This window comes from Urocitellus parryii, chromosome 3, assembly GCF_045843805.1.
Source record: "Urocitellus parryii isolate mUroPar1 chromosome 3, mUroPar1.hap1, whole genome shotgun sequence".
NCBI classification, from domain to species: domain Eukaryota; kingdom Metazoa; phylum Chordata; class Mammalia; order Rodentia; family Sciuridae; genus Urocitellus; species Urocitellus parryii.
In genome coordinates, this window is record NC_135533.1 from 137,291,227 (window position 1) to 137,396,851 (window position 105,625).

General features: G+C 49.2%; 2 protein-coding genes across 4 annotated transcripts; one reads left to right on the top strand and one right to left on the bottom strand.

The window, feature by feature from the left end:
* The first annotated feature begins 218 nt into the window (after window positions 1-218).
* Window positions 219-29,899, top strand: Ccdc63 (coiled-coil domain containing 63). Of its 3 annotated transcripts, none has more exons than XM_077796108.1 (11): window positions 219-227; window positions 630-799; window positions 3,049-3,238; window positions 10,171-10,290; window positions 13,781-13,962; window positions 15,531-15,742; window positions 19,376-19,596; window positions 21,344-21,418; window positions 23,894-24,086; window positions 26,911-27,161; window positions 28,288-29,899. In XM_077796108.1, the coding sequence occupies exons 1-11, from the start codon at window positions 219-221 to the stop codon at window positions 28,405-28,407; spliced, it is 1,743 nt and encodes a 580-aa protein (XP_077652234.1). In that variant the 3' UTR covers window positions 28,408-29,899. The 3 variants fall into 3 exon arrangements, with proteins under 3 accessions (XP_077652234.1, XP_026241778.2, XP_026241777.2); XM_026385993.2 differs by having other exon boundaries at window positions 26,911-27,111; window positions 28,280-29,899; XM_026385992.2 differs by lacking the exon at window positions 28,288-29,899 and having other exon boundaries at window positions 26,911-27,337.
* A 91-nt stretch (window positions 29,900-29,990) lies between these two features.
* Window positions 29,991-41,703, bottom strand: Myl2 (myosin light chain 2). The gene is made up of 9 exons (XM_026385994.2): window positions 41,560-41,703; window positions 41,015-41,104; window positions 36,920-37,008; window positions 35,562-35,651; window positions 33,292-33,367; window positions 32,300-32,404; window positions 31,618-31,696; window positions 31,487-31,535; window positions 29,991-30,270 (listed from the first exon to the last, which is right to left on the bottom strand). The coding sequence occupies exons 3-9, from the start codon at window positions 36,920-36,922 to the stop codon at window positions 30,172-30,174; spliced, it is 501 nt and encodes a 166-aa protein (XP_026241779.1). The 5' UTR covers window positions 36,923-37,008; window positions 41,015-41,104; window positions 41,560-41,703; the 3' UTR covers window positions 29,991-30,171.
* Window positions 41,704-105,625: the final 63,922 nt, after the last annotated feature.

Genomic DNA, 105,625 nt, shown 5'->3' on the forward strand with positions numbered 1-105,625 from the left:
TCCTTCTCACGTGCCAAGCTGTGGGCGGGGGACGGGACTGTGGAGAGTGGGGAAGGGAGGAGGTGTCACTTGGTCCTGCACCGCCAGCAGGGTGGCTCACAAGTTCTCTTCCTTTTATCACTGTGAACAGGACACTGCTGAGACAAAGAGGTGCGCTCACTGGCTTTGACCTCCGTAGGTCCAGTGTCTGAGCAGAGGAAAAGTTCAATTCCTTCAAGATGCCGGTGGTAGGTAACCACAGCTCCTGGGGACAGTTGGGCACTCTGCTGTATACTCACTTCACAAGTATTAGCTCTTTGTCATTTTTTAGATGGGAGCCTGGAAGCTCAGAGACAGCCAGTGACTTACTCCCAAGGTCACAAAAGGTGGCAGAGCTAGGACTTGAACCCAGGGCCCCCAAGAATACCCTCTTCTCAACATAGCAAGGAACCTCTTGAGTACGCAGTGTTGACAGGAGCCATCTTGCCATCCTGGCAACCCAGGGCCGGTTTTCCATGTAGCAGACGAGCATTCACCTCGTCCTGGGTGGGCAGCCATGGCCAGCCCTGTGCAGGCAGCCATCTCCCTTGAGCCCCAGTGCGGGCATTTCTGGTCACCTCACCCCTCACTCTCCGCACCATCTCAACCAGTTGAAGAAGCACAGGAGAAAAACCTCGGTAACTCCTCCGGAACTTTCCGAGAAGACCAAGGAGCAGCTGGCGGAGGTCGAGCTTCGGCAGCTGAGGTTGCAGTTCCGAAAAATGGTGGAAAGTCGCAAGTCCTTCAACTTCCGCAGCCAGCTGAAGCTCTCCAGCCAGCAGTGAGTGACCTTGGAGGGCAGCGGGGTTGGGCTTCGCGGGCTCACCTTCTCCAGGGGAAACCCGCTGGACGCGGCCTCAGCAGGAAGCGGGTGTTGTCAGCGTCCAGGGCTCGGCGGGGACCCCGGGGAGCAGGGCGCCCACCCTCAGGGAAGACCCGAGAGGAGGCTTTCTGGTGCCTCTGCCTCTCTTTCCTGTCCTCTCTCCGAATTTCATCCTTGGCTGGAAGAAAATGATTGTCCCCAACTCTTGAGTTTGCCAGTGACCCAGGGCCACAGTCTGGAATCCGTCCCAAAGGCCCACGAGAGAGGGGAAGTGTGATTGGCTCCGCTTGGGTCAGGTGTCTACTCCTGGTCCAATCAGCTGAGTGGGGAGGGGCCGTGGGAGGAGAAGTGGGCGTGGTTATCCCTGCCCTGGGCCCTGCCTGGGGGAGTTCCTTGGGCTGTGCAAACCCTTGGCCTTCCCTATTTGTGCGTCCTTAGGGGAACTTCATGATAGAATATATGAAACTAGGTTGCCCTAGAAACAACGGTGTGTGTATTTCTTTGGGCAACAGAAAGGTGTTCCCTAGAGTTGAATAAACAAACAGAAGCAGGAATTCTGAGATTCCCTCCGCAGGAATCTAATGCCTTAGCTACATCCGTAGTGTTTACAGAAAGCTCACTGTTAGAAAATCTCACTGTTGGATGATGCGTGAAGTTCAAAGGATGGAGAAAACGGTTCCTTAGATTTCCCTTGGATTCACTTAAATCAGGGCCGGGGCTGGTCCACATGGGACATCCCTGTGAATTTTTAAAAGGCATCCTTTCCCAAGACACTTTACTGCCATCTGTTGGAAAAATGGTCATTGCATAGGGATTTTATTAGAACAAGAAAAAGTGTCTCCTAGAAAAGTGTAATCAACACATCTGTGATGCTTTGTGGGCATTCTCCAGGGTGGTGCTGCCCACAACCTGCACATCTGTGCCTGGCCATCTGACTGGACGCCTGGTTGGCATCAAGAGATGCTTCCTTCCTGGTGTGGCTACTTCGCCCCATTTGATCTGGTTTCACTTTGGTAGAACTGAAGGGAGGGGTGGAGGAGTGGGGAGTCTGGTTTCTTTACAGTTAGCACCTATAAATAGAGCCAGACTGAGGGCAGGGCCCTCAGGCACTTTTTCCAAATGCCACCCCTCACTTAAACCACCCTGAGAGGGAGCGCTTTTAAAATCTAGGGGCACCTCACTCTCTTACCCAGTCCGAGCGCTGTCTACAACAGACAAACCTTCCTTTAGCTTTAACCACCGTACCAAACGCCTGATTCAGGTGGAGCGGTCTTTCTTTTCTCTCCACCTTAAAGAAGACCCCCTTCCAGGAGGGGATGAAGAAGGAGAGAAAGTCCAGTTGCAAGCTGAGAAGACTAGGTCCTCTGGTCACCAGCTATGTGTGGCTATTGAAGTTGCAACTGATTAAATGAATCGAAAACAGAGTTCTTTGGTTGCTCGAGTCACATTTCCCATGTGCACTGGCCACATGTGCCTCCATGGGTGTTCCTGGATGGTGCAGATAGAGGACATTCCCATCCTTAAAGAATGTCCTACAGGACAGTGGTTGGCAGGCCATGGCCCAGGGTTCAGATCTGGCTGGCTGCCTCTCTCTGTAAATAAAGTTTTATTGGCACACAGCCATACCTATTAGATTATGCATTGCCTATGGCCACTTTTACTCTGTAGGGAGGATTCAGAGCTTTCAAGAGAGACCCGTGGCTCCCAAAGCCTAAAATATTCACTCTTTGGCCTTTTATAGAACGAGGTTTGCCAAGCCTTTCCCTAGAACATTCTTTAGCATTCTGAGCCCTGCTTCCAACACTTCTATGTGCCTGCAGAACACTCAAGGAGCATCTGATCCACTAGGTCCCACGTTGGGGCCTGAGATTCTGCATTTCCCCAGGCTCTCAAAGGACATTGAGGCAGTAGTTCTGCAAAACACAAAAACCTCGCCTTGGTGTGGTTTCCCATTGTTGAGTTGCATCCCCGCTCCAGCCCTCCTTCAGCATAGACAGAGGAAAGGAGAGGAAGAGACCATGTCAGCTGAGTCAGTCACTGGCCCTCCAAGGAGAGAAACTGGATCTCAGGCAATCAGGGCTGCAGACCTGGAGGGGAGACTTTGGTCATCCAGGTGGGAAACAAATCTCCCAAGCTACAGTGTCTAGAATGTTCCTTGAAGGTAATTCCTGAGGTTCCAGGTTAACCGCAGGCTGCTTTCCCAACAGCAAGGAAATCCAGGCCCTGCAAGCAGAGCAGAATGAGATCACCCTGGTTTTGAGTCTCCTGAAGTCCTCAAGGAACTTGGATCTGAATCAGAAAAACTACCTTGAGCTGCGTTTCCTGTTGCAGGCCAAGGAAGACTACGAAGCCATGATTAAGTCCACGAAAGAGTTGCTGGTGGAGCTGGACGAGAAGGTGCGACTCAAAGGTCACCCAGAGCAGGAGGGGAGGGGGCATTCCCAGGATGCCTTAGGCAGACTGACTCTTTGTCCTTCTCCTGACTTCCCCTAAATGCTGCCACCCTTGTGTCCTCGGGGCTCCTAGTTTCTGGGCTTAATCCCAGGGCACCACAATCCCATCCTTGGGGCATCAACCAGGGGCAGTGGGGTCAGGCTGCAGCAGCGAACGCCACCTTCCCCAGGCTCCATGCCTTCAAACAGTGAAGGCCTCTTCCTGCATATGTACCATGGGTGGCGGGGTGGGCAGCACCCATTTGGAACACTGCCAGGTATTACGTCAGGGAAGAGGAGAGTTCTGGAGGGCCTCACACTGGCCCTGGAGCCTTGTTGGCTCAAGATAGTCATGTGACTCTACCCATCCACACAGGTGTCCAGGAAGTGCCACCCTCCCATGGCAAAGAGTTAAGATTTACTGGGTGGCATTAACAATCATGTCCCTGACTATGCATTGAAGTGCCCTGCATGGTCCAGTCCCTGCCCACCTTTCTGGCTCACCTCAGGGTCTTTGCACATGCTCCCCCATCACCACCCCAATTGTCCTCTTGGGGGGCCTTCTGTGTGTCCTTTCTCCAGGGTACAGTGTATCTTCTTCTACAGGTTAGGCTGCTGTCTGGGAGCAGGCAGCACCCTCAGTAGCAGGCATTGGGCCAGGGTTTAGGCGGGGCTGTTTTCAAGGGTGTGAGCGAGCACATTGAGAGTCTGCAGGACAGCTAAAGGGGGCATGTGGGGTGGGACCTGGAGCAAGCCTGAAGAAGGGAAGACCTGACTCCTCTCTGTTTAACCCTCCATTCCTTACTTAGGGAGCCATCTTGGATCCTTGCAGCTCAGCCTCTGGTATGGAATAGGGTAGGGAGTAAATGTTAAGCTGCACAGCCCCTTACCCTCTTCAAAGGCACCCACGGCACCTCCCTCCTAAGCTCTTCTCACAGTTGCGATTCTGCCTTGAGACGGGGTGGCTTAATGTCTGTCTCATCAGTCTGTCTGATCCATGAGGGTAGGACTATGTCCTCTCTGTCCCCGTGGTAATGCCCACTCCCACACCTGTCTGTCTGGCACACGGCAAGTTCTCAATAAATATTAACTGGTTGAATGAATCCAAAAGATCTCATTACATCTTTTCTCTGCCTCAGACAGTGATCTTCTGCAGTCAGGCCAAATGCTCTAGTGGGCTTGGGCCTTGCTGCACTTCGGCCCTCCTGCCTCCCCATCCCCTGCCCGCACCTGGGTGTTCGGTCCTCATGTCCTTTGAGTCCACAGTGCCCTCCTTCTCATCAGGCCTTTGCAGATGCTGTTCCTCTGCCAGGTGCCCTTCCCATCCTCTGTGCTTGGTGACCTCCTATTCATCCCTAAGGTCCCAGCTCAGGCACTATTTCATCTTTCCCCACTAGAGGGCCCTACTGAGCCTGCCGCGAGCACCTTGCTCATTGCCCTCCCAGGCTCACTTTCAAGACTGGTTTGTCATTCTCTGAGGGCGGGGACCATCCGCCTTGCTTGCCGCCCTTCTCTTGTCTGGCACGGGAACAGGTGTTTAATAAGCATGGATGGGTGGATGAGGAAGGAGGCAAAAAGTGAAGAGGGAAATTGAAGAAAAGATGGGACACGGGTCTTGAGAAGCACTAGGCGAGGACAACCTAGTGTGGGATCCTCAAAAGATCGTGGCGTCAGGGCCCCGTGCAGAGCCTCTTGGCTGCGTCTCATCCCAGGACGGGCAGGCTCCAGAATTCCTTCCTGTGTCCTCCACCCCTGGACAGAGCTTCGTCCTTGCAGGAGGTCGCTGGAGCCTCACGGGACTCTGCCTGGCCTCGGGAGGATGTAGCAAGTGTGTTGGAAGGCAGCAGCGCCAGGCTGGGGAATCCATTCCTCCATCGGCTCAGCCCAAGGCTCCTGGCTCCTCCCAGCATCGCCAGAGCCGCTCCGGCCTTAGAGATACCAAAGGGGCCAGGATGGCAAACTTAATCAGGAGGAGCAGAGGCTGGTGACTCTAGCGTGACCAGTGAAGAGGGCAGCATCCCTTCAGAGCAGCGATGTCAGGGTGTGGAGGCAGCACTTCAGGGTGGTGAGCCAGGGAGCAAAAGGAGAGGAAGGGACACGCCCCCTCAGGACACGCCCCCTTGACCTGCAGACCTCTCGCTAGGCCCCACCTCTTAAAGGTGGCACAGCTCTTAATAGCACCTCTCTGGGGGAACAAGCCTTTAACACACAGGTCTTTGGGGAAGTATTCCAGATGCACAATTCAGCACTCTGCCAGCCTGTTTTATTTTGAGGGGGATGAGGCTGACTGAACCCAGAGTTGCTCTACCACTGAACCACATCCCCAGCCCTTTTTATTTTGAGACAGGGTCTAAGTTGCTTAGGGCCTGGTTAAGTTGCTGAGGCTGGCCTTTAACTTTCGATCCTCCTGCCTCGGCCTCCTGAGTGGCTGGGATTACAGGTGTGCAACTACTCTGTGTTATTGTTTTTTCCACCCTGAAACCCAGAATGTGTTGTCTTTTAGTTGGCTCACATTGCTATTTCATGCCAGCCACCTGGCCATAGCTTTCGACTGCAGGCAATAGATTTATCTTTCTGTGTCTCAAAGTGACAGCTGGGACTGTGCCCTAGAGACTTCACGAAGGTGTGAGGACAAATGAAGGGCATTGAAACTCAGGGGTGCTGACACAGTACCCCTGACACAACTGCTTCCAGAATTCAGCAGCCTAATCTTGGCTCAGGGGTCTCTAACCCCAGCCAGAGGCAGACTAAAGTGTGGGTGACAAGCTCTGTCACTCACCCCGAGGCACCAAAGCCTCCTTCACCGAGGACCCCTCAAACCCAGAACAGGAGCTGGGCTTCAGACCGTCCTCCAAGGTGAATTCCAGCAGCTGTCTCTAGACAAACTTCTCACTCTGAAGGGATGATTAAATGGTGGTGACCCCTTATTTCCTTGCTTTCTTTTTTTTTTTTTGAGAATTTTTAATATTTATTTTTTAGTTCTCAGCGGACACAACATCTTTGTTGGTATGTGCTGCTGAGGATCGAACCCGGGCCGCACGCATGCCAGGCGAGCGCGCTACCGCTTGAGCCACATCCCCAGCCCCTCCTTGCTTTCTTTACACAGCAGGTTCTCCCCAGAAAGCCTCACCCCTTAGTCACAGCCCAAACCCCAGAAGACAAAGTGCCCCTGATACAGTTAGGACCTGGTCCTCGCCTGTCTCGAAGGGCACTTTTCTTCAGAGGACATTTTCAGGCTAGCCTGGGGACTCCTGGGACTCTGGTCAAGCTGCTCCTTCTCAGTGGGGCTGACGGGTGGGTGGAGGATGAGGATCTTTGTCTGGGTGTAGACCAAGCACACTGCAGCTGGCTGTGCCCATTTCTAGCAGAGGGTGGAAATGACACATTTGAACATCTATGGAGTGAGGTTTAAGGGACAGTGACCCCGAGGGGGGGGCATTTGTAGGGCTCTGGGGCTGAAGGATAGAGACATCAAAATTCTCCCCTGCCAGCTGGGATGGGGTGTATTTTACTTATCTGAAATCAGAGTCAGCTCATTGTCCTATTGGAGAAAGTGGACAGTGTGTCTGTTAGGCATGCTTTGGGCTGCAGGTAACATAATACCTAACCAAGGGGCTCCAGTCAAGGGGTATTTATTTATCTATTGTTTTTTTTTAAAGTAAACTTTGTATTTTGGAATAATTCTAAATCCACAGAATTATTAGTTAAAAATTGTTAGTTAAAAAGCTAACACAGGACTGGGGATGTGGCTCAAGTGGTAGCGCGCTCACCTGGAATGCGTGCAGCCCGGGTTTGATCCTCAGCACCACATACCAACAAAGATGTTGTGTCCGCCGAGAACTAAAAAATAAATAAAAATAAATATTAAAAAAAAAAGCTAACACAGAGGCTTCCTACAGGCCCTTCATGCTGCTGCCCAGAAAGTGACCATCTTAGGTTACTTTAGGACATTCATCAGGACCAGGAAATTCACCCTGGCACATGACTGTGAACCTGACTACCATATTTATTGGGATTTCACTAGTGTTTCCATTCATGTCCTTTTCCACTCCCAGGATTCCATTCAGGGAAACACAGGACATTTAAGTTATTTGGGTTTTCTTTTTTTCTTTTTCTTTTTTTGCTTAACAAGAAGTCCCTTGGACAGAGGTGGATGATGTCAAGATTGTGGCAGCCAGGCCTTCCCCGTGCCTCCCCCTGCGTCCCTCCACCCTGGGCCATATCTGCTTGCTGCAGAGGAGGAGGAGACCTGGTCTACAGGGCCAGGTCTCCAGAGCAAGGTCTCCCTAGCCCCTGTCTCCAAAAAACCTTGCCTCAGAGCAACTGCCCCCTAGCTCTCCACTTACCTCTCTTTCTCCAAGGGGTCCCTCTCTTCCCCTCCTTCAAATAAACTAAAAACCAAGCAAAACACAAAACGTAACCCTCCTGGGATTGCAGGTGACCGCCCACATTCCCCCTTTCTAGAAGTTTCAGGGAGATTTTTCTACTTTCTCTGCTTCCCTTTCTGGGGCTGGGGCTGTCTCCACTTCTGTCCCCAGTGTTTGGAGCAACGTCCCCTCCACCGAAACTGCTTTCTCTGGCTTCACCAAGGAACTTGACCTTCCTAAAACCAGGGCCTTGCCTCTGTTTCCAGCCAGAGACTGAATCTATGAATACTGAACTCTCAAGGGGGGGGCGGGGACTCTCAAATAAAAGGCCGTCATAGGGCTGGGGTGGGGCTCAGTGGCAGAGCGCTTGCCTCACATGTGTGAGGCACTGGGTTCGATTCTCAGCCCTGCACGTAAACAAAGATATTGTGTCCATGTATAACTAAAATATATATATATTAAAAACCAAAGGCCATTGTAGAGCCCTTTAGGATAGTGGGTCTCACACCTGCTATTCCCATACCTGTTTCTTTTCCTTTCTTTCTGCTTCCCTCCTTCTGTCCCTCCATTGAGTTAATTACACACAGTTAAGGTCAGGTGTCTTATGGGTACAACTGGATGAATTTTCACATAGCTAGACATCCCTGTAACCCTCACCAATGTCAGGACAGAGATAATTCCAGAGCCCAGAAAACTCCGCTGGTCCCCTTCCACTAACTACCCCCGAGGAACCCTTGTCCTAATCCCCAGCATCACGGATTTGTTCTGCCTGCGAATAGAACAGCATGTAAATGGCCACTTTCAAAGTATGTCTCCATGTCTGGCTCCTTTCATTCAACATCCTTTGCCAAGACCCCTTTTCAACAACCAATAAATACCCTGTTGCAATTCACAGATGATACGAAGTTCCGCTTCCTTACTCTTTTAAATCATCGTGATGCCCTAATTATAGTGTAAAGAAGAAATAAAAGAAAAGCTATTTACACTACAATTAAATTTATTTCCATATTTGAATGTTCTAGTGTGGTATATCGGGAACAGGGCCAGGAAACTCATTTTGTAGAGGCCCAAACAGTCAATACTTCAGCTTTGTAAGCTACAGTCTCTGTTGAAACAACCTCACTCCACCTGAGTAGCCTGAAGGCAGCAGCCTTAACAATATGTAAGTGAATGGCTGTGGATGTGTCCCAATAAAACTTTATTAATAAGAACAAACATGGGCTGGATTTGGCTAAGGGCTGCTGTTTTCATGGTGATCAACTCTTGGTAAAGTTCCAGAACAATTTATTTTGTGTGTGTAGCACAGGGGATTAAACCCAGGGCCTTGTGCATGCAAGGGAAGCACTCTACCACCTGAGCTACATCTCCTGCACCCCCCACTTTTTTTCTTTTTTTTTTTTGCTGAAATCTAACCCATTGTCTCCCACATGCAAACACTCTGCCACTGAGCTGTGGCCTCAGTCCAACTGCTTTCTTTTGATTTATTTTATTTTTAAATTTTTTTTGTTGTTTTAGGTGGACACAGTATCTTTATTTATTTTTATGTGGTGCTGAGGATTGAACCCAGTGCCTCACGCATGCCAGGCCAGCGGGCTACCACTTAAACCACATCCCCAGCCCTTTCTTCTGATTTATAAAGTCACTTTGTTCCTGGATCAGTCAGTGTTCATTAGAACTGAATGAAAAATACAGTGTATTAACATAGAAAAGATAGTTTGCCGGCAACTTGCTCTCACCCTGCGAGAGCTCTGTTCTTGAATAAATTGTACTCCTTTTACTCTTACAAAGAAAACAAAAAAACAAAAACACAGTTTGAGGGGCTGGGTTTGTGGCTCAGTGGTAGAGTACTCGCCTCACACGTACGAGACCCTGGGTTCGATCCTCAGCACCATATAAAAATAAATAAGTAAAATAAAGGCATTTTTTTTTTAATCTCTGTAGTGTCCAGATGGCATTGGGAAGTCCCAAGGGATGGAAGGGATGGGAGACACATCATGAATGCCTGATGCTGTCTCACATGTCATGACATGTGTGACATTTTGTGACCAACCCATTAAATGCCCAAAGTACCCGTGCTCTGCAAGAGCCAAACAACACCTGCTCAAGGTCCCAGATGGCCCCTTGGGGTCCACTCATTTCTGCTAGAGACCATGGCTTAGGGAGGCAGAGTTCATACCCACAGGTGAGTGGAATTTCCATGCACAGGTGAGATCCCACACTCTAGTTGTTGACAGACCTTTATTTTTATGTGGTGCTGAGAATCGAACCCAGTGCCTCACACATGCCAGGCAAGTGCACTTCCACTGAGCCCCAGCCCCAGCCTGAGATTCCCACATTTTAAATTGCCTCATTTTACCCAAAACTAAGATTAAGCTGAATTGAGCAGACATCCAAAAGAGAAGAATTGACAGGGCAAGAAAGGGTATTTCTGTCTCTGCGTTAGCCCTCTTCAGCGAGCCCACTGTGGAATCTATACCCCTACAGATGCTAACACAGCTGCCTGCTCTCTCACTCCGTCTCTCTTTTGCAGATTGTTCAGATGGAAAAAAAAATCTCAAGCCAAAAACAGATCTTCACAAAAATGCAGAAGGCCAACAACCCACAGAAACTGCAGAAACAGATACACATTTTGGAGAGCCGGCTGAATCGGGTATGTGGGGTGCTCCCCTCTCCCCCCACCCCCTTTGCTCTTGGTGAAGAAGGGCGTCCTCTGAACCATTGGCAGACCACACCCATTTCCCTGTGGACCCAGGAGATGGTGAACCAGTGATGGGCACACAGAGCAGGAAGCAGTCTAGAGTTTGCCATCCACCCTCTCTGCACTCTGTCCCATCTACCTTAGCATGTGCTGCTGTCCTCCACCACCACCCCCGCCCCCACCGTCCCGGGGATGCCTACCCTCTTCAGCAAGCAGAATTAGATTCCTCCACCATGGCAGTGAGACCTTGCTTCTTGTCATAGCCAGTGACTTACTGTTGTGCTGTTGAATGACGTCATCCTCTTAGCTATTAGGCCTTTCATGATCATCCTCATTTCACAATGTCTTTTGTATTATTAAGTAGGATTTTCTAAATTGCTAACTGACTTTTAAACAAACAAACAAAAAAACCCCCCAAAGAACAATGACAAAAAGGAAAGTGTTGGTCCAAGAACTGAAAAACTCAGAGATAGAAGTGGGGCCTTCAGGCATAGCTGGATGCAGGTGCTCCAAACATGTCCTTTGGACATCTTCTCTGTCCATCTCTCCCCTGGGTAAACGTCATCCTTGGGTAGCCCCAGACATGATCAAATGCCAGCAGAAAGGGAGCATCTCTTTCCTAAGGGTTTAATATGCCTGTCCCAGGGGGGGGGGTTCCCATTGGATCAGCTTGGATCATGTGCCCACCCTTGAGCCAAACACTGTGGTTAGAAGAATGGAATACAGGGACCTGAGGCCTGTGACTCTTCTTGGCTGGCTTTCTCTCCCCCAGAGTGGTAGCAGAGAGCCGGGACAGCCCAGTCTAAACTGTGTGGCAGCAGAGTGAGGAGAGGTGGTTCCCCCTGGAGGATCAGGAGAAGGGCGGAGGAAGGCTGGGCGGGGACACTTCACAGCCCAGCAGCTCCTGCATCCAGAGGGGGACAGGTCCTTGCCTCACTGTGCAAAACTCTTAGCTTCCCCCAAACTCTGACCACCAGGCGTTACCCAGGCACTCTGTGGCGAGGTCCCCTCTTATGTCTCGGAGAGATAGGATTTTGTATCCCAAACTGGTCCCCTCTTCCCCTCACACCGGACAGGACTGGCTATGCATTCGAGAGGATTAGGGGCCATCTCTAAAGATGACTTCCGGATCCCAGAATACCCATGACCCTGAAATCTCCTCCACCTACTCCAGAGAGCCTGAGAGCCTCCCAGTAGGTCACATCTTTTATTGCACAATCGAGTTCGTGTAGAGTAAGAACCTCTGTTCCCTGGTCCCCTCTCCCCTGAGTGGCAGCTGGAGACCCCCACAGGGAAACCTGCCAAGAGACCAGGGTTTAAAATTTAAGGAGGTGCTCACGCTCAGGCTTGGGGAGATGCTGTGTTGACACTTGACCACGAGAGCTCCCTTAAATTTTATTGCTGGCTACCTCAATTAAGCCCGCCTTGACCCTGCAGAAACCTAACATCTCTCATAATGTGCTTTGAAAACCTCTGATGGGAGCAAAGCCCTTACTGTCAGGAATCTCTTTTGTAGTTGTTTCTTTTTCCGTGTCTATGAGAGAAATTCACTCTAACCCTTTTTATATATATATATTTTTTTTCGAGTCAGGGTTTCACTGTTGCTTAGGGGCCTCACTGAGTTGCTGACGCTGGCCTCAAACTTGCAATCCTCCTGCCTCAGCCTCCAGAGTTTTGCTGGGATTAGAGATCTGCATCACCGTGCCTGGCTCACATCACCTTAAAAAAAAAACTTAAAAAAATATTTTTAAAAATAAGCTTTATCATGTATATTTAAGGCATAGTTGGTGATGTTCTGGAATACATGTGGAGAGAAAAGTGGTGACTGTAGCAAAGGAAATTAACATATCCATCATGTCATATGGTTGTGTGTGTTTTTGTGGTGACAGTAGCTACAATCTACTCACTTCCCAGGGATTCCAAACACAGTAGGACTTTATTACCCATCATCCTCACATTGTGACTCTAACTTGTTCATCTGACACGTCTGCTCCCTCGCATCCTCTGACTTGAAGCTCCCCACCCCTCCCTGTAACCACTGTCTTTCTCTCTGTCACGTGACTTCTGTTCTGTGGCCAACCCTGCACGTGAGATCACACAGCATTTGTCCCTCTGTGATTGGCTTATTTCACATAGCGTAATGTCCTCCAGATCCACTCATACTGTGGCAAATGGTAGGATTTTTTTTTTAAGGCTGAATATTGATCGTGTGTATGTGTGTGCATGCATGCGTGTGTGCAAGTTCCTTGATCCGTTCACGCGTCATGGACACTAGGTGTTGCTGTGCCTCAGCTACAGTGAGCAAGGCTGCCTGCTCCCAGCTGCCAATCACATTTCCTTTGGCCTCATACCAGAAGAGGGTCGTAGGGTCATTCTACTTTTAATTTCTTTAGAAACTTCCATAAAGTTTCCCATAGTGACTGCACCAACCCATATTCCCATAGTGTAACCCACATCACTTAAAAAAAAAAAAACTCTTTAAAAAAACTAAGACAAATTTATGAAGATTTATGTACAAAAAAAAATTAGAGGGAATAAAATAATGAACCCCCACATACCTGTCACTTTGATCTAATAATTGTTAACGATTTGCTTTAATGGCTTTACCGTTTTTCACCCTGGAGTATTTTAAAGTAAATTATAGGTATCATGACATTTTAGCCCTGATTTCTTCAGTTTCACCTCTTACAATTAAACATTTGCTTTCATGATCACAATACCAATATCACATCTTACAAAATGAGTATTTCCTTCACGTGACCCAATACCCCATCCCTACTAAAATTTCTCTAGTTGAACCAAAAAATGTCTTTTAAAAGTTGGTTCAAGCAAGGTTCATACAATTGTTAGGTCTTTTAAGTTTCTTTAAATTTAAAATAGTGGCTCTTAATCAAGAATGATTTTGCCCCTAGAGGGACATTGCCTTCTGAGGGACACACTTTAGCTTGTCACAGCTGGATTGGGGGTGGGTGGTAGTGATATTTAACATGCTAAGAAGCCCAGCCCAGCCCCTGCCACAGAGAATCATCTAGCTGTAAGCCCCAGGGTCTTGTTAAGCTGCTGAGTCTGGCCTCAAACTTGCGATCCTCCTACACCTGCCTCCAGAGTCACCGGGATTTCAGGCATGTGCCACCATGGCCAGCTTGGCCAGTTATTTCTGATGGTGTCATTTAACTTGTTCCTGTCTCTCATGTAATGATCCCAAACTGGAAATTAGGTCTAAAAGTCATTGAGGAATCTGAAATCCAGAGAAAAGAATCCAGCAAAGGCCACTTAGCCAGTTGGTGGCCCACTCCACCGTCACCCAGTGCTCCCCAAAGGTTGTTCCGTGTCCTGGGATGTGAGGCAGCGTGTGGGATCTTCCCACCTTCCATCTGCCTTCTGGACGCTTGTCTTACAGCCCAGAGAGCAGCCCTGTTTTGAAACACAGCCCTTCCAACAGGTCACTGAGCACTTTGATAAGATGCTGACTACCAACGCCAAGCTCCGTCAGGAGATTGAGAACCTGCGGTTTGAGAAGGCCACTTATGACAACATCTACCAGCAGCTGTGCCAGAGCCTGTTGTCGCAGAAGAAAACCATGAACTTGGCCATTGAGCAGTCTTCTCAGGCCTATGAGCAGAGGTGTGCTGGGGAGGTGCCCCTTGCGGTGTGTTGGGGGACCTTAGACCATAAACCCAATGACTCTGCAGCTGAGGCCAGAGGCTGTGTGTGACTTTAGCCCCCACAGGGGCCCTAGGTCCCCCTTTTACAGACCAGGAAAAGGAGGTTTAGAGACACTAAAATACTTACCTGAAATCCAGGTAAGTGGCTGGTGTGCTGGAGTTAATACGCAGACCTCTATTCGATACTGTCCCCTTGGGAGCCCCTGACTTTGGTCCTGAGGGACTGTCTCCATCGCCTCTCTGTCGCCTACAGTTGGGCTGTGGAGAGAGCAGGTGTTGGAGTGAGAGGAATCTGGACTTGAATCTTTGCTCCATCGCTTCACATCGTTGTAGGATCTCTTTAGGTGGGAAAGAGGGTCAATAAGATGAAGGAGCACGTGGGTCACGGTGACTGACAGGTAGTGGTGGTGGTGATGTGGTGATGATGACGGTGGTGATGTTGATGATGATGTGGTGATGGTGGTGGTGGTGATGACGGTGCTGATGGTGGAGGTGGTGATGTGAATTGTGATGTGGTGATTGTGATGATGACGGTAGTGATGTTGATGATGATGATGTTGATGGTGATAATGGTGATGGCGATGATGGTGATGATGATGATGAGAGTGGTGATGGTTGTGACATTGTTGATGGTGATGATATGGTGTTGATGGTGATGGTGGTGATGTTGATGGTGATGATATGGTGTTGATGGTGATGGTGGTGATGGTGGTGGTGAATGGTGGTGATGGTGATGATATGGTGATGTGGTGATGGTGATGGTGATGATATAGTGATGGATGGTGATGGTGATGATAGTGATGATGGTGGTGGTGATGGTGAGGGTGGTAATGGCTGTGACACTGATGATGGTGGTGATGTGGTGATGGTGATGGTGATGATATAGTGATGGATGGTGATGGTGATGATAGTGATGATGGTGGTGGTGATGGTGAGGGTGGTGATGGCTGTGACACTGATGATGGTGGTGATGGTGATGATGGTGATAGTGGTGATATTGATGGTGATGTGGTAATTATGGTGTTGATGGTGCTGGTGATGGTGGTGCTGGTGATGATGGTGGTGGTGATGGTGATGGTGATGATGGTGGTGATGGTGATGATTTGGTGATGTGATGATGGTGGTGATGGTGGTAATGGTAATGGTGGTGGTGATGGTGATGATATGGTGGTGATGGTGATGGTGATGGTGGTGATGGTGATGGTGGTGATGGCTGTGACAGTGATGATGGTGGTGATGGTGATGATGGTGATGGTGGTGATGATGCTGGTGATGATTATGATAATGACAGTGGTGCTGGTAGTAAGGATGATGATGAGACAGAGATGACAATGGGAAAACACACTTCCTGTGCATGGCCTAGAGCTTGCAGCTCCAGTTGTTCCAGTAAGCTAGGCTGTTCCACTCCTAAAGTCCTTGGTCAGTAGGAGACCTGGTGTCTGCTGGCCAGACAGGAAGCCCCCGGGGCCACAGGGAGAAGGGAAGAGAGTGAGGCGCTTGGGGACCTCAGCCCCTGCATCCTCGCAGCATGCAGGCCATGGCCCGCATGGCTGCCATGAAGGACCGCCAGCAGAAGGACATCTCTGAGTACAACCTGGAGATCCAGGAGCTGGAGCGGCTCTACGACCACGAGGCCAAGCTCAAGTCCTTCTACAACCACGAGAGCAAGCTCAAGTCCTTTCTGCATGTCAAGAAGAAGGACCGCATGGAATTGGAGGAGGACGCGAAAAAGGAAGAAGGTACACCACCCCCCCACACCCCCACACCCTCCACCCCACCACCCCCCACCACTCCCCCACCCCCCCCACCCACCACTCCCCCCCACCCCCCAACACTCCCCCCCACCACCCCCACCACTCCCACCCCCCACAAACCCCCACCACCCCCCCACCACCCCCACCCCTACGCTCCCCAGTCTCCTTGTGGTAACGTCGCCAAATTTAGCACAAAAAAATAATAGGGCTGGGCTGGGGCTCATCGGTAGAGCGCTTGCCTCACACGCATGAGGCCCTGGGTTCCATCCTCAGCATCACATAAAAATAAATAAAGAGACTGGGTCCATCTACAACTAAAAAAGAATTTTTTAAAAAAGATGCCTAGTTAAATTCAAATTCAGAGAAACAATGGCCAGATTTTTAGGATAAATATGTCCCAAGCAGTATCTATGTGTCAGGGTGTCCTAGACCAGGCCAGGTTTGATGACTCACCAAGAGGACCCGAGGGACTCCGCACAGGGTCACAGTCAAGGCGGTGATGTATCACAGTAAAAGGGCACAAAATCGACAGGAGGCAAGGGCCCGAGGAGTGGAGACCAGAGGTGCACACTTCATGGAGAGCCACACAGAGCAATGACCCCTCCCATACCTGGCACACGTCATTTATGAGGGGCACACACACAGACTGTGTTCCTGGGGACCCGTCACCTAGGCTCCTGTGCCTAGCACACAGCACAGTCATGTGCTCCCAAGGGCAGGCATGGCAGTGCAGCGCGGTGAGCCCCCTAACCACTTAGGGCAAGCACAGGGACCCGTTCACCCTGAGTCCTGGGATGCCAGCCGACAGCACAGGAGGCCCCGGAGGAGACCAGATCATAAATGACACTGAGAAACTTCAGCTTGAGCCCAAGGACCATGGGGAGCCGTGGGAGGGAGGCCTGCTGGGCCACGCCCTTCCCAGAGGGCCCCCCACCTCCTCTATGTTGGTTTTCATTGTCTCTGGTGCTGGGAGGGGATCCAGGGCCTAGGACCTGCTGAGCTGCACCCCAGGCCCTTGGATTCATTCTTCCCTGTTTTTTTTCCTGCCTATTCCTGGTCAGTCACTCGGCACCATTGCTGGAAGAGCTTCTGAGGAGCCCATGTCTTCCTCTAAGATAACGACCCACAGCTTTTTCACCTTTTGGGCCTGTGTCCAACCACCCAGCCAGTGTCCACCCACGCACCCAGCCACCCAGTCAGTCACCCACCCAGTCAGTCACGCACCAGTGCGTTCACCTGTCCATCACCCCTCTGTTCACCTGCCAATTATCCAGGGGTCTTGGAGCCAGTCTGTCTACGGAGCCACCAGCTTGTGCAAGCTCCTCTCGTAGGTGCTTGGCACATGTGAGTTCCACATGACCCCATGACAGCATGAGAAGTGGGCTCTGTCACTGACCCCCCGAGGTCCATGGCAATGTGAGTGGCAGGTCCAGGGCTCCCTCCCAGACGTGTCCGCCCCCACCACTACTCTCCTCATTCTTAGTCCTGTCCCTCCTGTGCCCTTTGCCCTCAGAGTGATCTGTCAGGGTCATGTTCTTTGTGATCTCCGGACCCCTCATCCACCCGTCCACCCACCTGATCCATTTCTAATCTTTAGTAGACTTCCTGACCACAGCCTGAAACGGGCACCAGGCTGGAGTCCAGAGGGGAGCAGTGACCACAACTGTGTTCACCCTTTGTTAGTCAGCTTTTAATTATTTTGTCACTGTGACCAAATGATCTGGCAAGAAAAATTGGAGGAGGAAAAGTTTATTTGGGAATCACAGTTTCAGAGGTCTCAGTCCATGGATGGCCCACCCCATTGCTCTGGGCCCAAGGTGAGGCTCACATCATGGCGGGAGAGGATGACGGGAGAGGGTGGCGGAGGAGGGCAGCTGGGACACGGCCACAAGGAAGCAGGATGTCACCCAGGATGACATATACCCCCAGATCACACCCATGACCCACCTCCTCCAGCCACACCCACCTGCCCACAGCTATCATTCTCTCGGGGTCAGTGCACCATTTAGGTTGAGGCCCTCATAAGCCAGTCACTTCGCCTCTCAACCTTCCTGCCTTGTCTCACGTCTGGGCTTCTGGGGGACACATCACATCCAAACCATAACAGCCCTGATGTCGTGCGGCTTACGTTCTGGGTACAGAGCCCTGGAAAACACACAAACAAAGGACACAAACACTTCGCACCGGGCAGACCCTTGGGAGGAAAGACAGACATGGGATGGAGGCGGCCAACGAAGGACCCAGGAGAGGGGACAGCCCTCGACCTAAAGGACACAAGACTAGTGGTGCAGGCACCAGGCATCCAGATAGCAAGAGCAGCCAAGGCAAGGCTGGGGGCGGGACGGCTGGGCTGGAGTGCAGAGGGGTCCTGGAGTCAGTCCTCCAGGGACACTGAGGGACCAACTGACCACATGCCAGGAGCTGGAGAGGCAGAAAGGACACAGTGGGAATAAGACAGAGATCCTGTCCTCACAGAGTTGACCCTTCAGGGGATCCAACAAGTGAGAAAACACAGAAGCCGGGCGCGGTGGCCCACCCTGTAATCCAGCAGCTCCGGAGGCTGAGGCAGAAGGATTGCGGGTTCAAACCCAGACTCAGCAACAGCGAGGCCCTAAGCAACTCAGCCTGTCTCTAAATAAATACAAAAATGGGCTGGGGATGTAGCTCTGTGGTCAAGTGCCCCTGAGCTCAATCCCTGGTACCCCTCAATTTGAAAAAAATAAAAATAAAACACAGAAGTTAAGCTGATTCTTAAACTTCTTTTTAAAGTTGATTCTTTGGTTCTCAGAAACCCAAGAGCACAAAGAAAATAAAAGAGGGTAATTGACAGACAGTGACCCAGGACTGCTTTATCTAGGGTGGTCAGGGTGGGCCTGTTGGAGGAGGTGACACGAGGGAACCCGTCACAGGAGGCCCTAGAGGAGACCAGATCATAAATGATGCTGAGAAACTTCAGCTTGACCCCAAGGACCATGAGGAGCTACATCATGTCATGTGCCCAGAAAGATCTAGAAAGAACCTTCTGATTGCCATGTGGAGGCCATATCAGAGAGATAAGCCTAGGTTCAGGGATTCTGTGATTCTAGGCCAGTGAGAGTGAGACTCAGAGAAGAACTTCCTTGAAGGTTCTTATTCCTTGAACTCACCAAGCTCTGAGCCCTCCTAAGAATCTTCTGTCCCCAGACTAACTTGGCCACTGCCTTGACCTTCATTCTTCTCAACCATCACCTCTACAGAGAGGCCTTCCCTGGCTACCCACCTAACGCAGGACCCCCATCTCCGTGCCTGACGTGCCTTCTTCCAGCCGCAATGGTAATAAGCGGATTTCTTCTTCTGTTTACTTGTATATCTTGTTTTCTTTCCTCTCTTTGTCTCTTTTTCCTCCTTGGAAAGCTCCCTGGGGCCAGGGTTTTGTGTCAGCAGAGCCTCGCCCAGTGCCTGGCACTTAGTGAATACTGAATTAGGTCTTGGTGAAGTGGAAATAGTGGAGCTTCTGAACCATTTTTTGGAAAAACCCAGTGCCCACCCTCCCGGGACAGGGCCACCATGCTGTGGAGCCCATGCTATCTGCCTGACCCGGAGCAGAAGGGCTCCTCACTGTCACTGTTTCTTCTCTAGCTCTCAAGACAAAAAGGCACAGGAAGAATAGCAAGGGAGAGAGTTTTGAGAGCTACCAGGTGGCCCACCTCCGGCTGATGAAGCTGGTGGAGGATGGGAACCTGAGCCAGCTCATTGAGGAATTCCTGGCCAAGGAGGACAAGAACTTTGCCCGGTTTACTTACATCATGGAGCTCAACAACGACATGGAGATGATGAACAAGAAGATCCAGGAGATCCAGGTCGGGACAGCTCTTGTTTGCCTGGGTCTGGGACCACCTGTTCCCACAGCAGCCCTCCCTAGGGCAGCCTCCCTGGGATGTTCCAGACATTCTCTACAGTGAAAAGGGCCGCGAGGTCACACCAGCCTAGCAAGCATCGCTGTGTGTCCCCCGCACTCCCCCTACGATCTAACTTCTCTGAAACTGGCATTTGTGTCTCACTAAAGACGTACATTGAATGGGTTCGGGTCCCCTCTACCTCCAGTAGGGACGCTTATAATCCATGGCATACTTTATAATCCAGAGAGATGCAAAGCATAAAATATTTACTATTTACGATCTTTCTGGCCCTTATTCCCCCGCTGCAGGGCGGGTGCCAGGCTGCAGACTGGCCAAATGCAGCCTGCCTTCTTTTTTGCTTCTCCACTTGCTAATTTGCTAATTTATTAGTTTCCAACATTTGAAAAATCAGTATATTCCACATGCAAATCGCATTTCCTGTTTCTCTTGGAAAATCAGATCTGACCACTCTGGCCCTTATTCCCCCGCGAAGCCCAGTTCTTCCCCCGTCCGTCTGCCCCAGGCTCCCTACTGGCCCCCCAAGCCCGCCAGGCCTCTCGGGCTCGGCGCATCGCCGCTGCCCCCTGGTGGTCAAGTGCGGCACTGCATGTGCTCTGCGGGCCGAGCGTGGTGAAGGGAGAGTGGGCAGGTGAGGCCTGAGTTTCCACTCTGCAGGAGGGAGGGTCTCTCTAGACCCAGTGGGACAAGGACAAGCCATAGCAAAATATGTGAGAACTCCAGGTTGTTTTTTTTTTTTTTTTTTTTTTTTTGTACTGGGATTGAACCTGGGCACTCTACCACCGAGTCACATCCCCAGCCCTTTTTATTTTGAAACAGGATCTTGCTCAACTGCCCAGGCTGGCCTCCAACTTGTCATCCTCCTAACTCAGCCTCCAAAGTTGCCAGGATTACAGGCATACACCACTTGAAGACCCGGCTTCCCCGTGGTCTCTGAAGCTGGGACCTTGTTAGAAAGGCACATTCTTGGATTCAGAGACTCTGGGGACCTGTGATCTGCGTTTTCACAAGCCTCCAGGGGATTCTTGCTGGAGTCTGAGAACTCCTGCTCCGGAGCTGCCCAGACCAATGCAGTAGCCACTAGCCACATGTATTTATTTAAGTTTAAATTCATTGCAATTAAATAAAATTGAAAAACCAGTTCCTCAGTGGCACTAGCCACATTCTCATACCCACATGTGATGACCACAGTCCGTATTACTGCAGGTAGAAGGTCCCCACTATTCACACAAGATGCTGGTGACGGCCCCCTAGGGACTCTCCAGAATGGACGCCTCACACCCTCCCATGCCATCATTCTGCTCTTCATTAAGAAACCTCAGAACCTCCGAAGCCTAGGAGCGGCTCTGAGGTTCTAAGACTCTTGAACAGGTCATTTAACTCCTGATTGGGACCAGGTGTGGTGGAGCACGCCCGTAATCCCAGCAGCTCGGATGGGAGGCTGAGGCAGGAGGATCACAAGTTCAAGGCCAGCCTCAGCAACTCAGCAAGATCCTGTCTCAAAATAAAAAATAACAAGGGCTGAGGAGGTGGCTCAGTGGTCAAGTGCCCTGGGTTCAATCCCTGGTACAAAACAAACAAACAAACAAACAAAAACACCTCTTAGGCCTCTGGAGGCACAGCTTCTTTTGAGGTGTGGTAGGGGAGGGGAGCACCCCGTTTCCTCACAGTGGATTTTCTCCCCGGGCAGGATGAGATCACCCACCTGCGATCCCAGCAGCAGTCTTCCCACGACGACAGCGGCTCTGTCCTGAAGGAGCTCGAGGTGAGCCGGGTGCAGAGCATGGGATGGGGGGTCTCTGTTGTGTGTGGGTCAGGCAGCCCGTCAGCTGGTACCTGGAGCAGGAAGCTGTTAGCCCCATGACCTGAGGCTGGCCTGGGTGACATCCAGACACGTTTCCTGAGCAGGTACTATGTGCCAGGCACTGGACTCAGTGCTTGGAAGTGGACGCTGTTGATCTCTCCAACTCACAGATGAGGAAACTGAGGTTCACAGAGGTAAAATCACTTGACCAACCTCGAGGAGCTGGGATGTGTTATGACATTTAAGTTGTACTTGGCAGCTAATAAAAGGACCCAAGATAACAGTGGCCTAAGCAAGACAGAAGTTTCCTGGTTAAATACATCGGGAGATGGGCACTTCAGGGCTGGTAGGGTTCCATCATGATGTCATCCATGGCCCAGGCTCCTTCTAGCTTTCTAGTTGGCCATCCTGAGTGTGTGCGTGGCTTACATTCCAAATGTGCCAGGTCATTTAACTCCTGATTGGAGCATACCTGTAATCCCAGCAGCTCCTTGTGGTTGCATCATAGCTTCCATAGGTCCAGCCATCACATATACATTCCAGGCAGGGAGAAACTGGGGAGTAAACAAACATAAAGGGTGGGGGAGGGGGGCCTTGCTATCTGTCAACCAGCTTAAGCTATTTTCCAGAAGATTCAGCTAAATGATTTCTGTATTTACATCTCATTGACCATCCATGTTGCAAAACAGGTTTGGAATATAACTTAGGTGCCCTCATTGCCACCCCACAGTCAGTCAGGTCTTGTCATTAAGGCATAAGGGGAGAATGGATTGCAAATACTGGTCAAAACCTTGAACTTCTCAGGAGGTCTGACCAACGTCCTCCTCTAATCCAGAGTTCCTGGCCCAGGAACCGTTCTCCTGGGGCACCTCCCATTCCCCCTTTGTGGCTTGTGTCAGGTTCCCCGGGGCTTCGGGTCCACAAGGATGAAGGTGCTATCCTCTGACTGACCACTGGAGGGCAGCAGAGCACGTGCTGCCACCGAGGTGCTTGGGCTCAGAGCCGTGGCTCAGGGGGAAGGCGAAGGGGCACTGCAGACCCCCAGGCAGGGTCCAGGTCTTAGGAGGACTCCCACCCCAACGAAGAATACTTGCCTGCGGTCCCACATCCTCGCTTGGGGCCACCCAGAGTCCAGACTCTTCTTTGGGGTGGAGACAGGCATTGCCGGGGGTGGGGGGCAGTAGAGAGGCTGCCAGCCCCTCTCTGCCCATGGTCCCTGCATTAGCTCTTTGTTCCTTAGGTTTTAGCTTGACTTGGGGACTCTCCTTTTCCAGTGCAAATATCTAAGCCGGAGAATCTGTCTCAATAGCAGTAGGTTCCCAGGTTTTCCTACCCCTCCTTTCACCAGTTTCTGCCCCTCTGGGAGAAGGGGTGAGCCTACTCCCTCACTAGGATCCTGGGAAGGCTCTCAGAACAGTTACTTCCTAGCTGTGTGACCTTGGAACAGTGACCTAACTTCTCTGAGCCTCAGGTTTCTCATCTGTAAAATGGGGCAATCGTCCTACCTGCTGCTCATGGCTGGGGAGACTTGTAAAACCATGACTTGAGCCTGTGACCTCCCGAGCCCCGTGTGGCCCTCCGTGGTTCTCCTAGGGCCCAGGCCTGCTTTGCAGTCCAAGAACTCAGGGAGCGGGAGGCAGGATGGGATGCAGCCATTCTCATTTCCAGCCGCAGGTCAGAATCCCAGGAGTCCTCAAAGTTCCCTGCTGCCCCGGTCACAACTGGTCACATCTGGTCACAACTGGAGCCAGTGAGATCTGACCCCCAGAGGGTGGAGCGAAGGTTGCAAATATTGTAAAGCTCCTGTTGACCCCAGTGTGTCACCCAGGCTGAGATACAGTGGGCTCCCAGAGAGTCTCAAACTTCTCTGTGCACCAGTGTCACCTGGAGGCTCAGATGCCTGCCTCAGCCCGATCCTGCATGTCTGGGTGGGCCCCAGAGCTTGCACCACGCCCATGATCCCCCGTGACCTGACCCTGCCCGTCTGGGGACCCCGCTTTGGAAACCACTGGGCTGGTGCAGGTGTTCTAGACCATGGATGGTGAGAACCGTTTATGGGATGGCAGCCAGCACCTGCAGCACCTGCAGCTCCTAGGATGGGAGGGACAGAAAAGGAAAACAGAGAACACCTGTGGACACTGCTGGTGAGGCCTGATTCCATGCCATCAGGTGACACACAGAGCTGTGTCCTGCGCCGCGCTCCTTCCTTTTCAGAAAGCCCAGGTGAGGACTCACCTTAAGGGGAAGGAGGCGGTGGGCCCCGCACAGCGTGGTGCCTTCTTCTAAATGCACGACTGGGGCCATTTAACTGGTCCTGCCCCCCTCTGAGGGGTGAAGCCAGTGGCTGGAGATCCGGACCCCCGAGGGTCCCCAGCCCCCTCGCCTGGAGAGTCCCGTCCAGCGGGCTGACCCCGGGGAACTGGTGTCCACCCCCAGGAGAAGCTGAGGAAGACCACGGAGGAGGCCAACAGGTACGAGGACAAAAACCGCGAGCTCAGAGAGACCCTGGAGCATCTCAAGACCTCGGTGGAGAATCTGTTCAAGAAGATCAACTGCGATGCCTCCAAGATCCTGGTGCAGTTGGGGGAGACCGGGAAAGTCACCGACACCAACCTGTCCCAGTATTTCTGTGAGTCGCCCTGGGGCCGTCCAGCGCTTAGCAAGCTTTTCCAGTGCTTTCCGTGACCAGGCTCGAGAACTCATTCCTGCAGAGGTGGTGAGCCTGGGGGTGAAGCCCAGGCACCAGAGCCAGGCTTCGTGGGTTCAAATCCCGGTTACGCCCTGACTAGCTGTGTGGTCCCCGACAAGGTGGTTTCAATTTTTTGTTTTGTTTGTTTGTTTTTTAGGGCTCTTTTCCTTTTTCTTTTTTTAATATGGTCTTCCTAGTCGGACAGGACAGTGGAGTGTCTTTGGACAAAGCATACATACATGTTATAACTTCCCATTCTGTGGCTGTACATGTGTGGAGTCTCCCTGGTTGTGTGTTCCTCTAGGAGCATGGGAAAGTCACGTCCAATTCATCCCGCTGTCTTTCCTATTCCCATCCCCACTCCCTTCCCTTCTTTCCCCTTTGTCTAATCCAATGAACTTTTATTCTCCCCACCCCCTTATTGTGGATTAGCATCAGCATATCAGAGAGAACATTCGGCCTTTGGTTTTTGGGGATTGGTTTATTTCACTTAGCATGATTGTCTCCAGTTTTGTCCATTTACCCGCAAATGCTATAATTTCATTCTTCTTTATGGCTGAGTAATATTCCATTGTGGATGTATGCCACATTTTTTAATCCATTCATCTGTTGAAGGGCACCTAGGTTGGCTCCATAGCTTAGCTATTGTTAATTGTGCTGCTGTAAATATTGACGTGGCCGCATCACTATAGTATGCTGATTTTAAGTCCTTTGGGTATATGCTGAGGAGTGGGATAACTGGGTCAAATGGTGGTTCCATTCCAAGTTTTCTGAGGAATCTTCAGACTGCTTTCCAGAGTGGTTGCGCCAATTTGCAGTCCCACCAGCAGTATGAGTGTGCCTTTCCCCCACATCCTCACCAACATTTATTGTTACCTGTATTCTTCTAGGCAAGTTTTTGAACATCTCTGTGCTTTCTGTTCTTAAATATTGAAAAAAAATGCAGGGTTAAACCCTAGAGTTACTTCATAAAGCTATTGGGAGGAATAAATAAATGAAGAGTTCTTCGAGGAAAAGAACTTCAGAGTCATTGCAATAGATGCAAAAAAGCATGTACTAAAATTCAGTATCCCTTCATGATAAACACTCCCAACCAGTTAGAGCTACAGGGAGCTTTCTTAACTTGATAAAGGCATCCACAAACAAACAAACAAACAAACCAAAAAACCCACAGCTAACCTCATACTTAATGATAAAAAGCTGAATATCTTTCTTCTAAGATCAGGAGCAAAGCAAGGGCTTTTGCTCTCTATTCTTTTTCAAATTTTTTAAAATTTATTTTTTGTAGATGGACACAACACAATGCCTTTATTTTTATGTGGTGCTGAGAATCAAACCCAGGTCCCGCCCGTGCTAGGCGAACACTCTGCTGCTGAGCCACAATCCCAGATTCTTACTCAATGTCAGAATGAGGTCCTAGATGATGCAATAAGGCAAGAAAAAGAAATCAAAGGCACACCAATTGAAAAGGAGGAAATAAAGTGCTCAGAACGGTGCCTAGTGTAGCAAATGCCTGGTGACTATTGCCTGCGTTTTTAGGCAGGCCCTGAGCTCAGGGTGCAGAGGGAGGGCACACCTACCCCGATGGAGTCCACTTGGAATGAATGGCTTCAATGCTCCTAGAGTTGACCCTGAGATTCTTCATAGAATCTGGTTAGTGGTGGGTTAGAAGGATTTACAGGCATAGCACATAGTAGTACTTATGGCTACAGTTGATCTCAGTGAAAGGGTTCAAGGTGAAAGCAGCACAGAGAGAAACATCTGTTCAGAAACCACATGATCAACCACATGTACTAACCGTCCAGGGTGGGCCACTCTGACCAGGTCCTGGTGGTGGGATCCTTGAGATCCAAGTTCCAAGATGCTGGCCACCTCACCACCACATCTCAGTTCCTGCCTCAGGGCCTTTGCCCAGGCTGTTTCTGGAACACTGGTCCATGTGCCCAGTTCCTCCTCATTCTCAGACCTCAGTGTGCGTCCTTTTCTCCCGTGAGACCTCCCTGCACTGCCCCATGTGAAGCTACCCTGTGACCCCTGCTCCTGGGGGTGCTGTGATTTGACATTCCCCGTTTGTCTGTGAGTAGAGAAAGCTTTTTCTATCCGAGGCTATGAGGTTCCTGAGAGCCGGTAGCACAGTTCAGCTGCCAGTATTTCTGGTCTGATTTTTAGATAGAATCAGTTTGGGGTGTGTGCATTTTGTTGTTGTTGTTTTTTAAATGATCCAAATCCAGGAGTTACCGAGATCAGAGAAGGCACTTCCCCCGGATGGCGAGGCCCCTGGAATCCACCCTCCCCTGGCTGGTTCCTCCATGCACATGGAAGGAGAGACTGCTCCCCAGAACTCTTCAAATGCCAGGCCGTGGCTCAGGGAGGGCTGTAGGGAACAGCATCTCAGGCAGAAGGAACTGCATGAGCAAGGGCCCGGCGACCAGCTCAGAGTGCAGATTGGGGAAGAGAGTTTAAGGCTGGGCTCTTCCCCCTTCCCTGGTTCCCAATTCTCAGTCTAACCCACGTCTCAACCCTCCTTTCACTATGGCCCCCTGAGGAGCCTTCAGGATGTTCTTTTCCTAGTGTCCCTCCTGGCGAGATCTGCACCCCAGGTGTCCAGGTACGGCTGTGTGTCCATCTTGCTTCATGAGTCAGAGGTTCTGTTTTTGCTTCTCAAGGGGGACCGCAGGGTGTGACCCAGAGAAAGCGGGTCCTGGGGGGCTCTCGCGGGCAGGTCCCCGCAGCCACCCCACCCCACGCCCCCGCCCTCTCGCAGCCCTCATCGAGAAGAAGACCAACGACCTGCTGCTGCTGGAGGCCTACATGCGAATGCAGGAAGTGGACATGGACACCGAGCCGCCCCCGCCCTTCCTCAACCCTTTCTGGGGCGGCTCTGCCCTCGTGAAGCTCCCAGAACCCCTCAAGGTCACCCCACCCGTGCTGGGGACTGATTCCTTCAGCGACAAGATAGAGGACAGTGAGTGCCTGCCCCCTGGGTGGGGCGTCCTGGCTGGTGCCCTGGGGACTGTCTCTCCTGCTGGGGGCCATCTGCCTGTAGCCCCTCCACATGGTTTCTGGGGACAGCAGAGCCGGGCCTTCTCCCTAGGCAGGGCCTCCCATCGGCCCCACTAGCCTTTGGAGGGCAGTTTGGTAACACTGAGGTCAGAGAAGGCACTTCCCCTGGATGGCGGGGTGGTGCTGGACAATTACATATAACAGGGGGGAGAGGGAGGAGGAGGAGGAGGGAGGAGGAGGAGGGAGGAGGGGGGAGGAGGGGGAGGATGAGGGAGGGAGGAGGGAGGAGGAGGGAGGAGGAGGGGGGAGGAGGGGGAAGGAGGGAGGGAGGAGGGGGAAGGAGGAGGGAGGAGGGGGAGGAGGGGGGAGGAGGGAGGGAGGAGGAGGGAGGAGGGGGAAGGAGGGAGGAGGAGGGGGGAGGAGGGAGGAGGAGGGAGGCCTCTAGGTCATCAAAGCCGGTGGGCCACCTTGGGAGTGTGGAGTGTCTCTGGTGGTGGGTTGTGGAGCGCTTTGCATCTAAGTTTAACAATTCTGTCTGTTTGGTGCGGGGGGCGGGGTTTGGACCCAGGGGCGCTCTACCACTGAGCTCCTCCTCCAGCCCTTTACATATTTTGAGACAGGGGCCAGCTGAGTTGCTGAGGCTGGTGTTTCCATCCCTCCTCCTCAGTGCACTGTCAGGGACTCACAGACGAGGTCTTCTCTTCTGTCCAAGGGAGTGTGGCTGCACCATGGGTGTGGATTAGAAGGGGTGCCACTTGTGGGCAGGTTAATTTGGGAAAGGTGCCCTGCTGAATAGACATGACTTGGCAATCAAATAGGAGTTGACTTTCAGCCCCTCCACTCACCCCTGGCCTCTTTGTGCAGTGCATATCCTGAACAACTGCACATCACAGCCTTATCTCCTTGATATTAACCAAACACCCTTGACATTCTTATCCGGGAGGAGAAACAGTGATTGTCTGGACATCCCTGGAAGCAACCTCTGCCCAGTGGTCCCCTTCCCAGCCCTGAGGATTCTCACGCCCCACCCCCCAGTGTTGTACAGGGACCTGGCCAGGCTCGGGTCTCCTTGCCTCAGGTGCCGGTGAGCAGGGCAGAGCCACCTGCTCATAAGTGTTCCCCCTCTGCAGTGGAGAAGCCCCTGGACCATGGCAGCCTGAGGCAGCTGGTGCTGGACAATTATGCCCAGAAGGAAGTTGGCAGGCCCACAGCCTCACCCAGCGAAACCCGAGGCCGGCGAGACCAACCGAAAGAATAAAGGTTTTGTTCCTAACCTCAGTGCCTCGGTGCCTCGGTGCCTTCTCCTTCTCGGCTGCTAAGGGAGCGGGCACTGGGCCCGGGCAGGTGGGGGTGAGAAGGCCGGGTCCCAGGGCCGCCGCAGGAGAGGGACCGGGGTCAGCGCTGCCGTGGACCTTCAAGCAGGTGGCCAGAGGCGCAGCAGGGGGCGGGCCTGTGTGTGGCCCGTGCGTCTCCATTCCTGGGGCTGCGTGCCCATGTCGGGGGCTGTGCGCCCGTGTGCACACCTCTCTGTCCCTCTCCCCGGTCAGCTGTCACTTCACAGCCCCATCCCGGGTGTCCTGCCTGAGCCACCCTCTGCCTTCCTGGGTGAGCTGAGCCACTGGGGCTGCCTGTCCCTGCAGGGGCCCAGCACAGGGTCTCTGGAAGGACTGGGAGGTCATGGGGGACACACTGTGGCAGGGTGTGGGCTGACACAGGCCCTGAATGCCCTGGGTCCTGCCCCCCCCCCGCCCCCAGCACTGGATGTGGCCCCAGCTCCCAGCATCCAGGGTGACATCAGGGGCTGCAGGGACAGTCCCACCTGGCTCCTCCAGCCTCTGGGACCCTTTGTTCCCTGCACGTGTCCCCAGCTCCACTGTCTCACAAGCGGGGATCTTTGCTGCTTTGTCACCATTCACCCGGGCCTTGTCCCGATTCTTGGGGATTCCCTGGGAACCCCCTTCCCTTCTCCTCTGTGGTCCCTGGGGAAGTTGTCCCCCCATCTTCAAGCCACGAGGGCAGGGGACTGATCAGGTGACCCAGGCCTGCCAATCAGAGCACTGCACTGGCCAATCCCAGCAGTTAGCTCAGGGTTGGATCAGGTACCCCAGAGAAGACCCCAGGAAGACCTAGTCAGTACTTGTGTGAGGCTGGGAAGACAGAGGTTTGCCGAGTGGGTAGAAGAGCTGGGAGCTGCTGAGAGCCATTTTGCCATCACTGAGAGCAGAGCAACCTACAAGAAAGAGCTGTGGGGAGGCCGCCGCAGGGTTGGGTGCATTGTTTGAGTTCCTGGAGGCAGCTGTGCCTGAAGTCCTTGGACTTACTGGTTTTGTGAACCCAGTTGATTCTTAAGTTTGGATTCTTGCAGCCATAATAGACCTGAGTGCTTCAACATGAGTCAACTCAAGCACAGGCCTGGGCCCCAGATAGAAGCAGAGATCAGCCCCCCTCCCCCAATTTGCTAGGAGAGAAGTACAACTTGTACTTTATCTGACCTGAAATGGCCCTCTTATGGTTAACAGGCACAATTTTTGCCTGGTGAGCCATGTTCTTAGCCCTCTTCACTCTCACGGGGCCCATCGCAGCCTCTGGGAGACTATCCCCATGGCGTTCCCAAAGGAAGGGTGTCTATGAACACTTGAGCTGTTGGGAAGCAAGGGCTGTGGTATCCAGTTAATAGGCCCTTGATTGGGACAGTCCTAAGTGAATGCAAAGGTCTATCTCAAAGAGTCATTAAGATTCAAGATAAGGACAAAAGGGTCAGCACTAGCTCATATGCCGCCTTTGTGCAGATCAGCAAAGGGCCCTCCTTTCCCAAGGCGCTTCTGTCTGAGGAACGTCATGACCAGCACACAAGCTCCTGTTTATTTGAACTTGGCCTCGGGATGGATTTCCAGCTGCAGGCTGTGTGGCCACGTGGTCATCTGTAAGTACCCAGACGGAGATGGAGGCCGGGCAGGGTGGAGGCCAGACAGGGTAGAGGCTGACTGGAAAGGAGACCGGGAGCCCAGGTGGCTGGCCTGCTTCAGTCCTTCTCCTCCCCATGGGTGATGATGTGCACCAGGTTCTTGTAGTCCAGGTTGCCCGTCACGTCAGGGGGGAAGGCCGTGAACATCTGGTCGATCTGCAAACACCAGCAAGATGCTGAACAAGACAGAGGGGCTGGAGCTGGGTAGGGAGGTCCCAGGCAGAGACCCTCGCTGACCCTGAATCTCAGCTCCACACCTTCCTCCCTCCTCAGGTGCTGACCCCAGCCCCTCAAGTGGACGAGCTGCTGGGATGTTCCTGGACACCCAGCCCCCACGGGGAGCAGAGGGATCAGCGACCCTTCAGGGGCCAGGTGGGTCACATGAGGGAGCCTACGCCTGGCGGGGTCTGTGGCTGAGTGGGGGTGTGCAGCTGGGCCGGTTGAGGGTGGCCGCGAGGGCAAGAAGCCAGACTCCTCAAAGGAAACTAGGAATTCAGATCTGTCCTAAACATGTAGATTTCCCACTTAGCAAGGGTCACTGGTTCGCTTGATACAGCTGATGCTGGTGCCGCCCAGTCACAGAACCGAGCTTTCCTTTCTGCCTGTTTGAGCCTCACAGAATACCTCGAGGTTCGTTCCACTCTTGTTTCCACCTTACGGATAAGGAAACTGAGGCACAAAGGTTAAGGAGCTTGTCCCAGGTCTCCCATCCAATGGGAGGTGAAGGACTCTCTTTGCATCGCTTGAGTTTTGTAGGTAAAATGTAAATAGAATTTTGAACAAAATGGGGAACTGGATGGACATGGGCCCCAGAGGCCTCAAGGTGGCTACTTTAAATGGACTCCTTAAGGCTCCTTATTAATGTTCACATGACAGTTGCTCCTTGAGGACCTTTTGGCAAATTAGCTAGTGTCCCTTCTTCTGGACTCACTACTGCCACCTGCTGGGAAATGTGTGCAACAACAGTCTGATCTAGGATGCCTGTAGGAAAGAAGGTGCTGTGGGGGGGTGTTGATCAGTGCTCAAGTTGCACGACAGTCCATGGTGGCCCTTCATGGCACAGTAAATGGGCGCTCTCACCGTGTCTCAGTGCATGTGGGGAAGGCAGGACCTGGAGTCAGACAGGCCTGGGTGTGGGTCCCCGCTCTGGCATTCACCATTAGCACTGTCATTTTAGACAAGTGACTTACTTCCCCAGGCCTCAGTTTTCTCATCTATAAAATGACAATGATCCTGATCCTCGCAGAGTGTCTGAGAGAATGAATGCGGCCAGGGCTCCCTCCCTCCCTCTCTGGGACGGGTGATTCAGTGGAGACAGAGCCCCTGGGAGGACCAGGCGCTGGACGGGAGGGAGTGTCTGAAGGGACCCTACCTCCTCCTTGGAGAACCTCTCTGCCTGTGTGGTCAGCATCTCCCGCACGCTGCAGAGAGAGGACAGAGGTGTAGGTGCCAGGTGGGGGCAAGGAGAACAGGCGCCACCCGCCCCCAGGGGAAGCCACTCACTAGTCGGCCTTCAGCACCCCTTTGCCTTCCGGGTCAAACACCTTGAACGCGTTGAGGATGGTCTCTTCGGGGTCCGCCCCTGAAATGGAGAACAGGGCCCACAGGTGCTGCAGGCGGCTGGGGACCATGGCACCCAGGACACAAGGCCCAAGTCCCTTCTGAGATGGAGGGGCGAGAGCAAGCCTGCTTGCCTAGCTAGGAGGAGACCCTTCCTTCCTCTGGGCACTGAGCCTGGGGTTTTGAAAGAGGGCTGAGAGGCCAGGTGTGTCTGAGCTAACTGAAGGTCAAGTTTGATCTAGGTTTCAGAAAGACTCTGAACCCTGCTAGCTATGTGGCCTCAGGCAAGTGACTTTCTGTCTCTGAGCCTAGGTTCCCCACCCACAGATGGGGGAAAAGAGTGAAATTTACATCCTAGGTGCTGCTCATTGAGGTAAGGCACCCAAGTGCTTAGCATGAGCCTTGGAGGGACGACGGCTGACATTTCTATCCTGTTTTCCCTCCAGTTCCCTGGTGCGTCCTTGGGAGCTGCCCACTTTCTCCCAGCCCTGTCCATCTAGTGCTTAAATTGACACCCAGAACCGAAGACATGCTAAGAGGCACACACATGTGCACATGCATGTGTGCGCGTGCGCACACACACACACACACACACACACACAGAGGAGCATGTGCACAGGCCTACCCTTGAGTTTCTCCCCAAACATTGTCAGGAACACGGTGAAGTTAATGGGCCCCGGAGCCTCCTTGATCATTTCATCGATTTCCTCGTTCTTCACGTTCACACGCCCTGCAGTGGGGACATGGGGCCTCAGTGCTGGCAGAGGGACAGTGGCTGACATTTGTCATTGTGCCTCAAGGAATCTCCTCTAGGGACAGTCAGAAATGGGGAGGACGAGGCCAGAGTTCCCTGGGGAGATGCTCTCCGTGGGCCAGAAAGCCAGGCGCACCCCCACAGCCCATGGGGGGCCGGGCTGGTTCTGGGGACTGAAACCAGGGGTGCTTTACCCCTGAGCCGCATCCCCAGCCCTTTCTGTCCTTATTTTTTTGAGACAGGATCTCAGTGGGTCCCGGAGATTCTGATACACCTGCTCTTGGTCCTGCTGATGCCTTTATAACCCCCTATGCAAATAAGAACAAGCTGCCCCTGGCTACCGTCTCTGTTTTAGATATGAAAAGCGGGGGTAGCTATTCGCGGTGACCCTGAGTTCTGAGGATAGGGATCGGTGGCGGTGGGTGGGGGTAGCAGATTGGACATGTATATTTTGAAAGAAGCTCCGTGCTCTCCCGATCACACCCTCGAGATGTTAAATAAAGCTGAGTCCAGAATAGAACGATCCCAGTTATTTGAGAAAAACAACAGATATGCCTAGAAAGACTCCGAAGAGAGAAACGGAAAGGTTAACGCGGAATGTGGCCTTTCGGGGGACCGTCGTCCTCTCCCGTATGTTTTGCAGAATGTCTGCTTTCTAGCGAGAGCTGGCCGCGCGGAGCTGCTCCTAAGAAAACTGAAAGGTGCGGGAAAGCGTCTGTCCCCGCCTCTGAAGTTCTCTGAAGGTCAGTTGTGGCGCCGTCTTTCTTTGGGAAAGGACAAGCTGTTGGCTTTTTCTGAGGGTCTCCCCTCCCACCCCGGGGCTATGGGACAGGGGACCTGCCAGTGGCTGGCAGGTGACATACCAAGGGCGGCAAAAGTGTCCCTCAGATCGTTCTTGTCGATGAAGCCGTCCCTGTTCTGGTCCATGATGGTGAAGGCCTGTGGAAGGGAGGGGACCGGCTGGTCAGTCCAGGAGGCTGGGCCGAGGGTCGGGGCACCCAGGCTTCTGGGATCTTCTGCACTCAGCCCAGGCACAGCGACAGGGGGCAGGTGGACGCACTGGCGGGGCTGGGGGAGGCGGTGGGAGGGGCTGCTCACAGGACGGAGGTTCTTTTGAGGGTGATGGGAGTGTCCTGCCATTGGAGAGCAGTGACCATGGAATGAGGGCTGGGGATGTGGCTCAAGCTGTAGTGCGCTCGCCTGGCATAGGAAGGGCGCTGGGTTCGATCCTCAGCACCACATAAAAATAAAATAAAGATGTTGTGTCCACTGAAAACTAAAAAATAAATATTAAAAAATTCTTTCTCTCTCTCTCTCTTTAAAAAAAAAAAACCAAAAAACCACGAATGGCACCCTTCACCTGAAGAGGCCAACATCATGATATGTGAACTACACCTCCATGAAACTGCTGTTTTTTTTTTTTTTTTTTTTTTAAGGTGAAATCCTGGAGTCTCATGTGGTCTCCCCACTCCCATGCCCGGGCCATCCGTAAAGCAGGGTAGACCGGTCACCTCCCCAGCTGGTCCCAGGGAGATGCCCAGAGCTCTGTAATCGCTCAGGCATGTCACAAATGGGGCTTCGGGGTACACTTTTTGAGTGCTTTGCTACAGCTGGTTTCTGGAAGTATTTGCACCTGCTGTGCCCCCCCTCCAGCAGCTGACCTCAGCCCAGGGTGGGGCAGGGTGGGGAGACAGAGCTGGGGGTGGCCTTGCCCCTGGATGGTGGCACTGCATCCTTCTTTTCCTGGTGGCCCATGGGACAGGCCTGCCAGCAAATCTGAATGCTCCTGTCTGCGAGTCCCAACCTGGTCTCTCAGCATGTTCCCTCCCCAGGGCCAGGTGGGGGTGTGGATGGCCCAGTGTGAGCCCTCACTGCTGCTGGACATTAATGCAGTCTGTCCTTCTCAGCCCGTGGGCAGTGGCTGCATCCTACCCAATTGTCCTGAGGTTTGCTTAGTAGTCCCCACCGTGGGACCACATGTCCAACAGAGTTGGTGCTCCATCATCAGACTGTACATAGACTGGGGGGTGGGGTGGGGGTGGGGGTATATAAAAAGAAACGGGGAATTTCATCAAAACAGAGGGAAGGTCAGTGGAGGAGACAAGGGGACTGAGGAGGGAGGATCCAACTGAAGCTGGGTATGTGCATCGAGGGTGTGGCACATGGGACACTGATTAAAAAAGAAAAGAAACTAAATGGATTAAGAGGGGTGGGGGGGTGCTGGACCCAGGTGAAGGGGCTGGGTTGGGTTCCCTGCTTTTGTGATAACATCAGGGTGCACCCTGGTGGTGCACATAACTAAAAGGGACAAATTTTGCAAAGACTGTAGGTTTTAAAGCTCAGAACATGCTGCTTTTCCCTCTCAGGTTGGAAAAAAAGTTGACTCTTGCTACCTAATGACCCAATATTGATGGAAATGTGGGGGAAAGGCAGTTTCTTCTTGGGGCCCTGGGGACAGGGATTCGAAGTATAGGATTCTGGACTGGGGTTTGTCCCAGCAGCTCTGCTTGCTTTCTCTCCCCCTCCTCTCTCTCCCTCCTCCCCCTCCCTCCTCCCTCTCCCTCCTGCCCCTCCTTCCCCCTCCCCTCTCGCCTCCCCCTCCCCCTCCCTCTTTCTTTAAGTTCCTTGCACACCCCCCCCCTCGGGGGTTCTGCTGCTGGAATTCACCCCCCAGGAAATCGTCAGAGATAGGAGCAATGAGGTGATCTTTATGATAATAAAACATTCCAAACAAATGCACCAAGAAGTCATTTAACTAGACACAGGAAAATGCTGACACTGAAGTGCTCAAAGGAAAAAAAATGTAGGCACTTGTGGGGGTGCAAGTTTGATCAGTAGATGCACACGTCACAAAGATGACTCCAAGGCTATGTCCTGACTCAGGGACTGATTATGTCCAAGTGGTAGAATTGAAGGTGCTTTTCTAAAAAAAGTTTTTCAACCAGGAATACGTTTTAGCTGGATGATCAGCAGAAGTTGTTAAAGAAGACCTCCTTAAAAGGTTCCCACACACATTCCCACTGAACCTGGATGTTCAGAGGACAGAGAGGTCCCTGCTGGGAGCAGGGAAGGCAGGAGGGCCTGACTCTGGCTGGGATTTCCACCCAGGGCCTTGCCTGGCCAGCTCACCCACCTCCTTAAACTCCTGGATCTGCGTCTGTTCAAACATGGAGAACACGTTGGAGTTGGCCCCCTCTGCCCTCTTCTTGGCTTTCTTAGGCGACTGGGGAGAAGAGCATCGATTAGAAGAGGCAGAGGCTGGGAATTAGAAAACCGGGCCACCCTGGGTGAGGGCTGGGCCTGCTCAGTGGCTGCCGTGACAAGGGGCCCCACTCATCTCGTGGTGCTGCTGGACGGGGAGAGGCCTGGGAGTAGTTTCTGGCCTATTGCAAGAGACCGTGGCTCTTGTGGCCGCTCCTCTGCAAGCTGAGAGTCGGGCAGGTGTGTCTCTGGTCTGGGGACAGAGGCCACACCTGCAGATCAGCCAGGTGGCACCCATCCTCAGGACAGCACATGAGGAGAATCAATTGGAGGGAAGGAAAAAGTCAGGCTCACCAAGCCATCAGGAGAGCTGAGACGAAATGACGCCCTTCCAGGGCGTTACAACCCATCTGCTCCCCGCCCCACAACTTTCCCTTGATCCAAATGGCAGTGAAATCGCCTCCCTAAATGTCCCATCCTTGTACCATGTCAACAGTTCGGAGAAGAAGGAATTAACTCCCCCCCACCCCAATCCCACTTCTCTCTGACTTTAAATAACAGCAACTGCTTAAACACAACACATGCACCAGTTCATTTAATTCTCCCAACTGCTCTGTCAAGTAGATGCTATTATTACATCCCTGTTTCACAGGGGAGGCAACTAAGGTTCAGAGGAGTTAGGTCACTTGCCCAAGATGGCACAGCCACAAAAAGGAGTTAAACTTGGACAGTCTTGAGTTGAACTTGGACAGAGCTTGAGTTGAACTTGGACAGTCTGACTCAAGAGTCTGTGCCCCTAACCACTGACCCACCGTGCCCTGAGTTGGGGGCTCCCTCTTCTGGTACGGGAACACTTGCCCAACAATACGGGAGGGAAGGTTTTAAGTTTGCAAGTTCAAAAGGTGAAAACAAAAAGATTCTTTTCCCCAGCTGCCTGAACCAGAGAAAAGAATTACAATTTGATCCTTAAGAGCGCTCGATCCCATTTTGCAAGCCCCGGGAGATATTGATTCCTCGAGAGGTCAGCAGACGAGACATAAAAAAAGCCAACTCTTTTATTTTGTTTCTGTGAGTTCCTGGGAGCTGCTGTCAGCTATGGCCACTTAGGGCACTGACTGGGGTCCCTCTGAGCGTGCAGGGCGCACAGTGCTCTTTCCATGGGGGGGGGGCTACAGTCTGTGGGAGCTCTCTCTCCCCCTCTCAGCTTTGGTCCTCAGCTTGAAGCTAGTGGCATCCCCTTCCTGCCCTCCCTGCCCCCAGCATCATCTCCTGGAAATCTGAGGTACTCACCATGGTGGACGGACACAGGGCTACTTCCCAAGTAGAATCCCACGCACTGCCCAGCTCTTCCCAGCCTGGGAACAATAAATACTTCCTCCCTGTGTTTAAAAATAACCCCATGACCACTTTTGGCAGTGATAGGTGAGCGGACGCCACCTAAGGCCCCCCCACCCCATGCCGTTCTTCTGAAGTCAGGGCAGCTCACTGGCGGCCACTGCCATGGGGTGACACGTGAGACCCAAAAATGCATTCAAGGTTAAAGAGACAGCGGCTGGGTCATGGGAGAGATGCTGCATGCTTTCCGTGGCGCTTGGGCAGGCGACACTTGTGCTTGTCAATTTGGGAAGAGAAAAAGGCAGAGAGAGGAAGTCTCTCTAACACTCTGTCATGGTTAGCCCTGGTCCCACCTCAGGGGCTTTGCTTGTGCCGCCTCCTCTACCTGCAATGCTCTGTCCCTCCCCTCCTTCCCATCTGTACTCAGACATCCCCTTCTCAGTGAGGCCTTCCATGTGCACTTGCAGAGGCACATACACGGGGTCCACTCACACACGCCAACACACACACACACGCACAGCCAGAGGAGCTTTTCTCTGCCAGCACCAGAATGGATGTCTCGCCAGCTCATAGGCACACCATGGATTTTCGTTAAAGCTCTGGGTGAAAACACAGGAGCTATAAATGGCCAAGAAAAATGGTTGTTGCAGCCACAGGGATGGAGAGGTGGGGAGCCCTGGACATGGGTGAGGATGGGCTTGGGCCCACTGAGGTGGGCAGGTGTCTGGGTGTGTCCCTGAGGGCATCTGTCCAGCGGGGCTGTCTCGGGAGGCATTTTACCTTACGGGGCCTGTGGAGAGGTGCTTAGAGCAGAACTCCGGCTGGAGAGTGGGAGATGCGGAGTCCTCGACAGGGCGCTGGACCTCTGGGCCTCTGTGTCCGGTTGGAACATGAAGACCACAATGGCCCCCTCAAAGCTGCAGCTAGGAGAAGTGGGGTTGCCTCAGGGGATTCTGGGAATACCGAAGCCTGACCAGGGCACCGGGCCACATGTCTGCTGTGCTTGGGATCCACAGGGGGGAGAAAGGAGCAAAGTGGGCAGCGGGGGGCATCCCTGCCCTCCGGGCTGGCGAGGCCTGAGCACCTCCCCTCTTGACCACAGGCCCTCAGGGCTGGACCCCTGCCTGCTGGCTGCCTGTGGGACTCCGAAAGCCAACAAGATTCCTGCAACCATTCCGGAGTCCAGCTGAGCCCCCCCAAAAAACACTGAGGCTCTCAGAAGCCAGAGAGAACCCTGGCCTGAGCCACCAGAACAGGAACTTGTAGAACAATCAGAAAACAAACCAAGTGTATTGTGACCGATTGCTGTAGTGAAAATGTCGCCAGACGTGGTGGCTTCATACAGCACGTATCTGTTATCTTGTGGCACTGGGAGTCACAACTAGAAAAGGGCCTGTGGGCGCCACCCCCTCTGTGGCTCTGGTGGGGAGTCCTTCCCTTGTCTTCTCCAGCTCCCAGAAACCCCCACATTCCCTGGCTTGTGGTCTGCATCATTCTAGCCTCGGAAGCCAACCTCTCTGTGGCTGGCCCTCTTCCCTCCCTCTCCTAAGGACCCCTGTGACTGCGTCGGGCCCACCTGGGTCATCCAGGATGACCCCCACTTTCAGGTCCTGGCCTCATCCATCACATCTGCAAAGTCCTGTGCCATGGAGGGTCACATTCTCAGGGCTTAGGACCTGGGCATCAGTGCTAAGAGGAATGGGAAACAGGTCAACAGTGAGCAATGTCAACTACGATGACAAAGATCGAGTGTATAGAAAGTCATGGATGTGGGTGCACACACACTCGCTCCCACAAAAACAAGAACCAACCCCAAGCCCCACCCGCCCAAAAAGGTCAATGTTTTAATGTTTATTATTTAGGTGTAGTTGGACACAATACCTTTATTTTATTTATTTTTATGTGGTCCTGTGGATCGAGTCCGGGACCTCGCATGTGCTAGGGGAGCGCTCTGCCACTCACTGAGCCACAACCCCGAAAGGTCACTTTTACTGAATGATAATTTGCAAAAATTATTCTTTGGCAAATTTAAAGGAAGAGACCAGGAGATGCCTCCAGCAGTGTAAGGCACACGTCTCTTTATAAATTACTCGATTCGGGCGTCATGTTAGAGCAACACAGAGTGGGCTAAGTCAGGGGAGAGGCACAGAGTGGCCTCACATTGTGAGAGAAGGCAGCAGCGCGTTAATGTCATTATCTTTAAAAGCCAAAGAGTTGGATAATTCCAGAAAGTAAAATGAAAAAAAAAAAAAAAAGAAAATCAAAACCAACCAGCCTGTGAAAACATCTTGGAACTTCAAGTTCTGCTTTCTACACTAAAAATTAAGTGGGTGAGTTAGAGGGCGGGTTTGTGTCTGTTGAAAGCTAAGGAAAATCATGACGAGATGCCAACGACAAACACCCCAGATGCAGAAGCCTAAGATGAGCAGGGACTCGGGGACACGCTCTTCACAGAGGGTGAGGTGGTGGATGGAAACGCCCTGAGCTGCACGCTGGAGAAAGTCAGAAAACCCAGGCCAGGGTCAGTCCTGGCAGCATCCACATACCCCAGGATCAGGAGAGCATGGGACAGACCTGAGGGCAGGGGGAACACGGTCCCGGGGAAAACTCAAGAGGCCGTGACAGGGAGAACTGAGAGTTCCTACCGCAGGCTGGAAGTCCTGGTCCCCTGCTAGCATGGGGACAGGAGGAGCGTTTAGTTTTGATGCTCCTTTCCTGTAGCTCAGGGCTTTGTTATTGAACAAGCCAAGTCAGCTGAGTCCCGGCCAGCTGTGAATGAAGTTTTGATGTCTGAATTTACAGAGAAGCCACAGAATTCTCCGTTACCCTGGGCCTGACATCGGCCTCCCCTCTTGTCCTTTTTCTGTTCCAGGATCTAATCCAGGATAGCGCGTTGGACTTGGCCTTCTAGATCTCTCTCTCTCTCTCTCTCTCTCTCTCTCTCTCTCTCTCTCTCTCTCACACACACACACACACACACACACACACATATCTGTGTACACAAGTAGACTTCTTTTCACACTGATGGTGTCACACCACGTACACAGACACCATCTCACTCCAACAGTGTCACATCACACACCTGAGCACAAATGCACACATACCACCTGCCCCTGGGTCTTTCCACCCCTGGATGGGCCTTGGCCACCTTCCTGGCAGTTCCTGGCTCCCCTCCCTGGTGGCAGCCACAGGGCCAAGGGGGGGCTGTGAAGCTAGCTCACTTGATACGCGCTCAAGCAACAGCTGAAAAGGTGCTAAGAGCAATAGATTTTTTTTTTTTTCAGTATTTGGGATCGAATCAGGGACACTCAACCACCGAGCCACATCCCCAGCCCTATTTTGTATTTTATTTAGAAATAGGGTCTCACTGAGTTGCTTAGTGCCTCACTATTGCTGAGGCTGGCTTTCCTTCAGTGCTGGTGGGTGGGAACCCCCCTTTTTGAGCCCTGGGGCCTCTGAAGGTTTTAAGGCCGTGCTGGGGGCATATTTTAATTCATGCCCTTTGCAGGTACTTTTTCCACGTTAGTTCCCAGAATGTCGTCATTACATTCCACACTCTCAGGGAAAAGGGACCCTTCTCCATGTGACTGATGAGCATCCAGCAGAGCTAAAGAGAGGAGGGTTACCTAGGACCACACTGCTTTTGAGACAGCCAGGCACAGGGACTCGGCAGCCTCTGGAGACAATGTGCCTTGAGGCCCGTGTCCCTTTAAGGACGGTGGTGAAGTCAGCTGTCTCCCAAAGAACAAAGGCATACCAGGCCCTGCCAGCCCAAAGCTGCTGGGTGACGACTCTGTCACCAAGTGATAGCCTATCTCCTCATGTCAGGGCCCCTGGCCGTCAGGGAGAGCACCAGTGGGGAGGGCATCCTCTCCTGCCAGCCAGACGGGCACGACCACCAGAGATGGGCTGGGGGGGGGTGGGTGGTCAACGGGCGGCCTGGGTGCAGAGTGGGTGGGCAACTTCAGCCTCCGAACCGCGGCTTCCTCATTTACAAAGTGGACACCCAGTGGGCCTTGCCTCAAAGAACCAGAGTGAGCTGATTAATACCTTTGAAGTTCTAGAATCCTCTGGGCATGGCCTTGTTCAGTGAACGTCCGCTCTTACTCCAGGGCACTGGCTGGGACCCTTGCCGAGGGGCTGCGGGTAGAGGAAATAACATGTTCAGATACTAATTCATTTTTTCTCTCTTTTCCCAAGTTCTTTTATTACAATGACTTTGCCCCTCTCTTAGGTTTCCATTCCCAAACCAAAGTCCTCCGGCATCTCAATTCTGCCTCACCGGAGGCCCCTACAATGTCTTGCAAATCTGTTGCCCCCCCTAGGGTGGGAGCTCCCAGTCTGGGGTCTGCCCTTTCCTGCCTTTCCACCCCTAGTCCTTCCTGCATGCCCCACTCTGATGCCCCCTCTGAGGATGACTCCGGAACCTTCCATGGCTCCCCACTGGCCCAGGAGGAAGTCTCCTCCTTGGCCTGAAAGTTAAAATCTTACACTTGACCCTGATCTGCTAGAATGGCATGGTGATTGACAGCTGGGTTCTAGGTCAGCTCTTTCACTTCCTTGGTGGCAGGGACCTGGACAAATTCCTTACCTACCTTAAACCTCAGATTCCTCAGTCGCAGCAGCCCTAGCCTTGGAAGACCGATGTCACAGCAGACCCACTTACTCTGCCCGGCACTGTTCACAGCATGGTCCCCGTGGTCACTCACGCAGGGAGTGTCAGTGGCTGCACAGTGCCAGGCACTGCGTCCATGCTGTGTGATAGGAGGCGTGTGGCGGTTATTGCGTGTGGTCATGGCCTTCCCAGCCTCCTCCCCGCTGCAGGCCCCTGCTGCAGAGCTCCTAGGGACAGGGAGGGGCTCAGGGCTAACTGAGTTCCAGGGGACATGTACTGAGTCCTACAGGGGATATTACAGCTTGAGCGGTCCTTGGGGTGAGTGCCAAGGTCTGAGGAAAGCAGGCCTGTCCCCACAGTGACCACACAGCCACTGCACGGTGAACTCACCAAACAGGTCCCCAAAGAAACCATCCTCGCCCCTCTAGCCGGAAGCACATTGGGTCAGGCACTGCGCTCGGGGCTGAGCCTGGCTTATTTAATTTTCATAGAAGCACTAAGTTAAGGCAGGCGCTGACGCTAGACCCATTTTGCAGATAAAGAAGGCTCCGAGCAGAGCAGTCACAGTCACACAGCCCCACTGCCAGCACCGGGCAGCGCTGGGATTCGAACTCAGTCCCTACCACCACCACCATCCTCACTCTGGTGTTCCTTGGGGCCCAGGGACCCAGCCCCAGCTCTCACCCACCCCTCACCCAGAGCAAGATCTACCCCTGGCTGCCAGTGGACTGCTACTGGCTTTTTCTTCCCTCGTATTTTTAGCCCTGGGTCACCTGCCTGCCTGCAGTGGGCAGAGGCTCCCAGACAATATCGTTTTTACTGCTGCCCTTCAGATGCCCGCACCCAGCTGTCTTAGTGGCATTCCTGGCCATTGTTACCCTCCACGAGGCCCGGATTCCAGAGACAGCTGTGGCCGGCAGCCTGAGCCCCTCTGCTGAAGAACGTGGCATGGTGACAGCCGGATGGTCCTCATGCCGGGTCTGGAGCTATATAAAGGCTGCGCTGCTGGCTGCTCAGGCCGCTGACCTGGGGTCCTCGGGTGAAGGACCTTCAAGTGCTTCTTCAGCAACACCCAGCCGTGCAGGGCTGGGCAGGCCCCTCCCGCCCTTGCAGCCTTCATGGGCTTGAACTCAGGAGTGGTGGCCACAGCCTCGCCCTGGGGACGTGTGGGACCAGCTCCTTCTTGGTTCTGGCAGGAGGCGGGGGTGTCCTGTGTGTCACGGAATGTCTAGGGTGTCCTTGTTCTCCGCCCAGTAGCTGCCAAGAGCAAGCCCCCTCCCAAACTGTGACAGCCAGAAACGTCTCCAGACCTTGCCAACCGTCCCTGGGGAGTGGACTAATGTGGTTTGGGAGCCACTGACCTAGAGAACGGCTCCTGGGACAGGAGAGTGGGTGTCTGACAGTGAGGAGGCTGGGGGAGGCCAGGGGTGCAGGAGCCCACCTACTCTGCGTCCCCTGGCCAGGGCTGTGGGCAAGGGTGTGTGTGTGTGGAGACAGGCCGGTGGGGGAGATGCCACCCCTGCCACTTGGGGCTTGGGTGGGGATGGTTAGTGGCTTTTTCTAGGTGAACCTTTCTCTTTTCAACTACAAAATCGGTTGGGTCAGAACCCAAGCTCCAAGGAGTGAGGACCATGGGGTGTGCAATCCGAGTTGGAGGTTCAAGCGTCCTCCCTTGAATTCATGTGGAATCTTGAATTGTCCCTGAGCTCAGGCCTGCAGTCAATGCGCAGCCACTCCTGTCCAGGCCCCTGTACCAGCTCACCTGGGTGACCCCAAGAATTGCCACTGTTGACCCTCTGCAGTCCATTGCCAGGGGGACCTTTATAAAAGCCACTTCCTGCACTTGCAATGGCTGCTGGCTCCCTGAGGGAGAGAGCCTCCACCTGCCTGTCCTGCAGCCCCGTCCACACCAGGGCTTCTCCCGCCCTGGTGTGCTCGACACCCCCCGCCACTGCCGACATCAGGGCTGGCCACTCCCCATGGCGGGGCTCTCCTTGCCTTAGAGGATGTCAACCACATCCCTGGTGTCTCTCCTGAGCAATGACTCCAGACATGATGGTCCAGGATGAGTCCAGGATCTGGATAAGGTCCTAGGCCATCCTTGGGGCTGTTGTCAACACCCCTGTCATAGGCACCACAGACTCCCCAAGGCTCTGCAAGCCAGCCTGGCCCCCTCAGACTGGCCAAGAGAGCCACAAGGTGATGGCTCAGGGGAACCTTCTGGAGTATGGGCTTCCCTCTTTATCTCTCACCCCCAACCCTGTCACAGAGGTCAAGGAAATCTGCTCACTCTTCTGCCAACTCCAACTAGGCTCAATGAGAGGAGTGCTGCTGTCGATTAGCAATGTCTGCCGTGGTGCTGGGTTCAGGGGTAGTGCCACCTAGGCCACGTGTCTGTCATTCTTCCTTTGCAGATGTCCTCCGAGACCTGAGACAGAAAGCAAGTTCTTGGCCCATGTGTGTTGAGGAGAATAGGAGAGGATTTCTGGGTTGAAGCAAATGGAACAATGGAGCAGTTCTGTTTCCCCCAGAAAAGCCACACAGAAAAAAAAACTAAGTGGGCCTTATTCTCCTGGGTGACTCTGATCAAGGGATCAGGAGCCTGAGGGATCAGGGGGAGGGTGTGCTAATACCTCTGCATCCTAGTTGGGGGCCAGGGCATTTCACAAAGGACAAAAATAGATAGGACAGAGAGAAAGACAAAGAGGGGGGATTAGGAGCCTGCTGTGGACTGAAGGTGTGCGGCCAACTAGGGCCTCTGAGGTGAGTCATGGTTCCAATGGGAACTGGCCCCAGGGCAGGCCATGGGTACGATGCCCAGAGGCTGTCCTCAAGGTGAACTAGGGCGCATTCAGAGAAGTTGAGAAAACCAGGCTGACTTCAATTCTGAGCAGAGAGCTGAGACCCTGGTCATTGAGAAGTGGGTTGGGCTGCGGGTGTCAGAAAACCACAGGCAGAATCCCACACCTGCAGGGGGTTGTTGTTCTCTTATAACAAGGAGTTTGGGAATAGGCAGTCCGAGGGCTGCTCAGTCCACCATCGGGGATCCTGCGACTGTTTCTGTGATTTTACTGACATTTTCTTCACACTCCCAAGATGGTGGCCACAGATCCAAATGCCACAGCTTCACACCTCCATGTTGGATGCAGGAGGCAGGGTGGCCAGGAGGGAGAATGTTTCTTTACATACACATCTACTTCTTATCTGGGAGGAAACTATCTTCTTGGTGAAGCCCCTGGGAGGCTCTCCATTCATATTACTGGCCATAACAATGTAAGGTACCCACACCCACACTAAGCCTGGTCTATCTTCTTTGAGATCAAAAACTCTGGCCAAATCCTGAACAGAATCAGAATTCTGTTAGCAAGGAAAAAAGATGGCAGATGGATTTGGGGTAGGTGACAAATAATGTCTGCTCGATTCCCCGCCACACTGCCCAGCTAAAACAATATTTCCCAAATTTATATATGAAAAAACACAAAATGTTCTGCAAGAAGTTCCCATAGCCACAGAGTGAGTCTAGTTCAAAAGATTCTTCAGTTGCAAAACTTCTCAGAAACCTTAAAGTAATAATTACCATGTATTGAATAATTACTTCATAAACAGCCACTATACTAGGCTATTGTAAATCCTCAGAATAACTATGGGACAAATCAAGGAAGTGGGCAGACTCAGAACTGGAACTGGGACTCTTGATTTTAGCCCCCTAGGTTCTAATGGACATATCACTTCTCTCTGGGAAGACAATTCACTAAAACGAAAAGCTTCAAAACTTCCAGCTTCTCTCTCGCTGTACTTCCTCCCCACTGGATTGTCCCAGGCTAAAAGAATTTGGATTAAATGGACTCCCCTGATTGAAGTCTGTTCTGTTACTTTTTTGTAATATTCTTTTCCTTTCTTTCTGAGCACTTACCAGTTTCAAATTAAAGTTTTGCATTCATGCCCTTGCTAGGCCCCCTACCTGTGTTCCCCACTAGAACAACAGCTCCAATGCTGGCTGAGATTTTTGTGTCTTTTCCCTATTGTATCCCAGCACCTAGATCCATGCGGGGCACATAGTAAATGCTCAGTAAAATTGCTGAATCTACAAATGATCTGCAACTGAATTTGCACATTTGTTTAAGAGTCTGGGTAAAAACTGCGTTTCAAATTCTAGTTTTGTGGGGAGGATCGGATAAATGATGTGAAAGAAACCAGAAGTTAAAACAAAAAACAGAAGTTAAAAAAAAAAAATCCCTGGGGAATTGGTTTTGACTTGCAGCTGATTTCTATGAAGGTCAAATCTCTCGACAGGAAAAATCCATCCGCAGCTAGAGCGAGACCGCCTGCAGACCCCGCAGCTCAGAGTGAGCTCCATCTCCTCCTTCGCTCCTCTTTCAGCCTGAAAACGCCCCCACATCTGGCTTCCTGGAAGAAGGACATGCATCCCCATGACCTTTCCACTTCGGTCCTTCCCAAATGTCCAGTCTAATTGCTTAGAGGTAAGAGGGTGGGGGGAGTTGGGGTGGCAACTGCTGAGCTTCTGTCCTGAAGTTCTCCAAACTCCCCAGCAGGGGGCGATGCTACTTTAGGGCTCAGCAAGACTGCACCTCAGCACAGAATGGAGGGAGCAGAAATCTAGAAAGGGCGAGGGCCATCTTTTGTCCCACCTGTCCCTGCCAGGCCTGCCAGCCCCATCTCACCCATGCCACTTTTGGATATCGGAAGGGTGACGATCGAATGAAGTCTTTGTAAAGGAAAACCATTTGCTGGTTTGTAGCTCATTCGTTAATTCAGGACTCAATAATTAGGCACCTACTATTTACCAAAGCCCCCAAGGAACAAAAGAGACAAATCCAGGCTCTCCTGGAGCTGGTCCTGTGTCTGGGGACCAGGTAGCAGGTCACAGATGATAAACATAAGTCAATGACCCAGGTTTTATGCATACACACAACAAATATATGCCTGCCTGCCTTCACCAAAGTGTGTCATGCCATACACACGGTTACATAATCACTTATTTGCTTAATAAGATAACAAGATAATCATTCCATGTCAATAAACATTGATCCACGTCATTATTGGAACAGCTGTAGAATGTCCAATTGTATAGATGTCCCATATTTGATCCAGAACCCCCATTAATAGGCATTTAGGATGTTTCCTGTTTTTTCCAAATTAGACATGAGGCCACCATTCTCAGAACATTCTTATGTGTCCTAGTGTCTAATTGTCCCCCCGGCAGCCCCCAGTGAAACCTAGGACCTGATACTTGCTAGACAAGCCTCTACCTGAGCCACAGGCCAGTCCCTCCAGTGGCTTCCTGGGATGCACTTTTAGAAGCAGAGACACTGGACCTAAGGTTGCGCACTTTCCAAGCCTGTGAGACCCGGATGTTTCTCGAACCAGCCTCTGGAAGGTCTTCAGGGAGACCTGCTATGGCCTGAGAATGTGTCCTTGGTGGCAAATCACTTTTTCTGGAGAGAAACCAGCATCCTACGAAATTGGCAGCATTTGTCTCCAGGGACTGGCCGGATGGGTAATTTTTATTTTAATTTTCTTCTTTATTCATTTCTATATTAAATTTGTCTACATTGGGCATGCCTAGCTTTTTATATTAATTTTTCCTCGTGAAAGCAATATTAGATTGTTATGAAAACCCAACACATCTGTATCAGTTGGAAAAAAAACACGCAAGAGAAGTATGTAAAGCAGAAAAAGAGGGCCCCCTGTGTCACCAGAAGCTGCCATACTCTATTCTGTGTGTCCAGCTTTTAGACATGGTCCAGCCCCTGCCGCACATTCACGTTATATGAACTCGCCCCCAAAGAATACTGTCATAATAATTTTAAAAATTAGATTAAGCTCATGTTCCACATTGAGAAAGAACATCAAGTGGGCTCACCCAGAACACGTTTTCTGTTCCTAGCTTTCTTCACTTGACAACACATCTGAGAGATTGTTCCCTACAGGGACAAGGGGGCTGCTTGGCTCTTTGTAATTGCTGTTAACAAATTTCCATTGTGCATAAATCACGTGAGTTATTTGCTTGATCCCCTGTGGATGGACACAGCTTGGTTGATTTGCTGTTATAAACAATGATGCAGGGGACATCTCCCTGACATATGTTGCTGGAGGCCCCTTGGCAATACGACCAGGCTGAGCAGGCCTAGAAGCTTCAACAGCTTCCTCTCCGTGTCCTCTCTGATGAGGAGACTCCCAGGCAGGGCGACTTGGACTGGGACACTGTCAGAGTCTGCCAAGCCCTCAGCAGATAATTTTGTGATGGGCCTTGAGACCCCCAAATCAGAATAAAAGAGGGATTCTTCACTCTTCATTAGGACCACAGCTGTGCTTTTCGGTAGTTGTGGAAAAAAAGAGGTCTTTCTAAAATTTTGATAGAAGTAATGTATGCTCATAGAAAAGAAATTAATGCAGACACATATAGGGAAGAAAATAAATTATCAGGAGTCCACCACCCAGAATTGGGCCCAGCTAGCTTAACATTGCTTCCAGATTCCTAATGTATTCAGACACGCGCACTCCCGGCCCCCACGATGTGCATGGTGCTTCCTAATCTGCATCTTTTTCACTTAAAATATGTCGTGCACACCTCGGCATGTCTACAAATAGAGCAGAATGTCGCCCCTTCTAAAGGTTGCACAGAAGTTCTGAGCTGTTCCCACATTTATTTACAAACCTCTCTTGGTGGACATCTAGGTCGGTTCAGCTTTTCATCTGATTATAAGCCACCCCTGGATTTTATCTGATGATTTCTTTACAATTAATTCCTAGTAGTACAATTGTAGGATGGTGGAACTTTTCTTTTTCAGTACTGGGGACTGTATCCAGGGATGCTTCGCTACTGAACTACATCCCCAGCCCTTTGTGAAACAGGATCTCTCTAAGTTGCTCAGGGTCTTGCTAAGTGGCCTGAAACTTGCCATCCTCCTGCCTCAGCCTCCTGAGTGGCTGGGATTACAGGCATGCACCACCACACCCAGTGGGTCACAGAACTTTTTAAAACAGATTTGATGCATGCAACAAAACTGCCTTTCAAAAAGATGCTAATTTACACCCTCACCAGCTATATATGATATTATCCTGCACCTCGCAAAACTGCTAAGACACTGAATATACTTCCAAATTGCTTTTTAGCCATTTTTATTTCTCCTCCTCATCATCCTATTTCTCGTTTTGCATTGCGTGTTCCTATATTTGCTCGTTGTTTTAAAGAGCTGGCAATATATTGCGGTTATTTTTGCAAAGATATGCAAATATTTTTTTCAGTTTTTAATTTGTCTTTAAATTATTTTACTTTTGATTGTGGTAAAATATACATATCATGAAACTTACCCTTTTGATCATTTTAAAGTGTACAGTCCCCGGGGTCTGAAGCACATTCTCTCCATTGTGCAAAACCATCACCACCACCCACCTCGGGAGCCCTTTTGTCACCCCCAGCTGAAACTCTGTCCCATCAAACACTGACTTCCTGGTTGCTTCTCCCCAGCCCCTGGTCACCTCTATTCCACTTTCTGCATCTGATAACTTACACAATAGTGGCCTTTGGTGTGTCTGGCTTATCTCCCTCTGCATTGTGGCTTCAGGGTTCATCTACCTTGTAGCAAGTGTCAGAATTTCTGTCCTTTTTAAGACTGAATCATATTTCACTGCACTCAGACACCACATTGGATCCATCCATTCCTCTATCCATGACACTTGATTTGCTTCCCCCTTTGGCTGTGGTGATAGGGCTGATGTGAACATGGTTATGCAATATCTGCAGGAGTCCCTGCTTCCAGTGCTCTTAAGTATACACTCAGAAGTGGCTGTCTTTAACTTTTAATGTTGTCTGTGAATCTTTGGCACACGGAGGCTTTACATTTTAAAGGACGCATCAATCTTTCTCTGATTGCTTTGGCTCTGGGGTCATTTCTACAGACTATAGACTATTTTAAAAGACATCTAGATAAGGGTTCTGTTTATTCATGACTGTGTAACAACACACCCCATAACTCTATGGAGTGAAAAAATAATAAACATTTATATTTGCCTGTGAATCAGGAATTTGCACAGGACACAGTGGGGTCAGCTTGTCTGTGACCCACGGGGCTTCGGTGGAGGCAGCTGGAGTATGGCTAGGAGGCTCACTTCTTGGGTGGCTCACTCATGGGGCTGGTGCTTGTGCCCACTCTTGCTGGAAGCTTAGCTGGGGATCTGCACTGAGGACTTTTCTTGTGATCCTCTCTGCAAAGGTTGTTGGGCTCCCTCACAGCATAGTGGCTGGGTTTCAAGAGTGAGTATCTCCAGAGATTAAGGGAAAAGTATATGATATTTTTGTGACCTGGCCCCAGAAATCGCATAGTGTCACTTTTTCTGTACTCCATTGGTCAGGGAGTCATAAAGCCCAACCCAAGTTCAAAGGAATGGAATGGGGCAGAGCTTCTACCTCTTGATGGAGAAATTGCAGAATTCCAGAAGAGCATATTTGATGGGAAATACTGTTGCAGACATTTCCAGAAAATGTAATATACTGAATCTGCTGTTTGGCCACAACAGTTTGCATCCATCTCATAGGTAAAATACACCTACAGCCCCCCAAAAAGCCATCCCATTACAGGATTGTGTTGAGGGCCATAGCCGAGTCGGGATGACGCATGGCATTTTTGCCAGAAGTAGTGGTTGAGAGGTGACGCTAGCGAGCCATTAAGATGATGACTTTTGAGTTCTCGCAGAGTTCCCGTTGAGTTCTGGTTGAGCTCTTGCGGGGATTCCTGAAGAGTTCGCATTGGTTGGGGAAGTGCTGGAGGAGGGATTTTCCGGTTGGTGGTTCCTGGAGGAGCCCTGTAGGTGGCGTTCAGGAGAGTTCCTGGGGAGCATGTGTGGAGTGTGCTGGTGGAGTTCAGCAATAAAGTTTGTTCCTGCTTCAGTGGCTCGTGATTTGTGCCCAGCCAGACTGCGGCAGGATTGGGCTCAGAATCAAGGACCAGATGCACCCAAGGACCCTCCGGGATGATTCCTTGGGGACAGCTCCTTGAGTGATTTTCTTCCTGAAGACCTATGAAGAGCCAGGGCATCTGGCTCCCACGTGCTGGGCACACAGTGGTGGGACAAGCAGACGATGGTTGCTCCAGCCACCTCCATCCAAAGAGGAAGGAAAGGGGAGGCTTTCTCCAACTACTGCTCCATAGCAATTTTGAAATCTAGCTGGGCAGGCATTGGCAGGTGTTGCCAGTTCCTGGATAGGATTCTGAGCCGACAGCAGTGTTCAAAGAGCAGAAGGTGTTAATTTTGATGTAAGGTAGTTTTTCAGTTTTTCTAATAGCTCATCTTTTGCTGCTGTAAGAAGTCTTTGCCTCACCCAAGGTCACAAAATTTTTTCTTTCTCCAGGAATCTTTACATATTTTTATTTTTATTTTTTTACATTTAGACAAAGGGCGCATTTTAACCTAACTTTGTATATGGATTGAGGTATGGCATGTCTGCTTTTACCATTTCAAGTCAGTGTGTATTGCATGAAAAGAAAAGGGATTAGAAAAGAAGAAGTGACGGGCTGGGGCTGGGGCTCAGTGGCAGAGTGCCTGCCTACCATGTGTGAGGCACTAGGTTCCATCCTTAACACCACATAAAAATAAACAAATAAAATAAAGGCATGCTGTCCATATAAAACTATGAAAAAAAATTTTAAAAAAGAAGTGAAATGAGCAAGTGACATGATCGTCTATTAGTAAACCTAATGGACAAAAAAAAAAAAAATGTTCTTAGAACCAGGAAGTGAAGTTAGCAAAGCTACAGGCTGCAAGCTCATCATACAGGTGGTGAACAACTGGAAATTAGAATTTTAAAACACAATTCCATTTACAAGATCATCAAACATAAGAAATGTTTAGGGATGCATCTGTCAAAAGATGTGATGAAAGACTTACAGGATCAAAACTACAAAACTCAGCTGAGGCAAGTTAAAGAGGCTCTAAATGAACAGAAAGGCATGTCCTGTCCATGGGGTGGAAGACACAACACTGTCAGGTGTCAAGTGCCTCCGTAAGGAACAAGGGGTCAACTGCCATCCTGATAGAAGTCCCAGGAGGATTTCTTTTCTTTTCTTTTTCTTTCTTTCTTTCTTTTCTTTTTTTTTTTTTTTTTTTTTTTTTTTTGGTGAGCTGATTCTAAAATTCATATGGAAACGAAAGTGATGGGGAAGTATTTAGGATGATGGCGAGCCCCAGAGACCTGACACCACCTGATTTCAAAACTTATTATAAAACGACTCTCTTCACGATAGTGTGGTGTTGGTGTAAAGATAGGCAAATAGATCAACAGAGCAGAATAGAGAGTCCGTAAACGGATGCATGCATACATGAATAACCGATTTTAGTCAAAGGCGCAAAGTCAATTCAGTGGAGAACAGATAGTCTCTTGCCAATTTTGAATTGGATTGCTTGTTTTATGATAAAATAGAGTTTCTTTTTAAAATTGAATTTTGAGAGGTAATTTTTTTGAGAGTTTTTTTTAATCTATTTATACTGGAAACTGGTCTTTCATAAACCATGTGTTTTGCAAATATTTTCTCCTGGCATGTAGTTTCTTATTTCATTTTCTTTTAAAAATATCTTTATTTTATTTCTTTATTTTTATGTGGTGCTGAGGCTTGAACCCAGGGCCTCACACATGCCAGGCAAGTGCTCCACCACTGAGCCATATCCCCAGCCCCTCTTATTTCATTTTCTTAACCATGTATTTGAAAGAGTAGAAGTTCTACATTTTTATGAAGTCCCATTTATCTGTCTTTTTCCTTTTGTACCATGTGTTCTTGTGTTCTGTATAAGAAATCCTTGCCAAACCCACGTCACAAAGACTTTCTCCTATGTCACCTGGAGTTTCAGAGTTTATACTAGGTCAATGATCCAGTTCAAATCAATTTCCTATGGAGAGCCAGGGATGACCTTTTGTTTTGTTTTCTTTTTGTTCTTTTTGCATATGGATGCCCAGTTGTTCTAGGGCTACTTATTGAAAAGAATATCCTTTCTCTGTTGAATTGCTTTTGCACCTTGGTTGAAAATCAATTGACCATGTATGAGTGGGTCTATTTCTGGACTCTTTATTCTACCCCATTGATCTATGTGTCTATCCTTTCACCAATACCACAGTCTTGATAACTGTCATTTTAGAATAAGTCTTGAAATCAGGTAATAAAAGCCTGAAGACTATTCTCAGTTGTAAGAGAAAAAAAATGGGTATCTAGAGAGACTGGGGATGGGAAACAGTTCTATTTCCAAGCCCAGCAGTTCCTGGCTCCTTTATACGTGAGAGTTTTTAGTTCACTTCCCTCCTTTTACATTTTATCACAGGTGGCAAGAAAGAACCAGATGATACTTCAGATCTTCTCTTATACCAGAATACAGTTCCTGTTTTCCATGTTACCACAGATGACAGATTTTCTGCTACCACGCAACAAAGACCCTCTTTCCTCCAGTTCCCAGTAATCTGGAGCTTAGGTGTGCACTGACCTCCTCCTCTGGGCTCTACAGATTGAGTATCTCCAAGGCCCTGAGCCGTCTCAGATGCGCATTCAGTGGAGCAGGTGCCCGACCAGCAGAGGGCGCTGAGGCTGCCCAGGCATCCCTTTCACAGCCTCTCAGGACTGGGCTTGGGGTCTCTGCATAGCTCGGGCTTCCTCCTGGCATGGTGGTCTTGGGTGCTCAGACTGCTTATCTGGAGGCAGAAGACCTTAAGAGTGATTGTTCTCCCTCACAAGGAGAAAAGGGCACGGAAGACCTGGCCTTGGAAGTCACGTGTGGACAGAATCCACATCCACTTTGCTCTATGGGCCCAGGCAACCCCAAACTCATGTTGGGGGACAGGGACTCCTCCTCTCGACAGGGGATTGGCCGAGTTCCACAAGAGCATTTGAAAATAAGAGAGAGGGCTTGTGGCCACTTTGGAAAATACAGTCTAACATGGTAGGGAAACCTCTCATTTATGAAAAAATTTTTCCTTATGCCTAACTACAAAACAAACCAAAAAACCCTCCAGTGTCCTATTTCATCTTTCCTGACGCTTTCTCCAGGGATTTAGGTATCAAACCCCGTGGCTCAGGCAGGCTCATCTCCTATAAAGTGGGAAGAATAATACCTTCCTGACAATCTGGAATAAAGATAAATACTTGAAATGGTTTATGGAATAATAAAGGATGGGATTCTTGAACCTGGGAAGAAGGAGGCCACCTCAGTTTACCACGGATCCCACATATGACCCAAATGCCAGCACAGGGGAGAGGGAGTTTGTCTTTGACCCAAGGCCTGGACTGCAGTGTTGACTCCACCAGTTGCACAGCCCACCAAATGTCAGGGGCCCAGTTCTCCACTGGCTCTGGACTCTGTCTTAAAAGGCCACCTCCGTCTCTCAGGGCCAAGTTCCCCTAGAGACACCCAGAGGATTTCTACATTCCCAGCTTGCACCCCACTGCTCCCAGTAACCCGGTCCAACCCTCCCCAAGGGCTCAAGGGCTTCTGGGAGTGGCTGAAGTCTAAGCCAATCAGGAGACTCCGCATTCCTTGGCCACTGAGACTGGTCCAACAGGATCATGTGACCCAGGCTTGGATCCAATCAGAGTAAAGCCTGGTGTTTTGTACATAATGCCGGGAAAAGACACTTTTGTCCTGCTGGATTCGTAAAAGGAAGGTGCTGTGGACAGCTGTACGCTGCAAAGGGACACTGCCCGGGAAGTGAACCACTAAGGAGGAAATGGAGGAAACAGGAATCAAATCTCATCTTTTCAGCCCTGGATAAATCTGCCTCCTCATTCTTGGCTATTCTGTCCCCTCATAAGACTGTTCAGTTGTGCTTTTAGAGTTTTATTCTGCTTTTATCTATGCATAAGCTAGTTTAGTTTATTATTATTTTCTGCTGCTTGAATCACAACTTTCTAGTAGATACTGTGAATTTAATAGACTTTATATGGGATTTTGTAAAGGAAGGAGTTGGCTTGGACAGCGACTTTCTACTAATGATATCCTACTTGCTGGTGCAGTCTCCCCCACCCCCTTTTTTATCTCCAATTTGTCCTTGAAGTTCAAATTCCTTTTCCTCTATTATATAGAACACATTATTTATTCTTTCTGTAGTGCTATTTGGTACCTTTACCAGGGAAGAAGTCCACATTTGATTCAGTTCTTGGCAATATATTTTTCCAGACCAAAAGCAATTCCCTTCCTAAGAAAGAGTCAGGTACCACTGATAAGGAAAGATAGAAGGAGGCAATGTCGGGGCAGCCACTGTGGTTGCCCACTAACAAGACACCTCTCTCCCTTCCTTGCTGGCAAGATCTTAAAGTTATTCAGGTATTAAAGGAAGGTGAACTCATCAACTGGCCTTCAATGTGGGCATGCAACCCATGGTGGACAGCAAGGTTCAAGAAGCAATTTCTGGGGCCTTCTGGGGAAGTTTTTCTCCTCTGATAAGAGGAGAGCATATTATAGGAGACTCTCTTTCCTCCAAGCTTCCAGTTGCTTCTTCTGAATGCAGTTGTATGAGGATGTGATATCTGGAGCTGTGGCACCTATTTTGCTAACACAGGAAGGCAAAAGGAGTAACAGAGACACTGGACTAGTGCTTTCAGTATTGTTAAACCTTAGCACTAAGCCTGGGAGCCACCTCTTCCAGACTTCTTGTTATATGAGAACTATCAACCCCCTACTCATTTAGGACAGGGTTTAGCAAGTGTTTTCTAAAAAGGGCCACATAGTAGATATTTTAAGTTTTGAAGCCAGATGGTCTCAGTGAGACTACTCACTCTGCATTTGTATTATGAAAGCATCCATAGACAATATGCTAACAAATGGGTGTGACTGTGTTCCAACAAAACTTTATTTAAAAAAAAATGGGCAACATGTCAAATTCCCAGTGGGCCATAGTTTGCTAACCCCTGTGTTGGCTGGATTTACTGTTGCTGGCCCAACGCAGGTCTAACAAAGCACGAATCGGCTATCTCGGCTGGAGGCCTCTCACCCCAGCACATTTGTTGGCAGCATTCACTTATTTTCTTTCACCAGCATTCATTTATTCAACAAGCATCCATTAAGCACCTACTGTGTGTCAGGAACTATTCGATGTTGGGGCTATGAAGGGGAATGTTGGACACTGACCTTAGGGAGTTTTATCATGTAACAGCAGGAGTCACGGAAGACTTCCAGGAGGAGGTGATGACAGAGTTAGCCCCAAGGGATGAGTAGGCGATGGTAGCAAAGTATGTGGATCTGGGCAGGTAGGAGGTCACTCCCTGGAAAGATTCTGAGGTAGGAGAAGACTCGGCACATCTGTGGCTGGAATGGAGAAGGTGAGGGAAGGAGTGAGGGGATGGACGTTGGAGAGGTCACTTGATGGCCTACCAGCTCCTAGGTGGCCTTGTGGGCCATTATCTTTTATGCTGATTGAGCTGGAGCGATGGAGGGCTTAGAGCAGAGGAGAACATCAGCTTACTGATAGCTGCCTAGGCTTGGGGACAGGAGGGGAGAGAAAGAGGAGAGGGCCTTGAGAGATCCCGAGGAGGTCAAAGACAGGACTGGAGGAGAGAGCAGAGGAGGGAGGTGTCAGGGTGTTGTGCAGAGTTCTGGTTCTTGATGTTTTGTTGCATTATTATTTAAAGAAATAGAGTTAGGGCAGAGGGGGAATCAGGGAGGGTTTTTGAGGCCTTTGTGCAGTGCCTTTGACCCAAGGAGGAGAGCAAGCAGTGGAGAGGCGTTCAGACTTGGTCCATCCTCCAGCTTTGCCTTGTGTTTGTCCTGAAAAATTCACTGCGTTAATTGGACTTCATGATTATCTTCATTTAAAGCATTAGGTAAAATCTATAAATGTCAAGACAGAAAGTGCAGGAAGGTAACGGGGATCATCATAGAGGCCAGGAAGGCCACCCAGCCTCCCCTAATTGCAGACTGTGGAGGGGAACGTGGCCCAGGAGCTGCACCAGAACTGCCAAGGAAGCTGAGCCTCCACCAGGCACCAGGAGATCCCTGGGTGCCCAGAGGGCCCCTGAGGCCTGGTCCACACACTTGACTCACCTATGTTAATATTTATCATCGTTGTAGATACACTGACTTTAAAAATCAGTCCTTAGATCAGCTATGATTACACATGGCTACAAGTAACAGAAAATCCAATCGCTGATACATAAACTGTCAGAGTTGATTGGAATGTATCTGTTCTGATTCTCAACTGGAGGTCCAGAGGTGAGCTGTTGGTTAAGTGGCTCAGCAGCAGCAGGTGAGAATTTTCTTTAATTTTCTTGATCTTTCCCTCATGGCAACAAGATGGCTGCTGTGACTCTCCCTTTGGGTTCCTAACAGGAGAAGTTAGTAATTACTTTCCCAGAAATCCCCAGCAGGTTTCCCATTATGTTATTGGCCCGACTGTGTCCTGTGACTATCATCAACTGCAAAGTGATAGGAAGTCTGGAAAGGTGAGAGTTTTTCCTTTTTAACCTCCATAGTAGCAAGTCAAGGAAAAGGAAGTTGGGATGCGTGTTGAGCAGGACAGGCAACAGCACGGCTGTGGTCCTTATCCCACCTCTCCTTACCCTGAATTCATGCTTTCCTAATGCAGTCACTTTCCACTCTTAAGTGTTCCCTTTCCTCTGTTTTTGTTCCTCCCTAATCAATATGTGTATGGTGTTACTTATTTTGTGTGTGTGTGTGTGGGGGTTCCATTCAGGTAACTACTGTCTTAATTCTAGAAGGTAAGGGCCACCTTCCCTCATCACTGCTTCCACCTCTTACACATGTCACCCACAGCTCCTAACTTCCCCACCACATTCCAGGTATAGCTTAATGCTGTTTAAATATTTCATTTGTATTTTATACTTAAAAAATGTTCAATCAACAAACACTACCTTAGGTATTCAAGGTCAAAATCAACAGTGACAAAACACATTGACAACACATGCCCTGACAGGATGGACACAAATAGCACTTCACCTCTGGGGCTTCTTTACAGTGCCCACAGCCCGGGCCACCTGTGAGCAGAGCCTCAGACAGACCTCACTTGAGGACAGTCTACAAAACATTCAGCCAGGCACCTCAAGACTGTCAAGGTCATCAGAAACAAGAAAAGCTTGAGAAAGTGTGATAGCCACCAGCAACCTAAGGAGACATGATAATGAAGTTCAGTGTAGATTTCCTGAATTGGATCCTAGAACAGGAAAAGATGGTGGGGAAAACTGAGGAGATCTGAATTCACCATAGGCTGCAATTGATGATAATATATCAGTGTTGATCCATGGACGGCAACACAGTGACCATATTAATGTGAGACGCCAGTGATGGGGGATGGTATGGAGCACACCGGGGCTTTCTGAACTGTTTGTACTATCAATTTTTCTGTAATTCTAAAATTATTCTGAAAAAGTCCATTAAATATTTAATTACTATTCAATATTTATATTATGACTCTTTATATTATTTACAACTGGGCTATTTTTTGTACCCTGACTACGATATTTTGTTTTTCTTAGAGTTAGCAGTTGCCTCTTTTTAAAAAAAATCTTTTTGTGTTCTTATTAATAACGCATCCCAGCCTGTTTTTTTATTACCATAAATCTCATAATAGACTTAAGTATATTGAGTAATTCATCAATTTAATTTTTCAGCTCATAACACTACTCCATTTTCTTCTTTATTATATATATATATAAAATTTTAGTTGTAGTTGGACACACACATTTATTTTATTTATTTATTTTTATGTGGTGCTGAGGATTGAACCCAGAGCCTCACATGTGCTAGGCGAGTGCTCTACCGCTGAGCCACAATCCCAGCCCAACAGAGGATATTTTAAAATTCAAAAAAAAATTTTTTTTAAATCTTTAAAAAAAAATCACTATTTTAAGCTGGAGAAGACTATGGAATTCCTAAGAGAAGGAATAGAAACTGAACTCACCTCTACACACTGAGGTGTCCCTTCTTTCTGGCACTAGCTCTTCTCTCTGCATGCCTTTGTGGGCTGCAGTGTGGAAATCAACAGGACATTGGACTTTTCTGCATTTGGCCATCTGCAGTTTTAGGGCTTCCTTTGAGACTGACAGTAATAATCATGGCTACAATTTCTGGATCCCCATCTGGGTGCCAGCACAGTGCCACACTCTCACACATGGGATCTCATGTGACCTGTGAAGGCACTCAGTGAATCTGTCACCTTGGGTGGGGCCCGAGTCCCTTCCAGGGAGGAGCCATCCCCAAGGTCCTTGTTTCACACACAGCTGCCAATTTTGTTCATTTACTTCCCTATCTAGCCCTCTAGAAGCCACCTAGGTTTGGTACCCCCTTGGGCTCTCCACTACAGGAAAGACTATGTCCCCAATCCCAGAGGAAAGATGACCTGCTCGAGTAGCTGAAAGCACTCGTCCTGTAGGACTCTGCCCGGGGCTCCCTCTTCCTCCTGAGGGCTGGGTGTGATGACAGCTGTCAAGAGGGGTCAGGCATGGAGGTGGGAAGCTCTCCAGACCCAGAGAGGGGATTAGAAGCAATGGCTCCAGGGCTGGGGCTAGGGCTAGGGCTGGGGCTGGGGCTCAGTGATAGAATGCCTATCTCACATTCGTGGGGCACTGGGTTTGATCTTCAGCACCCCACAAATAAATAAAATAAAGGTATCATTCCCATCGACAACTAAAAAGAAGAAGAAGAAAAAGTAATGGCTCCAGGGCTGGGGCTTGCTGGGGCCTTGCTCCTCTCAGGCCATCTCCTCTGAGCCTCAGGCTTCCCTAGAGAGCCACGGGTAGCACCTACTGTGTGTCTCACCTGTTGTCAGGTGCTGGAGTGTCCACCCCATGAGCTCACATGCCTCTGGTGTCTTCCCTGTCCTGAGTTTCCATGTGGTCCTGGAGTCAGCTCAGTCTAGACCCAAGCACCTACTCTGTGCCAGGCCTCCGGTACCATCTTGGTGCTTCTCAAGCCTCAGTCTTCGGGCTCCTCTTCCCGGTTCTTTGAAACTTCCATCCGTGCTACTTATTTGTCTTTGACTTGACTTCCTGTTCCGTTCAATACATTTACTTTGAGAAGGAACTTCAGAGCACTGCCAACCATGGAAAATCAGCCAAAAGCAGATGGTGGAAGAAACTTAGAGCTGGTATGTTTATAAGCACCTACTATGTGTCAGGCAGTGGGTACACGATGCAGATTAGATAAAACTGTGGTTCTCTGCTCCCCTGTATCAGCCTCTGGCACCCCAGTGAGGTATACACCTGAGGCCATGTGGCCTTCCCTCCTTCACAGGGGTCATTGCTGTCCCTGCTCTGCAGATGTGGAATCCGGGGCTCCCAGAGGTGAAGGGAAGGAGGAAAATCTCAAGGAGAAAGTGTCGGGGACCAAGCCCCCACCCCAGAAGAATCATTAAAATCCCTCTGCCTCACACTGAAACCTCATGACTTTTAACATTTTATATGTAAATCAGGCTTTTATAGGGTGTGAGGTCTGCCTTCCCAGCCAGAGAAGAGAGATTTCGGAACTCTGTAAAGATTTCTGCAAGTGACACAGCCCGGGTCCCTCTGAGAAGCCCAGCCGGCGGGGCTCAGAACTCCTAGACCTGAGCAGCATTGATCTGGGCGCCCGCACCCCACGTGTGCCACATGACGGATCGCTGGACGGCGACAGCATGGCTCTGACACTAAAACCATATGAGTCCATATGGAGCGCGGGGCGGGGGTGGGACTCCTGGCCGGCTCCGGCTGCAGATGGCCATGTATAATTCACCGCTCGCGAGGCGCTGCATCTGCGCCGCTGCTCATTCTTCAGTTGTCAGACAGACGCGAGCCCGAGCCTCTTATTTTATAACACAGATCTGCCAACGGGAGCGGGGAGGGGGCCGGGGGAGGCAGGGCCGCTGCCAGGAGAACTCAGAAATAATTTGGGGGAGAACATTCGGCCTGTCAGCGAGGACAGAAGCCCGGCCCAGGCGGTTCCCTGAGCGCTCCCAGGAGGCCCCGCCTGAGGAAGCTCCTGGAAGGGAGGGGTGCTCCCTGCCTCCGCCCTGGGCCTCACCCCCGCACTCTGGGGCGACCAACAGGGAGCAGCCCTGCAGATGAGCCAGGGTCAGGTGTCAGCACAGCGAGGCTAGGCTTGCTGCAGGGGGGTGGTGGGGCTCAGGCTTTCCTACAGATGGTCCTGTTGTCCCTTGTCAGATTGGAGCAGGGTGGTGACAAGATCTAGCAGCGCTTCCTTCTGAACCTTTTCCTGACCCTTCTGAGCTAGATCAGGGACCTGCTCCCCAGGTTGGGGCCACCTGCACAGTTTTGGTACCAACCATGGCTGAAAGCTTTTTTATTTTATTTATTTTTTAAGATGCCAGAGCTTGCTGTGACCTGGTGTGGGACAGGCTCGAGTCCCAATCCGTTGAGGTTCCTAGGAGCAAACAGGATAGAGAGATGGTGAGTAAACTCCCAGCTGCTCACCCTCCTGAGGCTACTGTGTGTGTCCAGCACATTCCCCAGAAGGTCCCAGGAGGGTTGAGCCCCAGCCCCCCCCACAGCATAAAACCTGCCTAACTTCCTCACTCACCAGAGGACACCTCCCCACATCCATGTGCTCTCAGGTTCTTGCCTCCAGGTCTGCATTAGGAACCAACAGTAAGACAGAGACCCTCTTCTGTGCATCCTTAGAATCTCAGTTTCTCCCTGTGCTGGCTTGGAAGCTACTCCGTGGCCATCACATGTTTAGTTTTCTGGCTCTCTGTAACTCTGTGGGGACAGGAACTGTGTTCCTCATGGTGAACCCACTGCCTGACACATAGTAGGTGCTTATAAACTTACCAGCTGTAAGATCTTTGATGAGTCACTTAACACCTGTCAGCCCGACTACGCCCTCATTTCTAGCAAGCGGACAGAGATCTGTGCCTCGTCGGCTTCATGGGACTGTCCTGAAGATCCAATAAAAGGAAGATGGAGAGAAATCATGGTGACTGCTCATAGGCTCAGCCAAAGAAAGAACTCTTCCAGGACAGAATTTCCAAAAGTGTCCCACTCTGCTGGGTTATCATGAGTTAATTTTGGATAGTACCCACAAGCAATTTTATTTGAGCAATTATATATGTATTTGAATAAAACTTGAAAAAAAAGGCAACCCATCAAAAAAAAATATAATTGAGAGGGATGTATTTGGCCCCAACTGATTGAAAAACTCAAACAATTGTAGGATAAGCAAGTTAAGTTGTTAAATTTGGCAAGTTTAATTTTCTCAGATAACAAAACTTTCAGACATCAGCAGTCTGAGGTTAATGCAGATCTCCAAGGATGCTGTCAAATACCAAGGCTCTTTGTAGCTTCCTGCTTTCATCCTTAACAGGAGGCTTTTATCCTCATGCTCTCCACTAGGTTGCTCTACCTCCAGGCATTGCGTCATCATTCCAGGCAGGGGGAAAGGAAAGGAAGAAGGGAAAAGGCTGCATCAGATAAGGATGCCTACGGACAACCACTAGAATCATCAACATCATCAATTTTTAAATCAGAAAAACAAACACTCTCAGGATCTTCTCCATTATTAGACTTCTTCTGACAATTTATGGAGAAAAGTATGTTCTCAGGCCCCTCCTCACCACTTGGGAGTCTGAGAAGGCATTTTTAGTTAGGGACTTTGCTTGCCTGTCCAAAAACCTGTGACTTCAGTAGGAGCTCAGGAAACTAAAAGGAATCAGTTTAAAGGACAATATCAAGCAGTGATCCCACTGGCATCGTGTTTGAGAAACTCCACCTCTTTGCCTTATGCTCCTGTTCTTATCTTTATTACTCAGAATTGTACTTTTGGTTTTGACTCTTTCCTTTCCCTCTGATCATCATGACTGTGACCTTCTTGAGGACAGGGGTGAGCTTCAGCCAACGCCGTTTCCCTGACACGGAGCCTGGCACCAAGCAAGTGGAACCCACGTAGCTATTTATGGCTGTGGTTATTAGTCACCCGTGGTAAACTGGCATTTTGGATCAAGTGTTATGATTTTCTCCAAAGAAAAAAAAGAATAAAATACATTATACTAGGCGAAGGACACTGTTACGGTTTAGATATGAGGCGTCTCCCAAGAGCTCCTGTGTCAGGGCAGGAATGTTCAGAGGTGAGGTGACTGGACTGTGAGAGCTGCGACCCACTCAGCGCACCCTCGTTTGAATGGACCCACTGGGTGGGAACTGTAGGCCGTGGGCTGTGGCTGGAGGAGGCAGGTCACTGGGCCACGCCCTGGAAGGGCACATCTCCCCTGCGGCCCCTCTTGCCTTGCCCTCTCTACTTCCTGGCTGCCAGGAGGGGAGCAGCTTTCCTGGCAGGGCCCTTCCCTATGATGTGAGCCCCACCTCGGGCCCAGGGCAACGTGGTCGGCCATTTGTGGACTGAGACCTCTGAAACCATGGGCCCCAAATACGCTTTTTCCTCTCTAAGTTATTATCAGGTATTTTGGTGATGAGATATGGACTAACAGACACAAAAGAGTAGATTCTGCCTCATCTCCTTCTCTACAGAGCTATGGAGTAAACTAAACCAACCTATGGTGAGAAAAATCAGGATAGTAGTGGGTGCTGGCCCAGGAGAGTAGGGTGGGTGTTCACAGGGAAGGGCCCCAGGGAACTTCCTGGGTTTGGTGATAGACCTGTACCCAAGGACAGGTTTGGGCTACATGGCCAAGACATTTGCCCAAGCACAAGGAATAACATGTGAAAGATTTGAGCATTTTACTGTTTTTCAGTTTCACTTGAGAGAGAGAGAGAATTCTAGTTAATAATACACAAGTTGGAAGTATTTAAGAATAAAAAGTATTATGCTTGTTCCTCACAGGGCCCGAACCAATCAGTTTGAATGTGTAACCCGCTTAGGAATGACCAATCACCCCCGCCCGACCTATTCCCGCCAATGAATGTGCCAATCTCAGAGTTGTTGTTCAATTTTCCCGCGCCTCATGATGATTTGTTCTGATGTATGCAAAGCCCACCGCCCTCTCCAGAAAGTGTACTTAAGCTCTGCTTGACCTCAGCTCGGGGCTCTGGGCCGCTCTCCCTTCCTGAGTGAGCCTTGAGCCTCAGCGCTCTGAATTAGGATCCTCTTCAATAAACTCCCTCCTGCCCATTGCAAAAAAAAAAAAAAAAGTATTATGCTTGCAACTTTTCTTTTTTCCAGTACTCGGGATTGAACCCAGAGGTGCTCTACCACTGAGCCTCTTTTTAATTTTTGTTTTGAGATGAGGATTTGCTAAATTGCCCAGGATGACCTTGAACTTGCAATCCTTCTGCCTCAGCCTCCTGAATCACTGGGGTTACAGACGTGTGCCACCATGCCTGGCTCTACAACTCATTTTGAACTGGAGAGAGAGAGGGGGGGAGAGAGAGAGAGAGAGAGAGGAAGAGAGAGAGAGATAGATATGCATTGAAGGATGAAGAGATTGATTATCATAAAACACACTTAGCACCAATGTTAATTATAGAATGTAGAAGTTGGGCTCGAGAATCTTCACAACTCTTTCTACATTTTTGGAATTATTCTCGTAATAACATTCTGGTTAAAAGACCCCCCAATCCCTCAACAATGCTGAAGGGTGCCGTGTCAGTTTGCTAGGGCTGTTGTAACACGGTGCCACAAACCGAGGGGCTTCGTGGTCAGCAGTGTATTGTCTCAGGGTCTGGAAGGCTGAGAACCGGGGGCGGAGGTCTCTGCGGGGCTGTTCCTTCTGAGGCTCAAGAACGGTTCCTCCCTCTTTCCTGGCTGCTGGTGTTGCCAGCCCTCCTCAGCATTTCTGGGTGTGTAGAGGTGTCACCCCTGTCCCTGCTTCTGCTTTTACATGGCATTTTCTCTGCACATCTGTCTCTGTCCATGAGGTACCTTTTGATGAGGACACCAGTCACATTGGCTAAAAGCCTCTTGGTAAAATGCCCATATTGGGTGAAATGACCTCATTTTAATTTGATCCCATCTATGAAGACCCTATTTCTGGAGAAGGCCACATTTAGAAGTACCAAGGTTTAGGATTCCCACATCATTGGACACAGTTCAAACCATAACAGATCCATTTGCTGCCTGAACTCCGTTTAGGTAAAAAGTAACTATGGGGACATTTATGGTTTGGCTATGAGGAGTCCCCCTAAGCTCCTGTGTCACGGCAGGAATGTTCAGAGGCAGGGCGATTGGATAGTGAGAGCTCTGACCCACTCAGTGCATCCCAGTCTGAATGGGCCAACAGGGTGGTGGCTGTGGGCAGGCGTGGCAAGGCTGGAGGAGGGTCTCTGGGCTGTGCCCTGGAAGGGTGCACCTTCCCGTGGCTCCCCACCTCCATGGTGGAGCAGTCCCCCCACACACACACCTTCTGTCCTGATGCTCCGCCTCACCCCAAGCCCAGATCGATGGAGTCGACCCACTGTGGACTGAACCTCTCACAACCTTGAGCTCGAGATGAACTTGTCCTCCTCTAAGTGGTTCGGTCAGGTGTTTTGGTCACGGCGTTGGAAAGCAGGCCAGCACAAGGATCCACTCGATGATTAACATTATATTGGCTAAAACTTGCTGTCTGGTGTCTCCACCTGAACCCTCTCCATTGGCCATGTCTTAGCAGGTTGTGAGGGTGGATTTATATCAAGAAAGGGGACAACTGTCCCTGGACCTTTCCTGAGGCCTTTCCCTGTCCTGGCGCAGTGTGGACGCTGCAGTGTGGATGCTGAGTCAGGGTCTCAGTGGCAAACAGAAGCCACCATCAGGGAGGAGGGTCTGAGCATCAGGGAGGGGGCAGACAGCCAAAGTCACCCCAGAACCAGGCCAGGGAGGGTTTCACTATGAACTGACCACAGGCGGCCAGTACCACTGACCCTACATTGTTGGCTGCCCCCGTGTCTGCCCTTGGCAGCTGGACATGGCTTCCCTTGCTGAGGACCCGATGGGATTCTTCCTTGGGCTGGTTTCTTTGTCTCTCAGCTCCCAGTTCTTAGCCCAGGGCCTGAGGACCTGATCGGGACAGCCCAGATCATATGACCTATGACATAACTTACTCCTGGGAGAGCAAATGCCAGTTTCCAACTCCAAAAGAGGGTCGAGGGCTCTGCCTGCCCATTTTGCATGACTGATAACACCAGGAATTGCCAGAATGCAGAAAGGGACTTCAAACGCCAGGTCAAAAAAAAAGCAGTAGATGACCCTCAGTCATTTCTCTTGTTCAGCCCTCAGAGTAACTCTGTGCAGCATCAATATGGTGATTGTCATTGGCCAAGAAAACAGAGGCTCTTTGTAGTTAGGTGACTCTCTCTGGGTCACACAGATCAATAGTTTTCACCAAGATTCCAGTCCAGGCAATTGGTGACATTGTCCAGAGCCACCAGATGCACAATTCCAGGTGGGGTTGATGGGGACATTCACACTGAGCTCTGGAGTTGTGCCATTGGCAGCCCCAATCTATCTCCCAGCCAAGGAACCTGGAAGATTTTGTCCACTGATCTAACATGAGAAGATCAAAACTTCTTGAACTCCGAGCAGGACAAAGTGGGTCTCATTCCCATGAAGTCACTTTAGTCAACGTCTTCCCTGGCCCAGCTTTTGTGGACAGGGTCAGGAGTCTACTGATAAGCAAGACTCCGTCTACATTGTCCTCCTGTTGTCCCAGGAATCTTCTTGTGGGAGAAACAACCGCAGACCTTAGTGACTGGATACAAGGACCCCTGGGTTGCATGGTGTGGCTTTCTGCATGGGTCGGTCGCATAGGCAGGGCTTAGCTGGGTGAGTCTTCTGTTCCATGTGGTGCGGAGATTTCTCGGGGTGGTCTGTCTGGAGGGTCCACTCCCATGTCTGGTGCCTTCCTGCAGCTGCCTGGAAGGCTGGGCTATGCAGGGGGTCCCTGGCTGAAGCTCCACCACCTGGCCTCTTTCCATCATGGTGATTATCATAAGGCTACACTGGTTCAAGAGGACAGTACAGAGACCCCCCCACACTTCCTGATGGACAAGCCGCCAAAGAATTTGCAGTCATATTTTAAAACCGCCACATGCATCCAGAGACGATCATCTGCAACCTGGCTTGTTCCTCTGTAAGCAGGGAGAAGAGGAAAGAAATTTCCAATTTCTGCATCAACCAAGAGAAAAAATGCAATCAACAAACACATTGAACACCATGACCTCAGGCAACAAGGGCTGCTTGGGCCACAGACAGCTGAGAGAGCCAGCAGACACCAAGTCTTCCCACTGGACGTTGCTACGGCTGACTGTCCCCCTTCTGTCCCATCTCAGTCCCCGACCTTTTGACTTTGAGTATTGCCATTCACCCTTCCAGATGGTTCCTCCCATCTCTGCTCTGGCCAGACCTCCCGCCCTGGGTCTCCGGCTGAACAAACTATCTTATTTAGGGACAATGGAAGCCTTTGTCATTTCTCCTTCCCGGGGTGGGCCACACTGTCTGTACGAGAATCCAGATTACCCTTGTGGGCCGCGCTGGCGATTACCTCTGAGCATCTCGTCCTCCCAACCTCTCCTGGAAGGCGCGGGGTGAATCAGGGCTGCACAAAGGGAAGAATGTTATCGCGGGGAGCCAGGACGAGCCCGGCTTGGCTCGGTTGCAGAAAACACACTTCACTCATGCAGAACACGCCAAATTGAAAAGATCGCGGGTTAATCAAATCCTTTTCTCCTCTGTTTTTATCAAACTCAAGAGGGGCTGGCCTATTAATTAGAAACGCTTTTTCATGTAAAACACGGGCGCTTTGGAGATAAGGAGGGAAGACCCTTGATTCCGCCCGCACAATGATGTTTCAGTTATTTCATTACAAGCCGCCACATTCATTGCTGGCCCCGCGGACACAGCACACACCTCCCCTTGTTCTCGTGGCAAAAGTGCCTGCAATTCGGAGAGTTTTCCTACCAGCGAGAGACTTTATTTTACCAGAGTGTGGATGCGTTGGGGATCCCAGATGTGTAGACAGCATTAACAGAAACATGTAGGCTTGGGTCCTGAGTTGTCCCACATGGTAGCCACCAGCCTGTGGCTCTTTAAGTTAATTAAAAGAAAAATTCAGTTTCTTGGTCTCACAAGCCACATTTCCAATACCCAATAGCAGATTTGTATACTAGAGAGCACCAATGTGGAGCCCTTCCATCATTCCAGAAAATTCTACGGGACAATAGAACTTCTTTCAACAAACCTGAAGAATCTATTTGTCACTTGGGGGAAGAAAAATTAGAAAGACTTCCTCTGATCCATCCCCTTTACTGGAAAACAACAACAGCAACAAAATACCTGCTACACAATGAACATCTCTAATCCCAAATCTGAAATGCTTCAAAATCCGAAACTTTTGAGTGTTGACATGATGTCACAATGGTTCAATGGACATAGACTTTGTCTCATGCACAAAATTACCAAAAATACGGTATGGTGTCAGCTATGTGAATAGACATGTATGAAACATAAGTGAATTTCACATCGTGACCTGGGTTTCATCCCCAAGATATCTCATTATGTATATGAAAATATTCTAGGATCTGAAACTCTCCAGTCCCAATCATTCTGGATAAGGAGTATGCAACCTGCATATCTCTGCAGGGACCTTTGTTGGCTGTCTCTGCCCAGCATTTGTTCCCCTTCTTTTGGCAAAAGCTCGCTGATTTTCCTTCTAGGAGTCACCCTCTCCAACTCTCTGACCCTGTGGCTCAGCTGGGGTTGATCTTCTAGCCCAGCCCTGAGCAGGTCCAGGACTGAAGCCCCATCAATCACACTACACTTCTCCATGGCCATGGCGACAATGATGTTGGCCCAATAGGAGTGACCCCTGGGATATCAGCTAGGAAGGGCAATTGCCAGGAGGTGCTGGCAGCTGTCATAACTTACCCAGAGAGGGGTGGCCTATAAACAACCCCACTGCAGAAGAAAGCAGGGCTGAGAGAAGGGAGAGGGAGGAAAGGGTGCTGGTGATATGGTAGACCTCGGGATGTAGCCACATTAAATGACAGATCCATTCTTGAACTTTCCCAGATCTAGGAGCCCCCAAATATCCTTGTGCCGAGGCCAGTTGGAATTGGCTTTCTGTCACTTTTGGCCAAAAGATGCCTGATCATCTGTCCTCTGAGAATGGTGAGCCTTTTGCAAAAGGAAAGGAAGCTGTTTTTTCTCTTCAGACACATTTTTATTCTCAAACGGCTATGAAGAGCCATGTTAGATATAGGCGGTATAGGTTCCAGATGGTTCTCTGGCTCCTACCAGGCTGACCTGATCAGACTGAGGACCCCCCCCCCCCGGCCCCCAGGACCAGGTTCTTAGGCCGAGGCTACACCGGTGGTTCTCTTTGCTAAGAACTTGGATACAGCTGAAGCAGGGACAGATGGAGCACTGAACAGCCCTGCTGAAAACACTCTGCTGTCACTCTGCCTAAGACCCAGATCCTTTTGAAACAAATCCACCTGTGACTTTGAGCTGGCTTAAGTAGGTGTCTGTCCCTGACAACCAGGTATGCCTGGCTACGAGACTTTCAAAGGTCTGAAAAAGATTTTTTTTTTTTATTTGGACCAGCTAATTCTATTTCTAGGGCTTTATTTCCAGAAAAGAATTGAGTTGTGTGTACAGGATTTAGCTATGTGGACATTTAAAAATACTCTTCTGCATCTTAGTAAAAAATTGGGAGGACCCTAGATATGATTACAGAGGGTCAGTTCAACACATTCTCAGGCACAATTTTATGCACTCAGTATTTGCTAAGTAAATGAATGAATAAGAAATTGCCATGCCATTAAATTGGAGTAATATATTTATTAACATGGAATAGAGTCATGAAATATTAAATGAGAAAAATGTTCAAAGAAAATGATATATTCTGTATGATCCCAAAATTTAATCAGAGAATCACCATATATTTGCATATGCATCAAAGAAGGATTGCAAGAATAGGGTTTCGTGGGGTTTTCTGGTTTTGTTTTGTTTGTTAATATTTTCTTCTCTTTGCTTAGTTTTCATTTTGATTTTTGGTAAGAACAGTGATCATCTTATCAGAAAATGCCAGCTTCATCCTGCCTCATCTAAAATAGTCAAATGGTGTTGTTTAAGTCAAAACAGCATTAAACCTTCGGGTGATCTGGGATTACCAAGCAAGAATCTTCACTTCATTTTGACAATCATGGTGTGAGCAGCACACTCAGGAAAAGGCATCAGGCCTCCCTCACGCTGCTTTTAGGAGTGAAGACCCCAGAGTCCACGTTCCTGCTCCCCTACTTCCTGGGTGGGTCATCTGGGGCAGGTTGCAACATCTCGTTAGGCCCCAGTTCCTCCATCTGGAAAACGAGGGTAATGAATGCACATTCCATAGTGAGTTGCCAGAGGCTCCAAGGAGCTGATCCAGACAAAGGGACCAGCACAAGGCCTGGCACAGAGCCAGGGCTCTCTCCACACCATTATTGATACTAAGAGGGTGAACGTAAAGGGTTGTGAGCAGAATTCCCACCCCATCTAGCAACTGTACTCCTGGCATGCACCAACAGGGACTCAGGGACTCAAGCAGGTATAGGGACGCCAAGTTCCACTGCAGCTTCACCATATCCAAAAGGTGGTTCACCCAAGTGTCTATCAACAGATGAAGGAAAAGCAAAATGTGTCTATCCAGACAGTGGAATATTACTCGAACATCAAAAAGGAAGGAAGCACTGACACATACTACAGCATGAGTGGGCCTTGAGAACACGATGCTGAGTGAAAGAAGCCAGTCACAAAAGTCACTTAGTGTGTAAAGCCATTTAGATGAAATGTAAGAAGGCAGAAATCCCTAGAGACAGAAAGGAAATGAAGCTCACACCTATAATCCCAGTGACTCAGGAGGCTAAGAAAGGAGGTTTGCAAGCTTGAGGCCGGCGTCAGCAACTTAGAGAGGACCTAAGCAATTTAGTGAGAGCCTGTCTCAAAATAAAAAGGGCTGGGAATTGGCTCAGTGGTAAAGCCTCTTTGGGTTCAATCTTCAATACCCGTCCCCTGCAAAAAAAAAAAAAAAAAAGAAAGAAAGAAAGAAAAGAAAGAAAAATTAGAGTTTACTAGGAGCTAGAGGGAGGGAAGAGAGGGAGGAATTGTTGCTTATTACAGTTTCTACCTGGGTAATTAACAATGGTTGCACAAAATTGTGGTTGTACTCAACGCCACTGAACTGTGTACTTCAACAATGATGGAAATGTCTAACTTTATGTTACAAATTACTTAACCACGGGAAATTCAAAATCGTGTTCTGAATTGAATGCTGGCTTCAAAAACTCGGACCTCCTCTTTGAATTGAGCAACCCACTTGGTGACCAAACCAATGCTAACTGCCAAATGAGATCGCCACATTGACTGACTCCGGATCATGTACCGGGACCCCCCACCATGCTGTAGAAATGCAGCCAGCAGTTCCATCCTTTGGTGAAGTGCTTACGTGCCCCGTACTGAGCTAGCTGTTGGAAATGCAGCAAGGAACGAGGTTCACCCTGCAGTTCTCACTGGAGTTTGTATTGCACTTGGAGATCCAGATCATTTAAAGGAGGGAAAACCAACTGTGATCCTTGGAGGAACTGTGTGTGGGGGGTCCTCTGGTAACCTGGAGGAAGGCCATTAACCTTGACCTGGGGTGCAGGAGGGTTCCTGGTGGAAGTTGCATTTTTGCTAAAACTTCAAGAGTAAAGAAAATTGGCCAGGGACAGTGCCAGAAACCTGGCCAGGTCTAGACCTCTTACTTAGACCTAAGCACAGAGGAGATTTTCATGGGGCTTCAAAGAAACACTGTCAACAGTAAAATCAGTACCCGGGGACTCTAAAACACATGGCGATTCTCCCCATGTTCACTTGGGCCCCGTGCTTTCCTGGTGCCCTATGCCAGAACTGACTCCATTTGCAGTGGTCCGAAGAGTGTTCCAGATGGAGGAATCAGCAACCGAGAAGGCTCAGAGGCAAGATGGACGTGGATTCTCCTCAGACTTTTCAGTCCTTGAGCGGTGGGATTGTTGGACAGGAAGATAGCCAGACATGAAGCCCCACAGGTGAGCAGGACCTTGGTCTTTGAAGAGTTTCGACTTGCCCTTCAGGGTCACAGGAATTCATGGAAAGGGTTTAAGCTGGGAAATGGCATTCTACTGTATTTTTAAAAAGACCTTTCCCAGTTAACAAAATGAGATATTATTAGCCTTAGTGGCTAAGGAAATTGTTTTTAGGGGAAAAAAAAATCCCCTGCAGGCACAATTTTTAACTTGACAGTGTTTCCACAGACATTCTGGAGTGGGTTTTTTTTTTCCCCTTAATTCATTATGCTGACACTAACTATCAAACCCCATTCCCTGGAGCTCAGCTGTGTTGTAGCTGAAAACTTGCTCAGTCTGTTTACTCCACACAGCACCCAATTTTCCAAATCTCTGCAAATTTGCCCTTAACAGTAAAATACTGGGTACAGAGCATCTTCCCACTCCACCCAAATTATCCCCCTTGGCGTGTGCTAACAGACTGATGCTATGATTGCTGTTGTGATGGAAGAGATCGCAGCCGGGTCTTCCCAAGACTTTCTGGAGGAGAATGTGGGCATTTTCTACTTTAACTTTGTCTATATCACATCGGGGTCACTAGGCAATTCATGTGCCTGCCCCCCAGTAACAGTCAGGAGAGTCTGGGTTATGCTGCAGTAACAAACATCCCTTGAATCTTCATGGCTCATAACACACAGGCTGATTTCCCACTCGGGTTCTGTATTGGTCACAGGTAGGCTGTGGTTCTGTTTCATGTGCTGTTCTTATTGTGATGCAGGCCAGTGGAGAAGTCTGTCTGAGGCATCACTGGTCTGGTGGCAGAGGGAAAGGAACATGCTGGACCTTGCACTGGTTCTTAAATCCTCTGCTAAAAAGAAAGCTGAGCTTGTCCTTGCCCCCAGCTTGGCCCTTCGATGGACTGCCTTTTAGTTTTTATCCCCTGAATGATGATGAAAATAATTTTCCTAAGTCCCATTCCTTGAGGACCACCTGTCCCTGGCTATTTCGAGGGTGCCTTGTGGGGCTCCTTCCATCCCACGCAGCAGGTGTTCTTGTTACTAGGTGGGTGGAACCTCCCACAGTTTGCAAAGCTCCCCTCCTTTCTTTAGACTGCTCATGCTAAGGTGAAAAGACCTGCCTACCGGTGACAGCTAGTTTCTGGGGAGGGCTAGGATTCAGGGCCTCAGCCCAGGGTGCACACTCCCAGCCACTTCCTCTATTTTGTCTATTTCTCTGTTGTCCTTGCTCTCAACAGCCATTGATCACATTATTTATGGCCTCTGTCACCTCTTCTCTTGGTCTTTAACTAACTCAGGCCTTTTATGACTTGCTTTGACTGCTGAAGTCCTCTCATCTGGCTTCCCAGTCTCCCGGCTTTGCCTCTTCTTGGCCACACTGCCTCATCCTCTCTGGGAAGCCTGGGCTTGCTCATGCTCTTCTTCTGCTCAAGAACCTCCAGTGGCTCCCCATTGTCCACCAAGACAAGTTGTGGTTTGGTATTCCAGCCTCCATGATCTGACCCAGCCTTGGTCTTCCTGGTGCTCCCACTGGATTAGACTAATTGTTCTGAGTTCAGTCTTCACCTTCCTGACTTCGTCCTTAAGAGTTTCTCACACTGATTCTCGCAAAGAGTGCTGCAAGGGTTTGAATGTGGTTTGTCCCTCAGAATCCACATGTAATGATTTGTGAGTGGTGGCTAAAGGGGACATCACCCCAGCAGGGATTACTACTTATCTCTCCAGAATGGGAGAGATAAGCCCATGGGAACAGACTGGTTCTGTGACACTGAGTTGCTATAAACTGAGCCTGGCACCTTCTCTGTCTCTCTCCCACCCATGTTCCCTCCCCAGGCAACTGTTCCCTGCTCCCCTTCCCTCCATGATGCAATGCAGCATGAAGCCCTCGCCAGAAGCTGAGCAGATGCTGGCACTGTGCACTTGGACCTCCAGAACCATCAGTTCAATAAACCTCTTTTCTTTATAAATGATCAAGCCTGGATATTTTGTTATAGTACCAGAAAACAGACTTAGATACACACGTGTTGTTAAGTGCCCTATTCCATGAATGCAGACAGATGTCTACTCCTATGTAACCACCACCCAGGTCAAGATGTTGCAGAACATGTTCAACATCCTAGAGGCTCTCTCATGGCCCCTGCCCACCAGTCCCCACCCTCTTTACCGGAGGGCATCATATTTTCATTCCTTTTCCCGCCCTTACCCTTCATTGTCTGGTTTCTTTTGCTCAAAACAATGTTTTTCAGTAAGAAAGGACATGGAAGACCTAATGAATTCAGGACACTCAAGTCCTCCTCAGGGCAGAGTGGTGTAGTGCTGGGCAGAACAGAGTAGGGGCTTGATTGATCCCAGGGAAGACAGCACATGGGGAATTTTCCAAAGGAGGTAAAGGGTAGAACCTGAGTGGAGTGTTTCCCTCCTGAGATCCCCAAGTCACATGGCCTCAAGGGAGGAAGGAAGCGGAGCCTGGGATTTGGCTGCAATTTGGCTGAGCAGGAGCTGTGGCCAGGGCTGGGCAGGCCATGCCTCTGGCTGGCCAGAGCTGGCTCAGATGCAGGCTGCCAGAGCCACGTGTCCCTCCCATCCTGCACTCCAGCTCTCCTTAGATGTAAGTGACAGCATCTCAGAGTAGAAATTACCGAGGAGGGACAAGGTTCAAGGACCACGTTAGTTTTCTAGCTAATTTCGTGTGACAGTGTCTGGAGGGCAATTGCCCTTGGCCTTGCAGAAATTCATCGTATTGCTTGGGCTGGGGGGTGGGACTTGGTGGTCCTGGCATGTGTGAGGCTCTGGATTCAGTCCCCAGCATGGGGAGAAAGAAGGAGAGAAAGAGAGGAGAGAAAGAAATTGCGTTTCTTCACGTAGAGCCCTGTTTCCACACATCTGGAAGGAGCAATGGAAGACAGCTGATCTGATACACATCCATGGGTGCGCTACATCACACTCAGGGGTGGGCCTGGGGATATGCATGCAGTAGGTGCCTACTAAGAGCTTGTTGAGTGGCAGACAAAAGGAGAGGGAGACACAGAGAGCAGTGGGAAGGCAGGTGGGAAAGGAGAGAAGAAAGTGAGGGACAGTCACAGAGGGAGCGAGGAGAGAGAACTGGGTAGCCGGGCACAGGGACAGGGATCTCTCCTGGTCTGAACCCAGCACCACATCCTGGCTGCTCCCACATCTGCTCCTCAAATACACAGACCTTTCCTGCCTCCCCAGAGGGCCGGCTCCGGTGGGCTTCCTCTGAGAAAGCTTCCCGAATGTGCCAGGACACCTGTGGCAGACCACTCCCCTCTTTGAGCTTCTGTTTCCTGATCTGTAAAACAGACATCCAGGGGCCCATTTCCCCAGTTTCCCTCAGCTCCCCAGCTTACACTGGACCCATCTCCCCAGTGATGACACCCACTGACCCCCAAGGGCGTTGGGGTCAGGGACCCCTGTTAGAGGATCCTCATGCACTTGTTCTCTGGATAATCCGGTCTTCACCTCTAGATGTGCATCTGATGCCTGACAGGATGAGGCCGCCTCTTGGCACACATGAGAGCCATTGAGGCAATTCTGCAGATTCTACCTCGGAATTTCCTAGCACCATTTATTCCTTGTGTGATCATCAGCACATCTTGGCAGCTTTGCTACTCCTGGAAATTCCACTGAGGAACTGAACACTCGGTTCACTGCCGTTCCAGTGCAGATATCCTTTGGTTTGGATTCACTTCTTGGTTGACCAGAGCATCTCCTCAGGTAGCTTTTTCAAAAGTTCGTGTGAGTATTACATTCACTGAGCCTTTAATTATCTGAGCCTGCTTCATACACAAGTCATGCTTTGACTGAGCATAAAATGTCCCAGTTGCTACTTTAGCTTCCACAATTCTGAGGAAATCTAATATTTGGAGTTGCCTATAAGAAATCTGACTTTTGTTTTGCTCAGGTAAACCCTGGGCTTCACAAGGAAATCCTTCTGGATTTTTTCCACGAGAGCCTCTCTCTGACTGGGAAGAACCTCTTCCTCCACTCCCTTGGTTGGACCTGTTGGTGAAATGGAAGGACGGTGCGACTTCTGGGGCCAGTTCAGAAGCCTTGGAGGTTGTGCCAGGGCCTCTGAGAGCATCCATCCTGGAGATAGGCTTGGTTTGGGAGAAGCCCAAAGGCCTTGGTTGGTGAGACTGCCATGCCACGAGGAATCTCAAGACAGCAGCATCGATAGAGATACCCAGCCTGCTCCCAGCTGGTCCAGCCACCCCTTCCAGAAAGGGAGGCAGCCTTCAAATGGCTTCACCCCTGCCACTGGCTCCCTGCAAACCCATGAGTGACCCTGAGCAGGGACACCCAGCTGCACCCAGGGCATCCATAGAGCCATGGGAGGGAGGCATAAATTGATGCAGTTTGTTAGAAAAGGTGGCCAGCAAAGCCTGTGCCTCTTCTCCCTGATTTTTCCTGAAATGTGACAAGTCCTTTTTCCTGTGTACTTGGGCCATTTTTTTTTCTGACCCAGAATGCTTCCTGAAATGTCTATCCTTGCTTCTTATTTTGTTTTACTCCTTTCCTGCATCCCTTGGGAACATCCACTTTCCTTCTGCCAGTTACCTTCCTCATAAGCAATCTTCCTGCTCATGAATGGTTACCATTTTCTCCTTCTCTTCTCTATTCTATAAAAGTTTCTCAAGTTTGCCTTCCGCGTGACTGATTTTGACTTTTTTCCAGTACTGAGGATTGAACCCAGGGCCTTGTGCATGCTAGGCAAGAGCTTGACCCCTGAGCTATATTCCCAGCCCTTTTGGAACTTTTATTTTGAGACCTGGCCTCTCTCAGGTGCTCAGGTTGGCTTTAAATTTGCCTTTCTCCTGTCTCAGCCTCCCAAATAGCTGGGATTGCAGGAGTGGGCCACTGTGCCATGCTGATTTTGATTTTCTACAAGATGAGTTTTGCACTTTAACTGCCTCCACTGGGGATTTGAAATCTGTTGCTACAATTTCCATTCTCCTTTTGTTTTTGTTTTTTTTTTTAATCTCTATCTACACTGTCCTTAGAAATTTCTGCTCTTTTATTTTTTTGATTGAAATTATACCCTTAAACATTCCATTTAGTATCTAAAATAACTTGTAAATTTTTTTTTCTTCCGGAGGACAGTACCTTTTCTTCAGACGTAGGTTCTTCCCCGCGTTCTGTAGTTATTTTTCTGTACCCTCCATTGATTCACTCTTGTTTGTTCATCTTTGCTTAAGCTGGTCGGCCTTCGGATCCCGTGTGTGTGTGTGTGTGTGTGTGTGTGTGTGTGTGTGTGTGTGTGTTCCCTGCAGAACTTCTCATTGCCCACCAAACTACTGATCCATTCCCACCACCACTTTAGAATCCAAACCAGGAGAGGGAAGGCTGGTTTGTTGTAGAGCAACTAGAGTTAGTGTCCGCCAGACATTCTTGGATCACATTATGCTGGGCTGGGGGTGGTGGCATCACCGGCCCCCCCGAGGCTCAGTCCCCCTCCCCCACCCAGTCTTCTGATTGGCACAGGCTCTGTCTAGGTGTGCAAGTGGGGAAGGGGCTGAGTGTTTTCCCATCTCCTTTTGATCTGGAGGGCTGCCCTGTTTTGGAAGATAAAACTTGAATAGGCTTCTGATTGTTTATCACAACCCCGATCCATCTGCCTTGTATTTATGGAAATTCCTCCCAGATTCTGGCAACGGGCGCCTGCCAGTCTTGGGTGTCAGCACTGAGTTTTTTGATTCTTCTCCCTTCTTAGGTGTGTTAGTGGAAAGCTGGGCAGATTCATCCTGGAGACCGCTGCTCTGGTGTCACTTTAAGTCAGTCACACCCAACCTCTTCCGTTTATAGCTGCTTTTCCACTCATTCACTCATTCAATCAACAAACATTTATGGAGTGCCTGAAGTAGGCCAGGTATGACCACGCATCAGGAACAAGGAGGTGAATGGAACTTCTCTCGGGCCTTGAGAGAGATTCCCTTTTGGAGAAAGCAGATTCATCCTTATAATATTAGTACAAGGGTGGTGTGAAATGCTGAGACCTGTATAAACCAGAGAGGTTAGGTGAAGTGCACCAGGTGGCACAGCACATTGGAGCAAGATCCAGAGAAGAAGAGGCTGCTTCTGCTTCTCCAGCCAACATTCCTCTCATTGGGTCTCCTGGCCTCCTCCTTCCCGTGACCCTGAGTTTCCTTTCCCAGCTCTCCTCTTGCCAGGTGACCCATGACCACTGCTCCCTTCTTCACAGATATTTATATACAGAACTCAGTGCAGTCTCTGTTCTCAGCCAGCCTGGTCATTCTCACTCCAGAGCCCCTGTTTAGGCTGAACACCTTGTCCACAAACTTGAGGCAGTGTCTTGGGGACACTGCTATGTCCCTCCCAATTTGGTGGCTAAATGGCTTAACCTGTTTGCATTTCTCCTTTGACCAGGGAGTCCTTAAGCACATGGGTAAAGCCGATGGCCTTGAAAACCACGGAATCTGACTCAAAGCCCTAATCTTTGCTGTGTGTCCTTGGCCAAGTTACTCACTGTCTCTGAACCTCATGCCTCCACCTACAGAATCAGAGTCACAACACTGATCAAATGAGCTTGTTTAAACACACCTGTAACACTATACTTGGCATACAGTAAGTGCTCAATAAATGATGACTGCTATCATTATTCTGTATTCTTCCTTGTTTGACCAAGTTCCTCTTGAAAGCAGGGGCCATGTTTTCTCGAGGCTGCCTCCCCAGAACCCACACCGGGTGTGTTTTGATTGGAATGTTAAGGCCAGTCAAGACAGGCTGTGCTCTCCTCTGTAATAAGGATTTAACCCAGTGATTCTCAAAGTGGGATCTGGAACCCCAGCTCTTTAGATTATCTAGGAGGGGGAAGAAGAGTCCCTTGTGCAAATCAACTTGGGGAACATTGACTGCTCTGCTTTTTTTGGGGGGGGGGGAATCAAGAGATCCTTAAGGTGTTAAAGGCTCTAACAACTCCTACCTGAAATAAATCTGGGAAATTTGGTGACCCCGCTATTTCCTATGCTTTGACCAAGGAACCCCTTTCTCATGGAACATGTACTACCAACCCACCAATTTTGTGTCCTGGAGGACACGCTCCAAGAGCTCCTGGTGCACACCATTCTTGAATCCCATCCTGTAGCTCCCGTCCTGGAAAAATATACCCCCAATCAAATCAGCTTCCCAAATATCGGATGGGGCAGGATTCACATTGTCTATGTCCTTCACCGGACACTAATACCAAAAGCTCTACCACCACCATCCTTTACTAGGTTAGGTGCTGATGGGGAAGACAAAACCACGTCGACTTCTTTTATAACAACTAAATAATCATCAATGTGTATTTTTTAAAAATCCTTGGTTTATTGTAGAAACTACAATGTAAAAATCAATTTTCTTAAAAGACAAGATGAGAGATAGTTCATGTGTACTTGCCAAAGGTTATTTTGAGCAATGAGACATTTGCAACTGACCTGAAACCTCATTCCCGTTACGGTTCCTTAAAAACATCACATTCATTCAAGTTCCCCGCAGAATATTTGCTTTCCTTGTCTGGTAAGAAACATGACGTGAAAACTACATGTTTACCCTTTGCAATCAATGCCAGGGTCAGAGTCGACCTGAGAATTCCTGAATTCCTCCAGCTCTTTCCGTTTCCCCACCCTCCCTCCCTGTGGCACACAGGGCATCTCCAGCCCAGCAAACCCTTGCCATTCGAGACTCTCACCTCCCCGCTGCCTGTCTCTCTGCCCTTGCCACTGCTGTCCCCTGTGCCTTGAACACCGTCCCCTGGCCTGCAATGATAACATCAACACCTGCCCCTCCCCGATCTGTTAGGAATCTCACCTGATTTAATCACCCGATGTGACTATTACTGGATTTAATTCTTCCGGCAACTCTGTGAGGAGGAAATTTCTCATGCTTGGTGGACAGATGAGGAAACCGAGGTTCCAAGAGCAACTCTTCCCTTCCTCTGGTGGGGAGTCCTTTGGTGCCTCCAGCTGGGCTTTTTTGTTTGAATGAGATGAAGTTTACATAACATAAAGTTAAACATTTTTTTCATCACCCCCAGGGACACCCCAAACCTGGTATGTGTCACTCTGTCCTCCTGCCCTCAGCCTCTGGTCAGCTCTGCTCTGCCTCCCCCGGTTGGTTCTGGCCTGTCCAGAAGCTGACTTTCTTTCTGGAATACTACCTCACGTTCCTCTAGGATGTGTCCTTCTCCCCTGGAGGGCAGGGGCTGGTGCTGCTCACCTCTCTGCTCCTGGCCAGGATTCTCTGGGCTCCAGGAGCTGTGGTCTGCAGTTTGTACATCTTTGATGAATAAAAAATGAGAACTGAATTAATTATTACTTAATACATTCAGTAGGGTTGACAAAAATTTTTCAAAACACAAGGCCCCCAAAACCAGAGCCAGCCCAGATGCTCATCAGCAGGTGAATGGCTTCGCAGAGTATGAGGGTCCACAGAGAAGCCGGCCAGGGAGGGATAGCTACAGGCAGTGACCTGGGAAGACGGCCTGGACATTGTGTTGGAAATGGAAAAAAATTACAAAGGAGGCCGTGCAGCACAAAAGCATCCTGTCGATAGAAAAGAAATGTGTGTGTGTGTGTGTGTGTGTGTGTGTGTGTAAATATGATGGATTCCTGGAGAACATTCTAGAAGCACGCCAAAGTTTTAACAAAACCAATCTCTGGGAAAGACAGCAGAATTAAGGGAACTTTCTGCTCCCTTTCCCTGGTTGCTGGTAACTTATTTAAATTACAAAATGATATAGGATTAATGTGAAAACTTTTAAATGTTACACAAATGTATCAAATCTGCAGAAACTCTCCCTGGTAACCAAGCATCTTATAGCAGCAGTATAGCCACCTTTTGGACTACGATCTTCTACAATTGGCTCTTTACATAACACAAACATAATGTACAATGAAAGTACTTTTGGAAAATAAAAACCGGATTGTAGACTTACATAGCCCTCTCTGTGTGCTGAACACCATATTGTGGACATCTTGCATGTCAGTTCGTGGGGTCTGCTTTCTTCCTCTTCATTATTTCACAATATCTTGCTACCTGTGTGCTCGAAGTGCATTTACAGACTTTGTAATGCAGATGCTAAGCACTCAGTTGGTTTCCAGTTTTTTGCTATTATAAACTATGGTGCAACTAACGTCCTTGAACATTTCTTTGTACCAGGTGAATTGAATGAGTCAACCTCCCGGCTCCTGAGGCAAGCAGCTTCGCTTTGCCTCATGTTCCTGCCTTGCTGTGCTCATCCCAGGCCCAAAACAACAGGGCCAATTGATTATGGACTGAAACTCCGAGACTATGAGTGAAATAACCTTTTCTCTTTATAAATTAATTATCTTAGGCATATCATTATAGTAACACAAAGCACAAAAGATAAATTCCCAGAAGCGGAATCACTGGGCTGATGTGGATGGATATTGCCAAAGTGTCTTCCAAAAAAAATTGGTTGATTTATCCCCATCTTCTCTGTGAATGGGACTGCCTTTCCCCCACATCCTCACCAACAACAGATGTTCTCCCACTTTTTAATTTGATAAAGATTAAGTTTATTGTAGTCTCCATCTGCCATCTTTTTTCTTTCTTTGTGGTGCTGGGGATGGAACCCAGGGCCTCAATCATTCGAGGCAAGCACTGTGCCACCAAAATGCATGCCCAGCCCTGGCCACCCTCAGTTACCAGTGCACGTTAATTCTTTCCCTGTTTAGTGGCCAGTTTGTGTGTGAGTGAGTGAGTGTGTGTGCATGTGTGTGAACATTTATATGCTTTGCCTACTTTTTGTTTAGGGTGAATTTTTGGTCCCCCAAGGCATTCCCTTCATCCTTACATCATTGTACGTTCTTATTACAAGTAGCCAGTTCAGATCTGCCATTCCTTACCTGAAAGCTTCGGAAGACATGTTCTAGGATCCAAATCTGCTTCACTTTTGGAAAGATATTGGTCCATGTGCCTCATCTAACCCTCCCAGTGAGGTCTGGGACAGCCCGATTCAAACACATTAATTTCTGCAGCCAAGGATATAAACAATCCCACAAAGTGGGATGAAGAAGAAATAGAGTTTCATGGCTGTTCATATCAGATTTTGCCACCAAACATGTTACCCACAAAACCCATTCTCAGAGTGTTGGGGACTTCAGACTTTGGACAGATGGATTGTGAACCAACATCAATTCTGATTGCAGAGGGAGAAAAAAAGCCCGATAAAGGTAACTTTAAAATTAAATTAATGCCTATACAGGGAAGTTAAGGGCAAGCGACAAGATCGGGATCCCTTCCTCTATCTGTGGACTTCAGAGCACACAGGCAGGTGGGACGAGGCAGGGACGTCTGGGCTTAGCCTGGGCCCTTGGCAACAGGTGCACACGACTCTTCACAGTTGCTTTAGCTAACCAGCTTCAGCTCTCTCTGCAGCTGAAGCTCCACATCTATTTCCAGCTCAGTAGCTCTAATCTTTCCACCCCTGACATTCCTGATACCTGGTGCATGGGGTCCAGGCAGGAACAGCTTTCCATCAGTCCCTTCCCATGTGACTGCTTCCTGCAGTCTCCTTAGCTCCATGACAGAATCCAGATGATGTTAGTCCAGCCCACCCTCCACCTCCCCGGCCCCAGAACATTCTGGCACAAGGTCTTCTCAACTCTCCGTGTCCACAAACAAAAGTCGGTGATGCCCACAAGGAGGCCTTGATGCTAATTCTTCCCTCAATATACAAAGCCCAGGTACTTCCAGGAACTGTAAATATGAATCTACTTTAGGCTTTTAGCGCTACTGTGGAATTGAATAATCATAAACGACACTTCTCCCATGCAGATTTATGCCTTCCATGCGCCCCCACCCTCAGTCCCCTATCAATAAAAAAAGTATATTTTACCAAAATATATCTCCCATCCGCTATCCTGGAACACCTCACTAACTGACTATATTTATTGGGAAATGATTCCCATTAATTTCAGCCCTCATCCTAATATTATATTTATGACAGACCATGTGTGCGGGCACGGCCCCCTCCTGGCTGCTGCCTCCCATTCTCCGCTCCTACAAATACATTTTGTAAACACTGCCTGGAGGGATAGAATCGTAAAACCAAAATGGGTTATCTTTGGAAAATCTGTTAATCCTAATCAAATAAGACAATGGCTTGCCTGGGTGGAGAAGGGAGGAGGCTTTCACTGGAGGTCTCAGTTTTTCTTTTGGAACTGATCCTAATGCCCCAGAGCCCCCGCCCATTCTAAGTTATGGTGCACCTTTTTCTCCGTGCTCAGGAGACCCTCCTGTGGGGTACAGCTTGGCTTGAACGGATTATCAAGTGGACAGTTGCTCACCCTGGGGAAGGAGAGCAAAGGCCCACGTGGGTAGAGGATGGGGGTTCAGGGAAACCGTGCTGTGTGGCCAGAGAGCGTGAGATGAGGGCAGAGACCTTAATGGAGGGGAGAAAAAGAAAAATCTGACTCTAGGGACAGGATGACTTTGGACAAGTCAGAGGCTTATCAGGGATAGTCCCTGATGGTGAAAGGAAAAGGCCCACGTTTTCTATTTTTTTTTTTTTTTTTGTAGTTGCAGAGGGACAGCATGCCTTTATTTATTTTCATGTGGTGCTGAGGATCAAACACACTGCCTCACAAGGGCTAGGCAAGCGCTCTGCCACTGAGCCACAGCCCAGCCCGGCCCAAGGGTTTTTGAGATGGCAGGGATCTAAGATGCATCCTTCAACGGTGCTGTGCAGAGGGACGAAGACCACTCCCCGGCCCCCAGCACAGCCTTGAGAAGGGTCCTCCAGGGAGGAGGGACACAGGGCTTTGCTGTGGCTGCTGCCCTCAAGGGAGCTATTGCACCTGCCCTTCCTTCTTCCCTGCATCTGGGGACAGCGCTGTCCACCCCTCCCTCAGCTCAGTCCAAGAACTTGGGTAAAGTTCTCCTCAGCATGGGCGAGGCAACCACAGAGTGTCTCTTGAAAATCCCACTCTAAAGAGAGCCGTCCTTCCCTTCCTCAAATTTCCTGCCAAAATCCTTGCGTGGCTTCCTACAGCTTGGTCTTGATCCCTGGGTCTTGAGCCCTGACCTTCTCTGGACCAATCTCTGGGACCGGAGAGACTGGCGGCTCTTATTCGCCAGTCTTGGGTCATGTGCCAATCCCTGTAGCCAGAAGGATGGTAAGCTCTGACACCAATGGGTGTGTCTAAGGGGATAAAACGCTCTGATTGGCCAGGTCATGAGTCACATGGACATCCAGAACCAATCATTGTGTAGAGGGATACAATGCTTACGTTGTTGGGAGGACCAAATGATTACCTACAGGTGTAGCAGCTGGGGTGGGGCTAAGCACAGAGGTGACTTAGCCATTGTTTTTATCAGTATTAGCATTATGGTCAGCGTTTCCAGCGCCAGGAATTTAAGTTTTCTCTTTTTCTGGTCTATTTTTCTCTATGGTCTTAATTCCCAGGGAAGTCCTTCCCCATGGTGTCAAAACGGTTGCCAGTCACTTAAGCTACACCTATAGTGATTCATTTGGTCCTTCCAGCAACCTGAGGAACTGAGCCCTTTAGTCATTTCTGTTTCACAGATGAGAAAATGGAGGCAGACAGAGGTCACTCAGTGGTACAGCCAGAGCCGCCTGGCTGCAGACTCCCTGTCCATGGCTACTGTGCCTCACTGGACACACATCTAGTGTGCACCTATGGGAGGACATGGAGGAGAACCAGACCCTCGGGCATTGCTTTGGTTGGCCTCCCATAACAGCACTCTTCTAACTAGGTGGCTTAAAGCATGGAATTTAGTTTCTTAGGACCTCATTCAACCTTAGTGGCGTCCCCAAGCACCCCAAGTGCTCCAGTCAGTTCGTTGTTAGGGCTTTGGTGTGGGCATCTGATGTGATCTGTGCATCCCAGCTGGTCTCGAGGGTCGAGGCAGGCAGTGGGGAAAGCAGGCAGGCTGGCCCCTGAGTGGGATCGAGCTGTGACTGTAGTAAGTGCCCTCCGCCTGCGACTGTCACCACCTGCTTCTATTTGCAGAGAAACTCACTCCCATCAGGAGAGCAGCGCTGGCCTTAACAGGCCTTCAAAAATGTCAGGGGTATTTTTAGCCCGGGGAGTTGGTGCGACCAGTGGCAGATCAGAGAAGCAAGGCTGCTCTTGAGAGATGAAATGTAAAGCCACAAAAAAGCAGTACATCAGGAGAGGGGCAAGAGAGAGCAGGCAGGCTGCTGGATAGCTGGAACTGAAGAGGGGGGTCACACGTGGAGGGTCAGGGCCTAGAACCTTCCCTGGTCCACCCCTGGAAGGATCTGAAGGTCTTCCAGAAAGTGCCACCTTAGCAGGTATCCACGGGAATAGCACATACAGTGAGATGGCCAGGTGAACACACAACATGGGGACGGGTCTGTAAGTCATTCAACAAACTTTATGTGCTGTTGCCTCAGAGCCCCACACACCATCAATACCTGTAATGGTTTAGATATGAGACGTCCCCAAAAGCTCATGTTTGAGACAAAGCAAGAAGGTTTAGAGGGTTATGAGATTGGTTATGAGAGTCTTAACCTAGTCAATGCATTAATCTCCTGATGGGGATTAACTGGGTGGTAACTGTGGGGGTTTTGGAGGCTGTTGCTGGAGGAGGGGGGCTGTGGGTCATTGGGCATGACTTTGGGGTATATATTTTGTCTCTCTCTGCTTCCTGGTACCATGTCTGAGCTGCTTTCCTCCTCCACACACTTCCTCCATGATGTTCTGCCTCACCTCAGGCCCCCAGGGAATGGAGTCGACCATCTGTGGGCTGAGACCTCCGAAACCATAAACCCCAAATAAACTTTTCCTTCTTGAAAAGTGTTTTCATCAAGCCTTTTGATCACAGCAGTGAAAAAACTGACTAAAACAATGCTCCAAGCATTCTGTTGAACGAAGAGTACAGCCAGTCCCTGGGTGAGCATTTGTGGTGTCTTGGAACCACAGAGCTCTGTGATGCCATACTCTGAACCTCCAGAACTGTGAGCTAAACAAGTCTCTCTTCTTTGTAAAGTTACCCAGCCTCAGGTACTTCATTATAGTAATGGAAAACTGGCTATTACAGCCAGACCCCACAGAAGACACCTTAAAGCTCTGAAGACCCCGGAGATTCCCCTCCCCATCCCCCAAGCTCAGGTCCATCTCCTTCTAGAGGCTTTTGCTGCATTTGGTGGGACACCAGTTTACTCTGTCCTATGTCCCTAAGATAAGCCACTCAGCCACCACCCTTCTTACTGTTTTTCCTTATGCACAAACCATACGCATGATTATCACTTATTTTATACTTTTCTTCAAATGGACTCAGTTTTCCTTTTTTTTAAAAAACTGTAAATATATGTATTGGAGAAGAAACTTTATGTTGCTACTATAAATGAAACACCAGTTTTTCTTTGCAGAAATAGAATGTGACCTAAAAATAAATATATAAATATTAAATTTTTTAAAACATTCAATGTTCAACTCGGCACAGTCTTTATTGTTAACTCCCCCACTGATTTTTTATTCCTTACAAAGGAGGAGAAAAATCACAGTGGAGAAATGTGGCAATGTCACCCCATCCAAGGGGCCAGGTTTATAACACCAAAAATGGGACAAACTGATATTAGGTGCCCCCTGGTTTGAAGCACTGAGAAGGACACAGCCTCAGGACGGCCCCATCCTGTCTCCGCATATGGTCCAAGTGTAATCCCAGGAAGCATTGGGACAACCCAAAGTGATGGCTGCCCTCCGAAGTGGACTCATAAAAATGTCAAGGTAGAGAAAAGCAAAAGAAGGGCTGAGCACCATTCCCCATGAAAGGACACCAAGGAGACGAGTCGGGCTCATGCGTGATCTTAGATTGGATCCTGGGCTGGGAAAATTCATTGCTATCAAAGATAGCTGGGCACATGTGAAGACAGAGCTGGAAAACCCAGACCAAAGAACCATGTCCATGTTGCATCTCCTAAATGTGCCAGTGATGCCGTGGGTGGACCTGACAGTGACCTCGTGCTCTGGAGCTGCACCCTGAACCGTTGAGTAGAGAATCGTGGGGGACAGCACGAGGCACACAGTGATTCAGGGTGTGGGAGGCAGGGAGGGGGAGATGGGGTAAGATGTCGGCATTTGGCAGTTCTGGAGAAGGTCGGGAGTTTGTTTTACTTACTCTTCCTGCTAATCTTGTTATTATTATTTTTTCCACTATAGAGAGTTCTGGAAGATGTCCATTAGGGGAGAGCAAAGGCAACTGCCACATCAGCAGAGAAGGGGCAGGTTGGGAAACGGCACCTACTTGGTGCAGTTTGTCCTTCTCTTGTTCTCCCCCTCCTGTTGTCCACCCTTCCCGGCTCAGCAACTGAGGGGACACTGCCCACTCCTGTTCCACTAAAGGCTCTGAAAAGTCCTGCAGCCATAAAAATGTGTCAGTCTGGTTTTTGTTGGGTGGAGGGGTTGTCCTTTGTCTGTCCCTGGGGATGTGCTGAGGGCCCCAGTGGATGCTGTCATCAGATCACTTTTACAGAGGATGCTCCCACTGCCACCAGGCAATCTGGCTGCTGCTGAGTGGGCCCGCCCACCTGAGGATGACCAGGACGCCACTCGGGCTCACCCACCTGCCTTCCTTCAAGTGACTTGGGCCACACTGAGGCCCTGGTGGGAGGGTTTCCTTCAGTAAGGGAATGAAACATTGATGACGCGGACAGAGGTGGGAACTCAGGTCAGCTAACTGGTCTTTCACACCCTGGGCTGCGTCTGCCTACACTAATGCATATGTATGAGCCCGGGTGCATTTCCATTCAAACCAATGTAAATTACCTTTGACCGATATATTTTCCTGGAAATCAATGCATTTTAACATGAGATAATATTTATGAAATTGAATTTTTTATTGAAGCTAATGCAATTCTATTCTATTTTATGCATTTTTATTAAACTAATGCATTTTAAATTAATCCATTGTATATTAAGTACAACAGACATTGGTACTTACAGTAAAATAATATATGCCCACTGAAATCAATACAGTTTCAAAACCCAGCATTTTCTATTTAACTGAAGGATGTCAAGAATACACAGCTGTGACTTGGGGGCATGGAAATGTGAAATCCTGTCTCTTCTCTCTCTCTCTCTCTCTCTCTCTCTCTCTCTCTCTCTCTTTCAAAATCATTATCACGCAAAAGACAGTGTGCCTCAGGATATGGCCAGAAGCCCAGGGACTGAGAATGAATTCCCGATTATCACAGCCAACTCAATCAAACACGGGAATGGCCCGACCTCTTGACCAAGTGGACGGGTATTCTTCATAAGATGTCGAACACTCCCTTCTCACTGCTAATCAGATACCAAAGTTTGCAAATCATTTCCTTCGAAAAAAATAAAAGCTAAGGTTTTGCATGGGTCAGGCTCTTGGCAGAAAAACACAAGACACACCCCAACTGGTATTTAGAGAAGAACTTAATAAAGAGGCTACTTATTAAGGTGAGGGCAGGTTTAGACAAGGAAATGGGGCAAGTAGCCCTGGGAGCTGCTCCTACCTGGACACCACTGGGACCCAGAGGGAGCAGTTGGCAGAGAGAAGCTGCGGCCAGCAGCAGAGCCGCCTGGCCTGCCTGGCAGCCCCACAGGGAGGCGGTCAGGGAGAAACACCTGACCCCTCTCTCCTCCCCTCGTCTCATCTCTTGATGCCTTCCATGGGCCAAATCCACCAGAAGCCAAAGGACAAGGGAGATCAGCCACGTGGCAGCCCTGGGACAGCACAGAGTGAGCTGAAGGAAGGTAGGGAAGAGGAATCTAGTGGCAAAGGCAGCAATCAGCACATCTCCTGAGTTATATGCCAAGGGCTCAATCCAGCACCAATAAGGAAGATATTATCCCCATTTCCAGAAAGAGGAAATTGAGGCTCAGAGAGATTAAGTAGGAGAGCTAGGATTTGGACACAGATCCTTCTCACCTTGCTGAGGAAGGGTACTTCTGGAAAAGATTCTTCTCTTCAATAAAAGAAGGTTCTCTATAGCCACATTCTATATCCCTTTCCTTGCTGCAGGAGACTCTGATGTGAAGATTTGATGTCTGGGGTTGTGGCAACCATCTTGTGACCATGAGGGGAGGTTTTACCAAAACACTGTGTAGCAGAGCCAAAGGGCAAAGGAGTCTACAACCTTGTTAACAGTCTTGAGTTTCTAAATAAAGCTCAGAATCTCCTACCTTCAGGCCTCTTGCTCTTTAATATACACCCTTGTCTTTGAAGTCAAGGTTGGTACAGTTCACTGTAACTTGCAGCTGGAAGCATTCCTGATATACTGCTACACATGCATGGCTTGAATTTTCATAAGAAGTGGGTATCACCTTTGTGAACACAAAGTTGAACGATGAGTAACTATTTAACCACACCCTTCTTCTGCTTCACCAAACTGGTGATAGAATTTTTTTCCCTTTCAGATCAAAAACAAGAGAAACATGACTCTTTAGGGTAGAACTTTAGGGTGGAACTTACGGCCTATTGTGTTGCATGTCCATCAGGGTTTTGTTCACTGAGCTCAGACGTTCAGGCAGAGCGTGTGTCCCTCCAGCCTGTCACTCAAGACCCCATGTGCACCTCTCGCAGACCCTATGCTGTTGTTGCACTTCCCATGAGGGTCCTTTAAAGCCGGCTCCACCACCCCCACTGCTCAGGGCTGCTCAGGGACACAACCTCTCCCCAGAGCTCTCCACCGACACCAGCATCTTCCTTCTAGAGAGGACACTTTGGCTCTAAACTTCCACCTTGGTCCTGTCTCTGGATATAGACTCTGTGACCTCAGCCTTTGGGAAATTAGTTCCTCCCTCTGAAGTTTTCAATAGTGAGATTTCCTGGCTTCACCCACTAGGTCACCCACTGCTGTAGCTCTGAGGAGTCTTAGTTTTCCTCCTCTGGAAAATCAGAGTTGGGGAAGACCACCCTCACCAGATTGCTGTTGTTGGAGCCGGGGAGAGTCCAAATGCGTGTGACTGGGATGGAGGACAGCCCTTTCCTTGAGCGTTCATGAAAGGTCTTCCAGCTAGCTCCAGTGGGGGATTGGAAAATTTAGATCATCATAATCTCTCCTCTTTGGATGAGTGACTGGGTTATGAATTCATTCCTAACGCTGATGATCCAAGGGGTGTCAATGGGAGCCAAAGGCTTGGACTTTAAAGCCAGAGAGACCTAGGTTCTAATCCCAGCTCTGCTTCCCAGCTCTGTGACCTTGGGAAAATCACTTTGCCTCTCTGAGCAGCCTGCCTCATTTGGAAAATGGAACTAGCAAGGGATGCCTCATGGGCTGGCTTAAAGATTAAATGAGATTATACATGGGAAGCTTTGAATACAGGGCACTTAAGAGCATCTGCTGTCTCTCTTTATAGCTGTCATTTTTTTTTTCTTGCCATGCCCAGAAATAAGTAGGGAAAGAGGAATCCAGGGTTCTGCGGTCTACGTGCTGTTCTGTCTACAGAAACAGATGGAGAGAGGAAGAAAGTGCCTGGAGGTTATTGGTTGAGTTGGAAAACTATTTTTCTTCCATTAAAGTGATCTCAAAGTTACAGAAAAGTTAGAAGGAATCTGCTATTAATATTTTAATACTGTTTCTAGGTTCCAAGCTCTTGGTGGGCTGAGACCCAGCCGGTGAACGTTACACCCCTACATGGTGCTGAGCACCAGGCGGCTGTGGATCCCTGAGTTGGTCAGTCCAGTCGGCCACAGCAGGATCCCACAGGCAGGTGCCTTAACCAACAGGAATTCATCTCCTTGCAGTTCTGCAGGCTGGAGGCCTGAAATCAGAGGCAGGGAGGCCCCCTTCCTGGCTTGCACGGGGCTACCTTCTTGCTATTTCTTCACATGGGAGAGAAAGACAGAAAACAATCAGGTCTGATTTCTCTTTTTACCAGGGCACTAATCCCATCATGACAGCCCTACCCTCATGACCCCCATCTCCAAACGCCATCACATTTGGGATTAGGGATTCAACATGGGAGTGATACTTTCAACCCATATCAACACCCTAAAATTTTGTGCTTCGGGTGCAAAGTGGTCTAAACTCAATTAGGAAATGTTCGTGAGCATGCTTGGATAGGAGGGTCGGAGAGCAAGGGAGTTTGGAGTGGGCAACCCAGGGACACTGAGGCCCACTGCCCTCTTGGCTCTGGCTGCCATGGTGGAGCAGCTGAGTGCTCAGGAGCTGGAGTTCATTGCTTTGGATCCACTGCTGTGAGACGTGGGGCAAGTGTCTTACCCCCTCAGGGACTAGTTTCTCCACCAGTAAAATTAAGACTATAAGAAACAAGTACGATTTTGTCTTTCTTAAAATGGCCTCTTGGTTTTCTCTGATCAGTTTATGTCCTTGTAGTTTTGCCCCTCATTACTACCCTGCCCAACTATAGAATTGGGCAGTGAAGTGGGGCCTGATCTAGGAGTCATCAAAATTGGTTCAGAAGGCATATCCTCTAATCTGGACTAATGAGAATCTTCTCTGGAATATATGATGGAAATTTTGGGAGGAGGATTTTTTTCCCTTGGGGTTTTCAGTGAGGAGGATGGAAGTCTGGGCTCTGACAGCCAACTTTGCCCACCCTGAGAATGAAACCAAAAAGGAAGAAGTCAGATCCCAGAAGAGAAGACTGATAAAATCTAAAATTCAACTTCAGAGGCTCTTGATCCAGCTGTGCCTGAAGTCCAATCACACTATTAAAGTTTCCAGTAGGGGGCTGGAGATGTGGCTCAGCGGTAGCGTGCTCGCCTGGCATGCGTGCGGCCCGGGTTCGATCCTCAGCACCACATACCAACAAAGATGTTGTGTCTGCCGAGAACTAAAAAATAAATATTAAAAATTCTCTCTCTCTCTCCTCTCTCACTCTCTCTTTAAAAAAAAAAATAAAAAAAATAAAGTTTCCAGTTAAGCCAATAAGTTTCTTTGGGCTTAGGCCGACTTGAGTTGTGTTCCTGACAGTTACAACCAGAACCACTGTTTCCAACATGCTGGCTAGAACTTCTCCCCTCTGTAGATTTCACCTGGGCCTCGTGAGTTTGGGATGACAGGTCACCTTTCTAAATAAATCGTAGGACACCCCAAGAGGCAGCCCTGAAGCCTCCTAGCAACCTTCACCCTCTTCTTCCGCCAGGGTTTCAATTTCCCAGGGGCTTCCCCACCAAACTGCTTGCCTTGAGGGAAGTTGAGCCCGCCCCGGAAGTTGGACCATCTCATAACACGTGACCCAGTGCTGGCCAATGAGGGAGGAGCGGAAGTCTGCTGGGCAGGGCTCTGGGAGGAGTCTCCTGGGTTAGTCGGGTAGGCGGCTCCCTGCACTAGTCAGCTTTACCGTGCTGTGACAAAGTGCCTGAGTTGATTGCTGAAAGGAGGGAAGGTTTATTTGGGCTTCCGGTTCCTGGCCTGAAGCGAAGCGAGGTGGAGCTGGGCGGCTGCCCAAGGCCCCAAACCGTGAGCTCGGGCGACATTGAGGATTAAACCGTCAAGACCAGGGACCTGCAGGGAGACTTGGGTGACCCGAGGCCCGGAGAACTGAGAGGGACGCGGAGCCTCCGCGGAGGCCGCCTCTAGAGCCGTGGGGGTGAGTATGCAGTGCCCCGCGTAAGGCCGTGCCAACCCTGCCGCCGCGTAAGGACGAGGAGAGGCAGGGGCAGGTGTGGGCCTGGCTGACCTGGCGGCGCCGCTGGGTTGCAGCTGTGCGCCCGCGTGGAGAAGGGCGCTTTCCCCGCGTGCAGACGGTGCTTGTTAACGACTTAAGAGCCCGGGGTAGCACGGGAAGTTGGTACCTCGTGGGCACAGGGTTTCTGTTAGGGTCATGGAAAGTCGGGGAAATAGTGATGATGGCTGCACAATGTTATGAATGCACTTGACACCGCTGAATTGTACGTGAAAAATTATGGAAATGGCAAGTTTTATGTGTTATATGTGTTATCACGATTTTCCGAAGGGAGGGAGGGAGTCCCAAGAGGAGGTCTCAGGAATGGGTGGATCGAGGATGCTGCCCATCTGTCAGGCTCTCTTTCTGACCAGATTGGCTTTATTCTCGGTAGGCTTTCCCCAAGTGGTGACAAAGAGGGTCTCCTGCGGTTTCAGGTAGCAGCTGGAAGTTCAGCAGGAAGGAAGCACCTCTGTGCCAGTCGTTCCTGAAAGCACTGTGGGTGAATCTCATTGGCCTGGCTGGCTCCTGAGCTTTCCCTGGCAACCATGGGGCCAAGGGGTTGGAATGATCTGGTTAGCTACTGCCTGAGGGTGGGGGAGGACCCCCCCCCCAATCCCAAGGAGGGAGAGTAGGCTGGGTTGGAACTCAAACAAACCCAAAGGGCTTTTGCCAGTTGCCTCCACACCCAAGTTAAATGTTGAATGAGTAGCAGGCCCCAGCCCCTGCTCCACCTTGGTACAGGCCATGCCTCTCTGTCCCTGCGGGCTCTCCAGCAGAGCCCGTAGGTACAACATACACTCATCATTCCATCCCGGGGTTTGCATAAAGAACCACGTCCACGAAGTAGCAACTGCAATGTTTTTCAATCACACAGCAAAGATATTTAAAAATATCACCCATATGTGTTTTAAATACAGGCAAATAGCTGGCAAGGCAGCCGGCTTCACACCCGCGTGCCATTCTGAGTTAGAATCTTCTCGCTTCCAACTCTCAAAATCACACGTTGAAGGCCAGACAAGCCCAGAACTCTGCTAAGGCTGTGTCTCTCCCCACAATCTTCCCAACCCACCCAGCCCACATTTCTTTCCTGATGCAAGAACTGTCTATGATCCCAGGAGGGAATTTAAGGGTTCTGGGCTTGAGTTGAATCCTTTGCCTGTGACTGAAAATACAGAAATGGAACCATGTAAGTTGTAATGACCTCCAACTCAACTTCAATGAAACCGTCCTGGTGATCCAGCCCACACCAGCCCCCGCCTGCCAGCCAATCATATCATCCATATTGTGTTAGTCTTTAAAACCCAACCTTGCTTTTATGGGATCTTATAACTTAAAACTACCCCCCATTTTTTTACCTTCCAGATGTACACCTTTAATATCCAAAATAATATCTTTCTTGAGTAGCTTGTTCTTCCAACTCAGACTAAACATGTATTTTCTTTATATGGGTGTGCATTTCTTTCTTTATTTTTTTAGAGAGAGAGAATTTTTAATATTTTATTTTTTAGTTTTCGGCGGACACAACATCTTTGTTTGTATGTGGTGTTGAGGATCGAACCTGTGGCCGCACGCATGCCAGACGAGCGCGCTACCGCTTGAGCCACATCCCCAGCCCATGGACATATTCTGAGAAATGCATCATTAGGGGTTTTCATCATTGTCTGAATATTAGAGAGCCTACTCAAACACACAAAGATGGCAATGATGTCACTCAACAGTATAATCGTGGAGCACCATATTCAGACAGTTGTTGACTAAAATGTTGTTCTGTAGCACGTGACTGTTTTACCCAAGAAACATGGAAGTAGGCCAAGTTTGGTGTGACTAGTGTCTATGTGACATCAACTCTATACGCTGCTGTCCTCTATGTAGCCTTTATCATCATGTCTCCAAAATGGTTGCCCCAGCCAAGTGTCACATCTTGACACAGAAACGTCCCTAGGAAGCCTTCCCTAGTAGCCCCTCAGCAGGTCTCCCTCAGATCTTTAGCTAGACCTAGATCACATGTCTGCTTCTAGTCTAGTCATCAGTGAGGGTGTGTGAGTGTCATGGTTAGCTTGGACTTTAGATCAAGCAGAGATTAGCTCTGAACTAGGGAGAATGTCACTTTTAGTCTCCCCTGAGTCATGATTTGAAGCAGGGGTATATTTTTAAAAAATGAAGGCTATGCTAGCAAGGAAATGTGAGGCATGGCTGTTGGGCTGATATAACATACCTCTCAGTGCTTTGCCACCCCCCCCCCCAAACCTTCTCATTCTAGTGCTTGTCCTCTGACTGCCAACTGTGTGACTACATGTCATTGCCAGGGCCTTTCACGGCTGCTGTTATCTGCCTTGCCCATCATACCTCCCCAGGAATTCAAGGCCCCAGCAGCAGCCCTTGGCAATGACCAGTGGGTGTGTTAATATCCCAGCTCCCCCATTTCCCAACATAGGTGGCTCCTGGAGTCCTGGTGGGTGACATTCCAGTTGCCCATAGTAGTGATAAGCTTAATAAGTCATTGTTAAAGGGGCTTCTTTCTCCTCCTGGCATTCTACTTTGTCTCCTCACAGCAAGGACTTGCATTTGAGTCCTTATCCTGGGCTCTGCTATTAAGGGTACTAAAAATAGTTGGATAGGACTCCCTGCTGCAGAATGAAGATGGAGGAGGAAGAGGGGGACTAAGGAAAAGGTGGGGCCTAGGAAGAGGAGGAGAGGCAGGATCACGGGAAGCATATTCCTCAGAACTTTGGGAAGTCCTTAAAATCTCACCACGCTGAAGCTCTCTGCCTAGTACCATGTCCACTCAAATGGTGTCTCTTGCTGTAACTCTTCCTCTAGGCTCTCTCTGGGCTTCTCCCTGCTCCTCCTGGCCAGTGCCGTGGGAGCTTGCTGGACCTCACTTTGCTGGCCATGCTGAGGCTGCACAACTTCTTTAGCCTTAGTTCTTCATCATCCACTCAGCTTCCCTTGAAGCTGGGGGAGGCCCACAGCTCTGGAATATGAGAGGTTTTATTTTTAAGTTTGTGGCAAACTTTAGCTAAAAAAATCAGACCAGGTGCAATGTAGACTTAAAAAAGAAAAAAAGCCTGCTTTATGTGAAGAGTCACACGTTTGCTATAGAAATATTGTGCTTGATTGTAGGCTACTTTCCAGACCCTACACATAATGTAAGTATACACTATCCTAAAAACCTGAAAAATTGTGAATTCCAGAATACATCTGGTTCCAAGGGGTTTGGATAAAGTGGGTTATGAAGTTTGATAATGATGATGATTGTCATCTCCATTTCACAGATAAAGAAACTGAGACTCAGCCAAGTTCAGTGGCTTACCCAAGTTTACATAAGCAGGTATGGCCAAGGTCAGCGTCCAGCCCATTACCAACACAAGCCTTTGATCCTGTCAATAGTCACAGTTTTTGCCATATGCTTGTACTCTGTGTGTTATTATTTACTTAATTTATTTCTCTGCCCTGGGTCACTTTTTATTTAAATCTATTTGTATAAGGAAACTTCCCATCACCTAAGTGGAAAATTGGTATTTGATGTATATAGAAAGTAGATGGAGAAAAGTTAAGTATGTTCAGAGTAAAGTAAATTATTGCATGCCTGAGGAACTGAAGCCGAAATCTGCTTTTTCTCTCTCTTTGTTTAGAGGAGAAATTTTCAAGGGATGGGGTGGTACAGACTCTCTAGCACCTAACTTAGGCTTGTGCTGTGAAGTGATCAGAAAGATCGAGAGAACTGGCCGGAAGAAGTGAGAACTTCAGATGATGATCCTGAAGTTGTCCATTGTTCTGTTGAGGTGGGAATGGTATTTGAAGTAGAAACCGAGTGGCTTTGCAGAACATTAGAGACCCACTATTTCTTACACACCTACCCTATGAGCCAAGGTCTGCATCTGATACACACAGATCTGGTAATTAGGAGTCCCTTACTGTACACATGAAGTGACCTATCTTGCCCAAGGAGTCCCCTGGCAGCCCTTTCTCCTGGTCCTAGATGGCCCTACCATGCTGAGCTGAGGCCTGCTCCTTCTACTGGATGTCACTTCTCTTGACCCTTTTTTGTAGAGGACGGGGACTCTCTTGCCTCATCTCCGGGATTCCCAGAAGAGGCCACAGATTTGTTGGCATCCTAATAATTTCTCTACCTAAGAATGTGCCTTTCCATCTGTGTAAGAATAGACCTTGGGCTGGGCTGTGGCTCAGTGGTGGAGTGCTCGCCTAGCATGTGCGAGGCTCTGGGTTCAATCCTCAGCACCCCATAAAAATAAATAAATAAAATAAAAGTATTGTGTCCAACTACAACTAAAAAATAAATATTAAGAAAGAACAAACCTTGTGGATCTTGTGTTTACATCGCCCTCCCCCCCCAACTCATGAAAGAGTCCCTCCAAAATGCACCCAAAGTAGCAGCTTTTACCCCCAGCACCCTCAGAGCTTCCAGCACAGACCAGAGAGGATTTGGGAGATGCCAAGGTTGACATCCTGCTCAGTTCTCCTTTGGGCACATGGTGGAATTGTTCTCACTTCTTTGAGGATGGGCAGCCCAAAAGAACCTGCTTTAGCCAACGGAATGTGAACCAAAGAGTTGTGTGTCTTTTCCAAATCAAGTTTTTGCAAAATAATGTACTACTTACTGTACCTCCATTGATCTCACCATGAGCCCCAGTGATGGGGGCTCTGTTGTCCTGGATGCCTGAGTGAGGATGAAGGGACAGAGCCTCAGCGAGATGCCCTGTGGACACATAGTAGGAACCAGAAACAGGCACTTGTTATGTTAAGCCACTGTGGCTCGGAGGGCATTAATATGGCCCATCCTAGCCCCTCTTGACTGAGTGAGAGAGGAAGCCAGGACAAATCCTGCTTTCTCCATGGAACTTCCCTTGTAACTCTGTCCATAGCAGCATCTCTTCTCCTGCCTTAACTGTCCACAAATGCTGTCCCTTCTTTTTCCCCTCTGTCCTTCCTTCCCTTCCCTTCTCTCCCTTCTGCTTCTTCCTTCTCATGTTTTAAACAAGTTAACTGGAATTCTGTATATCAGCACTTGGTTCCAGGTAATTTTGTGCAATGTTCTGATTGGCTTCTGGGAGGGAGCTGCAAGTCCTTTGGACTCTGGTCTCCCTAAGGACAGTAACTCTGAGGATATTCTCAAGGCTGTATCTCCTACATCAAGCACAGAGTGGGTTTTGATCACCAACTTGCTGACTGACTAGAGGAAGGCCTTGTAAGCTTGTGGTTTTCCATGCTTTGTGTGCATAGTTGTACAGACACACTGGCATCTTGCATTGGGCTTGTGGGAAAGCCTCAGCATCCTCCAGTTGGACTGGGATATGTGTGGAAGGGTGTGAGAATCCTATGTCTAAAGCCTGTTCCATGTTTCTAGGACCTTGGTCTCATAGATGGAGGTGAGTGGGAGGAATCTCTAAAGCCACTAAGGGTGTGCTGACCAGGAGATGAGCAAACACCAGGGTGGCTGCTGCTCCTTGCCCTCCTCAACACTGACATTTTAGTTGCTATAAGAAAACTGACACACGAAAATTGGAACTGACCTACATAAGCTGCAGTCAGCTCCAACAGTGACTATGTATTCACTACACACCAAATGTACTCCTGATGTCATGTCAGACCCCACCCCACCCCACCCCCACTGGTTCCCTGTAAGGAAATTGAGGTCCAGAAAAACAAAAGTTCCCAGGGACCCTTAGAGGCCCTTTTCTTTCCCATGAGACCAAATAACCCTCCTGTTTCACTTCAGCATTTTGAAATATATTTTGATTTATTTCAGATATGAGAAGATATAAAGAATAACACTTGTATATCTATCTCCCAGCTTAAGAAATAAAAGATTACCAGCTAAAGCCTCCACCTGTCCCCTGTCCCTCCCCAAGCTTAGCCCTGCCCCTCCCCAGGCTTAGCCCTGCCCCCAGCCCAACCATATAATCCCTTTCCTGAATTTGGTGTTTAGCATCCCTATGAATTTACACTTTATGAAAATATTAATACATCCCTAAACAGTATAAACTTTGAAGTTCACATAAGCACTTTCATACTATTTGTGGCCTTGAACTTGTGATCCTCCTGCCTCAACCTTAAGAGTAGCTGAGATTACAGGTGTGTACAGCTTCTACTTCACATTCTGTGTGAGAATCTTTTGTGTTGATATGTGGAGCTCTGAGTCATTTATTTTTCCCACTTACAGAATTCTTCTGTGTGAATACAGTACAATTTATTTATCTAGCCTACTGTTTGGCATTTGCATGATTCTTTGATTTATTTAAAACTATTTTGAACAATCTTTTATAAACAAATTATTTAAAGATACACATCACTTACATCCTGTCCTCATTTTCTGTCCTTACATCCTTTCCTCAGATGAAAGTTCCCACTACAAATCTATTCTAGTAGGTTCCTAGGTGTAGACAGTGTGCATGTCTTCTACATCACTAGGTTATGCCGATTGTTTTCTAGGGTGGTGGTTTCAGTTTTAAACAGAGGTGGTTCTTGTTACAGCCCTCAGTACATGAGGTTTCATTTACTCCACATCCTTGGCAACACTTGTTGTTATCAGGTTTATGATTTTGGCCAGCCTAGTGAGTATAAAAAGGTACCTCATTTTGAATTTTTTTTCTCATTGCTAATGAAACTGAACAGCTTTTCATCTACTTATTGGCCATTTGAGTTTCTTCTTTTAAATACCTGTCTAAAACTGTTAGGTGAAGCTTAGAAAGGGACATTTTTACAGGGCTAATCTGGGGATGTTTAAGTCTTTGTTTCTTTTAAAGTACCAGTTTGCCAAATAGGCATTTAAGACTTTAACAGAGGAGAGACAGGAAGAGGTCTAGGAGAGTCTGGGGTAAAGGCATCAGGGTTTTTCTGAGTTTATCCCAGTAATGCCCCTTAACATCAGGGTGGAAAGACAAATCTCATGACACCTCATATTCTGGACGATCCACACTTTTCTGCTAGGAATTTTTGTACCACCAAACTTGGATCCAGCAGGGAATAGCATTGTCTTTCACAGATGGAAAAAAAAAATGAGGTCTTGAAGGAGCTAGATGCAAGGGAATTGTCCAAAGCCACAAAGCCTCATGACTCTGGCTAGCTGTGTGCAAGACCTAGTAGTGCCCCAAAGCCCAAAGCCAGGGTAGAGGCCAGAGCAATAGGGAACAGCACCTCTGGACTAAGGAAAGTCCTGTCAGGGTAGTTGGAAGGCCCAAGGGAGGACTTACTGGGAACCAGAGCCTGTGGACGGGGAGCCCACTGTCTTAGGCCAAGGTGTCATACTGGCTGAAGACATAAAAGTCTCTTGGTGTCCAGGCTGTGTGTCTATTGGGATAAATCAAGGTTGGGGAAACCACAGGATTGGCTTAGGAAGGGGTGCAGGGTCAATTGCCAGGGAGACTGCATAAGATCCATTTACTGCAGTAACACATAGGCCCTGATGCAGAATGGCTCAACACAGGAGATTTTGAGTTTTCTTTTGCTTTGAGATGAGATCTTGCTATGTTGCCTAGGCTGGCACTGAACACTAGGTGATCTTCCAACCTCAGCCTCCTCAGTAGCTGGGATGACAGAAGCATGCTAGTGCACCCAGCTAAGAGATATTGGGTTCTCACTTACAGAGCAGTCCTTTGCAGGTGACCCTGGGCGAAAAGGCTTTCATAACCCAGGCTTCTCCTGACGTTTAATGTCTTGCATCCTCCTCCTGAAGGGGGCTAAGCTCAGGCACATTCTTTCCTTGGTGAAGGCACTGGTACACAAAGGCAGATGGAAATACACGTATCTGGAGACCCAGGCTCAGAGATCTGGAAGCCAAACTTAATGCCTCATTTTGTTGGTCACACCACCAAACTCAAGATCAAGAAGTAGGAAAGGGGCTGGGGCTGTAGCTTGTGGTGAGCTCAGGGTTCAATCCTTAGCACCACATAAAAATAAATAAAACAAAGACATGCTGTCCGTCTACAACTACAAAAACATTTTTTTAAAAAAGAGGAAAACATGCCTCACCCGTGGTGGAAGGGTCACTCCAATATCACATGGCACTGGGCATGAACAGAGGAAAGAAGGGTAAAGAATCGGGGCCAGTGGCACCATGTACCACAGGTAGGCATTATTCTTCCCATTCTCTAAAGGAAAAAGCTGATGTCCAGTGATGTTAAGCAACTGGAATTAGAACACACAACCAGCTCACTGCAGATTCAGGATTCAAACCCAAGCACCGTAGGACTCCCCAGTCAAGGCTCCTGCACTACTCCACGCCATAGCAGAAATTGACTCTGCTGTGGGTGGAACACTGGATAGCCCTTTCCCAGTGAATGACTTTTAAATGAAGTGTGGAGCACACAGTTTCCCACGCCTGATCTCCCTTTTACATTCGTCTCTTGTCTGGGCCACCATCTGTCCCTCCATTCTGCAGCATTGCTTCAACAGGGGGTGAGGCCTTGCCAGCCAGGTTCCCTCTACCTTCCTGCCACTTAGCAACATCCAGCAGATGCAGGTTCTCTGACACAGGCGCCCACGATTAGCAGATGCTCTTTAATTAGTGTAATTTCCATTATGTTTATTGCCTCCCTGAGATTATCTTAATTCCATAGCCCTCTGGGACACATGTTATGTGTATGTGGCCACTTGGCTCCCTAGGGATGAGGAGGAAGAGTGGGCCTGTCAGGGACTCTCATGGTGGAGGACTTGGCCTCTAAAACCTGACTTTGGCCCCTAGGAAGCTTTCAGAGTTGGAGGAGACTGGGAGGTCAGAGCTGGTAGGATTGCTTAGTGGGAATAGGGAAAGGGAAAATCCAGAGGGCTCTGGAATTAGCTGTCTGGATTCCAGATCACTCCGGGAAAGTTACATCAACTCTGTGCCTCAGTGTTTTTATCTGTTAAGTTGGAATTACACCTTACAAGGTCGTTGTGAAGTTAATGAATAAGGGCTTAGAACAGTGTCTGATACAGAGTGATTAAATTACAATTATTAGGCTTCTAAGGGTCAGTTTCCAATCCCTCCACATCCAAGAATCACTTATTTCCCTTAGCGTCAGTGCTGAGCACAGCAGCTGCATTCAGGGGTACTCAACTGGTACCATATTCTTCACAAACATTTAATTCTCACTATAGCAATAAGAAGGACCCAGAGTGCAGATGGGAAAACTGAGGTTCAGGGATGTGTGGTGACTTGTCCAAGGTCACCTCTAAGATGTGGCAGAGCCAGGATTTGAATCAGATTTCATTCCAGGTCCCTCTAACTGCAGCCTTGCTTATCATTGCTGGACTGGGTTTTGGGTTTGAGAGAAACAGTGACAGTCTTTGCCTCTGTAATGTGGATTGTTTCTTCCCACTGTCCTATTGGGGATTTGTTTGGCCCCCTGGAAAGTTGATGAAATGGATTCAAGGAGGAGGAATGACTTGCCCAGGGTCACACATTTAGCAAGGGGTGGAACCAGGATTGGCATTCTCAATTGACCCTGGGTCTGACTGTGGTCCCCTGTTGGCAGGCTGCTGATACACATAGCAATTGCTTTGTGTCCACAATGTCATGTGTTCTAAATGCCTGTTTGAGAATTTTGCCCCAGTTACAACTAAGCAGATGAGGTCTAAGAGGAAAAGGCATCTAGTGGCAGAGATGATTAAAATCCCTGCCTTTCCTTTTGATCTTCTTTCCCCATCCCTATGGCAAAGGAAATTGCTTCCTGGAGAACGAATAGGAGGAGAGAAAGGAGCCCTAAAGAGAGGCAGTTCCCTGTAGTCTACTTTGGGCCCACTTAGTTTTCATGGGCCAGCTTGGAGGCCACCTAAAAGCCTTACCCTTGTCCCAGGGTCACCAGGGCTTGGTGTGGGGTTGGCATAACACTGAATGACCACCAGGTGGGGCTTTTGCCAAAAGCCATGTTTCAGGAAGCCCCTGGAGTGGTGGTAGTGCCCCACTCAGTGAAGGTACACGTGAATATGTGAGGTTCATATCCTCACATATTCACATAGTGTGCTCATCCACGTGCACCTATGGGCTGTGCAAATGCGTGTGAGCAAACAAAGCGTGTCTAAGTTTTTGGCTTGTGTGTAAATGGGTGGAGAGATACATGTCTATGTGTGTGCATGCATGTGCAAACCTGTATCCATGCAAGTGTGTGCAGAGGGAATATAGGCACATGTGTCATGAATGTAGATGTGAGCAAGTGTAGACAGAAACATATATCTTGTGCACATGTGCAAATGTATATCTGTGGAGTTGCATAAAAAGAGCATGAGCACATGGTAGTAGCTTAGACCCTGACCTTGGGCCTGAAACTCATCTTAGAGGCTTCTTCATAGACTGTTTGGAGGCAAGGGAATGGAACAGAGGGCCTCTTGGAATCCCTGACCCCTGGAACATCTGATGGGTGCAATGCATGTAGAGCGGGAGAGGTCATGGCAAGAGGAATAAATTTGCTTCTTGGGTTAAGGAATGCTTTGAATGGGGAGGGCTCTCTGTTTCCTGCCTGCTAAGTTCTTTAGTCCTCAAAGATTCCTGGAGTTGGAGGGGTAGAGATCCAAATTTCAAAGGAGAGCTTCTGGAACCTTCATCCTGGTCCCTAAGGTTTCAATCAGAATGGCTGGAGACTGAGAGCAAGAGGCAGTGGGCCCTGTGTACCCCCCAGCCCCTCATCAGCCGGGAAGCAAGTTGGATATTCCATGAGGAGTTGAAGGCACTTGAGGAAAGGAGAGGGATGGCGTCAGAGGTCAAAGACTTGAGTTGGAATCAAACAGCAGGATTTGACTCCCAGCTCTGTGCCTCACAGGAGGGTGATCTTTGGCAAATCACTCACCTTGTCTGAGTTCCCATTTCTTCAGTCATGAAAGGGGGAAAATGGCAACACTTCCAAGTGCTGTGAGGAGTAAATTAGGTGGTAGCTGGAGCGAGCTGGGCTCATGGAAAGCATGTCATAAATGTGGGCATTTGTCCTTGTTTTTCTGTCCTATTAGGCCAAGTGGCTCATCTTTGGGTTTGTGGAAACCAAGAACTGGGAAACCAGAAGATCCAAGAAGGCTGACAGTGTGGTGACTTGGGCGAGCTGCAGGTGGTAGACACATTTCTCCTCTACCTCCCACCCCACTGGCTCTGATTTGTCTAATGTCCTCTTCATTCCCTTCCCTCATGCCTGAGCCCAAGACCAAAGGCTGCACATTTTTTCACTTAGCTTGCAAATCACATTGGCTCATGGCCTATTTTGCTGACTAGATTAAATGAGCACCTTAGATTTAAAAAAAAAAAAAAAGAGGGAGGAAGAGGAGAACAAAGGAGGAGGGAGAAGGAGCTGGGAAGATGGAGAAAAACCCAGAGTGAGTGATGCACTAGAGAAGATGGAATGAGCAGTTGTAAGGGAAAAATTTAAAAATGGAGACTGGAACAGCCACTCTGATGAAGGGAACTTTGGAGAAAGAATCAAAAGGGATGTCAAGGAGGAGGCCTTTGTGCCTTGCCCCTAGAGAACCTGCAGGGATGGGCTATGCTCTTCATGGAGTCTTTGGGGACTGGAGCATGGGGTTTTCTTTGGGTGAGTGAGTCCAGGGCTCAGGTCCTCTCACAGCACAGAGGAGGCTGCCCTGGGGGACAGTGGGGGACAGATGGCTGCTCAGGTCAGATGGTGGGATCCGGTGAGACAGAGCCAAATAGGTTCCCCGGTGGCTGTTTCTGAGGACCTCTGCCACTGTGTGATTTAGACTCTAAGCTGCTGAAATAGGGATGTAGAACTGGGAGGCAGATTCCTGCTTTGGGGTAGGCCTTTGTATGCTTGAAGAAGAGCCCACGCCAGTGTGTAGCAGGCTTCTAGAAACTTAACTAGCTAATGTTTCTAAATCTTCTGGAAGCTGCCAAATGCCAAATGGCGTCTTATTCTGGGATAGTCAAAGAAAAATTTAGTCCTGGTTCTGGTGCATATCCAGTTCTGGAAAGAATCCTGGTCTATTATAGGACTAGAGCTATTAGGATGCCTAAAAAACAAAAAGACATGGTATCGAGGAGGCAACTTTATCCAGGTTTTCAGTTTAAGTGCTGGGTACTGTTGGGAAAGGAGCAGGATGAACCTCCTTAACTCTGGTGTACAGGCCTCTGCTCCTGGAGCTGGTCCCATGTACCGTGTGAGTCAGGGATCTGATTGTATTTTTCCCATGTGGATACCAAGTTTGCCCAGCATCATATTGGAAATGAAATCCATCATTTCCTCTCTCATGTTGCTGTCATCTATTTGTGCAAATCTGTTCTACTTCTGAGCTTTTCATTTTTGTCCCTGGGTCTGTTTGTTCTTCTGCCTCACTCTCTTTGTTTGTATAGCTTTATAACAAGTCTTCATATCTGATAGCAAAGTTCTTATTATCCTTCAGATTTCCCTGAACTGTGCTTGACCCTTATTTCTTCATAAGCATTTTAAGATGGGCTTGTCAAGTTTCATGAAAATTCTCACTGGGAGTCTGATTGGAATGGCCTTAAATTTATGGACTAGTCTGAGAAGTGCTATCATCAACCTGTTAAGTCCTCTGGCCCTTGAACATGGAATCTCTCCATTTATGTCAGATCTTCTTTTATAGATATATCCAGTGAGTGAGATATCTGTCAGGGTCCCAGGAGGAAGTAGACCCTTCTATTCCAACCAGACAATTTCTTTCTTTTTTTTTTTAAGAGAGAGAGAGAGAAAGAGAATTTTTTAATATTTATTTTTTAGTTTTTGGTGTACACAACATCTTTATTTTATTTTTATGTGGTCTGAGGATCGAACCCAGTGCCCCGCGCATGCCAGGCATCTCCCCAGCCCCCAACCATACAATTTCTGATGATAAAAGTTAACTTATGATCATAAAAAATTAAGGGCTGGGGGTGTAGCTGAGTGGTAGATGTAGTTCAGTGGTAGAACACTTGCCTAGCAGGTACAAGGTCCTGGGTTCCATCCCCAGCACCCCCCCCCACACACACACAAAGTGGAACTTGTAAGAGGCCTCTAAGCCCATTTTCCAAAACTAAGTCTGAACCACTTGATATCTAGTTTTTCTTGATTTTTTCCCTAGAACCACATTTAAAGCAAAGATGGGAATATTCTATAATATTGTTCTAAGACACATGTAAATATGTGCCTCAATGCATTTAAATAAACAACACATCTTAACAATTTAATAGTATTCTGAGGGAGGTGTGGTAGTTGGGGTTCCAGCAGGCCCACTCAGATAGGACTTTTTAATAAAGCAATTACAGGACACCCACTTGTCCTCAGTGTCACGTTGTACAATTTCAGTAATTTGTGGTCAACTGAGGTCTGAAAATATTAACCGAAAATTCTAGAGAGACTGAATTTATATAACTTTTATTACAGAGTATTGTTATAATTATTCTATTTATGATTAGTTATTCTTGTTACTCTTACTGTGCCTAATTAGTAAATTAAGTTTTATCAAAGCATTTATATATAGGAAAAAAACAGTATGTATAGTTGGTACCATCTGGGGCTTCCACT

What these genes read in the sequence shown, in the direction of transcription:
- Ccdc63 (XM_077796108.1), top strand. An exon ending in TGGAGAGCCGGCTGAATCGG is followed by an intron (nt 10,291 to 13,780) that starts GTATGTGGGGTG and finishes CCCTTCCAACAG; the next exon opens with GTCACTGAGCACTTTGATAA. An exon ending in GGACGCGAAAAAGGAAGAAG is followed by an intron (nt 15,743 to 19,375) that starts GTACACCACCCC and finishes TTTCTTCTCTAG; the next exon opens with CTCTCAAGACAAAAAGGCAC.
- Myl2 (XM_026385994.2), bottom strand. An exon ending in GTTTGGGGAGAAACTCAAGG is followed by an intron (nt 31,697 to 32,299) that starts GTAGGCCTGTGC and finishes TCTCCATTTCAG; the next exon opens with GGGCGGACCCCGAAGAGACC. An exon ending in AGAGGTTCTCCAAGGAGGAG is followed by an intron (nt 30,271 to 31,486) that starts GTAGGGTCCCTT and finishes TGGTGTTTGCAG; the next exon opens with ATCGACCAGATGTTCACGGC.